This window comes from Punica granatum, chromosome 4, assembly GCF_007655135.1.
Source record: "Punica granatum isolate Tunisia-2019 chromosome 4, ASM765513v2, whole genome shotgun sequence".
Taxonomy (NCBI): domain Eukaryota; kingdom Viridiplantae; phylum Streptophyta; class Magnoliopsida; order Myrtales; family Lythraceae; genus Punica; species Punica granatum.
In genome coordinates, this window is record NC_045130.1 from 28520065 (window position 1) to 28650104 (window position 130040).

The 130040-nt window shown below is 39.6% G+C and overlaps 9 protein-coding genes, 2 long non-coding RNA genes and 2 pseudogenes across 18 annotated transcripts; 11 read left to right on the forward strand and 2 right to left on the reverse strand.

Moving 5' to 3' along the window:
• Window positions 1-903: 903 nt before the first annotated feature.
• LOC116204622 lies at window positions 904-1840 on the forward strand. The gene is made up of 2 exons (XR_004156377.1): window positions 904-1314; window positions 1647-1840. It is a non-coding gene; the product is annotated as an uncharacterized LOC116204622 (long non-coding RNA).
• A 23660-nt stretch (window positions 1841-25500) lies between these two features.
• Window positions 25501-29042, forward strand: LOC116204602 (cysteine-rich receptor-like protein kinase 10). 2 transcript variants are annotated; one of them, XM_031536768.1, is made up of 8 exons: window positions 25501-26419; window positions 26662-26850; window positions 27117-27224; window positions 27327-27448; window positions 27556-27766; window positions 27875-28112; window positions 28279-28346; window positions 28580-28720. In XM_031536768.1, the coding sequence occupies exons 1-7, from the start codon at window positions 25579-25581 to the stop codon at window positions 28328-28330; spliced, it is 1761 nt and encodes a 586-aa protein (XP_031392628.1). In that variant the 5' UTR covers window positions 25501-25578; the 3' UTR covers window positions 28331-28346; window positions 28580-28720. The 2 variants fall into 2 exon arrangements, with proteins under 2 accessions (XP_031392628.1, XP_031392627.1); XM_031536767.1 differs by having other exon boundaries at window positions 25503-26419; window positions 28196-28346; window positions 28580-29042.
• A 7033-nt stretch (window positions 29043-36075) lies between these two features.
• On the forward strand, window positions 36076-39870 carry LOC116204623. Of its 3 annotated transcripts, XR_004156379.1 has the most exons (3): window positions 36076-37479; window positions 37895-39430; window positions 39680-39870. It is a non-coding gene; the product is annotated as an uncharacterized LOC116204623 (long non-coding RNA). The 3 variants fall into 3 exon arrangements; XR_004156378.1 differs by lacking the exon at window positions 39680-39870 and having other exon boundaries at window positions 36081-37479; window positions 37895-39568; XR_004156380.1 differs by lacking the exon at window positions 39680-39870 and having other exon boundaries at window positions 36084-37117; window positions 37895-39568.
• Window positions 39871-40822: 952 nt separating this feature from the next.
• Window positions 40823-44956, reverse strand: LOC116204599 (the record flags this gene model as incomplete). Its single annotated transcript, XM_031536763.1, has 6 exons — window positions 40823-40938; window positions 41092-41864; window positions 41997-42643; window positions 43070-43324; window positions 43709-44832; window positions 44899-44956. Coding segments are annotated over 6 exons (2973 nt in total), but the record flags the coding sequence as incomplete, so codon positions are not given.
• A 9424-nt stretch (window positions 44957-54380) lies between these two features.
• Window positions 54381-59700, forward strand: LOC116204603 (cysteine-rich receptor-like protein kinase 10). Of its 2 annotated transcripts, none has more exons than XM_031536769.1 (7): window positions 54381-55425; window positions 57572-57709; window positions 57808-57929; window positions 58041-58251; window positions 58329-58566; window positions 58656-58806; window positions 59030-59700. In XM_031536769.1, the coding sequence occupies exons 1-7, from the start codon at window positions 54486-54488 to the stop codon at window positions 59318-59320; spliced, it is 2091 nt and encodes a 696-aa protein (XP_031392629.1). In that variant the 5' UTR covers window positions 54381-54485; the 3' UTR covers window positions 59321-59700. The 2 variants fall into 2 exon arrangements, with proteins under 2 accessions (XP_031392629.1, XP_031392630.1); XM_031536770.1 differs by having other exon boundaries at window positions 55099-55425; window positions 57556-57709.
• An 8679-nt stretch (window positions 59701-68379) lies between these two features.
• LOC116204612 (putative receptor-like protein kinase At4g00960) lies at window positions 68380-72500 on the forward strand. The gene is made up of 7 exons (XM_031536780.1): window positions 68380-69353; window positions 69882-69995; window positions 70299-70426; window positions 70500-70710; window positions 70882-71119; window positions 71199-71349; window positions 71976-72500. The coding sequence occupies exons 1-7, from the start codon at window positions 68546-68548 to the stop codon at window positions 72300-72302; spliced, it is 1977 nt and encodes a 658-aa protein (XP_031392640.1). The 5' UTR covers window positions 68380-68545; the 3' UTR covers window positions 72303-72500.
• A 5186-nt stretch (window positions 72501-77686) lies between these two features.
• On the forward strand, window positions 77687-81594 carry LOC116204608 (cysteine-rich receptor-like protein kinase 10). The gene is made up of 8 exons (XM_031536777.1): window positions 77687-78183; window positions 78484-78920; window positions 79276-79413; window positions 79492-79613; window positions 79723-79933; window positions 80012-80249; window positions 80336-80486; window positions 80744-81594. Exons 1-8 carry the CDS (start codon window positions 77789-77791, stop codon window positions 81077-81079), a joined length of 2028 nt encoding a protein of 675 aa, XP_031392637.1. The 5' UTR covers window positions 77687-77788; the 3' UTR covers window positions 81080-81594.
• Window positions 81595-82369: 775 nt separating this feature from the next.
• LOC116204620 lies at window positions 82370-85778 on the reverse strand. 2 transcript variants are annotated; one of them, XM_031536796.1, is made up of 5 exons: window positions 85598-85777; window positions 84309-85058; window positions 83921-84197; window positions 83722-83820; window positions 82372-83347 (listed from the first exon to the last, which is right to left on the reverse strand). In XM_031536796.1, exons 3-5 carry the CDS (start codon window positions 83960-83962, stop codon window positions 82838-82840), a joined length of 651 nt encoding a protein of 216 aa, XP_031392656.1. In that variant the 5' UTR covers window positions 83963-84197; window positions 84309-85058; window positions 85598-85777; the 3' UTR covers window positions 82372-82837. The 2 variants fall into 2 exon arrangements, with proteins under 2 accessions (XP_031392657.1, XP_031392656.1); XM_031536797.1 differs by having other exon boundaries at window positions 82370-83347; window positions 83722-83817; window positions 84309-85778.
• Window positions 85779-86025: 247 nt separating this feature from the next.
• Window positions 86026-89179, forward strand: LOC116204595 (annotated as a pseudogene).
• Window positions 89180-89450: 271 nt separating this feature from the next.
• Window positions 89451-109768, forward strand: LOC116204278 (annotated as a pseudogene).
• Window positions 109769-110661: 893 nt separating this feature from the next.
• LOC116204600 (putative cysteine-rich receptor-like protein kinase 35) lies at window positions 110662-114913 on the forward strand. 3 transcript variants are annotated; one of them, XM_031536766.1, is made up of 9 exons: window positions 110662-111028; window positions 111129-112007; window positions 112520-112645; window positions 112830-112966; window positions 113051-113111; window positions 113199-113261; window positions 113437-113674; window positions 113751-113901; window positions 114388-114913. In XM_031536766.1, the coding sequence occupies exons 1-9, from the start codon at window positions 110899-110901 to the stop codon at window positions 114709-114711; spliced, it is 2109 nt and encodes a 702-aa protein (XP_031392626.1). In that variant the 5' UTR covers window positions 110662-110898; the 3' UTR covers window positions 114712-114913. The 3 variants fall into 3 exon arrangements, with proteins under 3 accessions (XP_031392626.1, XP_031392624.1, XP_031392625.1); XM_031536764.1 differs by having other exon boundaries at window positions 110663-111028; window positions 113051-113261; XM_031536765.1 differs by having other exon boundaries at window positions 110663-110986; window positions 113051-113261.
• A 271-nt stretch (window positions 114914-115184) lies between these two features.
• On the forward strand, window positions 115185-115811 carry LOC116204279 (cysteine-rich receptor-like protein kinase 29). Its single transcript, XM_031536355.1, has 2 exons — window positions 115185-115253; window positions 115488-115811. The coding sequence occupies exons 1-2, from the start codon at window positions 115185-115187 to the stop codon at window positions 115809-115811; spliced, it is 393 nt and encodes a 130-aa protein (XP_031392215.1).
• Window positions 115812-117031: 1220 nt separating this feature from the next.
• LOC116204280 (putative cysteine-rich receptor-like protein kinase 34) lies at window positions 117032-117970 on the forward strand. The gene has a single exon (XM_031536356.1). The coding sequence runs from the start codon at window positions 117032-117034 to the stop codon at window positions 117968-117970; it is 939 nt and encodes a 312-aa protein (XP_031392216.1).
• Window positions 117971-130040: the final 12070 nt, after the last annotated feature.

Below are 130040 nucleotides of genomic sequence, written 5' to 3' on the forward strand. Positions count from 1 at the left end.
AGTGGACCTACTGTATTTACTGTTTCTGTAACGTACCCTCTTAGACATTTTCTCCTTGTACCTATTTTTGTGATCAATGGACATTTATTGATTCTTGGACAAAAAAAAAAGACTTCAATGGTGACCCCATTGTGTTTTGAGTAATTCCAACCATCTCCCCTTAATTTATGTATTTTTCTTAATATGACCATATCGACCTTGATGATTTGTACGTTAATCCTCCGACACTACAGAACCATTTTCTAGGGGAAAAATAAAGAATGCTTGTAAAAAATTTTATTAGGTCTATAAGAGATCGGATCCACCTTCAAGTCAAAAACTTGAGCTGATAGGTTGCAGTCTCTTATAAGTTCGTGGATATATCTAATTAATATTCCGATTTAAGACAAAGAATACTTGACACCGCCCTTCCATGAGAAAACATGGCACCATTAGAGGCAGCTTTCATTTAGAAATTAAGATATTTCAAATTCGATCAATTCTATTAAATTGGAGTGCCTATATTTATATTTTTTATTAGGTTAATGACTTTTTTTGTGAGAGGAAAACTATGCTTCAAATAATAAACTCCAAATGTTTGTCGAGAAATCGATTGGCCCTTACGTAACTGAGAGGTTCTTCTCTCAGTTACTGTATGTATCTCAATTCCCCCATTTTTTCTTGGACCAATCATATAATAGACCCTTGGACCATTGTTATCAGAACCGGACCGGACCGGCCGGTTGAACCGGTCGGACCGAAACCCGAACCTATGTCCAGTCCGGTTAGCTAAAAAACCCAAAATGCATAAAAAACCGGTGAACCCAAAAAACCGGCCGGTTTTTTGGTAAACCCATTGAATCCATTTGAACCGGCGGGTTGCATGGGTTCAGAAATTTAAATGAAATCCGAACCGAAATCCCCTCCCGACCCGAAATGAAATCGAGCAGAAATCGAAAAACCCTAGTCTCTCTTCGTTCGTCCTTTTGTTCTTCATCAGTTCATCTTCGCTGTACGTTCCCGACTGAAATCGAAAATCTCTCAACTCAGTTCATCGGTGATCAGTCATCGCAAGTTTCGTCTCCTGCTTTGAGCTCGATCATCGCAAGTTTCATCTTCTCCTTCGAGCGATAAAGTTGGCTCCATCCTCTTCTTCTTTGAGTTGCAGAGTCCAGACCAAAGTCATTCCTCTTCTCCTTCGAGCAATAGAGTCCAAAGTGTCAGAAGATTCCTTTTCTCCTTCCATCATTCGAGCAGTAGCTTCTGTGATTGCAGAGTCTAGGCCAGAGTCTCCAGCATCCAAACTGACGACGGCACGGCAGCAGTTCGAGCACGGTTCGAGCTTCCTCTTCCTCTTCTCCTTTGCTTTCGGTGACTAGACCAAATTTAATTTACTTGTGGTAACCTTTGCTTGCGGTTGCGGTGACAAATTGAGACATTGGTTGGTTGATTTTGCTGAAAATCACTGTTTAATGAAGTTTTTTCGATTCCAAATTACTGGTTGATTTTGCATTTTGACTTGCTGCTGCTGAATGCTAAGGGATTAGTTGGTTATTTTTGCTGAAAATGAAGATTGAATGCTTTAGATGGTTGGTTTTGCTGAGAATGAAATGCACGGTGAATTCTGCACTATGAATGGTGAGGCATTTCTTTTTTCATCGTTATAGGTTGCTAGCTAGACAATGAATTCTGTTGGTGCCAGCAACAGCAACACACCCATGCTTCAGATGGTTGGATTAAGGATGTGTATGCCCTCATTCTTTTGTTGCAAACAAGGGTGCTTCATGTAAGAGTTACATTTTTTATTCATGATGTAAGAGCTACTATTTTGGAAATTAATGTAGTAATGCTTTGGACGTTACTTTGGAGTGTTGTGTTTGGTTGCATTCTGCATTTGAGCATTTTTTGCATCTTTTAATTCCATTTTAGCATATATTTTAGCAGTGATGCTTTTACTTTCTGTTTCTGCAGTGATGCTTTCACTTTCTATTTCTGCAGTGGAAGATAACATGATGCTTTCATTTTGCATAGAAGCATCACTGCAACATTAACAAGGTGTGTATAGTGAAAGGTCACTTTTTGTTGCATTGTAATGAAGCAGTTGCAACATTAGTAAGAATAAGCATGAATAGGCTTAGTTTAATGCCACTTAATGGACATCAGTATCGAAAAAGTGATGCCATTTTTCTTGTATTTCATTTTTTGGACACATATTAATTATTATCTAATATTTATTACTATTTTATTGTATTTTATATTTTTTTTTAAAATAATAAATATTTATTTATTTTATAATTAAACAAGCGATCCGACCCATAGAACTCCCGGTTGAATCCATAAATCCATGAACCCATGCCTCCATCGGTTCGATGTCCAGTTCGGTTCTGATAACACTGCCTTGGACCATGCAATAATGAAAAGGGAAGCAGCCAGCAAAGAGGAGAAAAGTATGGCTTTCGATTGGACAAGCAAAGATGAAGGCAAATTTTTTTTCTGGCTCGTTTCCTCATATTTTTCTCTCCGTCAATTGGGGTCAGCTGTTTTTTGGTTGAAATATTGGTTAATGTTCATATTTAGTCGTCTAGCAAAAAATAGAGTATGGAGTGGTCTACAGAGACTTTGAGATTATGTGGACATTTTCTATCCTCTCATTACATTAATTAATTACTGCTATCTCTTTCTTTTTTTTTCTTTTTCATCGTTATATTAGGAAGACTAACGATTCCGACTAATCTAGTTCGAATTGAATTGACCTACCGAACAATAAAAGTCAGATCAAGATTTTATGTCTCTTATTATAGTAATTAATTATTAATCTAATGCTGTAAATTGGTTTTAAGTCTACGCATAGGGCTACTAGCTGGCTATCCAAAGACTCGGTCGTGTCAACTGTCACGCCATGTCCATGATAGTTCGATTGTAACTTTATATTCCTTTCATGAGATTTAACAGTGTTCTCCGTTACTCTTGTTTCTGTTGTGGGAAGAATTTCAAGGCCGAGGGATGCCAAGGGCCTGAGTGGTTTACCGGGTGTTTATGATGAGCACTTGGAGGAATCTGTCAATATTACTTTGGACAATGATTGCCCTCGAAAGATTTTTCAAATTGTCTGTTATTGGATTTGGCAAAAGTTGGACAGATTTACGTTTGGAGAACTTTGGAAGCACTTCGTGTCAGGATTGGTCGACGCCGAGTTCGAAAGACACCTTCCGGTTTCATAGTGCTCCCACTAAAACCATTCTGAGCCTAATTTGACCCTTCTTTTCCTGTTGTAGTGTCCTTTTTCTCCTTGTTAGGGGTGATTGAGTACTTGTGTCTTCTATTCCACGAGAGGAGTTCCGATGGCTTGATTGCAACTTATCGGTGCTAAAAGTTGTCACGAGATAGATCCAAGCGGAGAGTACTATGATGAAGGTAAGGGGTCGGTTGTAACCCGTCTCTTCATATACAGGTCTCCATCACGGTCTATGATGGATTTAGGACTCGAAAATTAGTGGGTGTTTACAAACCTTCTTTTATGACCTTAGTATCGCACAATTTCATGTTATCAACTAAGGATAACAGAAATCAAAATGATGATTGAATATTACGAAGCATAGTCAAAATCAGAACAAAAATATTAAACAGTTTAAAATTGCCCTTCCTTTTTTCAAGATTTTATATTTCGAAATGTTTGTTTACAGTGATTGCATCATCAATTTTGTCAGCTTTGCCTTTTTCAAAATGAGTATCCAAACCATTACTGTTGCATAAATTTTTTTATTTGAATTTCAAATATATTTTCACATAAATTGAAAAATTCGCTACATGATAACATAGTTGTAGGATCATTTAAGATTTTTCATAAAAAGAGTAATTAAAAATCTTAAATTTGGTGGAAAAGTAGAAGTTTACTTAAATCAAAAGAAATCGCGGAGCCTTACCCCTCAGTGGACCGATCCGATTTGACTGGACTACATAAAATATATAAGAAAAAAAGGACTAGCTTTAATTTGTGAGAGTGATGGAATATATACAAAGGCAAAATTTGAGATTGAGAACAACTGTAAATGGTCTAGGAAATATTTTTATTTAGTAACAATAGAAGGGTAAGCGGAAATAGGTGAAAGACATAAGGATAAGCGAAAGTATTCTTAAATATAATTGAGGCACGCGTTTTGAATTCGATGCATTTTTTGACGTTTAAGAGAGAGCATGAGATATAGGTTCAAAACTATAAATATCATGCACCATAGATTTTTGTTTTGGGGTGAATTCAGATATTTAAAAATTCAATTGAGTTTCAACTAATTCAGTTGAATCCGGTTAACCCACTAAAGAATAAAACTCTTTCAGCGTTGATTTTCTCCATTCACAAGATTTGAACTTGAAATCTTACTTAAGGAAAACAAGCGCCGAACTGTTTGAATCAACCCACGTTAGTATCTTCAAGCATATATTCACATGAAGCATTTTTAGGAAGGAAAAAAGAGAGTCCAAAATACCAAAATCTTTATGATTTTTAGTACTACTCTCGCATTAATCTAAAGTAAGAGAAGGGGCTTGACCCCGCGAACTTCTAAAGATCATTCACTGAGCAAATACATGTGCATTTTTCTCTTCCCAATTTTGTGGAAAATCGAATTAGTCATCAAATTCACATGCAATTTCGTTTTCCTGGAAAGATGATGAGAATATAGTCCATAAAAAAAGGTCGGTACAAGAGAGGAAAAATGTCCAAGAAAAAATTACAAGAACACAAGTCAGTGTTATCAGAACCAGACCGGACATCGAACCAATCGACATATGGATTCTCGGGTTTATGGATTCAACCAGGGGTTCAATGGGTCAGATCACATATTTGATTATGAAATAAATAAATATTTTATTATTTTAAGAAAATAATATAAAATACAAGAAAATAGTAATTAATATTATATAATAATTAATATGTGTCCAAAAAATACAAGGAAAAAAAATTTATTTGCATCTGATTGCAAATGGCTCGTATTTATGACAATGCCCAATTGGTCAAGAGTTGAAGAAAATTTTCCAATGTCAAAAGAAATCGCTTAAGCAGATAGAATGGATTGGATTAGAAATAGAATACATGAGAATACAAGGGATGGAACGAAAAATATAGAGTAGTTACTTCCTCCATGCCCGCCTATAGATCGCAAACACAAACATGAGAATACAAGGGATGGAACGAAAAATTAAGTGGTCAGGCGACTGCGTGTCTTGAGGAATTACTAAAAGCTACCTTGCAAATGTTATCTCGGCCATTCATCTTGGCCACGACACTAGTAGGGGACAACAGCTGCATTGCATGCCTGTAAAGACGGGGAAAAAATGAATAAACCAAGCACTACGAATGAGGAGTAAAATCATATTTAAACTCGAGCATAAATATCAGATGAAATTCAAGACCTTAAAGATGTTTTATGTCCAATTTCTCCCAAGTAAGCCAGGCTTTCCTCATCCATCATCCATTCCTCCACCTGAGCATGGATCACGATAATATTCCCAATAAAAGAAACAACTTGCATAAATCACTAGGCATGATATTTATATATTTGGATAGGGGCAAAAGGGTGTTTTATTGGAAACTTGAAGCACAGGCAGAAGGAGAACCTGTATCATCTTAGTAGGCCCATAGGTTTGTGCCCGGATGATCACCAAGCGGTCCAACAAGTCTATAGGTATGCCATGAGGACTGGACATATATGTTCCCCTGCATATATTGCAATGCACAAATTCAAAACAACTCACTCTCGAAGGAGTTCAATACTTGCATTTTCCCGAGTCAAAATTCTTTCTTTTTCATCTTCCCAATTATAGCACTAATCAGTCAAATAGCAATGCAACTAAATTAAGGCTTTTCCAAGTTTGTAATGAGCAGATGCATTAAACTTGTCATCGCAAATGCTCTAGTACCCTGGCGAATGATGATGATGATTCTACTCAACAAATCGATGATGAAGTTTCAGAATTTGGAAGTCCTATAGCTGAAAACCATACCAGATCACACAGAGATGATGATTGCCCTTGGAGTGAGTGGTATTCAGCAGAAGACCCAGTTAAAGGTATTTACCTGCTTTTAACCTCAGTTAACCGATAAATTTTTGGTCTCTCCTTGGACTAGGACGCTGGTTGCGAACCTTGTAGGCAGAAGACAATAAATGAAGCCTAGGATTCTTTCTGATATAAACGCTACTTCTGTCAAAAGAAACTTAAATATTTTGATCTCTTGGGAACTAAGAGATCACCGCAAGCAAATAGTTACCACAATTAAAATTAAATTTAGTCCAGTCACTGCAAGCAAAGGAGAAGAGGAAGAGGAAGCTCGAACTGTGCCTCGAAGGAGAAGAGCAAGAGGAAGCTCTACTGCGTCTGAACTCTGGCCCCTGCCGTTTCAGGAGCTAATGTGCCTCGAGATGGCCGTCTCCTGTCCCCTTGTCGGTGAGGAATTCGCTCCTGGGTCATCACTCTGCTGCGTCTAGACTTTGGCCTGTCCTCTAGGCGTGAATTGCTGCAGGTGATATTGAAGTAGGAGGAGGAGGAGGCAAACCAACTTGATGGGGAGAAGCCGAGAAGAGACAGAATGAGAAGAGCAAGCTTGAACCCATTGTAAATTTGCGATGCTCAAAGGAGAAGAGGAAGTTTGGCCTCGAACTGAAGTCACTAATGAGTCGATGACTAAACTGAAGAGTGAAGAAGAAGAAGAGGGTTTCAACCTTCAGAATCATCAATCGATTTTGCTCTGCTCATTTTTGGATTTCGGGGGATTTCCTTTAAAAAATCATGAAACCATGCAACCGACCGGTTCGGATGGATTTGTTTAAAAACTACTCGATTTTTTGGGTTCACCGATCTATTTATGCATTTTCGATTTTTAAGCTAATTAGACTGGACATAGGTTCGGTTTTCGATCCGACTAGTCGAACCACCCGGTTCGGTTCTGATAACACTGACACAAGTATTACGGCGAGTCCGTCGGGGCAGCTACAGTGGAAGATATGTGTGTCAAAAACAGAAGATGAGTACAATTGAATTGAAGTGGTCATATCCTTCACCATAATCTTGACCTCCTCCAACAGTTATATATGAACTCTAGTCAAAAATGGAATGGAGGATCCTCAGCCTATCCCATAATCCATATCAAATTGTACTTCTTTGCAGTGCCTGGGGAGCCATGGGTAGTAAGGGGTTTTGGGTCAATAGCTAAGCGTAGAAGCCCTTCACAGAGCCATCCCAACCAGATCAAAGTAGCCGGAGGGAGTCGACAACTTGCAACCAAAGAGACTAAAAATGAGAGAAAGGCATATGTGTTAGTATCCGTAAATCCAACCAAAAAAAAAGTAATATCCTATTATTAAATGCATATATATGTTCTAGTATCCGTAAATTCAATAAGTCCAGGTCTGAGTGTGCCATCTATGAAACACTGGAAGATTTTGGTTTTGCCCCGAAGAAGTTCCATGCTTATTTTAATTTTATTTTTATTTTTTTCCCCGGTGAATTTGTCACGACCACGAAGAAGTTAGGGCATGCTTCCCCTCTCACGTCTTCCCTGACTTCCCTGGGCAACTTGCTGCCAGCAATTAATATTTTTTCTTTCTTTCTTATTAGGGTTGAAGAATGCCTTTAGATTGGACAAACAAATACAGAGGAAAAGTTTGGTTTTTCTTTTTAGTCTGTCAATTAATTAAGACCAATTTTAGTCGTCTGGCAAACATCAGAGTACAAAATGGCGTGAGGAGACTTTGAGATTGTGATTTCTGTGGGAGACTTCCTGTTTTCTCATGAATGCTTGTTTGCGTTTAAGTGCAATCACTTTTTTTTACCGCATCTTACCCCTTGCAACATGCAGAAGACAGTTTTCAACGTTAATTGACTGATTGCACCACAGATCTTTCCGACGTGGAATGAAATGGCTACCATTAATTATATATATATATGTATGCATATTTATATTTATATCCCATAGACTCGGTCAGAAGTCTCTAGCCATCCTTTCACCTCCACCTTGTCTAATTTCTTTCATTACATATATATATATATATATTTATTTATTTATTTATTTATATTTAATTCACTGAACACAAACCAAACTTTCCCATGGCTTCATCTTCATCTCCCTTCAATAATGTCTCCGTTTCAATCGCTTCCTCCATCTTCCTCCTCCTCTGCTTGCTGCTCAACATTTCTCGCATGTCTGAAGCTCAAGAGTGGCCCAGAAACATTTCCTTCGGCTGCTATATGTTAACAGTAAAAAATCGGCACACGAAAAAATTAAGAAAAATTTAATAGATTTATAAGAGATTAGATACCACAATCTATTAGTTCGAGCTTTTGGGTTAGAGATGGGCTCAATCACATATAGGTCTAATAGATATTTTACATGGTATCAAAGTGGGTTATGTTTTCGCGCGCATGTATGTGGATTTACATCACGCCATTTGAAAAGTCTCTTTGTTAATAGGCAGTCGAAGTGCGCCCGTATTTGGCCCGAGTGTGGAACTCATGGTCTCTTTGAATCTGAGTGCGGAGAAAAAAAAACCCGCCTCATATTAGTCCGGCCCAAGCGTGGCCTCATTGTCAATTGTTGTCTCCCCCTCTTCCCGAGCATGGAAGTCTAGTCCCGGCTCGTAATTATTTCTTAAGGGCGGATTGTTCTAGTCCACGTGGCATGTGTAGGTGAATGTCAAAGCCAGACGTTACCACGTGAGGACGGGTGTTAAGAGTAAAAAATCCCACACGGAAAAATTAAGAAGAATTTAATGGGTTTATAAGATATTAGGTACCACAATCTATTAGCTCGAGCTTTTGATTTGGAGATGAGCCCAAGCCTTTACAAGAACGTCGACAACCTGCTCTCTACTCTGAATTCCAAAAACACGGTCGACTACCTCGCTGGGTTTGCCACCGCCAAGGCAGGGCAGGGCACAACAGAGCAGGTGTACGGGCTCTTCCTCTGCCGCCGAGATCTGAGCTCGGCTGAGTGCAAAGCCTGCATCCATCTCCAACGCAAGTGAAGGGATCCTCCTGAGCTGCCCCGGGTATAAAGAATCCACCATATGGTATGACTTGTGCATTTTGACTTACAAGTACGAACCGATCTTCTCCACCATGAGGTATGAAACATATGCCTGGAAGTATGACGTGAACATCTCGGATGCCACCGCCACCAGCTTCAACAAATTGCTGAACGTGACGCTTGATGCCCTGTTCCCAAAGGCCACAAGTGGATTGGCAAGTAAGAGATTCGCGGTGAACAAGACCAGCTTCACGGAGTCATATCCACTGTACTCGCTTGCTCGGTGCACACCTGACTTGACGGATGATGATTGCAAAATGTGCCTCCAAAAAGCAGTCGGGTGGCTTCCTAAAGGAAGAAACAATGGGCGATATCTGTTGTTTCAAGCTGTAACATAGCATATGACAACAAATCGTTCTATAATGAAACTGCTGTCGCACTGATGGAATCGGCACCACCAGTAAAGGATTAGGTGTTTCCTGCTTCATGTTAGGGAACTATATAAGATGGCTTTTGGATTCATTGAACTCCACCATATTGGGCCTTAACCATTCTTTCGACCCACCATCAGTGGAGAGAACTCATGACAGCCTTGTTTCCAAAATTATTGTTGGGGTAATCATGTTGATTCCATCGAAATTTTTCTAATATAACCCAATTCCTTTGGAGTTTTGCGGGTCATGAGTCTTGTCCCGTAACACAGGCTTCTCTCGCAGGCAAACGGAAGTTATCAACAGGGGTAATTGTTGCCATCATCATTGCTGCCATTACTGTGACTGTGAAGAGACATGTATTCAAACAATACAAGAACGGTAAAGCATATTAGGACATCATGTTTTATATATCAACCACAATATCATCTAATGCTTTGTCCCTGTGGAGGCTAATAATATTATTGATGTTTGATTTGATAGTTGCAAAAGATATCAAAGCTGCTGAAGCCATGCAATTCGATTTCGCTTCAATACAAGCTGCCACGAACAATTTCTCTGCAGATAACAAATTAGGTGAAGGCGGGTTTGGAGTGGTATACAAGGTACAGTAAAAGTGTAATTTACCGTGATGTTTCCGAATAAACAATGGAGCTATAGTGAAATTTTTCGTATTAATGGCCTTCAAATCATTTGGTTTGACAAACAATTGATTTAGGGCCGGCTTCAAGATGGACAAGATGTGGCAGGTGAATAGATTGTTTAGGATCTCAGCCCAAGGTACTACAGAATTTAAGAACGAGGTCGAGGTAGTGGCAAAACTCCAACACAGAAACCTGGTGCGGCTACTTGGGTTTTTTGAGTGCACAATCAGTTGAATAATGCATTTTCTTGATTACCTGTAATTTGTCAATTCATGCACTTTATTTAAGGCCGAGCGATTTATTTAGCCAAGTTACACGTTCATTTCCCGTATGTGAAATTCTTTTAATGATTATTGTCTTATACCTTGGGTACTATGGGTTTATGAAGCAATTTGTGACACGAAAACCAAGGCAGGTCCATGAAGGTAGAGAATGCCCAGTCCTGATGGCCGATGCACTCTTGGACCCTCATGGACTCGAGGTGGTCGTCGATACACAAATACATGCACATTATTTAAAACTGAAGCATTTTGACTTACGATTTATCACTCGATCAAATATCACATGAATAATATGATTGTATGCAATCATATATCAACCACGATCATAACGCATGTAAACATGCATGCATGCACGAGCACAATATTTTAATGAAATCGATAAAATGACACTGACTCATGGAAGAGAAAAGGCACAAAAAAAAACACGTGTTGTTATTTTATATACGCATAATAAACGAGATAAAAATATTTTAAACGAGAACATGCACGTTGTTGGTCGGGAATCCAAGTAAAAAGGGTTAGATATCTTTTAAAAAGTGTCCAAGGACTGAATTGAACAATTTCAAAAGAACAAGGCTGATTTAAAAATTCGGTTAAAGTTCCAGGGACTGATTTGGAACAGCTCAAAAAGTCAGGGATTGCTTCGAAAATGTCAAATTCGATCGGGGACCATTCTGGATTTGTTAAGAACATCAAGGACTGGACTGGACTGAAAACGGTGAAAAGCTCCCTGGACTGATCTGCAAAGGCAAAAAGGGTCACAGGGACTGAACTGAAACAGATTGACAAGTTTCTTGGACTGATTTAAATCCTCAGGAAAATTCGGGACTGAGCAAAAAATACTGAAAATGTCCCAGGACTTGTTTGAAACGGATTTGAAAGTTTTGGACTGATCTGAGAAAGTAAAAAAAGTCACAGGGACTAAATTGAAACAAATAAAAAAGTTCCTTGGACTGATTTGAATCATTTGAAAATTCTGTGACTGAGCAGAGAATTTTAAAATTGGCTCGGGGCTTGATTGAAACGGGTCTGAAAGTTTAGGGCTAAGTCGAAGAAAGCGAAAATTATTGCAAGGACTGAACTGAAACAGATTGAAAAGTTTATAAAACCGGGTTCGAAATGATCCCGCTTATCCACACGGTCCACCAACACTCATTTCATGTCATCACCATCCAAGCAAGTATTAATATTAAAAAATGAAGCCCTAAACATGCCACCAAGTCGGGATTTATACCTAGTTCGGGAGAAAATAGTCTGGAAGTCGGGTCGGAACTTCGGGCGGTCGGGTACCCGATCGGGTTTGGCCGACCCAACTGGTGAAGAACAACGCCTAGGAGGGGAGAAGGCTGGTCCGGGCTGCTCGAGCTGCTTCTCCCAGCTGGCGAAGGAGCTTTGGGCTCTCCGAGGGTCGCTGGAGGTAGTCGAGACCGATTCCTAGCGGCCGGTTATCTGTGTTAACCGGAAAAAACACTACAAATCTGGTGAGAGTAAAAGAAACCGGAAAAAGAAACGGAGAGAGTGAGGGAGGTTCCGCGAGGAGGTGTGGCGGCTCCGCGCTCTTAAGGCTCCTGGTGGTCTGTTGTGGGTGGCCTTGAGGTCGCGAGATGACTCATTCACGGGCAAGAGAATGGCGTGAGAGGGAAGACCCGAGTAAGCCGGGGAAAAGAAAAAAACGTATGGTTTGGCTCGGGGTCTATGGGGTGCGAGCTGAGGGTGTGTGTGTGGAGCTGGGAGGAGAGGAGAGGAGGCCAACGAGCTGCGGGTTGTTCAGTGTGAGCTGTGGGAGTCTGTCCGAGGGTCAGGGAGAACGGACGTTCGAGAGATTTTTTTTTTTTTCCGGTTGGAGCTCAGAGTTCTGTCCCGAGAGAGAGGCGCCGGGGGGGGGTCTCTATGTTTCAGCTCGAGAAAGCTGGGGGAGTGAGAGAGAGAGAGTTCAATTGAGGGAGTGAGAGAGAGTTCGAGCTAAGGGAGTCCGGAGGTGGGTGAGAGTCAGTTGGCAAGTGGTGATGGTGACGGTACCGTGAGCAGGAGGTGAAAATACCGAGGAAGGATGGGCTTGGCAGGGCCTGCGCGCAGTCAGAAGCGACAGAGGAAGAAGAAGAAAGAGACGAGGTGAAGCTGAGGGAGACCACTCGGGCATAGCAGGGATCGCAGGGGGAAGGAAGAAGAAAGAAGAAAAAAAGGAAAAAGAAAAAGAAAGAAACGGTAGGTGGTCAGTGAGGAAAGGAGAAGGAAAAAAGGTTTTTTTTTTTCTTTCTTTTTGCAGGCTTCGGTCAGGGGAGCAGACTGGGAGAAGAAAGAAAAAGAAAAGGAAAAGAAAAAGGAAATGGAAGAAAGAAAACAAAAAAGAAAAGAAAAGGAAATAGGAAGAAACGGAAAGAAAATGGGCAGGAAGCAACGGTGAAAGAAAGTCAAACCCATTTGACTTTTTTTTTCAAAGGATTTAAAATTGATGCGCGTAAATCGTAAAATTTTAATCTATTCAATTAAATATCAAAAAAACTATATGGGACTAGTATTAAGTTTAGAAAAATTCAGGGATCAATGTCGTACAGTAAAATATTTTTTGGCCTCGAGTTTTCATCCGGGTTTTGAAAATTGACGTTGATGCATGTGGAATCCAAAAATGTCCCGTGGAGTATTTTTCTTTAAAAAAATGAAAATTGACGTAGAATTAGGAAAACACACCATTTTCAAAAGTCATGAATGCTCGAGCAATTAGTAAAAAAAATACTTCCCTTCGATGGCTAATGGAAATGACAATTTTGCCCTTGGTGGGCCAAAACGGGATACTGACACTCTTAGGTATGTTGCTGATTTTGTTTTATGAGTTTCTTTCATTGATTATGTTATTCTTAATATGAAATTGGAGGTAACGGGTAAGTATAAAATTTAGCGGTGGAAGGGAAATTGGATAACAACCCGAAAGGATGAGATTAAGATTAGACCCAATGATTATTGATATATAGGTTTTGTTGGGCGTTAGTGGTATCATTTCAAGAAGCGTTATTCCTTAGACGTATTTAAGTTAAATTCCATAAATGGATCACGGGGAGTGTTAAGGAAGTTTTATCTTCATTGTTTTTCTTGCCAGATAAGTAAAGTAGAGATTTGTAATTAATGGACTTTTTATGAGAGTATTTTCGACTCTTATTGTAATGGAGAAACTGTTTGTATATTGTGCAATGTATATTTTTAGGAGGAATATATGAACTGTAAAAGGGGTTTGATTAGTGATACGATCGTGTCATGTATGCTTATAAACTGACTTCTTGTTATATTTATATCTGACAGGGAGTGGAGGAGTGTAAAATGATGCATTCCGAAGGTTCAAGGTCAGTGAAATTTTTTTTGGAAAATTTGTGAGTAATCTATTTCATTGTGAAATGATATTAGAATTATGCAGGTTATTTAAAATGAATAATGTGATAACTAGAGATCGAGGAATTGATCTTCATATGCTGTGTGAAAAGATTTGAGAGACTGCCTTTTATGTGATCCTCTCAGTGAATTATGTAATGTGACTTTGCTGGGCTGATCTTGCATGCTCTTATAGTCATGGGAATGCTGGACATGGCAGAATAGAAATGGGGGCTCGATCGGCTGTTGATTCTATGGAATACAAAATGGATGTTAGACTGTTGAACCGTCGAGATACAAAATGGACGTTAGACTCCTAATGCCGAAGGATAATTAACAGCCCCCGCTTATGAGAGTTGATATGGGGAGATGAGGATGATTGATTGAGATGTGCGGGGTCACGGTACCGTTTGAATTATGTCGCGAGGGAATGCGAACCTGTGGCTATATTACTTGTTTATATTCAGTTTGTTTGCTGACATTATCTTGATATATATTATGATTAAGCTTGTCTGAATTTGTTGTGATCTTTAAAGATGTGTGTTGGTTTTTAGAATGTAACATCCCAATTTTATTCAACTCAGAATATACATATTTGTATTCCAAATTTTACTTTTCCACACCATATGGTACTGATCTAGGCCCTTAGATCCCCTCAGTCTAATTTGGACCGTTAATTTTTGTAAGTTCTAAAATTTTAAAAACAACATTGAAAAATCATAATGTGATCCATTTATTATATAAAATGTGATTTTCGCTCATGATTCTTTTTGTCAGCGTTCGATCCCATCACAAATTCGAGCTGATGACGTGGATTCATGTTATTGAGCCACGTGTTGAACCAAACCGGTTAAGCAAATCGGTCTACAAGAATCTCAACATACAGTTTAATAAAACGATTTCAATTGAATCATCGAATCGATTTAAAAAATAAAACTAGTTAGGTCCACCATCTCAACGAACGTCCATCACCATTGCACCGCTGCAGGGGTTGGGTTGTGCACGACGACCTCTGGTCGCCGAATCCAACGTCGTTTGGTGTCTCTGATGTTCCACCATCGTCGACCAACGACTGAGCTCAGTCCTCTTTCCGTGATGTCAGCAGGTAAGGTCGACTCGGCCAGAGGTCCACCGTCGGAGTTCTTTTCTTCTTCTTTTTTTTTTTTTCCTCCAGTGACATAAAACCCTAAATCAAGTAGATCTTTTTGGGAGAAAGAATCAGAAAAGATATGTTAGCATAACTTCCTTATTTAATATAATATGTTACCAAATAAATTCCATTAAATCAAGCGTGTTTGTATAAGAAACAATCTTAGTCATAGCATAATTACCTAATCCGACAAGAAATAAATTTAGAAATGACCGAAAATTATAATTGTAGAATTTGGGTTTTTTGTGTTAATTATTTTCCATGATTGCAATGGAAAAAATTAAGGTAACATTATATGTATCGACATATTGCGGTATTTGATCGAACCATATTCAATCCAAGTGATCTGTTATTGAAAATTGGGATTTCATTGTTAAAGTAGCCATTAATTAAATGATGATGATTTCTAACTAAGAAAAAAAAATTAATGCGGTGGTAGTCGGAAATCCGAAGGCTGTCATATTGACTAATTTTGTCGGTTTTATGATAACAGTTAAAAAAAATTGGTGAACCAGTTCAGTTAGAATTACGGATCAATTAATCAGCTGGTTCAACGGATGGTTTATGATCACTGATGTGGCACTTCCTCATTGGTTCACGCGTGAAGACTAATTTTATAACACTGGTAATGGTTTGTGGAGGAAAATGGGAAAGAAAAGAATCAAAATACTTAAAAAAAATTATGTACATTGGACAATCAATATTAAATTAGGAAGAATTTAAGAGCTCATATTGATTTGTACCGTATGAGAAATCTAAAAATCCCTATTGGAGAAGCACTCATATTTGTATTTTCTTGAAGAATTTGTCAATTATAATTTCTTTTAATATAATTATTAATTAATATAGTTTTTGTTTCCATATAGATAACCTTCAAATTTGCTTTACATGTGTCCCCTTCTAATTAAGCTTATTCTTTAAATTCTAATTGGTGAATTTCTTCCACCTCCTAACTCATCCCTTTTAAATGGCCATTCTTGAACTCTTCTCTGCCATTTGCATTTTCACAGCCAAAACCATTACTTTACAGAGAGAGACATTGGGCGACCTAGAGGGAATATTGAGAGAAAAATATGAGAAAAATTCTAGAAAATAGAAAAACGTTTGGTTTTCAATGTTCGATGTCAAGGTGAATAACCTATCCCTAAACTAGTATTTTTATCATCATTATGTTTATATTTTTAGAATTACATTTTCATGACCACATCAATGTCTCGGATCATGCATGTATTTTTATAAGATTGATTATGATCTTTGAAAATGAGTAGTGAGGTTTTGAGTCATGTAACTAAGATTGATGGAAGTTCATGAGTTATGTGGAGTCCCGAGCTAGTCGTAAGCCAAATAGTAGGAAAAGACATGCCTGGAGCAGAGAGACCGCCAATGTAGAGCCACCACTGTGGTCACGAGCTGAGAAGGGGCGTAAGGATTGAGTTTTGGAGGTCAAGACAATACTTTTACGATAACACTGAACTCGTCCTATGATCTGGCTAGTTTACATTGTGATTATTTACTAGGCGTCAAGCTCACCCCCCAAAAATATCCATTCAGTTGTTTTACAGGTCAAAATGGAGGTGAATTCGTGGCATTTTACCAAGATTTTTACTCGTTCGGTCGAAATTGTAATTTTCTGAATATTCATTATATATGGGGAAATTGATCCATATTAATCGATTTTCATTGTATAAATTTTTTTTCCGATTTTACATAGAACTTGGCTAAAGTTGTGATCTTGAAAAGTCTGTGATGGTTGATAGAGTTGAGGCTGATAATAGTTTGTAGGTATATTTTATGAGGTGTTCACACTAAATGTTATATTTTTTATGTTAACAAAATTGTGATATTGAACAGTATCATAAGAACTGTAAGAACTTGAATGAGTTTAATATATGTATGGATTATGTAAGTTGGCTATATGCAAATAAGTAAGTTTATATACACATGTACATGTGTATATGATACGAATTTATTTTGTGGCAGTAAGTTAATCGTTTCTCTATTGTTTATTGTCTGATTATATTATTGATACTTGATTTATTAAGAATAAGTATTTATTTAATAGTTTATTTTGCTTTGAAATTCTGTGCTCACTGAGGGGCAGTTCACAATGCATATTATTTTCAAATGAATTGGGAGTTAGCTTAGCTGTGCATGCAAAACATTTTTTTGATATCGGGGTCAGCTATTAGTAGCCGAGAGAATAGCTATTAATGTGTTGTGAGAGATATGCTATAAACAGTTCGTTTGGATGATAAATTTTCTTGATATATATATATATATATATGAACCATTTGACTGAATAGTTATTTGTTTTGGAAATTATTAAAAGGTTTGCAATATTTAGAAAAAAAATGCAGCTGAAATTTGGGGTAGTGACGGATCTGCTGCCCCAGGTGAAGAAAAGCCGCTAGAATAGAAGAAATGTGTTGTAGTGGATGCAAATATGCACCCCACGATTTCAGATTTTGGAATGGCGAGGATGAGCGTAGTTTTGAAATTATCTTATCAGCCATATCGTGAAAACGTTTGTTGTGTTGTGAGTCGTGTTTGGTTCTTGCTCGACTACATAGTGTGAATCCATCGACAAGTTCATCATCAACAAGTCTAGATGGTCGACGTGATCAATTATGTGTGCCGTTCTTCTGGACCTGACCTGAAGCTTTAAAAATGTAATTCGAATCCTTCTGAGGTCCTACTATATCCTCGGTCTTTTTTCTTCCGTTAATTGTTTCTTGGGGTACAATTAATTGAGGTCAATTTTAGTCGTCTAGCAAACATCTATATATGACGGAACGAAAATGAAAAGTCCTATTTTTCTTTTGGTGCACCGGAAAAATGCATAAATAAATTCATGTGAAGCGATGTTGGCGCAAAACTTTAATCATCCCTATGTGGTTCAAGTGCAATTACTTACCCAAAAAGAAATCACATGCAATTAGTAAAAACCAAATTCTTTGTCTAGAAAAGTTAGCCCACAACATAAAGGTGTATATCTCGGTATGAATCAACTCTATATATAGTTTCAAAATTTCCAAGTGATAGTTAATTAGCTAGCCATGCCTAAGCTTTCGAGGCTGACATCTAATGTACTTGATTTCGCATGAAATAAGTCACTGAGCATAGTTTATAATTGGATTTATTTCTTATATTCCTTAGCCTTGCTTATCAGTTTTGTTCGTTTCGAGATCTATAAATCTCTCTTATAAACCTCAATAAATATAAACATAAAGAACATTTTTTGCTGTGAAGTATCAAGAAGAGATTAAAGCCACAGGAAGGGTCCTGAGCATTGACCAAAGTATGCGAGATTTTGGTGATTTTCTAGGCTCCATTGATGTCACCAATCATCCATTTGTAGGGTGTTTGTATGCATGGAGCAATAAAAGACAAAAGGACTATCAATCTAGGAAGCTTGACAAAGTTCTTGTGAATGGTAAATGGTTTCAGGAAGGAATTTCTTCTACTGTTGAGTTCCTCACTCCAGGTATATTTGATCACAGCCCTGCTATTATTAAATTTGGTGAGGAGGAGAATTATGGTCCCAAGCCTTTCAAGTTTTTTAATTTCTGGACCATGCACCCTGATTACTTGAAACTGGTAGAGGATGTATGTCCTGCTGAAGTTCACGGGGATCCTATGGCTATTCTTTATAAAAAGTTGAAGGCTCTGAAGGTGCAGTTAAAAGCTTTTAATAAGGAGAAATATGGGAATGTGCATCTCAGAGTCAGTGAGCTGCAACAAAAGTTGAATTGTTTACAAAGTGCACTTTTGAATGTAGACCATTCTGTTAGGGATCTCATACGAAAGGAGATTAAGCTTAGTAAAAGTCTCCTTGAGGCTGTCAAAGTGGAAGAGAAGTATCTACAGCAAAAGTCGAGAATTCTATGGTTGAAAGCAGGTGACCAAATACTTCCTTCTTCCATAAATCAGTGAAAGAAAGGACCTCCAGGAATACCATTCGAGTTCTGTATTCTTTATCTGAGGCTCAGTTGGAGGAAATGAAAGCAATAAAGGAGGAAGCTGTGGCTTTTTATCTAGTACTTCTTGGCAGCAAAGACAGTTCAGTACAAGGAGTTTCTGTTGCTCAGTTAGCTCCTCTGCTCGTGAAAAAGGTGCCAGCTTCTATGCAATCATTGCTTGATTCCCCTATCTCGAAGGAAGATATCAAGGTGGCCCTATTTCCCATAGGCAATGAGAAATCTCCTGGTCCCGATGGTTTTACGGCCTATTTCTTCAAACAAGCATGGCAAGTTATTAAAGTGGATTTCATTGCAGCGATCCAACACTATTTCTCTTCTGGCAATATGAGGAGAGAAGTGAATTCCACTATTGTTACTCTTGTTCCAAAGAAGCCGCAAGCAGACCACATGAAGGACTTCAGCCCGATCTCTTGTTGCAATGTAGTATACAAATGTGCTTCCAAAGTCCATTCCAATAGGATAAAATCTGCGCTCTCTGATATTATTAGCTTGAATCACACAGCCTTTGTGCATGGGAGAAGGATTTTTGATAATGTGTTATTGGCCCATGAGCTCATTAAGAAGGCGTTTGATTCCCTAAGTTGGGAATTTATGAAGGCGAGGTATATCACTGCCATTCTATTTGTTATACTTTATTCGAAGAGAGGCAGAGGCTTAGAGAGAAAGAGAAAGAGATTTGATGCGCAACCAAAAAAAAAACAGAGAGAGAAAGGAAGAGTGAGAAAGAGACAGGATGTAACGACGAGCATGGAAGGGCAATGACCCGAGGGAGAACTAGGGAGATTATTCAGAGGAGATTCGAGAGTGACGAATGTGGCAGAGCAAACGGAGGTATGGGGGATGGAGGTGGAAAAGTATTGAATAGGGAAAAGCTTAGCTTACAATGAACTAGGTCATGGGCTACCTTAGGTATGTTGCTGATTTTGCTATTATGAGTTTCTTTCACTGATTGTGTTATTCTTAATATGAAATTGGAGGTAACGGGTTGTATAAAATTTGAGCGGTGGAAGGGAAATAGGATAACAACCCGAAAGGATGAGATTAAGGTTAGACCCAGTGATTATTGATATATCGGTTTTGCTGGGCGTTAGCTGTATCATTTCAACAAGCATTATTCCTCAGACGTATTTAAGTTAAATTCTATAAGTGGATCATGGGGGTGTTAGTTCGACTCTTATTGAAATGGAGAAACACTTTGTATATTGTGCAATCTATATTTTTAGGAGGAATATATGAACTGTAAAAGGGGTTTGATTAGCGATATGATTGTATCATGTATGCATATAAATTGATTTCTTGTTATATTTATATATGATAGGGAGTGGAGGAGACTAAAACGATGCATTCCCATGCTCAAGCTCGGTGAAATGTTTTGGGAAAATTTGTGAGTACTCTATTTCATTATGAAATGATATTATAATTATGTAGGTTATTTAAAATGAATAATGTGATAACTAGAGATTGAGGAATTGATCTTCATATGTCGTGTGAAAAGATTTGAGAGACTGCCCCTTATGTGATGTTCTCTATGAATTATGTAATGTGACTCTTTTGGGTTGATCTTGCTAGTTGCTTATAGCCATGGGAATGTTGGACACGGCGGAAAAGAAATGGGGGCTTGATTGGCCGCTGATTCAGTGGAATACAAAATGGACGTTATACCGTTGAATTGGCGGGATACAAAATGAACTTTAGACTCTTACTACGGAAGGATAATTAACAGCCCCCCATTTATGAGAGTTTTTATGGGGAGATGATGATGGTTGATTGAGATGTCCAGAGTCACGGTACCATTTAAACCATGTCACGAGGGAATGCGACCATATGGCTATATTACTCGGTTATATTCAGTTTTTCTGCTGACATTGTCGTGATATATATATATATATATATATATAAGATGATTTAGCTTGTTTGAATTTGTTGTTTGAATTTGTTGTGATCTTGAAAGATGTGTGTTGTTTGCTAGAATGTAAAATCCCAATTTTATTCAACTCAAAATATACATATTTGTATTCTAAATTCTACGGTGCAGATTTTAGGTTTTTCCACACCATAAAGCACTAATCTGGCCCTTAAATTCCTCTCAATCTATTATGGACCGTCAATTTTTATAAGTTTTAAAATTTTAAAAACAACAATGAAAAATCACGATGTGATCCTTTTATTATATAAAATGTGATTTTTGCCCATGATTCTTTTCGTCAGCGTTTGATCCCATCACAAATTTGAGCTAATGACATGGATATATGTTATTGTGCCACGTATAATATTGAACCAAACTGGAGAAGCAAATTGGTTTACAAGAATCTCAACCATACAATTCAATAAAACGATTTCAATTGAATCATCGAATCGGCTTCAAAAATAAAACCAGTTAGAGCCACCATCTCAAGGAGCGTCCATCACTGTCGCACCGCCGTAAGGGGTGGGCTGTGCACGACGACCTCTAGTCACCGAATTGAACGTCGATTGGCGTCTCTGGTGTTCCACCATCATCAACCAATGACTGAGGTCGACCTCTGCCGATGGTCCACCATCGGAGTTTTTTTTTTTTCCTCCGGTGATGTAAAACCCTAAAATCAAGCAGGTTTATAGTGTGTTTGGTTTTAGAATTGAGTTGAGTTGAGCTTTAACTTTAATTGATTTGTAATGATTATGATGTTGAATTATGAGAAAAAATGTGAAAAAGTAATTAATAGTTGAAAAAAAGTAATAATTGTATTGTTGAATTGTAGAAAAAGTAATGAATAATTAAAAAATTTATTATTAAAAATTGAATTGAATGATTAAAAAAATTGAAGAAAAATGAAAAATTAATAATTGTATGTTGACTTTGTTGTGTAGTAAGTATAGTTAAAGTTAGAATTAAAATCTTAAAATCAGATTACGAAATCAAACATATCATAACTTCCTTATTTAATATAATATGTTACCAAAAAAAAATTCCCTTTTGATTTGTATAAGAAACAATCTCGGAATAGATATCATAACATAATTACCTAATCCGACAAGAAATAAATTTTGAAACGTCCAAACAACTTAATTTATTTATTTTTCCTAAATAGAGCATATCGACCTTGATGACTTGTACAATAATCCCCCGGCACTATAGAACCATTTCCCAGGGAAAAAAAATGCTTGTGAAAATTTTTACTAGGTCTGTAAGAGATCAGCTCCACCTTCAAGTCAGAAGCTTGAGCTGATAGGTTGCAATTCTTTATAAGCTCGTGGATACATCTAATAAATATTCCGATTTAAGACAAAGAATACTTGACACTGCTTATCCATGACACTGTAAGTTTTGACACTTCACTTATACATGTCACGTGAGTCTTAATGCTTAAAATCAGAAAAAATGGTGCCATTAGAGGCATATGTTTTCATTTAGGAATCAAGAGATTTCAAATTTCTTAAATTGGACTAGCTGTATTTATTTTTTATATTAGGTTAATGAAGTTTTTTGTGAGCAAAAAAAGATGCTTCAAATAATTAACTCTAAATGTTTGTCGAGAAATCGATTGACCCTTACGTAACAGAGAGGTTCTTCTCTCAGCTCCTGCATGTATTCCCCATTTTTCTTGGACCATTCAAATAATGGAGACACTTGGGACCATGTAATAATGAAAAGGGCGGGAGACAGCAAAGGAGGAGAAAAGCATGGCTCGTTTACTTATCTTTATCCCTCCGTTAATTGAGGTAGCTGTTTTTGGGTCATGAAAGCTCTCATGCCATGTTTACGATAGTTTGAAGGTAACTCTATCTTCTTTTCGTGAGATTTAACAGTGCTCTCCATTATTCTGGTTCCTGTTGCGGGAAAAGAAAAAGCTCATGCTAAACCTGTGCAATACACGGGATCCACAACTAATATTAATTAATTCAATATGAATGTAAGAATATAAAGTGCTGTGAGGAGACTTTGGGGTTAGCTGTAAGATCCAAAATTTTTATACAGATAAATACAGATGAATTTCATACAAATAAGGAATATTCAGAAAATTACAAATTCGATCAGACAATTAAAAATCCCGATAAAAGGCCACGTTCTATCTCCTTTTCGATCAGTAAAACACTGAGAATATATTTTTGGGGGGTGAGCTTGGCGCCCAGTGAATAACCACAACCTAAACTAGTTGGATCATAGCACGGTTCAGTAATATCATAAAAATATCGTCGAGACTTCCATAACTCAGATCGTCCATGTGCCCCTTCCCAACTCTCGACCGCAATGGCAGCTCCACACCGACAGCCTCTCTGCTCTAGGCAGCCCTTTCCTAGTGCTCGGCTTACGACTGGCTCAGGGCGCCACGTGACTCACTAACTCCGATCAATCTCAGTTGCACAACTCAAACCTCACTATCTCATTTTCAAATATCATGATCGATCGTATAAAAATTCATGCATGATCCGTGACACTGATATGGCCATGACAATGCAATTCTAAAAATACCGACATAATGATAATAAAAGTACTAGTTTAAGAATGGGTTACTCACCTTGACAAGCCCTAATACTCTGAAACATCGAAGAACAATCGAATTTTTAATTTTCTATAATACTAATTTTTTTCCCACTCAAAGCCCTTTGCTTCTCTCCATCTCTCCACCTCTCTCTTAAATCTCAATTTTTAAGAATGACTTGAAATGAATGGACGAATGAATGAGGTCAATATAAAGAGCACAAAAGTATGGCGGTAAATATGCTGACGATGTGATGATTTTAAAAGCAATATCGACACATGTAAAGTTAAACATCAAGTCTATCTCATTAATCTTTATGATAAATGCAAACTAATTCTTTTAAATTGAAATATGTAATAAATTCGTATGTGTTTAAATAATATTTTTCATCAACCAATATCGTTACAAAGTCATATGATATAAGGAGATTTGGGATGTTATAAACTCCTCTCCTTTAAAAAAATTTCATCCCCGAAATTCAAGTCATTGAAAATAATTTATACCTCATAAGCTCAGGAGATCGAAAAATCTAAGCTCTGATACCATTTGTAAGATCCAAAATTTTTATACAGATAAATACAGATAAATTTTCATACAAATTAGAAATATTTAGACAATTAAAAATTCGATCAGACAATTAAAAATCCCGATGAATGGCCACGTTCCACTGCCTTTTGGACCTGTAAAACACTCAAAGAATTTCCTCAAATATAAAGAGTATTCCAAAAATGACAATTTTAATTGAACGACTAAAAATACGATAAAAAGTCACGGTTTACTGCCATTTCGACCTGTAAAACACTGAAAATATATTTGGGAGTGAGTTTGACGTCTAGTGAATAACCACAACTTAAACTAGCCGGATCATAGCACGAGTTCAGTAATATCATAAAAATATCGTCGAGACTTCCAGAACTTAGATCATCCTTATGCCCTTTCCCAGCTCTCGATCGCAATGGCGGCTCTACACTAGCAGCCTCTCTACTCCAAGCAGCTATTTCCTACTGCTCGGTTTACAACTGGTTCAGAGCGCCACAGGACTCACTAACTCCCATCGATCTCAGTTGCACAACTCAAACCTCACCATCTCATTTCCAAATATCATGATCGATCGTATAAAAATACATGCATGATTCGTGATACTGACATGGCCATTATAATGCAGTTCTAAAAATACCGACATAATGATGATCAAAGTACTAGTTTAAAAATAATTACTCACCTTGACAAGTCCTAATACTCTGAAACATCGAAGAATAGTCGAATTTCTAATTTTCTATAGTAATAATTTTTTTTCCACTCAAAGCTCTATGCTCCTCTCCATCTCTGCACCTCTCTCTCAAATCTCAAATTTTAAGAATGACTTGAAATGAATGGACGAATGAATGAGGTCAATATAAAGAGCACAAAAGTATGCGGTGAAATATGCTGATGAGGTGATTATTTTAAAAGCAATATCGACACCTGTAAAGTTAAACATCAAGTCTATCTCATTAATCTTAATGATAAATGCAAACTAATTCTTTTAAATTTAAAATATGAAATAAAATCGTATGTGTTCAAATAATATTTTTCATCAAACAATATCTTTACAAAGTCATATGATATAAGGAAATTTGGGATGTTACATTAGCTGCTTTTAGTCTAGCCACCATTATATAAAGCGGTGGGAATACTCTCGTATTTCCAGAACATCGATAAAAGTGTAAAAACACTCATTATAGTTTGGGATCGAAATAAATTCCATCATGTGCTTTTGTTAGGGATAATTAGCTTCCATGTGGTATACTCCGTTGCCATAAGGGGTCACGACGTTAGTTTTTCTCCATTTTTTTCCTCAATCTTTAGCCTTTAATCATTTTGGTTCTAAATCTTTTTTCTTTTATAATTTCTATTCTCAACTTTTCATTTTTTTCATTTTAGTCCTTGAAAGAAAATCGAAAAGGAAGGAGTGGTCGGGGCTGCCAATCTGCCACCCCGACCCCTCCACCGAGGTCACTGGCATCCTCCGTGTGTACCGACGACCTCAGTGGAGGGGTCAGGGTTGCCAATTGGCTGTCCTAACCCCCGACTCGACTGGGGAATCCGACAAGTGTGCTTTACAGGATTTCAATTTGTACTCCCCTCTTTAAGGAATTGAAGCTATATACTCAACCCGCAAATTCTCTTTTTAGTCTGCTCCGTTTGATCTCTCGCTCCAACTGTAAGAGGCATTAATCCACTAAGCACACGAGCCAAACTTTCCCATGTTTTCATCTTCATCTCCCTCCAACAATGTCTGTTTCACTCACTGCCTCTGTCTTTCTCCTCATGTGCTTGCTGCTCAACATTTCTTGCAAGTCTGAAGCTCAGCCATCTCCCAGCAGAAACATTTCCGCATGCTATACTCCCTCCAACAGCAGCCCTTACCAGGAGAATGTCAAAACCGTGCTCTCCTCTCTGACCTCCAAACACACCTCCGACTACCTCGCCGGGTTTGCCACCGCCGTGGCAAGGCAGGGCACACCAGACCAGGTCTTCGGGCTCTTCCTCTGCCGTGCAGATCTAAGCTCAGCTTCGTGCCAAGCCTGCGTCACCAATGCTAGCGAAGGGATCCTCCTGGGCTGTGCTGGGTATAAAGATTCCACCATATGGTACGACTTGTGCATGTTGACTTACAACTACCAACCGATCGTCTCCACCCTGAGGGTTAGTACACATGCCTGCTGGTATGAATATAACATCTCGGATGCCACAACCACCAGCTTCAAGAAGTTGCTGAAAGTGACGCTGGAGGCCCTGATCCCAAATGCAGCCGGTGCCCAATTGGCAGGCAAGAAATTTGCGGTGAACAGGACCAGCCTCGCGGAGTTGTGGCCCCTGTACACTCTTGCTCAGTGCACGCCAGACTTGACGGCTCCCAACTGCAGCCAGTGCCTCCAAGCGGCAGCCGAGAAGCTTCCTCTGGGAAAGGGAGGGGCAATGTCCCTTCTCCAAAGCTGTAACATACGGTACTCGAACTACTTGTTCTATAATGAAACTACAGTCGCAGAGCTGCTATCACCGCCACCAGCTCCTGCTCCCAGATCTGCTGAAGCCATCCCTAATTCTCCAGCCTTGGTGCCAAGATATCGAGGTGAAGGATTAAGTAAAATTTCCAGCTTCATGTTAAGGAACTACGTAAGACGGTTCTCTGATTCATTTAGCTCCACCATATTTGGCCTTAACCAGTCTTTGACCCACAATTGATGGAGAGTGCTAATGGTCCATGAGCCTTTGGATCAATTACTAAGCTACGGTTTCAAAATTATTGCAGGGAAAATAATTTTGCTTTTATCAAAACCTCTCATATAACCCATATCCTTTGGAGTTTTGCAGCGAACTTGTCATTTGATAGTGATTTGCCTGTCCCGCCTGTCCCGCCTGAACCAATGATACCACTAGATCCTGCTCCCATATCCCCACTGCTGCGATCGCCACCACCAGCTCCTGCTCCCAGATCCCCACTGTTGCTATCGCCACCACCAGCTCCTGCTCCCAGATCCGCTGAAGACATCCCTCGTCCAGGTAAAGGATTAGGTGCTTCCTGCTTCATGTTAGGGAACTATATAAAATGGCTTTTGGATTCGTCGAACTCCACCATATTGGGCCTTAATCATTCTTTCGACCCACCATCAATGGAGAGTATTAATGATCCACAGGCTTTTAGATCAATTAGACAGCCTTGTTTCCAAAATTATTGTGGGGGTAATCATGTTGTTTCCATCGAAATTTTTCTCATATAACCCAATTCCTTTGGAGTTTTGAGGGTCACGAGTCTTGTCATGTAACAGGTGTAATTGTTGCCATCATCATTGCTGCCATTAGTGTGACTGTGGTGTTATTCCTCATCCTCTGCTGCTTCCTACGGAGGAGACATGGATTCAAACAATACAAGAACGGTAAAGCATATTAGGAAATCATGTTTTATATATCAACCACCATATTATCTAATGCTTTGTCCCTGTGAAGGCTAATAATATTATTGATGTTGATTTTGATAGTTGCTAAAGATATCAAAACTGCTGAAGCCATGCAATTTGATTTCGCTGCAATACAAGCTGCGACGAGCAATTTCTCTGCAGATAACGAATTAGGTAAAGGCGGGTTTGGCGTAGTATACAAGGTACAGTAAAAGTGTGATTTACCGTGATGTTTCCGAATAAACAGTATAGTGAAATTTTTCGTATTAATAGCCTTCGAATCATTTGGTTTGACAAACAATTGATTTAGGGCCGGCTTCAAGATGGACAAGATGTGGCAGTGAAGAGATTGTTTAGGAGCTCATTCAATTGCTGTGCAGAATTTAAGAACGAGGTCGAGGTGGTGGCAAAACTCCAACACAGAAACCTGGTGCGGCTACTTGGGTTTTGTGTGGAAGGAGAAGAGAAGATACTCATTTTCGAATATATGCCAAACAGGAGCCTGGACTACTTCTTATTCGGTCTGCTCCGCGCCTAATTTACCTAGTAATTATTTTTGGTGAATAATGATACCTAGTAATTAATTAAGTTTCTTCTTGTGGATCAATGATTTTGTCCAACAATTGCAGACTCAGAAAAACGTGGACTCTTGGACTGGTCGAGAAGATATTCTATAATTTCAGAAATAGCTCAAGGGATGCTTTATCTTCATGAATATTCCCGGCTCAGAATAATTCACCGGGACCTAAAGATTGGCAACATTCTCTTGGATGCAAATATGCACCCCAAGATTTCAGATTTTGGAATGGCGAGGATTGTCGGGGTTGATCAGACCCAAGGAACTGCTAGCAAAATTGCGGGGACATTGTATGTAGTTTTGAAATTCTCTTGCTTCTCTCTTTTGCTCACAATTAATCAAGTAGTACTAACTCTTTCTCAAATAATTTTAGGGGTTACATGCCTCCAGAGTATGTAAGGACTGGTCGCTTCTCAGTGAAATCTGACGTATATAGTTTTGGCGTGTTGGTTTTAGAGATTATATCAGGCAAGAAGAACAGTTCCTTTGCTCATCCAGACAGTGCTGAGGATCTTCCAAGCTACGTAAGTGGAAATTCTATTCAATATATACTGAATTCGTTACCTTGCCATCATTTAACATCCCTAATCAAATCTCATGTAGTATGCTAATTAAATTTGATTGACATGCCCGTCGATCTGTCTTGTCATACTCTTTCTTCCAATTACTGATTTGAGAGTTAGAAGTTGGCCTTCCAATATGATGCAATTATCCATTCTTTCCTGTAAATTGACTTGGAAAGATTTCGGTCCATTAGGCATGGAAACGCTGGACTGATGGGACACCTATGGAAGTGTTGGATCCAATCTTGAGGGACTCGTGCACGAGAAATGAAGTCATTAGATGCATCCACATGAGCCTGTTGTGCATCCAGCAAAACCCTGCTGATCGGCCTACAATGTCTACGATAGATAATATGCTTAAAAACTATGCTGTTACCTTACCGGACCCTCAACCTCCTGCATTTGGCATCTACGGTCCCAACATTATTGAGGACAATGGTAATGAACGGGCAGCGTCTGCAAACGAAGTGACGATTACTGAATTCGAACCTCGGTAGAAGGGAGATACTCCGTAATAAATATTAAGTGAATTGTACACATTACAAGTGCCAAAGCATTACTTTTCAAGTATGTTTATTGGGTATTAAAGCTGTATGTATGTGAAACCCGGTGTTTTAATATGCATGCGTGTGTGTGTGTGTGTGGATTTGTTTATTAGAATGGGCAATGAGCCCAGCCCTATGCCCTTGAGTCCATAAGCCCATGACATTTCTTTATTTCCTTTCCTGACGCTTCCAAGTTCCACTGCCATTCTATTTGTTATATTTTAGTCGAAGAGAGGCAGAGGCTTATAGAGAGAGAGAGAGAGAGAGAGAGAGAGAGAGAGAGACTTGATGCATAACAAAAAAAAAGATAAAAAAAAGACAGAAAGGAAGAGTGAGAAAGAGACGGAGGATGTAACGACCAGCTTGGAAGGGCAATGACTCGTGGGAGAACTACGGAGATTATTTAGAGGAGAATCGAGAGTGATGAATAGGACAGAGCAAACTGTGGTACGGGGGATGGAATTGGAGAAACATCCTTAGGTATGTTGCTGATTTTGCTTTTATGAGTTTCTTTCATTGATTATGTTATTCTTAATAAGAAATTGGAGGTAACGGGTTAGTATAAAATTTGAGCGGTGGAAGGGAAATAGGATAACAACCCGAAAGGATGAGATTAAGATTAGACGCAATGATTATTGATATATCGGTTTTGTTGTGCGTTAGTTGTATCATTTCAAGAAGCATTATTCCTTAATATTTAAGTTAAATTCTATGAGCGGATCATGGGGGGTGTTAAGGAAGTTTTATTTTCATTATTTTTCTTGCTAGATAAATATAGCAGAGATTTGTAATTAATGGACTTTTTATGAAAGTATTTTCGACTCTTATTGAAATGGAGAAACAATTTGCATATTGTGCAATGTATATTTTTAGGAGGAATATATGAACTATAAAAGAGGTTTGATGAGTGATATGATTGTGTCATGTATGCTTATAAATTGATTTCTTGTTATATTTATACCCGACAGGGAGTGGAGGCGACTAAAACGATGCATTCCGAAGGCTGAGCCTGGTGAAATTTTTATGAAAAATTTGGGAGTACTCTATTCTATTTTGAAAATCGTATTATAATCATGCTGGTTATTTAAAATGAATATTGTGATAACTACAGATCGAGGAATTTGTCCTCATATCTTGAGTGAAAGGATTTGAGAGACTACCTTTATGTGACGTTCTCTATGAATTATGTAATGTGACTCTTTTGGGCTGATCTTGCTTGTTGCTTATAGCCATGGAAACGCTGGACAAGGCAGAATAGAAATGGGGGCTTGATCGGCCGCTGATTCGGTGGAATACAAAAAGGATGTTAGACCGTTGAACATGTGAGATACAAAATGGACGTTAGACTTCTAGAGCCCAGGGATAATTAGCAGCCCTCGCTCGTGAGAGTTGATATGGGGAGATGAATATGGTTGATTGAGATGTGTGGGATTACGGTACCATTTGAACTATGTCGCGAGGGAATATGGCCTTATGGCTATATTACTTGTTTATATTCAGTTTGTCTACTGACATTGTTGTGATATATATGATGATTGAGCTTGTCTGAATTTGTTGTGATCTTGAAAGATGAGTGTTGATTGCTTCTACTGTACAAATTTTGGGTTTTTCCATACCATACAACACTAATATGGGCCCTTAGATCCCCTCAATCTAATCTGAACCGTCATAAAAATTTCAAAATTTTGAAAACAACATTGAAAAATCACAATGTGATCCATTTATTAGGGTTTTAATAGTTTATTTTGCTTTGTAATTTTATGCTCACTGTGATGCAGCTCACACTGCATATTATTTTCAAATGAGATGGGAGTTAGCTTAGCTGCGCACAAATGGTCAGCTATTAATAGCCGAGAGAATAGCAATTGATGTGTTCTGAGAGAGATGCTATAAGCAGTTCGTTTGGATGATAAATTTTTTTGACATATATATATATATATATATATATGAACCATTTGACTGGATAATCATTTGTTTTGGAGATTATTAATAGGTTTGGAATATTTAGGGAAAAAAATGTTCCTGAATTTGGGGTAGCGACGGAACTGCTGCAGCAGGTGAAGAAAAGCCGCCAGGATAAAGGAAATGTGTTGTAGTAGATGCAAATAAGCATCCCACGATTTCAGATTTTGGAATGGCAAGGATCGTCTGGGCTGATCAGACCCAAGGGGTCGCTAGTGAAATTGCAGGGACATTGTACGTAGTTTTGAAATTATCTTATCAGCCATATCGTGAAAACGTTCTTGTTTTCTGAGTCGTGTTTGGTTCTTGCTCAACTACATGGTGGGAATCCATCGACAAGTTCATGATCAACAAGTCTTGATGGTTGACGTGATCAATTCTGTGCGACGTTCTTCTGGATCTGACCTGAAGCTTTAAAAATGTAATTCTAATCCTTCTGAGGTCCTACATTATCCTCGGTATAATGTGTGGCCATATTTTATTTTCTTTTTTCTTCCATTAATTGTTCTTGGGGTACAATTAATTGAGGTCAATTTTAGTCTTCTAGCAAACATCTATATATGACGAAAAGAAAATGGAAATGCAAAATATTCAATAGCTGCTCTTCGGAAATTCCAATCTAGTACTTTTGAAAAGTCCCATTTTTCCTTCGGTGCACCGGAAAAATGCATAAATAAATTCATGTGAAGTGATGATGGCGCAAAACTTTGTGGTTCAAGTGCAATTACTTACCCAAAAAGAAATCACATGGAATTAGTAAAAACCAAATTTTTTGTCTAGAAAGATTTGCCTATAAAATAAAGGTATATATCTCGGTATGAATCAACTCTAGATATAGTTTCAAATTTGCCAAGTGATAGTTAATTAGCTAGCCATGACTAAGCTTTCAAGGCTGACATCTAATGTACTTGATTTCGCCTGAAATAAGTCACTGAGCATAGTTTATAATTGGATTTATTTCTTATACTCCTTAGCCTTTCTTATCAGTCTTGTTCGTTTCGAGATCTATAAAACTCTCATATAAACCACAATAAATATAATCATAAAGAACATCTTTTGCTGTGAAAGATCTATAAGAGTGTAAAGCCACAGGAAGGGCCCTGAGCATTGACCAAAGTATGCGAGATTTTGGTGATTTTCTAGGCTCCATTGATGTCAACGATCATCCATTTGTAGGGTGTTTTTATACATGGAGCAATAAAAGACAAGAGGACTACCAATCTAGGAAGCTTGACAGAGTTCTAGTGAAATGGTAAATGGTTTCAGGAAGGAATTTCTTCTACTGTTGAGTTTCTCACCCTAGGTATATCTGATCACGGCGCTGCTATTATTAAATTTGGTGAGGTGGAGAATTACAGTCCCAAGCCTTTCAAAGTTTTTTAATTTCTGGACCATGCACCCTGATTACTTGAAATTGGTAGAGGATGTATGTCCTGCTGAAGTTCATGGGGATCCAATGGCTATTCTTTATAAAAAGTTGAAGGTTTTGAAGGTGCAGTTAAAAGCTTTTAATAAGGAGAAATATGGGAATGTGCATCACAGAGTCTGTGAGCTGCAACAAGAGTTGAATTGTTTACAAAGTGCACTTATGAATGGAGACCATTCTGATAGGGATCTCATACGAAAGGAGATTGAGCTTAGTAAAAGTCTCCTTGAGGCTGTCGAAGTGGAAGAGAAGTATCTACAGCAAAAGTTGAGAATTCTATGGTTGAAAGCAAGTGACCAAAATACTTCCTTCTTCCATAAATCAGTGAAAGAAAGAACCTCCAGGAACACCATTCGAGTTCTGTATTCTTCATCTGAGGCTCAGTTGGAGGATATGAAAGCATTAAAGGAGGAAGCTGTGGCTTTTTATCAAGTACTCCTTGGCAGCAAAGACAGTTCAGTACAAGGAGTTTCTATTGCTCAGTTAGCTTCTCTGCTCATGAAAAAGGTACCAGCTTCTGTGCAATCATTACTTGATTCCCCTATCTCAGAGGAAGAGATGAAGGCGGCCCTATTTCCAATAGGCAATGAGAAATCTCCTGGTTCCTAATGGTTTTACGGCTTATTTCTTCAAACATGCATGGCAAGTTATTAAAGTGGATTTCATTGCAGCGATCCAGCACTATTTCTCTTCTGGCGATATGAGGAGGGAAGTGAATTCCACTATTGTTACTCTAGTTCCAAAGAAGCCGCAAGCAGACCATATGAAGGACTTCCGCCCTATCTCTTGTTGCAATGTAGTATACAAAGGTGTTACCAAAGTCCTTCTCAATAGGATAAAATCTGTCCTCTCTGATATTATTAGCTTGAATCAGACAGCCTTTGTGCAGGGGAGAAGGATTTCTGATAATGGCTTATTGGCCCATGAGCTCGTTAGGAATTAACACGGGAGAGGTATATCACCAAGATGCGCCATCAAATTTGTGTTAGGAGATGGTTCAGCCTGTATGGGTTAATGGGCATAAATCTATTTGGCAGTTATTAAAACCCATGACCATTACACTTGTGCGCCACATATGCATTCCGTTAATTTTTTACGGAAAAATAACGTCATGCCACGTTGGACACGAATGTCATAGTTGGTGCCATATCATGCAATTTTAGACAGTTTTACAAAAGCTAAATTCCAGTCACATGTGGACGATAGAAAGTCTATCTCGGGTTATGTATTCACCTATAATGGAGATCTAGTTAGCTGGAATAGTTCCAAGAAAGCGACGACTGCAGACTCCACTACAAAAGCTGAATATATTGCTGCATCTGATGCAGCAAAGGAAGCAATTTGTATTCGGAAATTCGTTGTAGAACTTGGTGTGATTCTTTCCATATCGTCACCAGTTGCTCTCTACTGTGATAATAATGGAGCCATAGTTTAGGCGAAGAAGCCTAGAGCACACCAAAAATCCAAACACATTGAGAGAAGATTTCATAACATTCGAAGATAATCGGGAGAGGCGAGGTAGCCGTGTAGAAAGTAGCTTCAGCAGACAACACCGTTGATCTACTCACGAAGGCCATGACACAGCAGAAGCCGGACACACATCTTGATAAGATGGGTCTTAGATATTGTATTGAGCGGATCTAGTGCAAGTGAGAGATTATTAGTTGCATACCTTAGAGCAGGTATATGTACTTTGGATAATTCCTATTTGTGGCAACTAATATGTTATTCATAATATGAGTATGTTTATTAGAATAAGTCTGGAAGATTCTTGTTAGATGCTTCATTCTCAAGGAGTTCAGAATATGAGTGACGGAGTAATTTAGTACAAGTTTCTTTAAAATAGTTCACGATTGTAGGAATCTTAATTGGACATTATCACTCCGGAAGATCTTTGTCTCTGTCTGTATCCATAATTAGTATGCAATACTAATGATAATGGAATAACGAGTCTCATGCTATACAACATTAGATGTCGAGACAAATGTGGACGCTTACGTGATAAGTAGGTCGAACATGATGCATAGATAATGTAAGTATGGTATTTCTTTAATGTCAATAAAACATTATCTAGATGATTATAGTGTATATAATCCTTAGACTTGAGATGACACGATTATCTTATGCATAGGTGGCTAAAGTTTGTTACTATTTATATACTTATGCCTAGCATGGTATTCGGCAGTTGGTGGCTTTAATTAGTTGTGTATAGAGGTAGGTGACCGATCAAGAAGGGATTTATTAACCTGTAAGAACATGGAAAATGTCCCATGGATGTGAGGTTGATTCTTGATCAAGAAATTTTTTACCAAGGTAGTTGCACTGAAATATAAAGGAGTTTCTAGTTTAAGTCCTGTTGATCAAAGAATGGAAACGCAGAGACTCCATAAGGTCAGTTATAAGGTTTGACATTAACCATGACCTTGGCTAAATCGAGATATTGTAATGAAGGGATTCGAGTGCATGGAAAATAAGATCACTGGTTTATAAGAATGTCCTAATTGCCCATTCGTCATTATTTGGGTGGTCATGGCATGTTATGCTTGGTGTTACCCATAACTTATGAGAGCCAGGGGCACTTTGGAAATTTTTCCTTTTGATGTGGAAATGAGTTTTTGATAATGTCAAAGAAGTTGATATTATAATCTTATTGTCAATTAATGATGAATCTAGTAAGTCATACACAATAGGATTCATTTAAGCCAAGTATTAATTGATTCTAATTAAGATAGTTGATTAGGAATCAGTTATCGAATTAGACTTGCAATTCGATTATAGGGTTGCTAGCACATCTTTAAGTCGAATCCACAATTGAGGTGGGTCCTATTGAGGAATATTTGTATGAGATATAAATAGAAGTTTTCTTATTTGGAGAGTTACCATAAATAGAAAGTTTATATGTGAAAACTAGTCTCAAGGACAATTCAGTTATTCTCTTTTGGACTAAAGTTAGGTCTTGGTAATTACAAGGATGTATTTGCAATATTAATAATTGAGAATTGATTAAAGTTGCAAACTTAGTTCCTATGGTTAATTATGCAATATATAAATAGAAGTTTTTTTATTTGGAAAGTTAACATAAATAGAAAGTCTATATATGGAAACTAGTCTCGAGTGCAATTTGGTTATTCTCTTTTGGACTAAATTGCAAACTTAGGTCCTATGGCTAATTACAAGGATGTATTTGCAATATTAATTAATTCATAATTGATTAAAATTGCAAACTTAGGTCTTATGATTAATTATGCAATATATATAAAGCTTTGTGGCTAAGATTAATTCTAAAGTCTTGTACCTATATAAATTGAAAATTCAATAGTCTTATACGGACTTAGATTCTTTTTCATGTGCGATTAATATCTTCAACACCTGCCCTCAAGTACAACGTGTGGTCTATTACGTCGTCACGTATATTTAAACACCGCCCATAACAACTGACTTCGAGCCGAGCTCATCTTCTGCGCTGAGACATATTGGGCTCAGCATGGTTGTCAGAATTGTGATTCGAATCGTAGAATCATATGATTCTATGATTCGGAGGGGTATACGATTCTGATTCCATGAGCTGAGTAAGGAACGTAAAATCGGTGACGAATCGGGCCAAGAATCGCGTAATCATGGAATCGGGCCGATTCTGCGATTTCGGATTGAGCCCAGAGTCGAGCCCTCGGGCGAAGGCCAAGCCAGAGTCGGGGCCGAAGCCCAGCCCACTAGCTCGGAGCCCAACACTTTTTTTTCCTTTCTCTTTTCCCTTTCTTCTTCTCCGGCATTTCCCCATTTTTCCAGACTCCAATCCCCCATTTCTTCTTTATCGATTAGCGACTTTGCCCTAATCCTCCACCCAGGTACCTTGTCCGTCCATCGTAGCATCTCCATCAACAAACGACAGTCTTTCTCTTCCCTCTGCCCGCTGCTGCTGCACTGTAGACCCTCTTCGAGCTCCTCGACATCTCCCTGAGTTGAGTCCGAGTTCCTGACGATGAACCCTTTGAGCCCACGACAGCTCTTGAGCTGTCTTGCCCTGCCTGAGCTTCGACTGTCCGAGCTTCCACCGAACCAGCTTGACTAGGTGCAGGTTGCTCTGCCCGAGCTTTGACCAGAGCAGGTTCCTTCTGTGTTCTGGCTTCTTCGACCAGGTAGGCGAGTACGGTATCTTCTTGCTCTGCCTAACAAACTGACTATGAACTAGTTCCTCGAGGTAAAACTTTTATCCTATTGAGAAATCAGGAGATTAAGAAGGTTCATCTCGTTCAAGACTTCAAGTTAGCCGCATACTCTGTTTTCATCAACCTCGATTGCTACCTCAACTCTAAGCATGAATTTTGTTGTACACTCTTCTATCTTGGTATGGACTTAGCCTGCTTAAGTTAATTACAATTTGTATTTTCTCCGACCCCAACAGTCTATGCAAGCAAATTTCTTCAAGTTCCACTTATCAGAGTCAAGGACTTACACATTTGAGCAAACTATCAAGTAGCGTGTGAGACCTGGCAAAAAATAAAAAAATAAAAAAAGAAGGGATGTATAACTTGTTTATTCGTGGACTTGCCCACACCCTATCACTCTTCCCTATCACCTTCTCTACCGCCTCAGCCTTTCATTTCTCATTTTTTTCCATTTTTTTTCTTTTCTCTTTTTGGGTTCTGGTTGGTTCGAAAGAAAAGAAAGAGAGAGAGAAAGAGAGAGAGAGAGAGTGATCTGAGCGAACTGAAGAGGAAGAAGAAGATGAGGAAGAGGAAGAGAAGAATAGCTTCGACAAGCGATCTCTTTTTTTTTTCTATAACTCGATTTCAGTGGAGGTTTGTGAATCTTTTGCCTTGCTTTCTTCCTGAAGTTCTGATTAGGGGATCACGTATGTGTTCATATAACTAAAAGATGTCTCATGCATGAAGCTGGAGATTTCATCGATTTTGTGTTCTAATCTTGGCTGTAAAATGTGATCTGTTTCTCATTCTTCAACTTTTAAGCTTCCCCGGGACCTAGATTGATCGTGCTAGTTCCAATTTTTAATTTTGTCCATGCTTTTGCATCAGATATGGACTGATTCCCATAAAAAAAAAAGATTTGGACTGAGTCCGGGATGTACAAGCAAGCCTTTCGAGGATGAGCGGAGTCTAGGATTTCTGAGAAGCTTCTGTTTGGATTACATTTTTTTTTTCTGGTAACTGGACTGGACCAATTCAACTTCGGTGAATTATTGTGATTTTTTTTTTTCTGTTTGTTTATCTGTCCTTGGGCTCTGATTAGTTGGCACATATTTGTGCAGATTTATTTTTCATGGTTTAGGTTGAATGGTATTACTCTATCAATTAGCCCTTTTGATTTATGTTGTTTTGTTGAAGTTGGTCATTGTGAGAATTTTGCAAAGAATGATTCTATTACCTTAAAATGATTTTGATGAGGTTAAATTTCTTGATTGTGGAGATGCCTCATAACTAGTTAGTGTATGTTTTTGGTGTGAGTAGATTTCAATGAGGTCAATTTCATAATTAGAAATTTATGGATGGATTAAGATTGAGATATATAAGCATATATACATATTTATAATTGACTTTTACCGTGTTTCTAATTTATAGGAGCTAAGGAGACTGAGTCTATACAACTTGAGGCTCTTCTCTTTGAATAAATTTTTGGGCACAGTACTCTATTCCCTTGTGAAGTGATGTATTATAGTATATAAATTATTTAAAAAGAATATGGTAATAGTTAGATTAAAGGATTAGTTTTGTTATGTTGGGTGAAATGATTTGAAAGGTATTGCCTTTGATGTTTCATTTTGACTTGAGATATGTAGTGTGATTGTGTATGAGATATGTGATAATAATGTAATACTTTGTAATGTGTTTGGGATTGAGTTTATGTGTATTGATATTATTTGATTATAGCCATGGGGCTACTGGACCCGACGGGATAGAAAATGAGGCCTTAATGCCGCTAGATCCGGCGGAATAAAAAATGGGGCCTTAACGGTCGCTGGACCCGGTGGAATAGAAAATGAGGCTCAAATGACCACTGGACCCGGCGGAATAGAAAACGGGACTCAAACGGTCGTTGGACCCGGCGGAATAGAAAATAGGGCCTAAACGGCCACTGGTCCCGGCGGAATAGAAACTAGGGCCCAAATGGTCAGTAGACCTGGAGGAATAGAAAATGGGGTCCGAACAGCCGCTAGACCCCAACGGAATAGAAAATGGGGTTTGAATGAGATGCGTAGGGTCACGGTACCGTCTTAAATTATCATAAGGGAATGCAATCCTATATCTATATTGATTGGTTGTATAGTATGTTGTTTGTTTGGTCTGATTGCTGGAGATGTGATGATTATTGAAATTGTCTGAGATTGTACTTCTACAACCAGTTGAGAGTTTATGATTGCTGGAGATGGGTTAATTTATTCTCATATTTGTACTTCTACAACCAGTTGAGAGTTTATGATGTTGCAAGATATGAGTTCAGCATGGGTTCATTGTTCTATATTATTGCTATTATCAGAGTTACGCATGGGTTTCTAGTATTCTAAATTAATTATTGGTCAGCTTATTTGATTTGCGGGTTAAAAATTTGTTTGTCTCGCTAGATACTTTTGATCATCTTCTTTATGGTTGCTTTCAAGATAGAGATTTGGATATTCTATAAGATTTGGGCTCAGCGGAAGCTTGATGACCCATGAAGGTGTTTTAAAAAACTTAGTTCATAGGAGATATAGGGGCCTTAGTATGTTATAATCGTTAATGCTCTTAACTATTCTGGTTCCTCAAACAAATTTCGAGGACGAAATTTTTATTAGTGAGGGAGATTGTGAGACCCGGCAAAAAATATAAAATAAAAAGAAGGGATGTATAACTTGTTTATCATGGACTTGCCCACACCCTGTCACTCTTCCCTATCTTCTTCTCCACTGCCTCAGCCTTTCATTTCTCATTTTTTTTCCATTGTTTTTCTTCTCTTTTTGGGTTCTGGTTGGTTCGAAAGAAAAGAAACAGAGAGGAGAGAGAGAGAGATCTGAGCGAACTGAAGGGGAAGAAGAAGAGGAGGAAGAGGAAGAGAAGAATAGCTTCGAGAAGCTTTTGCTTTGATCTCCATTTTTTTTCTATAACTTGATTTCAGTGGAGGTTTGTGAATCTTTTGCCTTGCATTCTTCCTGGAGTTCTCATTAGGGGATCACGTATGTGTACATATAACTAAAAGATGTCTCATGCATTAGTTAGAAGGTACATGAAGCTGGAGATTTTATCGGTTTTGTGTTCTAATCTTGGCTGTAAAATCTGATCTGTTTCTCATTCTTCAATTTTTAAGCTTCCCCGGGACCTAGATTGATCGTGCTAGTTCCAATTTTAATTTCGTCCATGCTTTTGCATCAGATATGGACTGAATCCCATTAAAAAAAAAAGATTTGGACTGATTCTGGGATGTACAAGCAAGCCTTTCGAGGATGAGCGGAGTCTAGGATTTCTGAGAAGCTTCTGTTTGGATTACATTTTTTTTTCCTGGTAACTGGACTGGACCAATTCGACTTTGGTGAATTATTGTGATTTTTTTTTCTGTTTGTTTATCTGTCATTGGGCTCTGATTAGTTGGCACATATATGTTGATGCGATTCCCGCCAAGAATGACGAGACCCGACAACTAAAGGAACCCAAGATCGTTCCACGATCAGATTTGATTGATGAACCCTCGACCCGTTGTTTACGATAAAAACAAGAACCTTGGTATAACTGATCTCAACCCGTTATTTAATGCGAAACAAGAACCTCGGTATATAGGAAGACGCCACAAACGGTAATGGAAAACCGCCTGATAAGTCGATGAAGACGCCACAAACGGTGGTGGAAAGCCGTTTGATAAGTCGATGATGAACGCCACGGAAACTTCCGATAAGTTCGATTAGTTCTTCAAGAACCAAAGAGAATACTCTCACAATTTTTTGAATGTTTCTCCCATTAAAAATTGACTAAGATGAATATATATAGACATAAAGTAATCCTAATCTGGTCATATCTCCTCCTATAGATAAGGAAATTAAAACCAAGAATATCAATAGAGATATGACATAATCTATAAAGATATAAAATCTAAATACCCCTAGAATATCTCTATGAGATTTAAACTTCAAACAAATCTGATGTTATCTTCTGTTGATCATCAACTGTTCTAGAAACTTCCTTAAACACTTGCTGAATTTAGCCTTGTCCAGAATCTTCTATAACTTGAATAATGTTGATGGATCTTTGTGGATCACGTGATTCATGTCCAATGGGCCTCCACGAATTTGCTTGAGCCCAAACCTCTTGAATCAGGCCGTTGAGTTCATCTTTAAACTTCTTTGCTCGTGCTCGCGTAATCGGTCCAATTGGAACTTGAACTGGATCCCTTGAAGTCGTGCTACGATTTGCATCATTCCCCTCCTCTTGAAAAGGATTTGTCCTCAAATCATCATCTACATCAAAAGGAAGCAAATCAGAAACATTAAAAGTAGCACTTACATTGTACTCACCAGGTAAGTCTAGTTTATAAGCATTGTCATTGATGCGCTCCAGGACTTGAAAAAGTCCATCTCCTCTTGGAAGCAGTTTGGAACGTCTTTGCGCCGGAAATCTCTCTTTCCTCATATGCAACCAAACCCAATCTCCGGGTTCAAAAATCAGCTTATGACGGCCCTTGTTGGCGTGTTTTGTATACTGCTGCGTTTTTCGCTCAATGTTGAGTCTTGTTTTCTCATGAATCTGCTTGACAAATTCAGCTTTCTTTTTGCCATCTAAATTAACATGCTCAGTCAAAGGTAAAGGAGATAAATCCAATGGAGTTAAAGGATTAAATCCATAAACAACTTCAAATGGTGAAAATTTAGTAGCGGAATGAACAGATCTGTTATAAGCAAACTCAACATGTGGTAAACACTCTTCCCATGTTTTAATGTTTTTTTTTATGATTGCCCTCAACAAAGTAGACAAAGTTCTATTTACTACTTCCGTTTGACCATCAGTTTGTGGGTGACAAGTAGTAGAAAATAACAGCTTAGTACCTAACTTACACCACAAAGTCTTCCAAAAATAGCTCAAGAACTTAGCATCTCTATCCGAAACAATTGTTCTAGGCATGCCATGTAACCTCACAATCTCCCTAAAGAACAAATCAGCAACATGCGAGGCATCATCCGTTTTGTGACATGGAATAAAGTGTGCCATCTTAGAAAATCTATCCACAACCACAAAAATTGAATCTCTCCCACGTTTAGTCCTAGGTAATCCTAACACAAAGTCCATTGAAATATCAATCCAAGGCTCACTAGGAATTGGTAAAGGAGTATACAAACCGTTAGGCTGCACTCTGGATTTAGCTTGCCTACACGTAATGCATCTACCACAAATTCTCTCAACATCTCTTTTCATATGTGGCCAATAGAAGTGTTCTTGTAAAATAGCTAAAGTCTTTGCTACTCCAAAATGTCCCATTAATCCCCCACCATGTGATTCCTGCACTAATAACTCTCTCAAGGAACAATTTGGCACGCATAACTTATTCTCTCGAAACAGAAAGTCATCATGCCTAAAGAACTTACCACAAGGAATTTTCTCACAAGCTCGATATTCCTCACAAAATTCATGGTCATCAGCATATAAATTTTTAATGTGCTCAAAACCAAGCAATTTTGCATCAAGTGTAGAGAGTAATGCATACCTGCGAGAAAGTGCATCGGCGACCACATTCTCCTTACCTTGCTTATACCAAATGACGTATGGAAACGTCTCGATGAACTCCACCCATCGGGCATGTCTTTTGTTTAGTTTGTGTTGGCCCTTCAGGTGTTTCAAGGACTCATGATCGGTGTGTATCACGAACTCCTTAGGCCATAGGTAGTGCTGCCACGTCTCTAAAGCTCGAACCAATGCATACAACTCTTTATCATAAGTTGGATAGTTTAAGGCTGCACCGCTTAGTTTTTCGCTGAAGTAAGCAATTGGTCGTCCTTCCTGCATGAGAACTGCACCTATACCAACACCTGAAGCATCACATTCAATCTCAAAAGTTTTAGAAAAGTTAGGTAAAGATAATAAAGGAGCGTTGGTCAGCTTCTCTTTGATTAGCTGAAACGCCTTCTCTTGTTCTTCTCCCCATCTAAATCCAACGTTTTTCTTGATCACTTCAGTAAGTGGTGCTGCTATGCTACTAAAGTCCTTCACGAACTGCCGATAGAAACTAGCAAGTTCATGAAAACTACGAACATTACTTACACTTGTGGGACTAGGCCACTCTTGGATTGCACGTACCTTCTCCTCATCAACCTGTATACCTTGTGCACTAACAACAAATCCCAAAAAAACAAGCTTATCGGTGCAAAAAGTACACTTCTTCATATTAGCAAATAACTTTTCCTTCCTAAGCACATCTAAGACAGATTTCAAATGTACCTTATGATCATCTAAGTTTTTGCTGTAAACCAGTATATCATCAAAGTAGACAACCACAAATCTACCTATAAATGCACGCAAAACATGATTCATAAGTCTCATAAAGGTGCTTGGAGCATTAGTCAAACCAAAAGGCATAACTAACCATTCGTACAAACCGTATTTTGTTTTAAAGACAGTTTTCCATTCATCTCCTTCTTTCATTCTAATCTGATGATAACCACTCTTTAAATCAATTTTAGAAAATACACAAGAACCATGTAACTCACCTAACATATCATCTAAGCGAGGAATAGGATGACGATACTTTACCGTTATGTTGTTGATTGCTCGGCAATCAACACACATTCTCCACGTCCCATCCTTCTTAGGTACAAGTATTACTGGAACAGCGCATGGGCTCAAGCTCTCCCTCACGTACCCTTTCTCTAACAACTCCTTTACCTGCCGTTGAAGCTCCTTTGTCTCCTCAGGATTGCTCCTATAGGCTGGTCGGTTTGGAATTGTCGCACCGGGAACAAAATCAATTTGATGTTCAATCCCTCGGATTGGAGGTAAGCCATGTGGTGTTTCCTCGGGAAAGACATCCTCATACTCCTGCAAAAGAGAAACAACAGAACTAGGAAGAGAGATATCAAGTTCATTAGTATTGAAAAATGCCTCTTTGTACAAAAGTACAATCATCGACTGATTTAAAAACATTGCTTGCCTAATTTCTCCCATGTTTGCATAAAAATTCTTTTGTTTTCTCTCTGATTTTCTCTCAATGGCCGAATTTTGATTTTCTTTTTCTCTCTCATTTTTCTCGGCCTCTCTCTGATTTTCACTCTTTTTCTTCTGTTCACTCTCTTTCTTTTGATCACTCTCTTTTTGCAATCTCACTTGATCCTCATATACTTGCTGCGGAGTCAATGGTACAAGAGTGATTGATCGCTGATTAAGTACAAAGGAGTATTTGTTCGTAAAGCCATCATGCTTCACTCGTCTATCAAATTGCCATGGACGCCCTAGCAACAAGTGTCCTGCTTGCATCGGTACTACATCACACAACACTTCATCTTCGTATTTACCGATTCGAAATGCAACTAACACCTGCTTGTTCACCCTTATCTCACCACTATCATTCAACCATTGCAGCTTGTACGGCCTAGGGTGCTTCACCATGGGCAGTCTTAATTTTTCCACCATTGTTGCACTTGCGACATTAGTACAACTACCACCATCAATAATCACACTACATACCTTGTCTTTGATGTAGCACCTAGTGTGAAAGATATTCTCCCGCTGCACTTCTTCAACTCCTTTTGTTTGCAAGCTTAATGCTCTCCTTGCCACCAATGTCAATGCATTTGGAGCTAAATATTCCTCTTCGGGAACGTCCTCCAATGGGGGCATGTCATCGGTGTCGGAATCTTCAGTGTCGGTCACAATGTCACCATTGTCTCGCATCACCATGACCCGCTTGTTTGGGCATTGACTTGCTATGTGTCCCCTGCCTTGGCATTTAAAACACTTAATGTCACGATTCCTGGAGGTAGAAATGTCGGTTTTACCTTGAGGAACATGGCTGGTTGCTTCTCGCTTTTGCTCGGTTTTCAACATCGACGTGGATTGCTTCTCATCTTTCTTCCACTGATTCGGTTTCCAAGTGGATGTGCTTGGACTTTGGCTTGCACGTGTATTGCCTCTCCTCTTGAACTGGTTCTCAATCTTGATGGCCATGTGCACCATATCCTCCAACTCCACATAATGTTGTAATTCCACGGCATTTTGAATTTCTCGGTTCAATCCAGCCAAAAATCTTGCCATAGTAGCCTCTCGATCCTCCTCTATGTTAGCTCTAATCATGGCCACTTCCATCTCCTTAAAATATTCCTCTACACTCCGGTTACCTTGCCTAAGACTTTGTAACTTATTATACAGCTCCCGGTAGTAATAACTAGGAACAAATCGCTTCCTCATCACCCTTTTCATTTCCTCCCACGTAGCTATAGGTGGCTCTCTATTTCTTCGCCTATTTATCATCAATTGATCCCACCAAACAATTGCATAATCCGAGAATTCAATTGCTGCCAATTTGACTTTCTTCAGCTCGGAATAACTATAACAATCAAATACAAACTCCACCTTTTTCTCCCACTCAAGGTATGCTTCGGGATCACTCTTTCCTTGGAACGATGGGATTTTCATCTTAATACTACCCAAGTTATAATCTTCCCGATTCCTATCTTCTCTAAACCGCCCTCCATGTCTCCTATTACTAACAACCGAATCTCGATCATCTTCATCAAAACCAGCCCCATAAATCTCTTCATCTTCAACCCTCACTTCCCTCGGTTGAACTCTTTCCCTCCTACGTGCATTAGGAGCGTTTCGTGGCTACTCCACACGTTTATTCTCTATCAGATCTATCCGTTCATGAACCTGCTCAAACTCCAACCGCATCACACGCCTCATCTCACTCATCATGGCCTCTATAAGTATTTTCGAATCAGCCAATTCCGTTGCACCTTCGGGAATACTCTTAGCACTATTGTGAGACATGATTGCTGCAAAATAAAGTTAGAAAGAATGGACCTCACAATTCGCTCCCTTACGTGTTTACACTCAAGAATGTGAATCACTCTACACTCGTGTTTTCACTCACACAAACGTGGCTTTTAACCCTCTAATGTTCTTACCACTCCTGCCTTTTTTTCCACTCAATAATTCTCTTTAAGATCTTTTGGAACTAAACAAACAATTCTCCAAAATTTCCAGCAGCAATTCCCCAAGAACTTACCAAGGAAAATTAATATTCAAAGGAAATTTCAAGAAGAAAAGAAGCAAGAGAAAAGGCAACTACTATGAATGATTAAATAAACCAGAATGTTATATGAAATTATGGGATCAGAATCAATGCAGATTACAAAGAACGAGAAATAACAACTTTAGAATGGTCTGATGTAAAAAATTTGGATCAAATTGACAACGATGTCTTCTTTCTTTTCTTTCGATCTTTTTTTTTTCTCAGCTCTGTATTTTTTTTTGGCCGATTTTTTTTTTCAGCTCTTTTTTTTTCAGCTTTGTATATTTTTTTTTTTCAGCCGAAATTTTTTTTTTCAGCCCTTTTTTTTTTTACTAATAATCCACAAAGAACAATTTCGATGAAGCGAAACTCAGCAAATTGAAACAAAAAAGGATAGGATAAACCCGATTTGAAGCCTGATGCTTTGATACCAAATGATGCGATTCCCGCCAAGAATGACGAGACCCGACAACTAAAGGAACCCAAGATCGTTCCACGATCAGATTTGATTGATGAACCCTCGACCCGTTGTTTACGACAAAAACAAGAACCTTGGTATAACTGACCTCAACCCGTTGTTTAATGCGAAACAAGAACCTCGGTATATAGGAAGACGCCACAAACGGTAATGGAAAACCGCCTGATAAATCGATGAAGACGCCACAAACGGTGGTGGAAAGCCGTTTGATAAGTCGATGATGAACGCCACGGAAACTTCCGATAAGTTCGATTAGTTCTTCAAGAACCAAAGAGAATACTCTCACAATTTTCTGAATGTTCCTCCCATTAAAAATTGACTAAGATGAATATATATGGACATAAAGTAATCCTAATCTGGTCATATCTCCTCCTATAGATAAGGAAATTAAAACCAAGAATATCAATAGAGATATGACATAATCTATAAAGATATAAAATCTAAATACCCCTAGAATATCTCTATGAGATTTAAACTTCAAACAAATCTGATGTTATCTTCTGTTGATCATCAACTGTTCTAGAAAATTCCTTAAACACTTGCTGAATTTAGCCTTGTCCAGAATCTTCTATAACTTGAATAATGTTGATGGATCTTTGTGGATCACGTGATTCATGTCCAATGGGCCTCCACGAATTTGCTTGAGCCCAAACCTCTTGAATCAGGCCGTTGAGTTCATCTTTAAACTTCTTTGCTCGTGCTCGCGTAATCGGTCCAATTGGAACTTGAACTGGATCCCTTGAAGTCGTGCTACGATTTGCATCATATGTTCAGATTTCTTTTTCATGGTTTATGCTTAAGATCATGGTTGTCAGAATTGTGATTCGCTACGATTCATTGGGGGTCACCGATTCCGATTGTAGGGGGTGAGTCGGAATTTGTGGAATCGGGCCTGAATCGCGAGCTGAACCGTAGAATCGCGAAATCGGGCCGATTCTGCGATTCTACGGTCAAGCCCGAGTCAGCCCAAGCCCGGGCCCAGAAGGGGCCGAAGCCCAGGCCCAGAGCCTTTTCTTCCTCCCACCCTCCCTTCTCTCCCATCCTGCCCACTATTTCTGTCCTCCTTTCCAAGAACGAACCCTAATTTCTATTTTTTTCCAGTCGAAATCTTCCATCCACCTGCTTCTCCGAGGTTCGATTAATGGTGCAGCTGGTTCTTCTTTCGAAAAGCTAGCTTGTCCGAGCTTCCATCCATCTTCTCCAGGTTACAGAGCGGCAGATACGTTCTCGGGTCGCGCGGCTACTCCGAGCTTCGACTGAGGGCAGGGCAGGTATAATATTCGATTTTGACCTCTCATTCTCCCTTCCTTAAACTCATGCTTGCTCGATTGAGTCGATTATGTACAGATTGAATCAATTGAGTTGATTATGACCATCAGTTTTTCACAACTTGGTCTGTTTGGTTATGAAGCGGATGTATGGAGATCACGGGGTTTTCTGTGAAATCGTTGAGAATCAATCTGTTACTTTCGTATTGAATCTCGGAACCTGCGAAAAACATGTCTAGAGGTTGGTTTTCAGGCGTTTGCTTCCACAATTAAACATAACCTGAACTCTGAACTTCCATCAAGTTTGTCTTTTTACAAATACGTCTATGAGTATGTTAATTGCAGAATTTTATCAGCTCGGTTTTATTGTAGGGGCTTCAGGGGATATGCGCTAACTACTCATTTTGAGTTCCATTGGGGTTCTTTAGCTGCAATGGCCCTGTTAATCTGCTTAAGTGCCAAATTATTCTTTTTCTATGTCGAGTATATGCAGATAAAGGATGTGCACTTAGATGCTTCTGTTGTAGTCTGTCACTTATAGAACCAGTTATTCTTATATTGTGCAGGGTCATACATAGCTTTTCAGGAAAATTAGAATACAAGATACCACATTTGGGTCTGTTTTTCTTATATATTCATCTCTGATGTTTGTACTTGATTTTGGAGGCAATGCTATTTGTCTGTGCAGACTTCACCCGCATTGCTAGCTGACAAAGATATTGTCATTGCAGCGATTCTAAGGAAGTGAGTAAACTTTAAATTTTCACAGAACAGATAGTTTATTATTTTTTTAGCCTTCAAACGGTTGACAGATCTGGTTGTGGTGATGGCTTTAGGTTTGAAACTAAGCAAGGACAGTACATATTTGACATAGCGACTGTGGCAAATAGCATTTGGCATCACAGCCGCAGAATCGAGCCATTTGTTGAGAACAACACGAGGATGAGTCCCAGAGAGGCATCCTTTGCGAGGAAAAGGAAAGTGAGCTTCGCGGAGTGCATAGGGAGAATATCCGCGGAGCTTATATGTCCGTATCCTCCAAGGATCCCGATAACTATCCCCGGGGAGATCATCACTGAGAGAGGATTGAATTATTTACTCAACGCTAAGAGGAATGGTGCAGCCTTCAGTGGAGCTTCTAATTCTGAACTCTCTACCATATTTAGATTTAATTATTGTAGTCCCAGTAGAAATTGTACTTAACATATCAGAATTTACATATTTTTTTGGCTTGGAGATTGGAATTAGGGATGTTAATTTGTTAACATATCAGAATTTACATATTTTTTTATGATTGATTTGTTGGTTTGTGGACTTTATTTGAATGTACAATGATTGATTTTTTTTGTTTAAGTATGCTACATATATATATATATATATTTTAATTATGGGTAGAATTGTACGATTCACGATTCTACGACTCCCGACCGATTCTAGGTAGAATCGCGATTTTGACAACCTTGCTTAAGATTGAAGTTCCATGAAGCTGGAGATGTGATAGGTTTTATTCCTCTAGACTTGTGTAATTGCTATGGGGCGTATTGTTGGATTATTGAGTTATATGTTTTGATGTGTTAATATGTTAGGATATGAACTTGGTTTGGTGAGGTTATTGAGGAGAAATTTGCTGCTGTTTTGAAATATTCGAAATCGGGTTTAAGCACCTTATTATCATTTGCTCTTATTGTTTGAGTTGCCCCTAAATTTGCTGCTGTTTTGAAATATTCGAAATCGGGTTTAAGAACCTTATTATCATTTGCTCTTATTGTTTGAGTTGCCCCTGCGAAATTGATTTTCTTAAAAATAGTTGCAATAGTGTCTAAATGAATTGTCTGATAAGAGTTTTGTTTAGTGGATGACTTAGGGAGATATGCCAAACTAGCTGATGTGTATTAAAAGCATTGTAAGAGTAAACGTTATCGGTCGGTTTTATTTCTTATTAGAGTCATTGAGTTGCTCTGTCAATGCTGATCTAAACATTTTGTTTACGTTGAATGGTATTACTATATCGATTGTCAGTTAGCTCCTTTGATTGATGTTTCTTTGTTGAAGTTGGTCATTGTGAGAATTTTTCAAAGAATGATTCTATTACCTTAAAGTGATTTTGATGAGGTTAAATTTCTTGATTGTGGAGATGCCTCGTAACTGGTTAGTGTGTTTTTGGTGTGAGTAGATTTCAATGAGGTCAATTTCATAATTAGAAATTTATGGATAGATTAAGATTGAGATATATAAGTATATATACATATTTATATTTGACTTTAACCATGTTTATAATTTATAGGAGCTAAGGAGACTGAATCTATACAACTTGAGGCTCTTCTCGTTGAATAAATTTTTGGGAGTACTGTGAGTCCCTATTCTCTTTTGAAGTGATGTATATAAATTATTTAAGAAGAATATGGTGATAGTTAGATTAAAGGATCGATCTTGCTATGTTGTGTGAAATGATTTGAGAGGTATTGCCCTTTATGTTTCATTTTGACTTGATATAAGTAGTGTGATTGTGTATGTTGATTATGTATGAGATATGTGATAATAATATAGTACCATTGTAATGTGTTTGGGATTGAGGTTTTGTGTATTGATATTATTAGATTATAGTCATGAGGCCACTGGACCCGACGGGATAGAAAATGGGGCCTTAGCGTCGCTGGATCCGGCGGAATAGAAAATGGGGCCGTAATGTCATTGGACCCGGCGGAATAGAAAATGGGGCCTTAACAGCAGTTGGACTCGGCAGAATATAAAATGGGGCCTAAATGGCCGCTGGATCCGGCGGAATAGTAAAATGGGTTTGAATGAGATGTGCGGGGTTACGGTACCGTCTTAAATTTACATAAGGGAATGCAACCCTATGTCTATATTGATTGGTTGTATTGTATATTGTTTGTCTGGTTTGATTATTGGAGATGTGATGATTGTTGAAATTATTTAAGATTGTCTTGTAAAAGTTGTGTTGTCTGCAAGAATATTAATCTATGGCTGTGGCTTCTCCTTAGATTTTCTTCGGCTTTAGTCTGCCAATTACAGGGCGATTCTTCAATCACTCTACTCTTCCTTCTCTTTTACTGTCCGGCGATCCCCACTCTAATTAAAGCCTTTCTGCTATGACAATGGAAACGTCGCCTCCTCCCCTCTCTCTATTCCAGTCTCATGGCCAATGCAGGGTTCTTCTCTGGAAGCCTGACACACAGTCTATGCTCTCAGTTTCTGCCAAGAAGACCTTCCAGCACAAAACTGGACTGCCTATGTGAACGCCACAGCTATGGGACTAATGGAAAGCTGTCCATATCAAAACCAAGGCGCATTTGAAATGATTTACTGCAGCGTTTATTACTGAGAAAGTCCAATGTATGGGCTCCTAGACATGAATATAACTTCTGAAGATTACAACTGGAGGGATATCACAATGAGGTGGGACAGTTTAATTTCCATCCAGATTTGGTGGAAACTCAAGGAAAGCCTTGCCGTGGAAGCCTCTAAATGGTCCCCGAGGTTTAAATTTGGGACATGGGAAGCAAGTCTTCCTGACTCTAGGACAATTGCGCACAAAATGAATTACAGAGTTTGAGCTAACATTCCAGTTGGCCTGAATAGCTTTTATGAAATAACGGCATTGCGTCAAACAAAGATTGGAAAGTGCAGAAAAGGCTTTCCGTGAAAACATGTCCCAGAAGATAATTGGAGCCTTGCATAATATCGAACTGATTCACTTGGAAAATGAGCCTATTTAAGTTAGTCATTTAGCATTGGTTATCATTACTCAGATCAAATGGATAATTTGACAACTGTATCTTTACAACTCGAACTCCTGTTAAACTCTTAACTTGAATGTTGGACGCGCTATGGTATCCTAAAGCCATAGCAGAAGAATTTTTAGCACCTTCCGTAGACTAATTATGCGAACTTTGGTAAGTTGCACGAGCAAACCAGAAAATTTTGGACTTTAAAAGACATTTCGAGAGTTCACGTTATTATATGTATTGGTTGAACGCTTTAATTCATGGTGTCCTCAATACTCATCTGAAATATATCCTTTGAGAGTTCATATTATCATATATACTGGTTGAACGCTTTATTAATAATGTTGACATTGCAAGAAGTAAGTACCTTCTAGGCCATTAACTTCTCAGAGCTAACCAAAAGAAGCAACTGATGCTTTAGCACGCGAAGAACCATAAATCTGAACAAAGTTGGAAACTAGTGGCTGCATAGGATCACCGTTTGGAATAATTCTTCGACTTTCACATATTTCTGCACACGATAAAAATTTTCTAAATCCGTTTTGTCATTACAATTGAAAACGTACTTTTGAATCCCCTGTTTATCCCCATTTTCTAGAGTCCAGCAGTTGGTTCAGTTGCGCAGGCATGCCGGGGATGTTGTCTCCCAAGATTGTCCTGGAAAACAAACTCAGCGTCTCTCGCCTTGCTAGAGTGAAGTTAACTGAAGGGAGTGGGTCGCCTGCTGAAGGACTAGCAAGGCACCGAGGTTTAAGCAATGCGTTGCGCCCTCAAAATCAGACCATCCTCTCTATGGATTCTCTTGATCGGCCTGCGAGTAATAGAAGAGCACTAAGTCCTTGAGAGAGGATAGATATGAATGATTCCAATTTATTATTGATGGAATCATGTGGACCTAGGTGAGAACCCACGCATGGCACGGAAAAGATTTTTGATTTTTTAACAACAAGTAATATCTAAAATATATTACAAATTCTTATCCGAGAAAGATATATTATGAATTAAGATTGTTTCACTTAAATGAGTTTTGTGGAGAATGATTGTTCTTCATCAAGGAGTGGCATTTTGACATCCTAAATGGGGTTAACGTATCCTACACCGAAATTAAATGATTTGAGATAAGTATGTTAGGAAAGTACAACAATTATATTTTATATAATTTTAAAATGAAAAATAATATTTATGTCAAGAAAAGAAGTAATGTGCCGGTTTTTCAAGTATAGGGAACAAACAACCTCAAATAATTATTTAAAAAGTAAATTGGTTGAAAAGATAATTATTTAAAATTCTTATTCGAGAAAAATAATTATTTTTCATGATAATTTTCACAATGAATTGTCATATTATAATTATTTTCACTGTTATTTCAGCTCAATTTTCAATAGTTCACACAATCGAAATTGTCACCTTAAGGATAACTACTTCTCACATGGCAATCACAACTCTTCGAAGAACAAAATTTTTTTAAACCAACAACATAATAGGAGCAAAGCAATTATCTACATGTCTAATAATCAGCAGTGTCAACTCAGAGCAGTTAAAGGTGATCAGAATTTAATTAATATTATGCGGAATCTATATAAAAAATGTTGATCGTAATAGCATAGAAAAACAATCAAGTCCTAATTAGATGGAACAACCATATGAATAAATTTGACGGAAGTAAAACGAAAACCTGATTAATCCTTGTGAAATGACCAAATTGATATAGGATATGATGTTAGTGCTACATAATTATGCACAGTATACAACTATATGTATATATATATATATATCAAGTTCGGAAATGTCATAACAATTATTCTCTTAATAAATAAATAAGGAAATTTCCTTTCTATCCATTAAAATATTCTACTACCATTATACTTACATATTATACTCTATACATACAAAAGGTATATATATTATATACTCTACTTTATCTATTGAAACGACATACATATATATATATATATAAATGAATTTTGGAATCTATATTCATACTTATATATAGTATATTATATGCTATAATATAGATGCCATGTGGTATTTGATTCAATATATAGGATGTTGTCGATATAGAAATTGCACATATTTTTTCAATAAAAAAATATAAATATTTCCTTCTATATAAACAATGACATGACAATGCGAGAGAGGTTTGTTTTATATTTTTTATAATGCGGCTGCATGAAAATTCAAATTGGAAATTTGTTTTCATATATATAATTATATATATATAGATTCTAAACTCTCAACAAAATACAACTTCTAAAATTTGACCAGCTGAATGATCACTCCGAAAATTGACTGTACAAGTTTTCGTCAAGGATTCACTGAGAATTTTATCCGGGTCCATATCCTAGACCTTCCATTTTTATCTTTTTAGTCTAACCTATTGTACTCTTTGATAGAATTGATGAACCCAGATAATAATTTTAGATTTTCTTCTCACAAAAAAATCTACAATAATACTATCTCGTTGCGTATTGTGAGGAAGTATGCTAACCTTAACGGAAGGATCTCTTGATCACCGACTCCGTGGAATGTTATGGGACTGAAGAGAAGTACTAATATTAATATAACACGGTTTTATCTTACTTTTGGCAAGGAAATATGGAAAATTTGGGAGTCCATTCAAAGTCCATTGCCTTAAACAAGCCAAAAACGTAAAGGCAGTTAGTCAAAGGATAATATATATATATATATATATATATATATATATGTATGTATGTATGTAGCTGTCCACCAATTGGTCAAGTCAACCGTAATCAAGCCTTACAATACGGTGACATGGACTCATGATCTACGATATAATATTCTCCACTAAGACCGTACCGTTTATGGTTGATTCCCTTTCAGTGCTTGTCAATTCTATTTACCAAATATGTAGGCCGTGTTTTAATAGGCATGATGCAGACGATAGAAACGGAATTGATCAAAGCAAATTCAATCTTGATGAAGGGGCTCCAAACGGCCTAATGCTAGCCCCTCATACAAGATCGTTGATCGGAATGCTCTCTTGACGGGCTCATCAAGGGTCCAGGGTGCCAGGTCGAGGCCCCAACACCATAGTTCAATTAAGCAGTTGAGGACTTGCAATTGAGGCGGCCCGACGTTGACCAACGTAGGAAATATGGGTGGCTGGCAATTTAAATTAGGTGTAAGGACTGACTGCGCCTACCGCCTAGAGCTCAATTATTGTTCCATTTGTCTTTAAAGAAAACCGTGAGGAATGGGATCAATTGACCATTCTAGTTGGAAAAAAAGGACGCCAAAGACACAGGAAGATGATTCATTGCACTGTCCTTTATCCGAAACTTGGAAATATTTCAGATTCGACCAGTGGGACTTCCTATCTCATTATTTTCCCTTTCCGCGTATCTTACGAGACCCGACATACCCTGTAAGTTAAGGGGAAAAAAAAACAATAACAGGACATTCTGCAAAAACCTGAAACAGAGCTGCCTTTGTCTGCAAGGAACATTAATCTTTGGCTATGGCTTCTCTCCTCGGATTTTTCTCAGCTTCCGTCCGCCGATTACTGTGCACTTCTTCAATCAGTCTACTCTTCCTTCTCTTTAACTGTTTGGCGATTCCCACTCGAATCAATGCCTACTGTTATAACGACAGAAACTTCACCGCCCACAGCACTTACGCTAAGAATCGCCGCCACCTTCTCTCCTCTTTGCACTCTAACGTCACGGCCGATGGCGGGTTCTTCTCCGGAAGCCTTGGCACTGGCCCCAACACAGTCTACGCCCTCAGTTTCTGCAGGGGAGACCTTGCAGCACAGAACCGGAGAGCCATTGTGAATTCTACTGCTATAAAACTAATGGAAAGCTGTCCATATCAAAAGCAAGGCATCAGATATGAAGATTCTTGCTGCATTGTTCGTTATTCAGACAGGCCGATCAATGGGATCCTCGACATGAGTATAAATGAAATGGCATACAATACGAGGAATCTATCTTTGAGTTGGGACGATTTCAACCAAACTTGGTGGAATCATATGGAAAATCTCACCGCGGAGGCCTCGAAGGGGTCCGGTAGGTTTAAGTTTGCGACAGGGGAAGCAAGTCTACCTGACTCAAATACGATTTACGCACTCCTCCAGTGTAGTCCTGACCTTTCGGAGAGTGATTGCCATAGGTGCTTAATTAATTCAATCGGTGATTATCAGAGCTGCTGCCGAGGAAAGTCGGGCGGAATTATACTTCGTTTGCCAAGCTGCTTTTTGCGGTGGGATCTGTACAACTTCTATGTGTACTCACCAGCCCCTCCACCACCATCGGCTTCACCGCCCCCTCCGCCACCATCTCCACTTCAATCACCCCCACCGCCCCCTCCGCCACCATCTCCACTGCCATCACCCTCACCGCCACCTCCAGTGGGTGCTCCTCCGCCCGCATCAACTGATAGAACAAGCACCGAGAAAGGTACGTATATGTTCATATCTTGCTTGACAAGGACTTAATAAGGGCTGCTAGTTCATGTTATCTTGCCAAAATTTTAAGGTGACATTCTTTTGGCCACAATCAATATACCTATCTCAACTTGGTTCGCACAAATTAATTCAGATCGGACTGAACTTCATAGTGAGTCACATTCCAAGAATCAATCCAAGCTTGTAGAAACAGCAGCCTTGGGGATTGGCCTGCGCTTAGGGTGTGCTGTGGCTGTATGAAACGAATTACGGAGTCTAGCTAACTTTCCAATTAGCCAAGAATATCTATGTTAATTTTAAACGCACTTATAGGTATTTATTTTATTCAAATTTTTAATTTCACAAGTAATTGTTTATATTCTTAGAATTTTCAAATGGTACTTAAAATATCTGAAACTTTTACAATGTCTATGACAATATTAAACTCATTTGCAAATAATAAATAATGCAAGTAAATTAATGCGAGAATTTGTAAAATATAGGATAAATATATTTTCACGTTATTCAATTTATTAAAATTACTTTTTTCAATTTTTAGTTTTTCAAATGCTTAAAAATAATTAACTAATTATAGGGGAGTTTCTAAGAAAGAAGTCGATTCTGTAGTTAACTGGCATGAGTGTGAAAGGAAAACCATTTGGATTGCATTGCCTGCGAGGTACTTTGCTTCTACGGTTCACCAACATAAGTTGATTTTGAATGTGTTCAAAGCAAGTAAGTACATGGGTGGAACTCCGTACATTAGACATAGCCTCGAGTCGTTGATTTCTTAAGGTGAAGCACATTTCAAACATCTCGACTCTGGGGCAGAAACAAGGATGTAAGCCCTAAGGTATTTATGCGGTTGGGACTAACTGGAGCTATAAGGCTGCTAAGGTTCCTAAGACCCTAAAACCTTAAAAACCGCAGAGAGAAGGTCTCTTGTAAGAGGAAACTCTGTACTTCTGCTGAACTCTTGGGTATCCATTATTCATGATATCATGGAAGAATCGAATGTCAATTCATCAATATTTTCTATTTTTGGTTGAGCTGCTATGTCAGATCCCTAACACGCTCATAGGAAAGCACCCATATTGTAGGTATATTTGTAGGTTGTGAAACTCATTTTGCTAAGTATGAATTCACTGATAGCCTGAGTTGGGTTAGAACTTGTCATGTGCAAGTAAGAGAAGTTAATCGTCTGTACGGGATGAACCTGACCTACCCATGATAGGTTAGTTGTTTGACTGACTCAAACGGAACATAACCGAGGTTTCTTTCTAGTTTTTGAAATGGCATTTGCTATGTAGACCGAGGATGTTTTCTAGTTAGTGATTACACTACGACATGCAATATATAGGTTCAATGGTTCCACATTTCTTGGGGAGACCTATTCCAAATTTCGGTTGTGTAAGATTTATTAGACTTGAAACTGAGTTAGAACTCCCAACAATATCCTTTACCATACTGACATAGCGGGTTTGATGACGGCTTCTTGACTTTTTCCTGCCAATTAATCAATCTCCTCCACCATGAGGAAAGCTCCAAGATTGCGAAGATCTCAGACCCCGTCCAACTTCAACCAGTTGCTGGGTGAGATGCTAACTGCTTCACTCCTGAAGGCCGCAAGTGGCCAATTTGTAGGTAGGCAAGACTTGGTGGCTGTCAAATGCAACGGGTGGCTCTAAGTATCAGCCAAATGGCTTCTTCAAGAAAGCTGAAGGCGAGATACGTTCTCCCAAGCTGCAACCTTTGGTATTCGGACGTACTTGTTCTATAATGTGTAACCTTTATGGCGCTCTTATGCCACCAAGCCCCTGTTCCTAGCCTCCTCAAAGTCACCCCTCCAATGGTTTTAGGAACCAATAAGATGGTCATCTAAATTCTTTGACCTCCACAGCGTGGCCTTAGTCTTTTGATGCACAATGGAGCATGGGGTACACAAGTCCATGTGGGAGTTCCAAGTAATAGCATACACGTATCTATAGGCTTAAGCTTTTGGATCAAGTAATAAGTGACATTTGCTAAATTGTTAATAGGGAATCATGTTATATCCGTCGAAAATTTTCTCATATAAACCAATTGAAAACAAAAATATCTTCCTGTGGAATCATGTCTTGATGTGAGGCTTGTCATTGAACAGAGGTTTCTCCTTTTAGGCAAAAGACAAATCTCAACAAGTGCAATCGTTGCCATCGCCGTTCCCATCATTGTGACTGCAGATGTTTTCCTCATCCTTTGCTGCTTCCGACGAAAGAGAACAATACAGAGACATGAAGTTCCACAATACACAAGCGGTAAATCATATTTGGAGACCCTTTTTCTATTTATCAACAAACATGGTCCAAATTAATTGTTCTTTGAAGTCTAACTTGTCTCATGTTTGGTATGTTAGTTGTAAGTGATATCACAACCGTCGAATCTCTGCAATTTGATCTTGCTGCCATACAAGCTGCCACGGGCAATTTTTCTGCTGATAAAAAATTGGGTGAAGGCGGGTTTGGCGAGGTCTACATGGTAAAGTAATAGCATTATTCATTGATGAAGTTTCTCGATGAAAAAATGGAGCTATAATTCAAAATGTAGTTACTTATGATGGTGATGTCTTTGGGCAAACAACTGATTCAGGGAAGGCTTCTTAATGGACAAGATGTGGCAGTGAAGAAATTGTCCAGGAGCTCTGATCAAGGTGCTGAAGAATTTAAGAACGAAGTCATGGTGATGGCAGAGCTACAACACAGAAACCTCGTGCGGCTACTCGGGTTTTGCTTCGAAGGAGAAGAGAAAATAGTCATCTATGAATATGTGCCCAACAAGAGCCTGGACTATATTTTATTTGGTCTGCTTTTCCTCACGAACTGATACCTAATGACTAAGTTTCCTTTATCAATTCTAAGATCTGTTAAATAATTGCAGACGTGGAAAAACGTGCACTCTTGGACTGGTCGAGAAGATACAAGATAATATCAGGAATAGCTCGAGGGATGCTTTATCTTCATGAAGATTCTCAGCTTCGAATAATTCACCGTGATCTCAAAGCTAGCAACGTTCTCCTAGATGCAAATATGAACCCCAAGATTTCAGATTTTGGAATGGCGAGGATCTTTGGGGTTGACCAAACCCATGCAGCCACCCATACGGTTGTTGGCACATTGTAAGCGATCTTGAATTTCACATGAGTCTTTCTCTTACTCTGACCATGTATCTGGTCGTGCTAACTAGATCTGCTTTGAATAATGTTAGGGGTTACATGTCTCCGGAGTATGCCATGCACGGCCAGTTCTCAATGAAATCTGACGTGTATAGTTTTGGTGTCTTGGTTCTTGAGATTATATCAGGCGAGAAGAACAGTTCTTTCCATCAATCAGGCAGTGCAGAGGATCTTCCAAGCTATGTAAGCTCTCACTAACTTATACATTTCCATGTCTTCATTCAACAAGCCCAATGATTTCTAGCAATCGATTGTTTTCTTTCGGAAGTCTTATATACACAGTATCATAATAAGATTGGATCAACATCCCATCCATCCGCCCATTATACTCTTTTGCTCAACAATAATATCGCAAATTACACATTTTTTCCTGGAAATTTGAAATGAGAAGAATCTGATCCTTCAGGCCTGGAAACAATGGAGGGATGGAACACCGATGGAAGTGTTGGATCCAATTCTGAGGGAGTCATGCTCAGGAAATGAAGTCATTAGATGCATCCAGATGAGCTTGTGGTGCCTTCAAGAGGATCCTGCCAATCGGCCCACAATGGCCACAATTGCTCTCACGCTTAACAGTGACTCTATTACTTTACCAGTCCCTCGAGAGCCTGCATTATTGCTCCGCAGCAGGAGTAATGGTCAGCTGCACTCAGAGTCTGTGAATGAAGCATCAATTACTGATGTTGAACCTCGCTAGAAGGGAGTCACTACAGAAGCAAAGAATTTTATGAAGGTCACGTGTTCTGATGTCCAAAAAAGAAGAAGAGGAGATTGAAGCCCAAGGTGGGGTTCCGAGACTGCCTCCGTGACTCCACATAGATATATTGCAATGACGGTCTCAGAGCTTCAAATCAGTTCAGTCCAATCTTGTATTAGTGGCATAATGTATCGAACCGTATGTTTCAAAATTATTGTTCAAGTAACAGTAGCAGAGATGCTTTCATAATTCTTAGTATGTGACAAGTTTTTTGAAGTCAGTTATGGAAACTGTAATAGCTTCTACAAATGTAAAACTGCTGAACCTTGATAGGTGATTGTTAGCACCCCATTTTGGCTCACCAATTCAAACAATGCATATCAGCAATGATTCAGGCCACGACTTGAGCAGGAACATAGAAAATGACTCGACCGAGCAAAAAATCATTATTCATCCTCAAATCAGCAAAAACAAGTAGATGATAGGGACGAACGACAGAAGAATTCCTAAGGTCATCAAAAGGCAACAGAGTAACTAGAGAGCTCAACAACATCCAAAATTGGCATTTTCAGTATATCACATGAATAGTCCTATTTTCCGATAGTTCGCTCGATCATCGGAAGATAGCTAATATTGGACTCAAAAAATCCACTCCAATGCCAAATAGATGAAAGTGTCTTCAAACACATTTTGTGAATCATCTACCCTATACAAAACAACTTTCTGTATACAGGCAACTTTTCAGTGGAAGTCCAGAAATGTCGGTTTCTTGGAGAAAAATTAATTCCAAATGTCAGATGTGGCCATGCCCCACAAGCATATAGAGCACGAGCAATACTTCATATGGTCTCTTGGAAGCCACATAGACACTCCAAATGACTTCCGAGTGACAAAACGGGCATACCTCTTTTCGGAAATGCATAATCGGAGACTGGTCTGATGGAATTACGGCAAACAAAGTTCGTACTGCATTGCCCTGAAAACTCTAGCATACATTCACAATTGAACAAAACAGACAGCAGAACCCTTCTCAATTTCTCGAGTAACCTCCGAGGAGCATAAATTTCCATTTTCAATGTAAATGCATATCCGGAGGTCCTTTTTATGGAAACTTGACGTCGGGTGCCTACCCTACACAGTGCTAGCCTTCCCAAGGCTCAATGTGGAATCATCAAAATGAATCACACAACTCATCTAGACCTCCCGAGCAGTGCTTTAGAGGTCTTAGATACACTTTTCAAGTCCTTAGAGATCCAATCTCGACAAACGGAGATCACAGTGATTTCCGGAGCGTCCAAGCAACTCAGAAAGCAATTTGAGAAATCCAGTTTCGATCTCCTAGGACATCTCTGGCTCCACGTTTGCATTACCGGCTTAAGGGTCAATTGTTCATGTTGTTTGACAATTCGTGTCAAAATGACCAATGTGAGATGCAGACACGAGATATACTGTCAGAAGCGGACAACTTTGCTCTGGCCACCTGAAACGAGCAAAAACAGCTTCCGAGCCTTATACGGACCCGGGACATTTTTCCTCGAAAAGTGCCAATTTTGGGCTCATTAAATCTGTTTTCTCGCGTATATCGACAATTCAACGTTTAATTCGAACCACGAGCTTCAAATACGCGACCAATTGAGACTCGAGCTTACTCCCGACTCAACTCCAAACCAAGCGGGACTCACGGCATCTTCTTCCCCTTGCTCTTGACAAAGAAAGCCGCCACATCCCTTCCTCTTTGTCCACTTGCACAAAAATATCTAAGAGTTTCACTTCTACACTCCAACATCAACTCCAAGCCATTAATGCATTTGGCTTCTTCTTCATGAAGGATACTTGGTGGAGATTCATCCATATCCCCATTAAGCAAACCGAAATTCCCTAAGCAAGGCCCTAATTGCACTTTGCTTTCACTAATTGCTTATTACTTTTGCCTATATATTGCTCAAGAGTGATTAAGCTAATCACTTCTCCTCTTGCATGCTCTCTCTACCATTCTCACTCTAGAAAAAGCTCTCAACTCCATAAGCTAAAATCAACAAGTTTCAACACTTCAAAGCCAAGAGAGAAAAATCGAAACAAATCCAAAGGGAACCTTTAGTTCTTAAGTCCAAAGCCGATGTTCATCATTCCGACTTAAGTTCGAAATTTCTCAAACTCCATATCCCACTCATTTCGGATCCATGGAGTTCATCGGTGAACTTGGTTTTTCCATTTGAAGTCTTTAAGTTATTGTTTCAGGTTATTTAGGTGATTTCGGGTGAAGATCGTGCTCTCGGGTGAACAGTACACCCGTAGCCGCACGCCAGCCCCGCGCGCTTGCGCATGCCTGCATTGTCGCGTGCTCGACTGCGCTCCGCGTCCCACATGCTCTAGCACCGGCACACGCCCACGCTTAAGAGCTAGCGCTGCGCACGTCCGTCCACACCCGTGCACCCGTGCGCGTTCCCGCGCTCGTACATCCCAGACGTCCCCTTGGCTTGCATGCACATGCATGTCCATACGTTCCCGACGTCCGCACATCCGTGCTAACGCCCGCACACCTGTGTCCTTGTCGCGCCTGCCCGCACGCTGAGCTCCCTCCCGCGCATACCAGTGCCGGCGCACGTCCATCCGCGAGCTACAGCTCGCCCAAACGTGCACCATGTGCACCTGAACATCCTTTCGAGGATTCCACCGAGTCACTCGACTCTTTCCTCGAATGCCGAGGCTATGTAAAACATTCTCGACTTAGAGAAGTGAGGCCTCTTTACATGTCTTGCTTGTTTATGGAGTTATGAGGTGTATTAAGCATGCTTTGCTTGCAAGTTTACATTTTTATGCATTTTCCATGTTATATCATGCATATTTTTCTTTGATTTATATGCTAGCATGTCGGGAAACACTTGGATCGTAGTCGAGAAGAACATCTCGACTCGGGAAAGGCAAAGAGCTCATGGGTTTCCCTCCAAGGGAGGTGACCAAATGCTCTCTTGCTCCTTTCGGGTAAGGAACGATCTTCTTGACCCGATCCAAGTTCGATTCCCGAGTTTCATTATATTTTGCCACGTGCATGAAGTCGGTATTGTTTTATCGATTCCTTAAATAATATGTTTGGGCATGTTTCCATGTTTGAATGTGTTATTTAAATCATGGCAATACCAACCTTCATTTAATCGTGTCATTTATCGTGTTTGTTGCTTGAGCATGCGAGAAATGATTCGAAATGAGACGGGAAAAACTTGTGGAACCCGATGTGGGCCATGAGACCTCTCGGTTTTCTCCAAGGAGAAATGGCCGAGAGTCTCTTAGACTCGTACGGGTTGCACGAGGCTTCCTCTCCTCGTTTTAAGTCCGTTCTCGGATTTTTGTAATTTGCAATCTACATTATCGTTGCAATATCGCATGAAAATGTCTTTTCCAAACAAAACATGCATGGATTCGGGTATCGATGACTCATTCGGGTCCATTCGATTATGAGGGTATTTTCGGTCATTGGACCAAATTATCCCCGATCTTTATGGAATCGTCTTGGTCGTCGAGTCACGAATCGTTTTCATAATTAATGCATTCGATACAACTCTTAAGCATTAATTTCACGAACGGGCTAATCGGGACGCTCACACGATTAATTCATTCAATTTAAGCAACTTTACACAAACTGGACATTAATTTGTAACTCGCGTCGACGAATTACAAAATGGTGTTAGTGCCCTTTTCAAAACCCTCATACTTTTAAATCCGTATATGTTGTTTCCCTTTTCTAAAAACAAATCTTCAAATCAAGGGCAAGAACATCATTTTGTGATTTGGCGTCATCCTAGCGTAGTTAGGGTGCTAGTCGGGTGTTTTGTATCAAAACATGATCACCTGACTAATCTCTTCACACGACCTAACCAAACACTAGAAATGGTTAAGTGGAACTCTAGGTTCCAAACTTAGAGTCAAAACACAAGTTTGGATCAATTCATCGGTAATTCAGTGTCAGAACATCGAATCACTATAAAAGTAATCCACACACATGAGATTTGACTCTCTTTGTCAGATTCTCAAACCAAAGCCGAATGCTAAAACATTGGCACATGTTTGTTTATCTAGGGTAGGATTTGCATGCCAAAATATCCCGGATTAACAACTTGTTAAAACACGTACACTTGACAATAACAAACATTTTGTCTGTTATTAACATGTTGCGTGTTATCTTCTGTACTTGTTTGTTTTTCGGGTCGAGCCTGATCCCTTGGATGAACATCTCAGGGTTCAACGCCCTAACCATCTATCACAGAGTCCAACACCCTAATCATCACTCACAGGGTACAACGCCCTATTCAGTGAGAGTGCATATTGAGTTTTAGTTCTTCGGTTTTTCCCTAAACTCACTGTGAGTTGGAGCGGAATAATAATCGAACGCGAGTCAATTGGAATTCGATCATTTGTAATTTGTATTTTATTGTTTTTCGAGAGCATTGTAAGCATTTTATTTTGTACATTTATTCTGTAAGAATTCCAGTCGGTGAGCGAACGGTCCGAGAGTCGAATTAATTGAATCGGTCTAATGCTTGCCCAAAGGAAAGTAAATCCAAGATATCGCGGTTCTAGTTCACGCAAGAATTCAACCTCCGTGGTTTGATGAACTATAACGCAAGATTGTGAACCACTTTCCCGACACACGGGTTTACTTTTCTCTCGGCTTCTCAACCGACATCGTTTAAATTCACCGAATTTCTAATGTCAAAACGTGAGAGCCTTGTGCAACTTAATTCATGCGGTAAATAATAAAACATACAAGCCTAGCAAACTAGAGTACCGAAAGGGCGTGCGGGATATAGGCCCGCACGTAACATGAACCCCCGAACTCGGACTTTCTGGTTCCACACAGTTCAATGCCTTAGCAAACTAGGTGTTCTATATCCCTAGACCCGAGTAACTTATCCGCCCTTGACCTTCGGGTCGTAAAATGATAAGTGGCGACTCCTTTTTACGCGTCCGTCATGCATCCCCACAGGAAGGTGGACACTCCCAAGCCGCGTGATCCAAAAGCGCGCAATGCGGGCCCCGACGAGAGTCCATATTTGGGTCCGTATAGTGATCAATTAAATATTGTTGCAAGGCAGGCTATAAAATGCTAGTGAGCATCATTTTCTCTTTCCCTTTCTAAGTTGATCCATGGAGAATTTCATGTAACTCGCCGAATCCTGCAATTCCATAAGTTGTAAACTTGTATTTTTTTCGATAGAGTTAATCACTCTAAAGAATCATTTAAGCTTTTCTCCTAAAAAAAATTCTTCCATGATACGGATAAAAAAAAGATTCTTCAATGATCCTATCTCATTACGTGGGTTGATCACCAAATCAGGAGGCACCCTTTAATGCTAATGGAAGTGTATCTTCATTCACCTACTGTGCGCACCCGAATTTCATCTCGTCGGGGCACGCATACGCACGCTTAAATGCAACGCGGCTTGGGAGTGTCCACCTTCCCGAGGTCGCGCGACGGACGCACGTGATAAGGAGTCGCCACTACCTGTTTACGACCCGAAAGTCGAGAGTCGGTGAGTCGCCTGAGTCTAGGAGTATGGATACACCTAGTATGCTAAGGCAATGGTCTTGTACGGAACCGAAAATTCCGAATTCGGGGGTTCTATTACGTGTGGGCCTATATCCCACACGCCCTTTCGGTACTCTAACTTGCTAGGCTTATCATTTTATTTATTTACCGCCTGATTTAGGGTTGCATTTGACTCGCTCGTTTTGACATCGTAAATTCGAAAAAACACTCGAACCGTCCACTCTCCGACCGGGATTATTACATGAATAAATATACAACATAAACCCTTACATTGTTCTTTCAAATAAATAAAAGACAAGTTACAATGACTAAATCCCGGTCGGCTCGCGTTCGGTCATTATTTCACTCATTCTCACCGTATGGTTTTGGAAAAGACCGAAAATTAAATTAAATGCGCACTCGGTATATGGGGCATTGGACCCCGTGATCGACGGTTAGGGGCGTTGGACCCAGTGTGAATTGAGTCATAAAGGATCGGGCTCGATCCGCATAACAAACAAGTGCAAAAATGTAACAAGCAAGCTCAAATAAACAAACAATGAGGTTTTTGTTATTGCCGAATTTACGTGAATTAATGATTATTAACCGAGGTATCTTGACATACAAATCCTACCTTAAAACAAACAAAAGGAGTGATAAATAGGGCATGTAATATTTAGCATTATTTTAACGGACCCGACAGACATGATGTCTGTAGTCAAGTCTTGAACGTGTGGGTTATTTTTAGATTATTTTGTATCGTGATAATATGACTTTTACAGATTAAGAGTATTTTCATCTAAAACCCGAAATCTGACCCTCTGCTTGATTATTTGCCCATGTTTGATTAAACCGAGTTTGTGATTAATTTGTTTTCCCATGTTTTGACCAATTATATGCACAAACCTACGCTAGGATTACGGCAGGACAAGAACCGGTAATCATGCCTTTGAATCGGTAAATATGTGTGTGCATGAAAATCAAGATTGCGTTGTACGTATATCGGTGCTTTTGAAATTGTGAATTTTGAAAAGGGCATGACTAACAGTTCTTGAACTGTCGACGCGATTACAAATTATTAATCAATTCGTGCAATCCATTTAAAAGAGTCAAGTGATTTAATTTAGCCAAATTTAACGTCCCAATTATCCCGTATGTAGAATTTTAGGTTAATTAGAAATTTGCCGAATGCTTTAGTCTACGGATTTCGAATTGTCGGAATGGCCATTAGTGGGCCGCCCAATAAACTCTAATTTCCGACCGTCTTGAAGTTAAAAAATTAATTTTAGGCCGACTTTACGTGATCAAATTAATTCGTGTGAGGTTTCAATTAAAACGACAAGTAACACGTCTAAACACGGATCAAGAGCACATGATCAAATCAAGATTCAATTCCGATTTCGGATTCAAATGATCATAATTTTCAGTTGAAGACCTTAACCTACATAATCCCATTTTAAGGCTGAAGAAACTGACAATGACAGAGTGCAAGCACAATGATTAATCCGAAATTCCAATCCTTAAGTCCATATGAGCAATACTAAATTGATTCCATTAATTAACCTATCACGCTCCTAAGTGAATGATTCCATTCTCATGCAAATTTCACGAAACAAGACCCCTGAGCATCAAATACCATTCGGCTGTCAACTTTACAAAATCATCAACTTCATGACTCATTCCTATCAGGTGGATTAGTTCTTATTTTATTCAAACGTGATCAAACGAACAACTGGATTCATCATTCAAATCTTCATTAAAGCCAAATGGTCTTGATTATTCCTCTTGTCAAGCCGTGAAAGACATGGAGCCTAGTTATACCACTAAGTTTGAAGGATTACCTCTCTCGCGCTATCGACGAAAGGGAGCACATACACCTCGAAGAGCTCGTACGCCAATGCTGGAACAGGTGGTCCAGGGGGCGCCTCAGTGGCTCTGCAATCAGCTCGGGGACACGCAAGACACGAACGGGACAGCAACGATGAACAGCCACGAGCAACGAAAGGCGCCAACGGGCGACCAGTAGTAGCGAATGGTGACTACGTGCTGTGACGAACTAGCTGAGAATTTCAGAGGGAGGAAGAGAGTTTGGGGCTGAAGAGAAGTTCACGGAGGACGGGAGAGCATGGGTAGTGAGGGTGCAGTGATCCTGGCAAGGGAGGAAAGGAACTGGGAGAGGAAGGAACGAGAACGAGCTGTGGGGGAATGTCCCGAGGGAGCTGGAGGGGGCTAGGGTTTTTTCGTTTTGGAGTGCGAACTGGCTGGAATCAAGATGAGAGGAAACAGCTGGAGGAGAAGAGGTGAGGGTGCCCTAGGGTTTCCTACTCCGGAAAAACCAAAAAAAAAGAAAAGAAGCAAAGAAAAGTGAAGAAGCAGAGCTGTGACTAGTAGTCCATGCGATGACCTGAACATCCAGAATTTTTTTTAATTGTTTTTAATTGCTCATGAACCTTTCGGTTTATCTGATATTTTTCCTTGATCTCTACATGAGTTGGGCACATCCTCGTAAAATTTCAAGATCGTTCGACCTTGGGAAGTTCCCGAGACAATTTTTCTTTGACAGCTAGCCCGAACCGGGAGATTTGGTTATGATCTGTGAGAATATATTTGATTCTGTACTAATCTAGCCAAAAATATCTCCTATTTATTTTTATTTTCTGAATTTTCAGTGAATTATGAATCCAATGACTTTGGCCATACTTGAAAATACGAAGAATTGAATTTCTTATGGATTTTCTCCCTCGACTGACAGAGTCTGTCCCGGTTTAACAGTTTCGGGCATGGTGCGCTCAAAAATTCATAACTCTCTCTCCGTATTGAATCTTGGAATGAACGACCCGTCAAATTGAACGTAACTCGATTTCCTAGGTAAAGCATATGGAATTCACCCTTTTAGGTTCAGTATTGACCGTGATATGATGCGTCGAATCCCATGCTCGAGCTGTTGTATTCACTGTTTGGGCACCCCAGCTCCCATGAATTTTATCTTTTTGCTCGAAAGGGCTCTCGACGTGATTTTTACATTAAAATGTCCTTAACTCACCAAATCTTGATCTAAAAATATCAAACTTAGCTCTAGGATCCACGAAGATAGTCGTTCTCATCGAAGAAAATGATACAGAGACGTGATTTCCCCTTTGTCCATTGCTTTCGGTCCGAATATTGATAATTTGTGCCTTACTCTTCGAGATCAATTGTGTGTGCTGCAAAATTCCATATGTTGCCCTCACCATTTTTTTGTTAGAGTTGTGGAACCTTAGTCGGGAGCCTTGTTGATGTCATATCCTAGAGCCGGTGGACCAAAATGGGGTGCTGACTCCTACTCCTTTGAATAGTCCCCGGGACTGAGGATACAGAGACAAAAGCGACAAGTCAAAAGAAAATAAGAATCTGGCCGTCCACCAATTGCTCAAATCAGCCGTGAACAAGCTGTCAACAGCATCTAATGACGGGCAATAATTCTTCTTTCCATGAAATTTCCCTTGCCCTATATTCATCAATTTTCCACCGCATTCTCCATGCACTTGCCTTAGTAATGCCGTGAGGAATGGGTTCAATTGACCATTCTACTTCGAAATTAGAAGGAGACCAAAGGCAGAGTAGGAGGATTCAATTTATTTTTCATTATCAGTGGGAAACGGGATACTCTGCCGAGCCCTGAGAAACTGAAGCTGCCTTTGTCTGCAAGAACATTAATATATATGGCTATGGCTTCTCCCCTCAGATTTTTCTTAGCTTTAGTCGCCCAATTTGGAACTTCTTCAATCACTCTGCTCTTCCTTCTCTTCTACTGTCCTGCGATCCCCACTCAAGTCAATGCCTTCTGCTATGACAATGGAAACTTCACGGCCAACAGCAGTTACGCTGAAAACCGCCGCCTCCTCCTCTCCACTCTCCACTCCAAGGCCAATGACGGCTTCTTCTCCGGAAGCATTGGCACTAGCCCCGACACGGTCTATGCCCTCAGTTTCTGCAGGGGAGACCTTCCGGCACAAAACTGGAAAGGTGTTATGAACTCGACAGCTATAAAACTAATGGTAAGCTGTCCATATCAAAAGCAAGGCATCAGTTACGAAGATTCTTGCTGCATTGTTCGTTACTCAGACAGGCCAATTGATGGGATCCTCGACATGAGTATAAATGAAATCGCTTACAACACTAGGAATCTGTCTTTGAGCTGGGACAGGTTCAACCAGACTTGGCGGAATCATATGGAAAGCCTTGCTGTGAATGCCTCAAAGGGGTCAAGGCGTAAGTTTGCGACAGGGGAAGCAACTGTACCAGGATTAAATACGACTTATGCACTCCTTCAGTGTAGCCCTGATCTGTCGGAGAGTGATTGCCTTCGGTGCTTAATTAATTCAACCTCAGATTATCAGAACTGCTGCCAAGGAAAGTCGGGTGGAGTTGTAATTCGTATGCCAAGCTGTTTTTTGCGGTGGGATCTGTACAACTTCTATGTTTCCTCACAGGCCACTGCACCAACACCCTCACTGCCACCTCCACCAGGTGCTCCTCCTACTGTATCAACTATTACAACTAAGCACACTATACATGTTCATTTCTTGCATGACAAGGGACTTTACATGATTAAGGCTAACAGTTCATGTTATCATGCCAAACTTTTGCTTTTACATTTTTTTGGTTACAATCAATGTGCCAATCTCAACTTGGTTTGCACAAATTCAGATCGGACTAAACTTCATTGAGAATCACAGTCCAAAAATCAATTGCAGCTTGTAGCTGCAGTTACCATTAGGTTGGCGTGCTTAGGTTTTGCGGTAGCTGTGTGAAAGAATTACGGAGTGTTAGCTATTAAATATCTTCTATTAAATTATGGGTTTACGGCCATCCAAGATTGGGTAGAGCAGAAGGTGCTCCAAAAAAAAAAAAAAAACCCCAACCTTACTAAAGATCGAACTGTGTTCATTTAGCCAATTAAGATTGGCATTTGGAATACTTGAACACTAACCGAAAATGACAAACCATTAGTTTCAATAAAATTGTACCTTGAACACTGTGTTTTCACTGTGGCAGATGATGGGGCCCAGGGATATCTGGTGGTTTCCATTGTTGTTCCGGCTATCTGCTTCTTGATTATCGTCATCCTCATCACAATTCTCCTGTATCGGAGAAGGTTGAAGTTAAAAGGTTAGCCCTTTAACACAAACTGTATATTCCTAGCTTGGGAAAGCTAAAACTGGTCAATTTCCTCAAAAGAGGACTGGATTAACGAGATTTGTTTAATCTTTTTCCGGATGATCCTACAATAGTGTTGGATAAATTTTTAAATTAAAAATGGGTCTAATTCGGATTTGAGCCCATATGCAACCCAAAAGCTTAAGCCAATGGGTTACTGGGCTTTTGTCTTTTATAGACTTCCCCATTTTTTTCTTTTCAAGAGATGTGGGACATTGTGTCCTCTCACATCACCATTTTTTCTCCAACAAATAGTTCCCCCTGCTTCTACTGAAGAATGGACAGCAGATGATAGCCGGCTATTTATGCTCAGTGAGATCAGAGCTGCAACAAATGACTTCTCTGAGATACTTGGACAAGGCGGATTTGGGAAGGTTTACAAGGTAAATGATCGTTACACTTCATTCGAAATGTTTGCTTTTCACAGGTATCTAACTAATTTAGTTTTATCGATAGGGAAAGCTTGCTGATGGACAACAAATTGCAGTAAAGAGGCTTGAACGTTGCTCTAATGAGGGTAAGAAACAATTCAAGAATGAGATAACATTGATGGCCGGAATCCAACACAAGAACTTGGTTAAGCTTGTCGGCTTCTGCTTTGAAGAAGGAGAGAGAATCTTAATTTACGAGTTCGTTCCCTATGCAAGCCTCGACAGGTTCATATCAGGTATTGAAATTTGACATTACGAACAATATTTTGCCATGGCTTCTAGTCAGACAACGCAAGCCATTCAATTCCACATCCCGGGCCTTCTTTGTTCATCTGATCATGCCTTTCACTTGACTTGCTCATGCTTTTACATCAACTAACATGACTAGCACGATCATTATCATGCAGATCCAAACAAACGTGTACTGTTAGACTGGACGAAGCGCTATAGAATTATAAAAGGAATTGCTCAGGGGCTCCTTTATCTACATGTAGACTCACAACTCAGGATCATCCACCGCGATCTGAAGCCAGCAAATGTCCTACTGGATGATGAAATGAACCCAAAGATAGCGGATTTTGGGACAGCAAGACTATTTGCTTCAGATCAAAGTAGAGAAAGAACGAGAAAAATTGCCGGGACATAGTAAGTATTTTTGAGACTATTTGCATGATCACCTGATAAAGCTCCTTCATGCTGCATAGTATGTTTTTTCATCTTTCAGCGGTTACATGGCCCCTGAGTACGTGATACGTGGAGAGATCTCTTTGAAGACAGATGTTTACAGTTTTGGGGTTGTGGTACTAGAGATCATCAGCGGTCAGAAGAACGGATACCTAAATATTGCTGGATCCTTGGTCCACCTTGTTAGCTATGTAAGTGGGAATTTTATTACCTCGATTTTCTCCATCAAATGGAAACTTCTAAGTCAATATGATTTGAGAGTTTCTTCTACAAACCAAAACATTCTGCAATTCGACAGGTGATTTGAGTGTTCATGTGATATTTGTTTTATATGTGTTCTTTAATTAAAGTTTGTCCTCTATCCTCTTCGAAAATATTGCAACCCCAGGACCAAATATATTATTAATTTATAAAATCCGCATTGCATGAAGTCAGTGCCTTCTAGCTCATTAACTTCTCAGCTTACTGATAGAAAGAACTCATTCTTTAGGATGCGTAGAACCATAATTCCAAATTGAAAGGGAAATAAGGGTCTGCATAGGATCTCATTTGCAAAGATTCTCCGACTTCCGCAGGTTTCTGTACATGATAAAAATTTTCTTTCACATTTCTATCTTTACAATCAATATATACTTTTGAATCCTTTGTTTGGCCATCTAGAAAACAAAATCATCTCCCCTTGTTTTACTGAATCAGAATGTTGCATAAAAGGCAGTTCGTTTTTCATCTGGTTGTTCATTCGTTTTCTTGAGAAGCAAGGAAAAGTTAAAAAGAAAAAAACTATATTGAGCAGTTTCCTTGGGAATGTTGATTACAGGCATGGAAGAACTGGAAGAAAGGAACGGTGATGAACTTGGTAGACCCTTTTCTCAAGGACGTCAGTCCAGTGAGCGAAATGCTTGACTGCATTCATATAGCATTGTTGTGTGTTCAAGAGGATGTGGTTTGTCGGCCCACCATGGCTTCTGTTACTTTGATGCTCAACCACGAGAGCCACAGCCTTCCTACACCTTCCCGTCCCGCATTTATAAACAACTCTTCAACAATGGAGAATCAAATTCAAGCCCAACCAGAGCAGCCCTTGGCACGGACAACACCCTCCTCCATTAATGAACTTTCGATCTCCAATATGTATCCAAGATGATGGGACAAAAAGGGAAAAGTCCATCTCAGTTTTGTGTTCAAGGGCAGTGTGCCTTTTTCTATCCGGGAAAACGCAAAATTAGCCACATCTAACCATTCATATCAAATTCATGTAAAGCATGTAGAATGTCGCATATTCTTTGGACTCACTCCATTATTTCATTTACTTTTATATAAAGTATCACACATTATGTTTTAATTTTCTATATCTAAAACTAGACATTAACAATTTGTTTGGATTAGAGATGATGAATATGGGTTATTAACAATTTGTTTGGATTAGAGATTATGAGCAGTGTTGATAATTCATATTTGACTTTTAAAATTTTTAGGAGTGAAAAGTTCGAGGAACAACAAATTCCACCATATAACCCTTCAAAATTTCTATTTTACATTCCACCAAATTGGTGTATTACAAAAGGTTATGAAAAGGGTCAATTGAAAAATCAACATTAAAATAACATGACAAAACACAAACTAAGAGTCAGGCTCTTTTTCCACCATTTTCACCCCGCCCCGTCCTTCCCTCGGTGGCGGAGCCAAATGCACTTCAGGAGGGGGGAACTGCCCCCACGTGAAGTAGTAAAATTTAAAAATTTGAGTGTATAAATGTTTGAAATTAGAGAGCCTTTGCTCCGTGTTCTCTTCAAAAAAAAAAATTGAAATTAGAAAGCTTGCCAAGTAAAAAGTACACGTCCCCCCTAAAATATTCTACAACTTTATTTCGACACCATAATTTTATTACAAGCTCCATTAAAGTTAACAACTTTCAAGCTACCCCTACCCTTAACTTAATTGAGAATGAAATATCCAATTTCTTAGATATGAGTTTTAGAAATTCCATGGACAAAGTAAAATAATAATTTTATTGACATCTACAAAGTAAATAATAATTTTATTGATTTTTTATATTTTTTTCCACGTTATTACAAAGAATAATTTTCTAAGATTTTCGCTATTGACGCAAACTCCCCATCCTATAACGGGAGGAACACTTGACCTTACTCCGTGAAAGGTACGGGACTATGGCCTGGTCGATGACTAAGTACCAGGAAAGTTTGGGCAATCAACACGGTATTGTCGTACTTTGTAAGGAAACGTGGAATATTACTCAATGAGATGCCAAAGTTCAAAGTCCATTGTATTGAGAATGACGCTTATTAAAAGAAACCAAAGACCAGTTAGGTCAAAGTCAATAGACAACGAAATATCTAGTCGTCCACCAATTAGTTTAACAGTGAAGACGTCAACACCATGGAATTTGTCCCCCGCATTTGTCTCAATATGGGGCATTTGGTTCGAGCATTGATGGTTAGATTACAAGATATATGAAAATTACAAGGAAAGATCATGGAATCATTTTATTTAAATTATACGCTTGAAATGTGAGAATATTGATATGTTTGGTAAAGCATTGGATTACTAGAATTTTGATGATAAACAAGTATATGATTCTTTTAAACAGAGATAAGAAGTAAGGAGTCTTATAATTGTAATCTAAGAATTCAATATGTTTTAGTTATAAAATCTTTGCAATTGCAGTAGTAGAATTTTCATCCGGTAAAAAATATTGTAGTGGTTCTCTTTGTGACCAAGCGAGGTAAATATGTTGCAAAGTTCCAAAAAAAAAAAACTAACTTTACAACGAACCAAACTACCCCTAAAACTGTCCGTTTAAATGACTTCAGCCTTGTTTTGTGTGGTAGATTCCATTTCGTCGCACGCCATTTCTATTCATCAAATATGCATCTAGGTCATATTTGGTAAGGATGGATGACAAGGAAGTAAATGAAATCAGCCATATAAATGCAAATCACGAGGTAGTGGGTGATGAGCGCCTAATTGAGTTTTCAGTAAGCAGATTTTATGTCTTGAAAGTATATCCTTAATTGATCAAACTTACATGGATTAATCTCGGGCAATAAACTAAACAAACATAGTTTCACTAAGAAAAACCACTCAAATATAATGGCTTTCGTATGAATGATTTTATTTTATTTAATTACATTCCTACCTAAACATTCGCTAACATCTTTAGGTAAAACGAATAGTTTATTATTATGTTGCAGCCATATGTTTAATACGTATATAAATTTTGTTCTTACATAAATTAGCCATTTAAAAGTAAACAACTTATTACATTCGTAATAATAAATGCTATCTATTTATAATAATAAAAAAGGTTGTAGTACAATTACGCATACCTTCGTTTGGTAATCAAGAAGTTTTGGATTCAATACATATTGTGAGACTATTTGTACCCCTTTATTAGCTACTAGCACTTCTATTTTGTTATACTAAATTTATGAGTTTCTTTTGTAAAATAAAAAATAAATAAAAAGTTGTTTATAAAAAGAAAAAATTGTATATTATCGTTTAGGAAGTATGTTTTTGGTCCATAGAGCTAGTAGTGCTTACAGAGAGCTAAAATCTAAAAATGCTTTCTATGATGCCCATGAGTATAACTAGGTCGCGAATTCTCCACTCCATCTCTCTATTGCATCTCCATCACATAATAAGGTAGCGATATGTGTCAAAATTAAGATGATATCAGAAAAGGGGCTTCTTCTTTCTAATAGTGTTATGGCAAGAGGATTATACATAAAGAATCGCAGTAATGTAAAATTTGGACTGTTGAGGCGGGGATTTAGTTTGGTATGGCAGGCTTTTTACATGTGGTTTTGAGCTAGGACTATACTAACGTTTACATGTTCATGAACCCTTTTCTCGACCCGAACTGTTTATTTGCATAAGCAGGCTACGTAAGGAGCATTTTATGACTAAGAGGGTTTAATATAATCTGACTTAATTGTCCACAGCCTAGAATCAATTAAGAACTTTTGAATTCGATTCCGATTATTAGAATTTTTTGTGCATTTTTATATTCTTTTTTCCAGCTAGAGACTCGTGATCCAACCTTGCAAGAGAAAAAAAGAAAAAAAAGAAAAAGCAATATTAGTACGGAGGTTCAATCAAAGAGACGGAGTAGACATTGTTTGTCTCCGAGCCCTTTCCATCTTAGTCCTTCTTTTCCCTTCAATTCCTTATATATATATACATACATATATTATACATGGAAACAAAATCCGAGCTCAATGTCCATCCCGTCACATCATCAAAAATAAAAAAACGGAACTTTCTCACGTTGCCACGTTATCGATTTACATTAAGGAAATTATTGTGTTCTTATAAAGGAAGAAAATATTATCATATGTATTGTTTTACATTTTATTAATTAATTATATAATAATAGAATATATATATATTATAAGTATATAGCTCAACGAAATTTACAAGCGAAGAAATTTCTGTATTCTATTGTATCAATACATATATTTTCACTATATATTCCGTTATATTCCTATGTATCGATGAGTCAATATATACATATATGCATCTATGTATATATAAATGTCAGTATAAAAATTATATAGTATTCCATTGTATCAAAGTATAAATATATTCCTATATATATAGTATATTCATCGGCCAATATATAACTTATTAACTATGGAATTTAATCTAATAAGGGCATCACAATAATTTACGATATAAATTATATAGTCTATATTTATATTGTAGTATTTTAAATATTATATTTTCTTTTATTAAATTTAGGCATCTCTCTTTAATTGACTATAAATATGTGTTATATACTACCCGAGTTCTTCGACAAGTAATAAACGGTAGTTTCTTGAATTAAGGTTGTTTCTCCTCTCTTTCTTTTTCTCTCCACTCCTTTTTTGTTTTTATGAATTGTTACATGCAGATTTTCTACTCTATGATTGAAGCTCCCTAAGTCCCAACGGTAGGTTCTCGAATGAAGGTCATTTCTCTTTTTTTTGATGATGACTTGTTACATAGGGATTTTCTCCACTATGTTTGACAAGAATAAATGGTAGGTTCTCTAATTAAGGTCGTTTCCCCTTTTTATTTTTTTATCAATTTTCACATGCGAATTTTCTCCACTGTGTTCAAAGCTCCTCAAGTTGTGCTCCAAATTCAAGTGGTGAGGAATTCAATGGACCCTATAGATGCTACCCTCCAATGAGATGACGTCTTACCTACACAATTTATACAAGGATGATCCAATTTTTTATATATATTTTTTAGGAGTTTTGGTCAACAACTTTAATTTTCATTAGAATTTTTGTTACGATATCAATAACTATATCACATGGAGAAAACCTAGCATTAACGATTACATATTAATTATTTTTTATTATTTTTTCCAAAATAATTATTTTTATGGAATTATCATATTTTTAATTATTAAGGAATCCAAAAATTCCTTATTTTAATATTTAACTATTTCGCAAATAATTTTCTGAAAATAATGAGATAATACATAAATATATTGAAATATTGATGTTTGATATTTTGATTTGATGAATGTTTTATTTTATTGGATATTGTATGGTTTTGGAAATTTTTATTTTACTCTAGACATCATATCCAAGAAATCAAGATTTGATACGTATGATGTTAAAATATGTATAAGTCCGAACATACACTATCCATCAAATATTGAACACAGACAGATATTATTTCTTAGGATTTTATTTCTTATAATATGTAATTTTCATATATATATATATATATCCAACTTCAAGTTATAAAATATTGTGAATAGGTCTTATTTTCCTATGCAAATTTCTTAAATTCTATTTCTTCTTTTTTCCAATTCAAATATATGCACTTTCCAATTGTTTTGCTTTTCTAAAATAGTATTTTAGATTATGTGATTTCAATGTGAACCACACAAGGCTGTGGAGGAGTAATTAGCCTATGTTAAACTTATTTGTTATCACTTCAGCGGTATAAAAGCAATACTCCCCAACACAAATTAAATTATGACAATATAATATGATTTTTATCAATATAATATTATAACATAATCATTTTAATTGAGAAAATTAGAAACACTTCCACAGTTTTCATCTAGTTTTTATAGTTGCCCCAGCATATGGCAGCCAACGATTACCTGAGGTCAAGGTGGCTTGATATTGGTTACCGCGCGGGTTTTCATTTAGTTAATATGAATTTAAAGCTGTAATTAGTTGGAAGAAACAGTATTAACGTGAATCGGAAGTCCGCGTCAAAGTTCTGGGTCGAAAAAAGTCAAAACGTGTTCTCAGCCCAATTCTCAAGGAAATTTTCTTTTTTTTCTTTTAGTCCCAGTGATTATCGAACCTGAAATCTCTGAGTTATCAGGCGCGAGCGTACGCTATTGCGCTATACTCTTTTTTGATGAGAAATCTTATTTTCCCTGTTAAGGACGAAGCTGATGAGCCAGGAATACGTGAAGAGGAAATAAAAGAGCACAAGGAGTTCCACTAATAATAATTGAATTCGAACTTCTGGATCTAAAGTTGACGGGATATCACGATACCAAGCCTCCATTCTTAGTCATGGGATATTTACCCGAATGGAAACATTATATTTATATATAAAATAAACCTACTTAAATCACAACCAAAGTATCCCATGATTATCAAACGATCAGATATGGCTTCATCTCCCTTCAACAGTTCATCCATCGTCCTCCTCCTAAGCTTGCTGCTTCACATTTCTTACAGAGCCGAAGCTCAAGACGAACCCACCTATCTGTCCCATTTTTGCTCAAACAACACCGTTTTTTCCCCCAACAGCACCTACCAAAGGAACCTCGACACTGTGCTCACTACTCTGTCCTCCACTAACACCTCCAACTACGTCTCTGGCTTCGCCAACTCCACTGCCGGGCAGGGCCCACCAGACCAAGTGTATGGGCTCTTCCTTTGCCGCGGAGATCAGAGCTCAAGCTCTTGCCAAGACTGCATCACCAAAGCGAGTCAGCAGATTCTCCAGAAATGCCCCCAGGAGAAAGTCTCCGTCATATGGTAATGATAAATTTTTTTCGTGCTGAAATTAAGATATATATTCACTACTGTTGATATTTTAGAATAGGTCGATTGGTGGAGTTTTCAAAAAACTGGAGATAGTTAATGATCGACATAGAAATACGAAGCATGATTCCGTACTTTTCAATCCCATTTAGTAAAACAAGCTTCCAGGAATAGACGTTAGATATTATCAGCACATCCATTACTTGATGTGGTCGCTCGAACTCACATATAAAACAATCTTATATGCTGATCATGATGGAAGTTAATTTCCTTTACTCATCCTGACACTAACAGGTTCGACGTGTGCATGTTGACTTACTCCAACCAATCGATCTTCTCCACTGTGAGGGAAGCACCAGGAATCTCGATGTTTAACACTGTGAACATCTCGGACCCGTCCAGCTTCAACCAGCTGCTGGGGGAGACGCTGACAGCCTTACTCCCTAAGGCTGCCAGTGGCCAACTGGCGGGTAAGAAATTCGGGGTGGACAAGACCAACTTCACGGCATCGCAGACACTGTACATGCTTGCACAGTGCACGCCAGACTTGACGGCTGCCGAATGCAATAGGTGCCTCCAAGTGGCAGTCGGACGACTTCTTCTAGGAAGGCAAGGGGCAAGATACCTTCTCCCAAGCTGCAATGTACGGTACGAGACCTACTTGTTCTACAATGAAACCGCTATTGCACTGCTGTCGCCATCCCCAGCCCCCGCAGTGCCAAGGCCGCAAGGTAAAGAATTTGTTTCTTTATTAACCCGAAAAAGAAAAAAAAAAGGATTTTTTTTCTTCCTGTCCGATAGTTGGGAACCATATAAGATGGTCCTCGAGATTCATTAAAAGTCCACCATATTGGGCCTTATTGACTCATTAAACTTCACCATTGACGGGAGGGTAACCGGTCCGTAATGACTGGGTTTTCTGGGTAATAGCATATGCGGTATCTGTAAGCTTAAGATTTTAGATCAATTAGTAAGCATTATTTTCCATCGAAAGTTTTCTCATATAAACCAATTAAGCACCATATCTCCCACTGGAATTAGGTCTTCATGCGAGGATTGTCATTGATAAGTTATTTTTCTTTGTAGGCAAAAGAAAAATCTCAACAGGTGTAATCTTTGCCATCGTTGTTCCCATCTTTGTGACAGTGGTCGTTTTCCTCATCCTCTGTTGCTTCCTGCAGAAAAGAACAATGCAAAGACATGAAGTCCCACAGTACACAAGCGGTAAATTGCATATTAAGAGATTAATTGTGTTATAATTATCATATTGAATCCTGACTTATTTCATGTTTGCTATGTTAGTCGGAGATGATATCACAACTACCGAATCTCTGCAATTTGATTTTGCTGCAATACAAGCTGCCACGAACAATTTCTCTGCTGATAACAAATTAGGTGAAGGCGGGTTTGGCGAGGTCTACATGGTACAGTAGTATTATAATTTATTGATGAAGTTTCCCGATAGCAAAGGAGCTAAAGGTGAAAATGTAGGTACTAATGACCATGATGCCATTTAACAAACATTTGATTCAGGGAAGGCTTGTTAATGGACAAGATGTGGCAGTGAAGAGATTGTCTAGGAGCTCAGGTCAAGGTGCTGAAGAATTTAAAAACGAGGTCGTGGTGGTGGCGAAGTTGCAACATAGAAATCTCGTGCGGCTACTCGGGTTTTGCTTGGAAGAAGAAGAGAAAATACTCATCTATGAATATGTGCCCAACAAGAGCCTTGACTATTTTTTATTCGGTCTGCTCCGACTCATGAACCAATGTCTGGTACTAAAGTTTCTATTATCGATTCTAAGATTTGTTAGATAAATTGCAGATCCAGAAAAGCGTGCACTCTTGGACTGGTCGAGAAGATACAAGATAATATCAGGAATAGCTCGAGGGATGCTTTATCTTCATGAAGATTCTCGGCTCCGAATAATTCATCGTGACCTCAAGACTAGCAATGTTCTCTTAGATGTAGATATGAACCCCAAGATTTCAGATTTTGGAATGGCTAGGATCTTTGGGGTCGACCAAACCCAAGGAACCACCAATAGAGTTGTTGGGACATAGTAAGCGGGTTTGAATTTCAGTTGAATCTTTCCCTTCTTCTCACCATATATCGAGCCATTGCTAACATTGTTTTGAATCACATCAGTGGTTACATGTCTCCGGAGTATGCAATGCACGGGCAGTTCTCGGCGAAATCCGATGTATATAGTTTTGGTGTCTTGGTTCTAGAGATTATATCGGGCGAAAAGAACAGTTCTTTCTATCAGTCAGGCCATGCCGAGGATCTTCCAAGCTATGTAAGCTCTATTCACCAACTAATACATTACCAATGCCATCGTATAACAAGCCCAATCATTTCTAGCAATCAACTATTTTCTTTCAAAAGTCTCATTCTCATACAGTATAGTAATAATATTTAATCAACATGCCCACACTTGCGCTCTGTTATAGTCATTCTTTTAGCCGACATGGGGAATTGGAAGTTATTCTTTCAATATCGCACATTATACAATCTCTTGCAGAAATTTGAATTGAACAGAATTTGATCCATCAGGCCTGGAAACAATGGAGGAAGGGAACACCTGGGGAAGTGCTGGATCCAATTCTAAGGGACTCGTGCTCAAGAAATGAAGTTACTAGATGCATCCACATGAGCTTGTTGTGCCTTCAGGAGGACCCCGCTGATAGGCCCACAATGGCCACGATAGCTCTCATGCTTAATAGCTACTCCATTACATTAGCAGACCCTCAACAACCCGCATTCTTCCTCCACAGCAGGACTGGTCAGCTGTACTCAGAGTCAGGTAACTCTGGATTTGGTAAATCCACAAGCAAGTCGTTGCCGATGTCTGTGAACGAAATGTCAATAACCGAAGTAGAACCTCGCTAGCACGGAGATAGCGAACGAGCAAAGAGTTTTTTGAAGATCACTTGTTCCAATGTCCAATGAGGAAGAAGAGAGTTTGAAAAGTGAACTAGCCAAGACTACCTCTGTATCCTGCTTCTGCAATTTCCAATGACGGCCAACTGTGACTCAGTTCTGCCCAACATCCGTTCCATAATGACTTTCTACGTTACAGCAGTAGAGATGCTTTCTTAGTATGTTGTACGTCTTCCTAATAGTCAGTTATAGAAACCGGAATAGCTTCTATGAATGTAAAGCTGCTGAAACCGGGGGTGATCAATAAGACATACTGTTTTAAGGCATGCCATAAGTAGTGTTGGGGATGCTCTGCTAATGCGAGGTCATTTTCTTTTTTTCTTTTCTAAGTTGGTCCATAGAAAACTTCATGCAACGCACCCGAATCCTATAATATAAGTTGTATATTTGTATTTTTATTATTTTTTATCAGTAGAGGCTAATAATATCTATTCAAGAAGCACCAAGAAGGTGCAAACACATATATAAAAGGTTATGAACCAAATGCACATTTGTATTTTAAAGTGCTGATCACCTCAGATTTTCTCTTAATTTTTTTTTTCACACTACTGGAAATTGGTTCCACAGAGATGGCCATCTCTATGGAGAAAATTCCGTCTTTATCCGCATATAGAGTTGGAAAGTTCCATCTCTCAATTCCGTCTATAAAAACCGTGTTGCAAATTAGGAGACGAAATGTGCTGTCTCGCCTAGGATAGAGACGGAAAATTGAGATAGCAAACCCCGACTTTATACATCAGACAAAATTGTCCATCTCCTAGTCCATCTGATGGGGAGAGACAGAAAAGATCATCTCTACTTCCTTCTCAATGTTAGAGACAGACATTTCCATCTCCCTCCTGAGGGATGGACTTTCTCGTCTCCGTAGACTAGTTCCGGTCTAACACTTCTCGTCCCGTAGACTAGTTCAGTCTCAATGTTAGAGACAGACATTTCCGTCTCCCTCCTCAGGGACGGACTTTCTCGTCTCTGTATGCGTCTCAACCATAGAGACGGACCGGAATGGAGTTTCCTGTCCCAAACAGATAAGACAAAAAATTTTCCAGAAGATGGAAGAATAGAGAGACAGAAGTCTCTTGTCCATCTCAACCATGAAATGGATTCAGAGAGATATTTCGTCTCTCATTTGGCAGACACGGGTTTTCCGTCTCTTTTTTTTGTAATAGAAGGAAAAATTATCAGCACATATAGAATCACAACCTGCTTTCACTCGCCCACCACCACATATATATCCACATCCATACCACAAATCCACACATATGTAACCAGCTTTTCATCCATAAAAACCACAAATTCATATCCCGATCATTTCCAAATTTAATCCAACACCATTGCAAACGTAATCCAATACCATAAAAAATAACCACAAAACATAAACCGAGTCTCATGACACCGACTAAAATATAAACTGAACACACCTAAACTTCATCCTCGAAGAAATGCTCCACCACTAGGTGGTCACTGGAGGCAGAACCAGAGCTATCAGAGTCAGTATCAGAGCTATCGGAGCCATCATCATCACCCCCATCTTCGGCTTGAGGAGCATAAGAGAAATCCCCTTGCAAGGATGAATGCTGTCTCTTCAACCACATGAGATCCTGATGGAGTTTGTTAGAGAAAAATTGGGGAGTGTGAGAGGACAAAATGTCCCACACCGGTTGAAAGGAAAATATGAGAGAAGTGTATAAAAGACAAAGGCCCAGTAACCTATTGACTTAAGTTTTTGGGTTGCACATGGGCTCGTGTCCGAATTAGGCTCATTTTATTTAAAACAATTATCCAACTGAGTTTCTCGAACATCTTTTGCTGAGCACTCATAATGCTCTTCCAGGCGATCATCATCTTGGCCGACTTGTGGGACCTTTTGAGATCCCTCAACTCCTCTTTAAACTCCCTCCTCAATTCTCGCTCTCTGTTGGCCCGCTGACTCCTCTCAAACTCCACCCGTGCACGTATGGCCTGGTTGAGTTCATCCACTCGCTGCCTCATAGTATTTATTTCATCTTCGAACCCACGAGAAGAGCCAGCGATGTCCTGACCTCTGAAACCGGAAAAGGGTAACTCGTTGAGGAAGCTCAAACCGCAAATTCGACCCTTCTTGCTCCAGCTCCCCAATGCCAAAGCCAGAACTTTTGCATCAGTCAGCTCAGAGATAGGAATCGGAGTTCCGTCATAATTCAGGATCTCCTGTACCTCTCTGATCGCCTTGGCCTCATTCTACGACAATATATCATTGTCATACCAGCAAAACAAAGCAGTAAATCAGCAATTTCATCCCAAATCCAACGAAATAAACTCAACAACAAATTATGAGGGCAGCAATTCAGCAATTTAATCTCAAATCAAACCATAAACTCCACTATTAAGACCATAAACTCCCGTCGCTAAGACTGAAAAATCAGACCAGCAATTCAGACCATATACTCCACTAATCACTTAGAAAACAATGTAATCTCGTACCTAAATCAATACAAATCAACATGTAATTTCAGAGCTTTTCTTTTTAAACCTCAAGAAACTTTCAGCATGTAATTTTTGCTCCCCAATCACAAATAAGACCAGCAAGCTCGATATGTAAATAAGAAACTCACCCAGATCATTTCTGCCCTTGGCTCTACCCATTTTTCATCATATGACTGGTGGACCTTTAGGTATACCTCCATGATAGTGGGACGTTGTTTTAAATCCTTCTTCGATAGGCAAAAAAACACATAAATGAAAGGGTAGGCTATTATCACACACTTTATCATCGTAGAAAAGGAACAAATATCATAAAGATTAGAGTTTTACCATCTTCATCATCGTTGTGCCGGGAGATATGCTTCCTCCCATATGGAGCGATCCAGCTTTTGCCGAGATTCGCCGCGTTCTGTGCACATATCTTCATGTGGTCAGGATCCTCAAGCCGTTTCTGCCTCAGTTCATTCCATAGGGTCTCACCCATCCATCCAGGCCTTTTATCTATCTTCCGTGCTATAGAAAAAATCTGTGTCAACCGCTTACCACCTCTCTTATTGAATGCCTTCTCCATGTGCTCATCATCACTTGGATCCCAATATACATATTTCTGTTTAGAGAGACAAGTTTAAAGAGAGCATAATAGTAATACAACATGAGTACACGTAAATTTACAATGGGACAAATTAAAGGCAATCATATTCATTAAATAACTTGTTACCTTCCACTCCCTAAACCAAGTTGCCCGGACCTTCTTTGGAATCTTGCTCCATGTAGTCCAAGGCTTTTTAAATTGGCTCTTCACTATCTTCATTAACTTCGAGATACCTTGATTCGATGGACGAAATTTGCAATGACCATCATACATTCATAAGCTAATCATTTCATATTATTTGTGCTACGTTTAAATAATATCATGACATAAGCAATGGAAACTCATCCGCCCTTCCCTTCACGTAGCAAAAAAACCTTAGGATTGATTGATCCTGCTGAAGATGGCGGTGCCGATTGCGCCGCAGGTGGGGACCCATCCTGCTGAGGTGTCCCGCTACGGCATCATTCTTGGGGTTGATCCACAGGCAACGGGGATCCATCCAGCTGAGGTGTCCTGATAAGGAGTCGTGGTTGGGGTTGGTCCATAAGCAATGGGAAACCATGCTGAGGTGTCCTACTACAGAATCATGTTCATGGTTGTAATTGGGGTTGATCCACAGCGGCACTAGTGGCTGCAGCAGGACTTCCGGCCACAGTGGGACTAGCAGCCACAACGGGACTGGCCGTAGCGGGACTGGAGGCAGCAGGATTGGCCACTTCAACAAGACTGGACATTGCGGCAGGTCCACAGGGATTTGAAGAGGAAGGTTGAACTCCAAGGTTCAAAATGTAGTCCGAAACAGATGAGGGACCTTGGACGTCGGGTGTGGGTGAGGGCCTTCTGCTTGCGCTTTACTTTCTTCTTCTGAGGAGACATCTGCACAAATCAGATCGTTGAGCAATTCGGCAATTTCAATTGGACCAAATTCATCAATTTCAGTTCAATTTCGATCAAAGCAAGTTAATAAGCTCAACACCTCAGCTCAACTCAGTAGGTTAAGTAGGATACGCAGCTAAAATACAGTTTATATAGGTGAGAAAGGAGCTTCAGGTTCCAACTCATAAAACTTAAGAAAACTTTTCACTAAATAATGGAAAGTTTCAGTCATAAAACTGAAATTGAACTGAAACTTAAGAAAATGGAAACTTTTCGCTATAAAACTTAAGAAAACTGAAATGGAAACTTTTCACTATAAAACTTAAGAAAACTTTTCACCATCATGAACAGAAATGAAGGCTAAAATCAAATGGAAGCAACTCATTACAAACTATAACACAAAACCAATACATTACAAATCAATATTGCACGGAAAAAGTTTCAGCCGAACTGAGGCTTTGGTGGCTAATGCTTGAGACTACACAAATTCGACAAACAGAGAACTCAAATCCATAGCAGGAAATCAGAGCTCCATATACTTAGCAGGAAATCAAAAGACTCCTTAAACCGAAACCCCTCCTCTACATGCAAGCAGAGAACTCAAATCCATAGGCCCACAAAAACAAGGAAATAGCAAGCAGTAGCAGCTCCACTTAATCAAAGACTCCCTACACCTAAAAGCCATTCAGCCGTGACAGAGAGAGAGAGCGGCAGAGAGGAAAAACGAGTGAGAGATTTATTTTATATATATTTTGATTTTTCACATGAGGTTTACCTACGTGGCCACATATGTTTCAGTCTTTTGACCTTGTCAAACTTCCCCACCTTCACGGTGGGTTTGGTTTGGCTGGAAAAGTTTACGTCTGATTTCAAGGTCCATTTTGTCACCTTGTTTTGAGAATCCTTTTTTATCCTCACTGACTTTTCCAATTTGTGGTATGAACTGTGAACTCATATTGTCAATCACATAAATGGCCCTGAGTAACCCTTGATGTGCAGTTAGTCCATGTACTATTCAATTCGAGAATACTGGGGTAAGTTCGGCGAAGGTAGGGGCAGACCATCGACATGTGGATTTGTACTTGAAGCTGTTGAATTTTTTGTTTAGTACGAAAATATATTTACGAGATTGAAACTTGTTGCTTGTTGCCTGTCGTGAGAATGAGATTCCTTGAACTGACCGCAGTTAGTTACTAGTGCAAGGCATTTTTGTTCTAGGGGCATTGTTCTCCGTTAGAAGAAGCTTTGTTGACTTCATGTTATAGGATGGAGAAGCTTTGTTGACTTTTGTTGACATACGCGTTTTGCGAGCCATTCTTTCTGTTCTCGCAACTCAAAGCTTCATGATCTTTGTTCCATCTCTCTGCACAAAGAGACGTATATATACCCAATATACGTAGATAATAATAATCTTGTTTTCCATAAATATCTTGTCTCTCTGAGTACATCCTTCAGATTCGACCATGGATATTGAAAACAATCCATGGTTTCAGCGTCCTCTGCTCTTGCTCTGCTTTTGTCTCTGCAGCTGGCCGTCTCTTGGATCTGACACCATAGCCGCAAACGAGACTCTCTCAGGTAATCAAACCCTGGTCTCCTCCGGTGGGAACTTCAAGCTGGGATTCTTCAGGCCAGGTAAATCCTCCTACTGGTACGTCGGAATCTTGTACAACAAAGTCAGTGTCCCGACTGTAGTTTGGGTAGCCAACCGGGAGAAACCGATCTTTGATCCGTTATCCGCTCAACTGAAGATTTCAGATGGGAATCTTGTGATCGTTAACGGTTCCCAATCACCCGTGTGGTTGACAAATCTCACCTCACCCGGTTCAAGCTCCGTGAAAGCTGTTCTTCGCGATGATGGGAACTTTGCCTTGATGAATGGGCCGAATTCATCTCAGATCATATGGCAGAGCTTCGACCACCCGGGAAACACATTTCTCCCTGGAGCTAAAATCGGGATTAATAAGCGCACAAACACGCGTCAGCTCCCCACATCATGGAAGAATCAGGAGGATGCTGCGCCGGGTCCTTTCTCTCTTCAGCTGCAACCTTCCAGTGAGTACTACATATGGTGGAATATGTCGAAGCATTACTGGACCAGTGGACCATGGGACCCTCAAGCCAGGATCTTCAGCCTGATCCCGGAGATGAGGCTGAACTACATATTCAACTTCAGCTACGTGGACAATGAAAATGAGAGCTACTTCACTTACTCGGTGTATAATAATTCTATCCTGTCGAGGCTTATCATGGATTTCACCGGGCAGGTCAACCAAGAGTCGTGGTTGGAAGGGACCAAGCAGTGGAACCTTTTCTGGTCACAGCCCAGGCAGCAGTGTGAGGTTTATCGGCTCTGTGGGCCCTTCGGGGTCTGCAGTGAGAGCACAGATAACTTCTGCCAGTGCCTGCACGGTTTCACTCAGACCTCTCCCAATGAATGGAACTTGAGCGACTGGTCTGACGGCTGCAGGAGAACTACCAATTTGAACTGTGGAACCAACACAATTGTTAATTCGCAGAAAGATCGTTTTTATACCTTGTCTTACATGAAACCGCCTGATGATCCACAGACTTCCCCGGTTGGTAGCGAAAAGCACTGTGAAGCAGCTTGTTCAAACAATTGCAATTGCACGGCTTATGCTTATGAAGGCAGCACATGTTCAATTTGGACGGGGGATCTCTTCAGCGTGCAGCAATATAATCCAGGAGACAGCAATGGAAAGACCTTGTATCTTCGTCTAGCAGCTTCAGAGGTTCCTGACTCACCTAAGAAAAATAATAAGGGTATTATTCTGGGATCCGTAGGAGCAGCAGCAGTTGCTTTATTGGTGATTGTCCTTCTAGGAGCCTGGAGGTGGAGAAGTAGAGGTGGGTGGACAAAGTCTGCGGAGGGCTCGTTGTTGGCGTTTGGGTACAGAGATCTGCAGGCGGGGACGAAGAACTTCTCGGAGAGGTTGGGGGGGGAAGGTTTTTGTTCAGTCTTTAAGGGAACTCTGCCCGATTCAACCATCGTAGCTGTCAAGAAGCTAGAGAGTGTGAGCAAAGGAGAGAAGCAGTTCCGAACAGAAGTGAGCACGATCGGGACAATCCACCATATGAATCTCGTGAGGCTCCGAGGATTCTGCTCCGAAGGGAGCAAGAAACTCTTGGTTTATGACTATATGCAAAATGGATCTTTAGACGCCCATCTCTTTTCCCATGAGCCGAAGGTCCTAGATTGGAATACGAGATACCAGATTGCACTGGGAACTGCAAGGGGATTGACTTATCTCCATGAAAAGTGCAGAGATTGCATTATCCATTGTGACCTAAAGCCCAAGAACATCCTCCTGGATATGGAATTCTGCCCGAAAGTGGCTGCCTTTGGGCTCGCGAAGCTCATGGGCCAAGAATCCAGCAGTGTCCTCACCACCATGAGAGGGACGAGGGACTACCTCGCTCCTGAATGGATCTCGGGGGTGGCAATAACTGCCAAGGCTGACGTCTACAGCTATGGGATGATGCTTTTCGAGTTTGTCTCAGGGAGGAGAAACTCTGACCAATCTGATGATGGGAAAGTGCATTTCTTTCCAACATGGGCTGCCAAAATGCTCACTGAGGGAGGTGATCTCCTTGAGCTTTTAGACCCGAGATTGGGGAGGGATGCTGACATGGAGGAGCTGACCCGGGTGTGCAGGGTGGCCTGCTGGTGCGTGCAGGACGAGGAGCATGATCGACCTTCGATGGGACAGGTGGTTCTGATCCTCGAAGGGGTTCTGGATGTTAACATGCCTCGAATCCCACGGTCGCTCCAAGTGTTTTGCTGATAATCAAGAACAATTGTGGCCAGATCTCGCAGGCAAAGAGCAATACCTCGACCACTTCCTCTCAAAGCAAAAGCACCACTTCAACGAATTCCAACACGGAAGCAGGCATAAGCTAGGGCATTTCGATTTTTTTTCCCTTTCTTGAAAGCAATGCATTTACGCTCTGGTGTCGATCTATTGCTTGTTTGCTCTGCAAGAAGTACCGTAAGACTGTAGTTGTGGTGATGAAACCGGGATATGGGCATATCCCGTCCTCCATATTATTGCTAGAAGAAGAAGGGAAATGATAAAAAGATGGAATTGTCTATAGCTTAATTAGGAATACAAATTTATTTTTCGATATTTCTTTCTCGCCTCGGAAGATCAGATGGAACTTGTAAGTTCTACCATTTTGGTCTATACGTTGGCTCGAAATGCACTGTTTAGTAGAAGTTTCTGTTATACATTCTCTCTTTTTGTTACTTTCATCCTTTCTAACCGTAGATTGGTATGCTTTCGGAAAGCAAAACAGCCGAGTTTTGCCTGAGAACGTTCTCGATGAGATATTTTAGGACGTAAATACCTGAGCTTGCTGGATCCAGGCTTGATGGAGGGAACTTCCGATGGGGTAGTAGAAGATGAAAAGTTGCTCATTACCTACGACTCCTGGAGGACTACATGTCTGATTAGGAAGCAATGGGAGCAGAATCAAATGTAATCACCGTATAGAATGGATACAACTACCCGTGGCGATTCCATAGTACGACGGATTTAATTTGCTCTTATCATTAGGTCCCGAAGAAAATAAAAACATTTGGCCAGTCACTTAAACAATAAATTCGTTGATTCAACTTATCCATCCCTGGTTCAATGTAATGGAATGGAATCACCATATTTGTATAGCGATTTCTTTTCATTTTCATTCTTTTCCATCGTACGAAGTAGCCAAAGCAAGAACTAGGAGACATCTCATGTAAGGCCAATGAATCAATGCTAAACCTCGTGTTGATCTTAATGGAGGGATTGCCTCCATGAGGCTTGCTCACTGTCCATAACTCATAGGGGATCATAACAAAATTTGATCCATCCATTGCTTCACAAACATGGGCTCAAAACAAACATCAAATGGGCCCAATAAGCACAAGCAAAGAGCTCCTCGTGGCAATTCGTGGGCTGGCCCATTTTCTGTGGTGGGCCCACTTAAAAAAATAAAACTGGGGCCTACGTGTGGAATTTCTTGGACCAATTTGTACCTCATCTGCTGTTCTTAACCAGGAAAGATGAGAAAAAATGCAGCCAATAAGCCATGTTGATGTTTCGAATCGACGATTTGGCTGTAGATTCCCTTCGCTGTACAAATGCCCAAAAGAAAGAAAAAGGATATCTAAGAGTACAGCAGAGAAAAGGAGATAATCGATTCACTATGGGTATCTAATTAATTATATAATGGAATATTTGTCAATTTCCAACCTTTTCAAAAATTCTACCTTTTAAGGTAAGGCTCTAGCAACGAGAAGTTGAAAAGACTATATAGAAATGGGGTTGGATTCATTAGATGATGACAACGGAGGGTGGATGACAGTTATTGGAAAATGGAAGGGAATGCCTGAGCTCACACTATGGATCTACGGCTAGTGAAAGTACAAGAAGTAAGGCCATCGTTCGAAATTGCAGCAAATCGCATAACGTGTCTGGCCTAGCTAGTAGGAACTAGGAAGTGACGAAAAAGGGGAAGTAGAGTGAGTCTCGTATGAGCTTGGCAGGGTAAAAGTTCAATAAACAAGCTTCCCATTCCCCCCCAGGCGGGAATTAGCATCTCACAATCAGAAGTTCATAAAAAAATTTACGATACAGTTTAACATTTCTTTCAGGGTTAATATCATTATATAGTATGATATTTTGAAAATTTTCACCACATAGCACATACACTATTAATTTCACCATTCAGCACAATATTTTGAAATTTTTTCATGACATAGCACAACAAGCAATAATTTCACCACATAACGCAAAATTTTAAATTTTTTTCACCACGTAGCAGGACGTTAGTTTTCATCAATTTTTTGTGCTATATGGTGAAAAATTTTCACAATTTTGTGCTGTATGGTGAAAAAAATCACAATTTTGTTATAATTAGTGAAATTATTGCTTATTGTACTATGTAATGAAAAATTTTCAAAATATCATGCTGAATGGTAAAACTAATATGATATGTGCTATGGTAAAAATTTTCAAAATATCATGCTGAATGGTAAAACTAATATGATATGTGCTATGGTAAAAATTTTCAAAATATCGTTTTATATGGTGATATTAACCCCCTTTTTTTTACGAAGATTCATATATTTGTCGAAGTGCTCACATGATTATATAAACGGATTACCCATTAACCAACTCATTACCATGAGTTCAATGATTTTTTTTTCAATTTACAATGGAGGCCCATGGGCCTAATACATTGAAATAATAAATGAGATATAAAGAGATACGGATAGTCTCATTGGGTATCGAATCTGAGATCTCTTGATCACCAGACGAGAGGTGCACCACTGTATTATACCCTCTTTTGATAGAGTTTAGCCAATCTTAATCAATTAGAGCCAATCAACTAATTAATTTGTGATTATGCATAAAAAAGTTTATCTGAGGAATGTGTTTCATAAGACCTATTTCTATCTTTTCGCCCTATTTCTGTTTTTTCTATTCCTTATTCAAGACAACCAAACATCATAGTTATAATTCTCAATTTTGTTATTCCATCCAACAAAAAAAAATCATTAGAATTTCTATTCTATTCCCTGTCTATTATATTTCTTGTTTATTCTATTATGTATCAATTTTATTTCAGCGAACCAAGCGTAACCTAAAAGTGTACAAGATCCACATAAAGCTATGCGTCCATAAATGCATGTATAATAATAAATTAAGCAAAATGCCAGCATTTAATTGCCCTAAGGAGGGGTTGTATCCAAGAAATCATTGATTCATTTAGGGCTCATACATCACACCGAGCTGTGCATTCGTTCTACATAAACTGATATGATGGAGCAAAGGGGTTGACAGCAGCTAGTCTGGCATCCTCCTCGTATTTATGGCATTCATTCATCTTTGGCAGTTCGAATCTATGAACTCATTATGGAAATCTTACTATAGAAGAGATAAATGCAATAATCATTAATCAACACTCAAACAACTTGAGAAGCATCCCGTGATCAAGCCAAATGAATCAGTACTCAAACAACTTGAGAAGTATCTCGTGATCAGGGCCAAACGCCTACTTCAGAATGAGAATTGGCTCCAATCAATAAATTGAGTATAGATCACGATCTCAACAAATATTTTCTCACATGCAAAACTGTATTTGTACTAAAATGAGTACAGCGTCTTTTTGGTCACACACATCTAACATCGCTCTCGTAAGCGGTAGGCAGTGCCCCCACCGCTTGCACTAATCCCAATTTGAGATTTTTTTAGTTCCATGTTATTTTTTATTTTATTTAGTTTGTTTTGAGTCTCACAAGTTGCCATATGCAAAATTTCCCTCAGAAAGGCTACCATGCCAGCATTCCATCCATTTTTTAACGGAAGATAGACGATGTGCTATGGCGTGAAAAAAAATTGTTTTTTTTTTCTTGTTATATGGAAGTTCTTTCAATTTGTGCTGCAACATGATAAATTTTGTTTTTTTTGTGCTGTATAGTGAAATTATTTCGATTTATTACATCGCCGTTCCTTCTCCAATATAGTGATATCATATAAATTTATCATAATTCTTTAAGATACTTGGATATAATTATTGGATATTACATAGTATAGCAAAAGAATTTTTTTATGAAAATTTTAATTGTAGTAAATATTCCATGCAATGCACGGTTCAAGAAACCTATTCTTTTATAAACTCATGTATTTTTAAACAATATTATGAAGTGGAATGATAACTCTCGAAAGCAACTTCATCTGGATCACAGTGGTCAGCATCTAGCCACCTCGAACCCCCATTGATCAACACCACAAAGCAGCCTACTGCTAGCCACTGACCCTTCACAAGATCATTGATGGAAATGCTCTCCCATGGACTCATCATTGGTCCCACGGGCCCTGGTCGGGCCACAAGAACCTCAGTTCAAGCAATCACTTGAGGATTTGCAATTTAGGTGGCCCGACTTCAGCTGTAGTAGGGATATGGGTGAGGGGCAATTCAAAACATATACAAATATAGGGACTGCTATAACAATGGAAACTTCACGACCAACAGCAATTATGCGGAGAACTGCCGCCGCCTCCTCTGCTCTCTCCCGTCCAACGTCACGGCCAATGGCGGGTTCTTCTCGGGAAGCCTTGGCACTAGTCTTGACACAGTCTATGCCCTAAGTTTCTGCATTGGCGGAGACCTTCCAGCACAAAACTCGACAGCCTCTGCAAACTCCACATCCATGGGACTGATGGAAAGCTGCCCATATCAAAAGCAAGGCGCCGCATTTGAAGGTGATTTCAGCATCGCTCGTTACTCATACAACCCGATCTATGGGATCCTCAACAAAAGTATAGATATGATGGTTTGCAATATGATGGATCTCAAGATGAGCTGGGACAGTTTCAACCAAACTTGGTGGAATCATATGGAAAGCCTCGCCGTGGGGCCCCAAAGGGGTCCACTAGGCTTAAGTTTGCGATAGGGGAAGCAAGTCTGCCCGACTCCCGTAATATTTATGCACTCTACTAGTGTAGTCCCGACCTGTCAGAGAGTGATTGCCTTAGGTGCTTGATTCATTCAATCAGTGATTATCAGAACTGGTGCCGAGATAATTCAGGTGGGGTCGTTTGCTACCCAAGCTGTTATTTGCGGTGGGATCTATACTACATCTATGTGTACTCACCGGCCCCTCCACAACCATCTCCACCGCCACCACCCTCATCACCACCTCCACCAGGTGCTCCTCCGCCCGCATCGACTAATACAACAAGCATCGACAAAGGTACATGTATGTTCATATCACAGGGACTTCATATGATTAAGGGTTGATAGTTCACTGGCCACTGAACTTTGCATAACGCGTTTAGAAATAAGATGGTCCTCGAGATTCATTAAACCATATTGAGCCTTATTGACTAATTAAACTTCACCATTGACGGGGAGGGTAACATATCCGTATCAGCTGGGTTTTCTGGGTAAATAGCATATGCGGTATCTGTAAGCTTAAGATTTTAGATCAGTCAATAAATAATTTTTTTTTGGAAAAGTATTTAAAATTATTTTCCATAAAAAAGTAATAATGATTATTAATAATATCTCCCTATGTGAGGCTTGTCATTGATAAGATGTTTTTCTTTGCAGGCAAAAGAAAAATCTCAGTAGGTGTAATCGTTGCCATCGTTGTTCCCATCTTTGTGGCAGTGGTTGTTTTCCTCATCCTCTGTTGCTTCCTGCGAAAGAGAACAATGCGGAGACATGAAGTTCCACAGTACACAAGCGGTACATTCCATATTGAGAGATTGATTGTGTTTCAAATTTCCAATTATCAACTTGAAGCCTGACTTATTTCATGTTTGTTCCGTTAGTCAGAAATGATATCACAACTACCGAATCTCTGCTATTTGATTTTGAGGCAATACAAGCTGCCGCGACCAATTTCTCTGCTGTTAATAAATTAGGTGAAGGCGGGTTCCGAGTAGTATACAAGGTACAGTAAAAGCGTAATTTACCGTGATTGATATTTTTGCATAAACAATGGAACTAAAGTGAAAATTTTCGTATGAATGACCTTCAAGTCGTTTGGTTTGACAAACAATTGATTTAGGGCTGGCTTCATGATGGACAATATGTTGCAGTGAAGAGATTGTTTAGGAGCTCAGCTCAAGGAACGGCAGAATTAAAGAACGAGGTCGAGGTGGTGGTAAAACTCCAACACAGAAATCTGGTGCGGCTACTTGGGTTTTCTGTGCAAGGAGAACAGAAGATACTCATCTTCGAATATATGCCAAACAAGAGCCTGGATAACTTTTTATTCGGTCTACTCTGCCTCATGAATTGATGTCTACCTAGTAATTAATGCACCGTTTGGATTCCCAAACACCCCATTTTAATTTTAACTTTAACTTTAACTCAACCCACTACACAATAAAAATACACATTTCCAAGTCAAAAATTTTAATTTTAACTTTAACTCAACACACTACACAACAAAAACACACATTTCCCAAGTCAAAATTTATAATCACATCTCATTTGTCATTTTCCACAATCAAAATCAAAATCAAAATCAAAATCAAAATTACTTTTTAACTCTGAATCCTAACGCACCATAAGTTTCTTTATATTGATTTAAGATTTTCTTAAACAATGGCACACCCGGAGAAACGTGGACTCTTGGACTGGTTGGGAATAGCTCAAGGGATGCTTTATCTGAATGAATATTCTCCGCTTAGAATAATTCACCTTGACCTCAAGACTGCCAACATTCTCTTAGATGCCAATACGCACCCAATGATTTCAGATTTTGGAATGGCGAGGATCATTGAGGTTGATCAAACCCGAGGATTTGCTAGCAAAATTGCGGGGACATCCCCACCAATCAGCCCCATCATGCTCATTCTGCCAATTGACATGAGATTTAAAAGTTGTTCTTTCTGAATCCGAATGAATACTAACAAATTTGGGGGGCATGAAATTGAATCGCCATTTTTTATTCTTCCTCTTCTCCTCTTTCCTCCTCCTATTACCCTGATCTCATTAGAAATTCAGTACGTTTTTTCACATTGTTTTCTTCAATCAGATTGGTTTCCATTGTAATGCCTTGTTCATACGCATGAATGAAATATTAACAAGATAGGTTAATAAAATTTAAATTTTTTTCGTGGCATATATCACATGAAGGATTTCCTTGCTCCGCACTGTGACAGCGGTGGGTCTTTCATGGGTGAGGCTGAGGCCAAACGGAGACGCCGCCCGCTGCTCCGATCTCTCACTTTCTCTCTCTGCCTCCGTCCTTGTTTGCACCTCTACCACCCGTGAGTAGTGGGCTCGTTGGAGGGGGTTGTTGCAGGCGGCAGTCCCTCACAAATCGGTGAAGTGTGTGTTTTTCGTTTTTTCTTTTTTCTTTTTTTAAGATTTACCTTTTATTAATTCGATTCTTCTATATTGACGTAGCATTGGACCTACACATCCAATTCTGTTTGTTTTAACCACAAACTAGATGAAAACCCGCACCTACTAAGGAATTTAACGATAGAATTCTTGAAATATAAAAACTTATTCCTATTTGTTAATTAATGAAAATTTTGATCTACATATATATATATATATATTATTGAAGGGTTTTCAAGTTAATAAAGCAACAACCATAGTAAAACTAGAATAGAGATTTTATTAAAACAATTAATATCGACAGAAAAAGTTTGAAAAACAAATTAGTTAAAAATTTTAATTCTGCAACTTAAACTTCAACCAAAGAATAAGAACAAATAACTAAAACTATTGAACTCGAAGATCATGGAGAAAAGATTTCCATTAAATTATGAAATAGGAATAAAAAGGAAACATTCAAGGCATATAAATTAGAAAAGTCTTACCGTTAATGAAGTGACATCCATAATGGAATTGGAATAGGGATCATGTCAAGAAAATCAATATAGAAACAGTTAATCTCAAATAAAGTTCATTTAACAAATCAAAGTTCAATTACGAAAAAGAAAACTCCGGAGAAGATTATCTGAACAATCAAAATATCAAAGCAATTAGTTTGAAATTTGCATTAAAAATTCATTCTAGGAATCAAAACTCAACCAAGGAAAAGAAAATATGGAGGAGAAAGAAAAAATATACAGAATATTGCTCTCCTTTAACCGATGCTCGGTTAGACAGAGGATTATATACATAGAGGTTGAATTGTCAGAAAACTATAATTGTATATTTATTTAATATATTTAATCCATATATTCTTAATCTATATACACTAACCATTATAATCTAGACATATTTAATTTAGACATATTTAATTGAAGCAGTGACAATATCCATCTGTACTACTTCAAAAAGGAGAAGGGAGTTTTTCGTCTAATTTTCCCTCTCCAGAATTGCCCTTTAGTTTTTTTCTCAACGTTCCTGCACTGTGGTGGTTACATTCGTAGTTTCTGTTCTTACTCACCGCACGATCACCATCGTCTCTTTTCACGGTCACTCCCCCTGACGGTTTCACGTTTCAAATAACTGACAAGATGCTTTCCAAGCTACAGGCTCTTTCCATTTTGCTGCATTCGTCCAAAAAACTACACCCATGCCATTGTGTTCTTCCTCATGTAATACCTTTAATCTCAATCCAACTTTTTTTTTTTTAAGTTCTATATTATTGTTTATTTAATTTAGTTTGTTTTAGTCTCACAAGTTGCCATCTGTGCAAAATTTCCCCAAAAAAGGCTACCACATCCGTGTTCGACCCATTTTTTTTACGGAATATAGACAATGTGCCATGGGGTGAAAAAAATTTGTTCTTTCTTACTATACGGTGAAGTTATTTCAATTTATACTGCAACGTGAAAAATTTTATTTTTTCCGTTCTATCTGGTGAAATTATTTTGATTTATTACATCACTGCTCCTTCTCCAATATAGTAGTATTATATAAATTTATCATAATTCCTTTAGATACTTGGATATAATTATTAGATATTAGATAGAATAGAAAAATAATCTTTTATGAAAATTATATTTGTAGTAAATATTATGTGCAACGCATTGTCCAAGAAACATAGTCTCTTATAAACTCATGTTTTTCTAAACAGTATTCTAATGTGGAACAATAACTCTCTAAAGCAACTTCATCTGGATCACGGTGGTCAGCATCTGGCCACGCCGAACCCCCGTTGATCAAAAGCATAAGGCAGCCTGCTAGCCACTGACCCTTCACAAGATCATTGATGGAAATGCTCTCCCATGGACTCGTCATGGGTCCCAGGGGCCCTGGTTGGGGCACAAGAGCCTCACTTCGAGCAAGCATTTGGGGATTTGCAATTGAGGTGGCCCGACATCGGCTATAGTAGGAATGTGGGTGAGGGGCAATTGAAAATTTTTACAAATATAGGGACGGATTGTTAGCATAAATAATAATATTATGCAGTGCGCAACGCACACCTTGAGGACTGCGATCAATTGACCGTGGGAGACCAGAGGCATAGTCAGAGAGAGGATTCAATGCAGTGTCGTCTATCGTTAGCGGCAATTCAAAAAAAAAGTTACAAATGTCGGGACTGATTGTGACAATAACTAATAATAATATGCATTATGCAGTGTGCACACCGTGAGGAATGGGATCGATTGACCATAAGAGACCAAAGGCATAGTACGAGAGAGGATTCAATGGACTATCTTCTGTCCTTTACTTCCTAAATAATTTGGTATCCATCGCAATCGGTGGCACTTCCATACCTCTTTACCTCCCGATTTACCCTTTAAGTTACAAAATAAAAAACAGGGCATTTTGCCAAGCCCTGAAAGTGAGTAGCCTTTGTATGCATGAAAGCCTATGACTATGACTTCGGTTAGAGGTGTCTCGCATCAAGCCCGAAAGACTCAAAGACCCGAAGATCCGTAAACGAGAACAAAGAATCGACTAAATGAAAGGAATGGGTAATTAGAAAAAATAGCCACGATAAATACCCAAATTGCTACGGCAGTTTGAACAGAGATGAATGCAGCAAAATTGCCACGACAATTGTTGTGATTGTCGTGACATAGATGGCGGAGAGCATGAAGATCTTGGGATTCAGTTTTTGATTTGGTGAGATTTCATTGTAATTTAGAATTCATTCAAAGGAGAAATATGTCAAGGTGGTCCTGTAGATATCCTTAGAGATAAATATTTTAAGATATATTCTTGGGGATATTTAGAGTATATATCTGATAATAGGGATGTGGGTCTTGTAATCTATATATATGGGAAAAGCCTAGAAAGATAATTTACGTTGGGTGAGAATCATGAGTAATCTTCTTGAGAAATTCTCGAGTATTCTCTTGGAGGCTCTAGGATTCATAGAGTAAGAGAGTTGTGACGATTAAAAGGATTGGAGGCTCTTCTCGGTTTGGCTCTTGTAAAGGGAGCTGGGAAACACGAGTATCATCTCTGTTGTAATCTCCTATTTTTGATCTAGTGTATACTCATGCTCTATTCTTGGATATTTCTCTCACCTTGAGGGTTTTACCACATATATTTGGTGTCATTTATTTTTCGATTTCTAGTTATTCTAATATCGTTTGAGCATCTTGTTATAACAAGTGGTATCAAAGCACAAGTCTTGGAACTATTGAAAATATCGAGCACGAGATTCGAGGTGGAGAAATTCAATGGGATGAACGACTTTGAATTGCGTCAGATAGAGATGAAGGCTTTGCTAGTGAAGCACAGCCTTGAGGGAGCACTAGGAGGAAAGAGTAAGCTGCCCACGACCTTGTCACTGGACGAGAAGATCGTGATGGTTCTCACCAATGTCGATATTAATATCAAGTATATTGCTGCTGAGTATTCTATTGGAGTCCTATGAGAGATTCGTCATCACCATTCTCTATGTAACAATAAGCATCTCCTTAGAGGACGTCAAGGCGACGTTAAACTAGAAAGAGTTGTTAAAGAAGGTGATTGGTATTTTTAGAGGGGGTGTAAGGACAGTAAGGAACCTACCACGAGGAGTAGAACGGACTGTTCACGGCGAAAAGTACAGGCAACGATGAATATAGGTGTGTTGGAGCAATGCGATGGAGAAGACGATATTCTCAGAGTTGCAGCGAATGGGGGACAAAGACCCTCACTACATCGAGTTGGTCAGGTACACTGTGGGTTCTCTATTGGGGTAACTCTTACCATATTTGTCATGATAGAGAATTGTTTACCGCTTATCGGTCGACAGAGGGTGGTAGAAATCTTATGACTGGTCAAAAATGTGATATTTTCGGGATTGGTGCGGTTAGAATCGGGATGTATGATGGTAGTGAGTAATATTGTTAGACATTATGCATGTCCTGGGTATAAGGAGAAACTTGATCTCGTTACAAAGTCTAGATGGTCTTGTTTGTAAGTACAGGATCTTGAACAGAGTCATGAAAGCCTCGATAGATGCTCTTGTATTGATGATAGGGGTGTTGCTGGAAGGATTGTATGCCTTGCAGGATAAAACCGATTCTACATCAGCAATCGAGTGGACTCCTAAAGAAAAATACTTGGATGTTCTCAGGCATGGATGGGTGAACCAATGTAAGGATTACATAATGGTTGGTAAGTCCTCGAAATCCCTCGTGAAGAGATATGTCATTCTTGATGAAGCTGCTTTGACCAAGCGGTGTAAGAGTGCATCCTAAGTGAAGGTGGAGCCTTGTGCAAAAGCAAATCTTGGAAGAAGGTGGAGTTTGAAGACTGGAGAACACCTAAATCTCAGCCTATGGTGATAGAGGATGTTTAAGATGAAAGATCTGACAGGAGGCAGCATTCTCTATGGAGTAGTTCGCAAACAAGAGATAGGCTGCGGAAGCAGTCAAAACCGCTAAAGAAATGTGGGCTTGGAGAACTAGTGGTTTTGGAGAATGTTGAAGTCGCGACAAAGTCGACTTGTCTCATGGTCGGTGAAAGTTTTGCAAAAATTCCGACGAACCCTGACGCTTCTGATAAGTCCGAGGGTGGCTTGGACTTGAGCGATAGGTGTAAGAATTAAGGTGGAGCCCGTGAGGGATGTGATGGAGCAGTCGAGTATGAGAAGCTAGATCCCAGTTTGGCTCGATGCGAGCCAAGGTGGAGATTTGTTAGAGGTGTCTCGCATTAAGCTCAGTGCGGACCCGAATATGCTCTCGTCGAGGCCCGCATGCACATGGCTTGGGATTGTCCACCTTCCCGGGGATGCGTGACGGACACACATGAGAAGGAGTCGCCACTACTTGTTTACGACCTGAAGGTCGAGGGCCAGTAAATTACCCAGGTCTAGGGGTAATGGTCCACCTAGTTTTGCTAAGGCACTGGTTGTTGCGGAACTGGAAAAGTCAGAGTTCGGGGGTTCACGTTACGTGCGGGCCTATATCTCGCATGCTCTTTCGGTACTCTAACTTGCTAGACTTGCCGTTTTATTTATTTACCGTGTAATTAGGCTGCGCTCGGCTTACACGTTTTGACACCGAAAATTCGATGAACTAAACGATGCGGATTAAGAAACCAAGAGAGAGGTAAGCCTATGCATCGAGGAATTGGTTCACTATCTTCGCATTACAGTTCATCAGACGGGGACAATTGACTCCCTGTGAGAACCGAAACCGCGAAGCTTAAGGTCTACTTTTCTCTAGGTAAGCATAGGCCAACTCGATCAGTTTGACACTCGGACCATTCACTCACCGACTGGGATTCTTACAAGAATAAATGTAAAAAGTGAATGCTCTTACAATGTGCTCTCAAAATAATACAAATTACAAATTATAAATGGTTGAATTTCGGTCAGTTTGCGTTCGATTATTATTCCGCTCAGATTTGCCATGAGTTTATGAAAAAGACCGAAACCAAAATTCAACTGCACGCTCGGTGAATGGGGCGTTGGACCCCGTGATCGATGATTAGGGCGTTGAACCCCAAGTGCATTGCAACTTATGGGTCGGGCTCGATCCGCGTGGACAAAGATGAGCAGAAACATAACACACAACATGTAAATAAGCAGACAAGGTGTTTGTCATTGGCAAGTGTACGTGGATTAGCAAGTTATTAGCCCAGGGTATTTTGGCATGCAAATGTCCTATGCTGAGCAGACAAATGCGTACAATGCATTTTCATATGGCTTTGTTTCAAGGACCAGACAGACATGACGTCTGTAGTCAAGTCTTTTATGTGTGGATTGCTTTTAAAAGTTGTTCTATATTGCGATAATGCAGTGCTTACAAATTATCACAGAACAAGCCCTTTTTGTCAGAATAGCTTAAAACCTAATGCCTTAACCTACTATTACCCATGCATACTTTAGTCGAATGCATGCTTAATCGGGTATTTGTGTTTTGGTTCAGAATACCCGACTAAATACCCAAAAACTATGCTAGGATGTCAAAAACTCATTAGCAGGATAAGAAGGAGCTATGCAGATGAACTTGCACCTGAACAGGTAGCCTGTCCTTATTCTAGTACCGTAGTGTTTCTATTAAGCTAACCTTAGGTGTGTCGCTAAATTGAAAAAAGATGATTTTGCCCTTGACTTGAAAATGGTTTTCATAAAACGTGATGCTGGCCACCTCGACCTGTAGCCGATGCCAACCAACTCCCTAGGTCTTCCAGGGTTATGGAAGAACCTCGAAAAAGCCAAGGAACCGGTCGATCTATCTGGAAGTGATCTAGGAAGAACTTCTAAGTCCCGACCTGAGTTACCTGATATCAGGCAAGATCTCAAGTCAGTGCGTGCAAGTCATTCTTAAAAATCTGTGCTACATCGGATCACGCGTCTCGGATTTTGGAAAAAGGTAAGTTTTGAAAATGGCATTAACGTCATTTTGCAAATGATCGATGCGAGTTATCGGTTAATGGCCAATTCGTGCAAGCTTGTTAATGTCGAGTGGATTAATCGTGTAAGCGTCCCGATTAACCCGTTTGTGGGATTACAACTTAAGGATTATTGCCGAATGCATTAAATGTGGGTTATAGACAATTAGACAGATTATAAAATTGACTGCCTAAATGGAGTCTGAATATCTAAAAATCTTAATTTGATGAAAACAATTCATGACACAGCGACCAAGACGGATCTAGGAAGGTCGAGGAAAATTTGGTCAGAATGAATAAAATATCCTCAAATCCTCATGGGTTCACAAAAGTCACCGATACATAAATCCATGCATATTACTTGGAAAATAATATTTTAAAAGGCGTTTTAATGCTTGGTTTGCGATGATAATGAAAATGCGATTGCACAAAATCCGAGAAATGAATTTCATCGAGGTAAAGAGGCCGTCCTTGACCCGAATGAGGTTAAGGAGCTCTCGGTTCTCTCCCCTATAGGATGGGCATGAGCCTCCTTGAATCGTTTCAGGTTCTAGGTGGTCTCTTTAACCCGATTCTAACTATTTCTCGCATGCTCAAACATTAAACACGATAAATAACATGGTTATTGCAAAGCCGGTACCGTCATGATCTCGAAAAACATGTTTAATATATAAGCATGCACAAACATGATATTAAAAGAATCGATAAAACGGTACCAACATCATGGCTGCGGAAAAACATAAGAACACAAGAAACGACATAAATCGGGAAGGAGAAGGCCACCTTTGGCCCGGAAAGGCCAAGGAAGCTCTCGGCCACCTCCCTTGGAGGTAAGGCCGAGAGGCCTCTTGACTTTCCCGAGCCAGAATGGTCTCCCTAAACCCAAATTAAGCCTCTTCTCGTCATGTTTGCATAATATACGACAATAAACATGCATAATACAATATTAAAATGCATAAAAATAGAGCTTGCATGCAAGTCAGTCATGGATCGTCCTATCGCCCCACAAAACGCATGAAAACGTAAAAGTCTTAGCTCCTCTAAGTCTAGAATGGTTATACCTAGTCCCGCGATGCGGGATGGGACTATTAAAAGTCGGGTTGAACCTTTGATAGGTCAGGTTTGGCCTGATTTGCTTGAACAAACCCGATTGGAGCTGGTCGACCCGACTCTTGGGACCTCTTAAGATATGGCTAGAGGTGGCTCAGTGGTCATGGTGGCTCAAGGTGATCCTCATGGTCAAGAACAGCCAAGACAAGCTGGCTAAACCCGAGAAGGCAAAATTGCCCAGTTTTGTACTGAGCTAGATCTATGGCTTACAAGCTTCAAACGACAAATCTAACCTCAGAAATAGACTCAGGGGTGTCGATCATGTGTTCGAGTTTCGTGATTTGAAAGAACGACGTATCGGCAATGTGCGCAAGAAAACGATCCTGATGAGCCTAAGATTGCTCATTTTTTATAAGAAGTGCTCGAGTGATTTTGGGGCTCGGAAGCCAGTTTTGCTCGTTTCAGGCGATCAGAGCAAAGTTAGTCATTTCTGAAAGCGCATCTCATTTTTGCATTTCGCATTGGTTGTTTTCACATGCATTGTCATTTAGACGGAATTGTCGACCCTTAAACCGGTATCGCAAATATGAAGCCGAAGACGTCCTAGAAATCTGCACCCGGATTTCTCAGATTGCTTCCTGAGTTTCTTGGGCGAGCTGGGGATCGCTGCGATTTTTGATTGTCAAAAACATATCTCCAAGGACGGCCGATGGGCATCTGAGCCCTTTGAAGCACTATTTTGGAGGCGTAGATGGTTTGTGCAATTTAGTCTGAGATTTCCACATCTAGCCTTGGGATTGCTAGCACAGTATTGGCCAGTCGTCTGGCGTCAAGTTTTCGCCAAACAGACCTCCGGTTATGGATTTCTGTCGAAAACGACATTTTCTGCTATTTTGAGGTCACTCGTAAAACTGAAAGCAATCGTGTAGTCTGATTTGACAAATTGCATTTGACCGCTGCAGTTTTCAAAGCAATGCAGGGCTAACTTCAGTTGCTGATGTTTTTGCCAGGCCAATCTCCGGTTATGTGTTTCCGGTGAAAGATTGGCCCGTTCTGTAACTCAGGAGTCATTATGGAAGTTTGAATGATTTTCTAGAAACCATGTGAAGTAAGGCTCATGATCTGTAGAACCGGGGGTTTAACTAAGCCTGACATTGAGTATTAAAATGAATTGGCGATGAATTGGCATTTCGGGACTTATGAAAAGTTTTTTGTATTTGTCTGAAATTGCTCTGTATGGAGCAGTTGATTTGCAAAAAATATTCAGAGACACTTTTCATCTGTTTGGCATCGCGACAGATTTTTGAAGCCCAGCGGAAAATAACATTGTCAGAGTTGATTTTTGTAAATCCTCGTTTGGGGACTTTTTGGACTCTCTGATTGCTCTGTAGGTTTATTGGATGATCGGAGAAGTTCTTCTATCGTGCACCTGAATCATCTGCTTGTCTTTATTGACTTGAGAATGAATAATGACTCGCTGCTCTGTCGAGCCTTCTTTTATATCAATGCTCAAGTCATGGCTTGAATTGTTGTCGATGCTGTTGTTTGAACTGTTGGGCCAAAAACGGGGTGCTGACAAGCTCGAAAGACTCAAAGACCCAAAGATCCGGAAATGAGAATGAAGAATCGACCAAAGAGAAGGAATGAGTAATCAGAAAAAAATTGCCACAGCAAAATACCCAAATTACTACGACAATTTGAACAGAGGCTGATGCAGCGAAATTACCACGACAGTTGTTACAATAGTCGTGGCAAGTTGGCCGAAAGCATGAAGATCTCAAGACTCAGTTTCTGATTTGGTGCGATTTCTTGACAACTCATAATTCATTCAAGGGAGAAATATTCCAACGTAGTCTTGTAGATATCCGTAGAGATAAATATTCTAAGATATATTCTTGGGGATATTTAGAGTATATATATGATAGTAGGGATGTAGGTCTTGTAATCTACAAATATCGGAAGAGCATAGAAAAACAAGTTACCTTCAGTTAGAATCACGTGTAATCTTCTTGAGAAATTCTCGAGTATTCTATTGGAGGCTCTAGGACTCATAGAGTAAGAGAGTTGTGAGGATTAAGAGAATGGTTTTCAAAATCATGATTCGAATCGTAGAATCGTACGATTCTACGATTCAAGGGGAGTCATCCGATTCCGATTCGGGTAGATGAGTTGGAAAATGCATAATCAGAACTGAATCGGGCTTTGAATCGTGGAATCGCGGAATTGGGCCGATTCTGCGATTCCGGATCCAGCCCAGACTGGGGCAAAGCCCAGGCCTCATTCGGGCCGTCGGTGGGAGTCGGGCCGAAGCCCAGCCCATTTGCCCTGAGCCCAGCAGTTTCTTCCCCCCCCCCCCCTTCCCCGTTCTTCTCTAGATCCCCTTTCTCCCCGAGTCGCGAAATTGAGTGCCCTAACCCTAAAACATCTCCGGTTCCAAGTTTCTCTCTGGCGGTCCTCTGTGACGATTCAGCCCAAGCTCACATCTCCGGTTCCGAGTTTCTCTCCGACTTCCGAGCCATCTCCGGTTCCAAGTTTCAGTTCGACTTTCGCTTCCGAAGTTCCAACTTCCAACTTTCGAGTTTCAGTCCGAGCTTCACCGCATCGATTTTCTGCAACATCGCCGTCGAAATCCTAATTCTGCTATTTCACCTGATTTGGAATTGGATCTTCCCATAACCGTCTTCCCTGAACATATATCTGATCTCAATCATACATTGAACATTGCCCTAACAACAGAAACAGACCATGGGAGGGGCGAAATGGTAGGCGCCCACTGCAATTGTTGGGTCTCTGTCCCTTCCTCGCTCTTTGCTTCTCTCCCCATCTTCTTATAACTAACCTTAACACCTTCCCATCTCTTGTGTATCCCTTACTCGCAAGCCATAGCTTTGGATTCATATGCAAACATATAAACAAACAACTCATCAATCCAGTTCAGTCGCCTTTCTTCTCTTTCGTTCATCCTCTCTTTTGGGCCCTGACATAATCCTCGCTCTGATATCATGTCTCTGACTTCTGCAAAACACCCTGTTCAATTCTTTAAGCCTGTGAATGTGAGCACAACGAGTGGAAAATCACGTCCAAATGTCTTCAAAGTGACCGCTGCTGCTCCTTGTGTCGATCCGGCTTCTTCGACTAGGATGGCATAGAAGAATACGGGTACCACGCTATATGAGGTCCTGAACGTCATGAGCACAGCCTCCTAGTCGGAGATTAAGGCCGCCTATCGTAGGCTTGCAAAGCTTTACCACCCTGATTCTGCCTCTTTGGAATCTGGTGGGGGTCGGGACTTCGGAAAGTATGCTACATATATATATATGCTATTTTTTTAATTTTTTTTAAATTACAGGTAGAATCTTACGATTCATGATTCGAATCGCGATTCACGATTTTACGACCCTCGACCGATTCTACCTAAAATCGCGATTCTAAAAACCTTGATTAAGAGGATTGGCGCCTCTTCTCGGGTTAGATTTTCTAAAGGGGTTGGAAAACAAGAGTGACATCTCTGTTGTAATCTCCTATTTTTGATCTAGTGGATATTCCTACTCTATCTGTGGATATTTTCATTGCCTTGAGGGTTTTACCACGTATGTTTGGTGTTATTTATTTTCCGATTGCTAGTTACTCTAATCTCCTTTGAGCTTCTTGTTACAATAGCTTCTCTCCTCAGATTTTCCTTAGCTTTAATCGCTTAACTCAGCACTTCCTCAATTATTCTACTCTTCTTTCTCTTCTATAGCCTGGCGATTCCGACTCAAATCAATGCCTATTGCTATAACAATTGAAACTTCACGGCCAACATTGCTTACTTTGAGAACCGTCGCCTTCTCCTCTCCTCTCACCCCTCCAAAGTCAAGGCCAAGGGCGGATTCTTCTAGGGAAGCCTTGGCACTAGCCCCACCAAAGTCACGTATATTTGGTGTCATTTATTTTCCGATTTCTAGTTATTGTGATGTTTATTTTCCAATTTCTAATTATTCTAATCTCGTTTGAGTATCTTGTTACAACAGCTTCCCTCCTCAGATTTTCCTCAGCTTTAGTCGTCAACTTCGCACTTCCTCAACCATTCTACTCTTCCTTCTCTTCTATTGTCTAGCGATCCTGGCTCAAATCAACGCCTACCGCTACAACAATGGAAACTTCACGGTCAACAGCACTTACACTGAGAACCGCCGCCTCCTCCTCTCCTCTCTCCCCTCCAAAGTCAAGGGCAACGGCGGGTTCTTCTAGGCAAGACTTGACATTAGCCCCTCCAAAGTCACGTATACTTGGTGTCATTTATTTTCCGATTTCTAGTTATTGTGTCGTTTATTTTCTGATTTCTAATTATTCTAATCTTGTTTAAGCATCTTGTTACAACAGCTTCTCTCCTAAGATTTTCCTCAGCTTTAGTCGCTCAACTCCGCACATCCTCAATCATTCTACTCTTTGCTCTCTTCTACTGTCTAGCGATCCTGGCTCAAATCAATGCCCACTGCTATAACAATGGAAACTTCATGGCCAACAAAACTTACGCTGAGAACTGTTGCCTCCTCCTCTCCGCTCTCCCCTCCAAAGTCAAGGCCAACGGCGGGTTCTTCTACGGAAGCCTTGGCACTAGCCCTGACATAGTCTACGCACTCATTTTCTGCAGGGGAGACCTTCCAACACAAAACTTGACCGCCTCTGCGAACTCTACATCCATGGGACTAATGGAAAGCTGTCCATCTCAAAAGCAAGGTGCCGCATTTGAAAGTGATTTCTGCATCGTTTGTAACTCAGATAGCCCGATCTATGGGATCCTTAACATGAATATAAATATGATGGCTTACAACACCAGGGATCTCGGGATAAGCTGGGACAGTTTCAACCAGACTTGGTGGAATTATATGGAAAGCCTCGCCTCGAGGGCCTCAAAGGGGTCTACTAGGCTTAAGTTTGCGACAGGGGAAGCAAGTCTGCCCCTGACTCCCATACTATTTGTGCACTCCTTCAGTGTAGTCCCAACCTGTCACAGAGTGATTGCGATAGGTGCTTGATTCATTTAATCAGTGATTATCAGAACTGGTGCTGAGATAATTCAGCGATTGCTTTATGATGGTGATGTCTTTGGACAAACAACTGATTCAGGGAAGGCTTCTTAATGGACAAGATGTGGCAGTGAAGAGATTTGTCCCGGAGCTCTGATCAAGGTGCTGAAGAATTTAAGAACGAAGTCATGGTGATGGCAGAGCTACAACATAGAAACCTCGTGCAGCTACTCGGGTTTTGCTTGGAAGGAGAAGAGAAATTAGTCATCTATGAATATGTGCCCAAGAAGAGCCTGGACTATATTTTATTCGGTCTGCTTTTCGAATTTCCTCATGAACTGACGCCTAGTGACTAAGTTTCCTTTATCAATTCTCAGATCTGATAAATAATTGCAGACATGGAAAAACATGCACGCTTGGACTGGTCGAGAAGATAAAAGATAATATCAAGTATAGCTCGAGGGATGCTTTATCTTCATGAAAATTCTCGGCTTTGAGTAATCTTCAAAGCTAGCAACGTTCTCTTAGATGCAAATATGAACCCCAAGATTTCAGATTTTGGATTGGCGAGGATCTTTGGGGTTGACCAAACCCATGCAGCCACCCATACGGTTGTTGGCACACTGTAAGCGATCTTGAATTTCACATTAGTCTTTCTCTTATTCTCACCATGTATCTAGTCGTGCTAACTAGATCTGGTTTGAATAATATTAGTGGTTACATGTCTCCGGAGTATGCAATGCACGGCCATTTCTCAGTGAAATCCAACTGTGTATAGTTTTGGTGTCTTGGTTCTTGAGATTATATCAGGCGAGAAGAACAGTTCTTTCCATCAATCAGGCAGTGCGGAGGATCTTCCAAGCTATGCAAGCTCTCACTAATTTATAAATTTCCATGTCTTCGTTCAACAAGCCCAATGATTTCTAGCAATCGATTGTTTTCTTTCGGAAGTCTTACGTACACAGTATCATAATAAGATTGGATCAACATCCCATACATCCGCCCATTATACTCTTTTTCTCAATGATAATATTGCACATTACACATTCTTTCCTGGAAATTTGAAATGAGAAGAATCCGATCCTTCAGGCCTGGAAACAATGGAGGGATGGAACACTGATGGAAGTGTTGGATCCAATTCTGAGGGAGTCGTGCTCAGGAAATGAAGTCATTAGATGCCTCCAGATGAGCTTGTAATGCCTTCAAGAGGATCCTGCCAATCGGCCCACAATGGCCACGATAGCGCTCACGCTTAACAGTGACTCTATTATTTTACCAGTCCCTCGAGAACCTGCATTATTGCTCTGCAGCAGGAGTAATGGTCAGTTGCACTCAGAGTCTGTGAGCGAAGTGTCAATTACTGATGTTGAACCTCGCTAGAAAGGAGTCACTACACCAGCAAAGAATTTTATGAAGATCACGTGTTCCGACGTCCAAAAAAGAAGAAGACGAGATTGAAGCCCAAGGTGGGGTTCTGAGACTGCCTCCGTGACTGCACATAGATATATTGCAATGACGGTCTCAGAGCTTCAAATCAGTTCAGTCCAATCTTGTATTAATGGCATAATGTATCGAACTGTATGTTTAAAAATTATTGTTCAAGTAACAGTAGCAGAGATGCTTTCATAATTCTTAGTATGTGACAAGTTTTTCGAAGTCAGTTATGGAAACTGTAATAGCTTCGACGAATGTAAAGCTGCTGAATCTGGATGGGTGATCAATTAAATATCGTTGCAAGGCAGGCTATAAAATGCTAGTGAACATCATTTTCGCTTTTCCTTTTCTAAGTTGATCCAGGGAGAATTTCATGTAACTCGCCGAATCCTGCAATTCCATGAGTTTTATACTTGTATTTTTTTCAATAGAGTTAATCACTCTAAAGAATCATTTAATCTTTTCTCCTAAAAAAAAAATTCTTCCAGGATACACATAAAAAAAAAAATCAATGATACTATCTTATTACGTGGGTTGAGAGGAGGCACTCTTTAATGCTAATGGAAGGGTGCCTTCATTCACCCGCTCCTTTGAATAGTTCACGGGACTGAGGAAACAGAGACAAAAGCGACAAGTCAAAAGATAATAAGGCATCTAGCCATCGACCAATTGCTCAAATCAGCCGTGACTGGGTCAATAATTCTTCTTTCCATGAAATTTCCCTTGCCCCTATATTCATCAATTTTCGACAGCATTCTCCATGCACTTGCCTAAGTAATACCGTGAGGAATGGGATGAATTGACCATTCTACTTCGAAATTAGAAGGTGACCCAAAGCAGAGTAGGAGATTCAATGACTTGTTTTCATTATCAGTGGGAAATGGGATACTCTGCCGAGCCCTGAGAAACTGAAGCTGCCTTTATCTGCAAGAACATTAATCTATTTTACCACGGCTTCTGTCCTCAGATTTTCCTCAGCTTTAGTCACTCAACTCCACATTTCCTCAATCGTTCTACTCTTCCTTCTCTTCTACTGTCTGACAATCCCGGTTCATATCAACGCCTACTCTATAACAATGGAAACTTCTTGGCCAACAGCACTTACTCTGAGAACCGCCGCCTCCTCCTCTCCTCTCTCCCCTCCAAAGTCAAGGCCAACGCCAGGTTCTTCTCAGGAAGCCTTGGCACTCACCCCTCCAAAGTCATGTATATTTGGTGTCATTTATTTTCCGATTTCTAGTTATTGTGTTGTTTATTTTCCGATTTCTAATTATTCTAATCTCGTTTGAGCATCTTGTTACAACAGCTCCTCTCCTCAGATTTTTCTCAGCTTTAGTCGCTCAACTCCACACTTCCTCAATCATTGTACTCTTCCTTCTCTTCTACTGTCTGGCAATCCCGGCTCAAATCATCGCCTACTGCTATGACAATGGAAATTTCACGGCCAACAGCACTTACGCTGAGAACCGCCGCATCCTTCTCTCCTCTCTCCCCTCCAAAGTCAAGGCCAATGGCGGGTTCTTCTCGGGAAGCCTTGGCACTAGCCACGACACAGTCTACGCCCTCAGTTTCTGCACGGGAGACCTTCCATCACAAAACTTGACAGCCTCTGCGAACTTCACATCCATGGAACTGATGGAAAGCTGCCCATCTCAAAAGCAAGGTGCTGCATTTGAAGATGGTCCCTGCATCGTTCGTTACTCAGACGGCCCGATCTATGGGATCCTCGACATGAGTATAACTCACATGTTTTACAATACAATGGATCTCGGGATGAGCTGGGAGAGTTTCAACCAAACTTGGTGGAATCATCTGGAAAGCCTTGCAGTGAAGGCCTCGAAGGGGTCCACTAGGCTCAAGTTTGCGACAGGGGAAGCAAGTCTGCCTGACTCCAGAACTATTTATGCACTCCTCCAGTGTAGTCCCGACCTGTCAGAGAGTGACTGCCTTAGATGTTTGATTCATTCAATTGGTGATTATCAGAACTGCTGCCTAGGAAAGTCAGGTGGGGGCGTTCGCTGGCCAAGCTGTAATTTGCGGTGGGATCTGTACTACTTCTATATGTACTCACCGGCCCCTCCGCCACCATCTCCACCGCCACCAGCATCACCGCCCCCACTCTCACCACCACCTCCACCTGGTGCTCCTCTGCCCACATCAACTAATACAACAAGCATCGAGAAAGGTACATATATGTTCATATCTTGCATGACAGGGACTTAATATGATTAAGGGCTGATAGTTCATCATATCGTGGGAATGCTTTAACTGTACATTCTTTTGTTCATCATCGATGTGCCAATCTCAACTTGGTTCTCCCACAAATTCAGATTGGATTTAATTTCATTGTGAGTCGCTGTCCAAAAAAATCAATCGAAGCCTGCAGTAGCAGCGGCCTTGGGTTGGCCCCTCTTAGGTTGTGCGGTAACTGTGTGAAATGAATAACGGAATTGTATTCCAGTTGGCCAAAAACATTTTCTATCAAATTACCGGTTTCAGTGGAGAAGACGTTCCACAAATATATAACTGGAACCTTGCAAAATATCGAACAGCGTTTTTGAACCAAATTAAAGCCATTCATGTCAACTTGCATGAATCCTTTTCCATATGGAATCCTTGAACTCTAAATTGAAAGCGACAAACCATACATTTTCCAATAAAAGTTGTATCCTGAACACTGTGTTTTCACTATTGCAGATGATTGGGACAAGGGATATCTGGTGATTGTCATCATTGTTCCAACTATCTGTTTCTTGATTATCGTTATCGTCATCACAGTTTTGTTGTATCGAAGAAGGTGGAAATTGCCTTGGAAGCTAAAAGGTTAACACTTTAATGCAATCAAGTTATATGTTCCTATACTAGGCTGCCCATGGGCATCCTTTCTAACCAAACAAAAAAAAATTGTACATTCCTAGTTCAGAGACACTTGAGCTAGTCTTTTTCCTCAAAAAAAGACAGGATTAACGAGATTCATTTGCTCTTTTTCCTGATGATCCTACAATAGCATTCGTCGCTTCTACCGAAGACTGGTCGCCACGAGATGATAGCTGGCTATTTAAGCTAAGCGAGATCAGAGCTGCCACAAATGACTTCTCTGACACTAACAAACTTGGACAAGGCGGATTTGGGAAAGTTTACAAGGTAAATAATGATTCATTCATTTTATGCAAAGGTATTTATGCTTGCTTCTCAAAGGTATCTAACTAATGTAGTTTGTATTGATAGGGAAAACTTAAGGGTGGACAGCAAATTGCAGTAAAGAGGCTTGAAGGTTGCTCTAATGAGGGTAAGAAGCAATTCAAGAATGAGATAATGTTGATGGTCAGACTCCAACACAGGAACTTGGTTAAGCTTGTCGGGTTCTGCTTTGAAGGTGGAGAGAGGATCATAATTTACGAGTTTGTTCCTTATGCAAGCCTCGATAGGTTCATATCAGGTACTGAAATTTCACTTTACCAAAAAGTATTTTGACATGGCTTCTAATCAGACAAGCTCAAGCAATTCGACTCCACGACCTGGGCCTTCTTCGTTTTTCTATTCATGCTTTGATCTCTTGACTTGCTCAAGCTCTTACATCAATTAGCACGGGTTGCATGAATACTGTCATGCAGATCCAAACAAACGTGTACTCTTAGACTGGACGAAGCGCTATAAGATTATAAAAGGAACTGCTCGGGGGCTCCTTTATCTTCATGTTGACTCACAACTTAGGCTCATCCACCGCGATCTGAAACCAGCGAATATCCTACTGGATGAGAAAATGAACCCAAAGATAGCGGATTTTGGCACAGGAAGACTATTTGCTTCAGACCAAAGCAGAGAAAGAACGAGAAATATTGCTGGTACATTGTAAGTACTTCTGAGACTCCACCTTGGGGCATGAATAAATGGTTCATCCTGAATAGTGTTTTATTCCATATTTCAGCGGTTATATGCCTCCCGAGTATGTGCAACGTGGAGAGATCTCTTTGAAGACAGATGTTTTCAGTTTTGGGGTCATGATACTAGAGATCATCAGCGGTCAGAAGAATGGATGCCTCAACATTTCTGGTTCTTCAGCTCACCTGGCAAGCTATGTAAGTGTGCATTTTATTAGCTCAATTTCTCCATCAAATGGAAAAATTTTAGAAAGTTCCTCAAGCAAACCCGAAAATTCTGTGCTTCAAAAGGCTATGCAAGATTTCATATGAAACTTGTCTGATTCTTTAATTCAAGATGTCTTAATACCCTCATCGCAATCATTGCGACTCTAAGGAAGAAAATGTTATTAACTGATAATGTTCAGAATGCATAAGGTCATGGTACCTTATCTTCTCACAGCTTAGGGAAAGAAACAACTGACCTTTTAGCATGTGAAGAACCATAAATCGGAATTGATTTGGAAACCAGCATCTGCATAGGCTATCTGATTGGAGTGATGCATCGACTTTCACAGGTGTACATGTTCCACACATGATAAAATTTTCTTGCGTCTTCTGTCTTTACAATCCAAAAGATACTTCGACTTTCATGGGCTTCTGCACATGATAAGATTTAGTTTCTTGGGCATGTGTTCATTTCAGGCGTGGAACAACTGGAAAAAAGGAACGGCAATGAACCTGGTAGACCCTTTTCTCAAGGGCAGTCCAGTAGGTGAAATCCTCAACTGCATTCACATAGCATTGCTGTGCGTTCAAGAGGATGTGGCTCGTCGACCTACCATGGCTACCGTTACTTTGATGCTAAGCACTGAGAGTCAAAGCCTTCCTATGCCTTCCCATCCGGCATTTTTAACTGACTCTTCAATGACGAATAATCGAGCTCCAGCCCAAACAGAGTGGCCCTCTGCTCGTTCAACGCCAGCCTCCTTCAATGAACTTTCGTTCTCCAACATGTATCCAAGATGATTAGACCAGGGCAGTGTGCCTTTTCCATTCGAGGAATTGTAACATTAACCCTGCTGACCGAATTCATCTGGGGTTCACAGAAACTAGTTATTCTGTTAAGCATTACTCTGGATTTACACATTTAAATTGGATCAGTGAACGATTTTATGAGGGCAAAGACAGTATGTCATTCCTCGGGATGAAAACAAAACTTCCTCACCCATAACATTGTCCGCTAGGCCTTTTTTGTAATGTTTATGGGCATATTGCCATCCCCCTGTCACCACCCGAAAGTCCGAAAAAATTTCCCTTTAATATTTCGAAATAATCGAAAACCTGCTAAATAATATTATCGATAAACTTCCAAATGCAGCAACTATCCACAAATTCTCAATGCAACTAATTATCTCCATCAACTAGTCACAGAAGAAACATTGTAAGGACGACATCTTTCCAAAAATATTTCCATAAAACTTCTAGACTCGATAACAATAATGGTCAACTCAGAGGAAGGAGTCTTAGTGCAGTGGCACAAGGCGTCGTCCGGAACCAAGAGGTCCTGGGTTTAATCCTCACCAGCGAAACTTATGTGCCCTTTATTTAGCCTTATTTCCTTTCATTGTACAAAGCTTATGTACCTCCCTTATTACCGAAAAATAATGACCAGCTCAATAATCCAAAACCTGCTAGTTAAAATTTTCTTGCATCTTCTGTCTTTACAATAAAAAAGATACTTCGACTTTCACGGGCTTCTGCACTGGATAAGATTTAGTTTCTTGGGCATGTGTTCATTTCAGGCGTGGAACAACTGGAAAAAAGGAACGGCAATGAACCTGGTAGACCCTTTTCTCAAGGGCAGTCCAGTGGGCGAAATCCTCGACTGCATCCACATAGCATTGCTGTGCATTCAAGAGGATGTGGCTCGTCGACCTACCATGGCTTCCGTTACTTTGATGCTGAACACTGAGAGTCAAAGCCTTCCTATGCCTTCCCATCCGGCATTTTTAACTGACTCTACGACGACAAATAATCGAGCTCTAGCCCAACCAAAGTGGCCCTCTGCTCTTTCAAGGCCAGCCTCCATCAATGAATTGTCGTTCTCCAACATGTATCCAAGATGATGGGACAAAGGAGAGAAGTCCATCTCAGTTTTATTCATGGGCAGTGTGCCTTTTCCATCCGAGGAATTGTAACATTAACCCTACTGACCATTCATCTCGAGTTCATGGAAACTAGTTATTCTGTTAAGCATTACTCTGGATTTACACATCTAAATTGGATCAGTGAACGATTTTATGAGGGCAAAGACAGTATGTCATTCCTCGGGGATGAAAACTTCCTCACCATAACATTGTCTGCTAGGCTTTTTTTGTAATGTTTATGGGCATATTGCCATCTCCTGGCCACCACCCAAAGGTCTGAAAAATTTTCCCTTTAATATTTTGAAATAATCCAAAACCTGCTAAATAATACTATCGATAAACTTCCAAATGCATCAACTATCCACAAATTCTCTATTCAACTAATTGTCTCCATCAATTAATCACAGAAGAAACATTGTAAGGACAACATCTTTCAAAAAATATTTCCATAAAACTTCTAGACTTGATAACAATAATGGTAAGCTCAGAGGAAGGGGTCTTGGTGCAGTGGCACAAGGCGCCACCCGGAAGCGAGCGTTTAGGTTGTAGGTAATCTTGGCAGTGGCAGTTTGCGTTGGAACCATCAGTGCCCGAATTTGCAAGCAAAGAAATGGAAAAATATAGAAAAAATAGAGGCAATTGCACTTCGATAGCCAGCAATCATGCTTGTGATACAATGAATGATGTCATAAAGCGCAATGATGATTGTGATTGCAAAGAGAAACATCGATAGATATATAGGCCTATGGTGACCTCTCCTAGGACAGTGGTGCTCGGCGTCGGCCCCTACCATTGCCTCTTTTCTTCTCAAGTAATCATCCTTCATTTAACGGTTAGCACCACCCGATAGATCATAATAATTATTTTGATAAAATGATCTCAATAATTATCATAATTCTTTAAGATACTTGGATATAGTTACTAGGTATTACATAGTATAGAAAAAGATTTTTTTTTTATGAAAATTATATTTGTAGTAAATATTTTGTGCAATGTATGGTCCAAAAAACCTATTCTTTTATAAACTCATGTATTTTTAAACAATATTGTCATGTGGGACAATAACTCTCTAAAGCAACTTCATCTGGATCACGGTGGTCGTCCGCATCTAGTCATCGAGCCCCCATTGATCAAAAGCACAAGGCGGCCTACTGCTAGCCATTGATCCGTCACAAGATCATTGATGGATATGCTCTCCCATGGACTCATCATGGGTCCCAGGGGCCCTGGTCGGGCAACAAGAACCTCAGTTCAAGCAATCATTTGAGGATTTGCCATTGTGGTGGCCCGACTTCAGCTGTAGTGGGAATATGGTGAGGGCAATTCAAAACATATACAAATATAGGGACTGCAATAACAATGGAAACTTCACGGCCAATAGTAATTATGCTGAGAACCGCCGCCTCCTCCTAAACTCTCTCCCCTCCAATGTCACAGCCGAGGACGGGTTCTCCTCGGGAAGCCTCGGCACAAGCCCCGACACAGTCTATGCCCTCAGTTTCTGCAGTGGCGGAGACCTTCCAGCACAAAACTTGACAGCCTCTGTGAACTCCACATCCATGGGACTAAGGGAAAGCTGCCCATATCAAAAGCAAGGCGCCGCATTTGAAGGTGATTTCTGCATCTCTCGTTATTCAAACAGCCCGACCTATGAGATCCTCAACATTAGTATAGATATGATGGTTTGCGACATGATGGATCTGGACATGAGCTGGGACAGTTTCAACAAAACTTGGTGGAATCATATGGAATGCCTCACCATGAGGGCCTCAAAGGGGTCTACTAGGCTTAAGTTTGCCACAGGGGAAGCCAGTCTGCCCTTGACTCCCCATACTATTTATCCATTCCTTCAGTGTAACCTCAACCTATCAGAGAGTGATTGCCTCAGGTGCTTGATTCATTCAATTAGTGATTATCAGAACTGGTGCCGAGATAATTCAGGAAGGGTCGTTCGCTGGTCAAGTTGTTATTTGCGGTGGGATCTATACTACTTCTATGTGTACTCACGGCCCCTCCACCACCATCTCCACCGCCACCACCCTCACCACCACCTCCTCCAGGTGCTCCTCTGCGCGCATTTCATTTTGTTTGAATTCCTTTTCTCTAGCTTTAGAAAAAATTCATCCAAAGGAAGGTGAAAGCGAAGCGAGAAAGTTTTATATCGACAAAAGTGCATATATGTTCATATCTTTCATCACAGGGACTTAAAAAAGAGAAGGGAGTTTTTGGTCCAACTTTCCCTTTCCAGGACTGCCTTTTAGTTTTTTCTCAACGTTCCTGCACTTTGGGGGTTACATTCGTAGTTTTTGTTCTTACTCACCGCACGATCACCATCGTCTCTTTTCACGGTTAATCCACCTGACGGTTTCACATTTCAAATAATTGACAAGTTGCTTTCCAAGCTACAAGCTCTTTCCATTTTGCTGCATTCGTCCAAAAAACTCCAGCCATGCCATTTTGTTCTTCCTCATGTAATACTTTCAATCCCAATCCAAATTTTTTTTTAGTTCTATATTATTGTTTATTTAATTTAGTTTGTTTGAGTCTCTCAAATTTCCATCTATGCAAAATTTCCCCAAAAAAGGCTACCACATCTGCATTCCATCCATTTTTTAACGGAATATAGATGATGTGCCATGGCATGATAATTTTTTGCTTTTTCTTACTATATTGTGAAGTTGTTTCAATTTATACTGCAACATGAAAATTTTTATTTTTTCGTGCTATCTCGTAAAATTATTTCGATTTATTACATCAATGCTCCTTCTCCAATATAGTAGTATTATATAAATTTATCATAACTCCTTAAGATACTTGAATATAATTATTAGATATTAGATAGAGAAGAAAAATAATTTTTTTTATGAAAATTATATTTGTATTTAATATTATGTGCAACGCACTGTCCAAGAAACATATTCTCTTATAAACTCATGTAATTCTAAAAAATATTCTGATGTGGAACAATAACTCTCTAAAGCAACTTCATCTAGATCATGGTGGTCAGCATCTAGCCACATCGAACCCCCATTGATCAAAAGCACAAGGCAGCCTACTGCTAGCCACTAACCCTTCACAAGATCATTGATGGAAATGCTCTCCCATGGATTCATCATGGATCCCGGGGGCCCTGGTTGGGCCACAAGAACCTCAGTTCAAGCAAGCTGTAATGACCCGAAATTTCAACAGAGTTTCCCTTATATTTTCTTATATCCATTGTGACATAAACAATTCATATATAACCTACTTTCCATAACTCCCAAAACATTTAACCAATCCAACAGGCTCTACAAAAACATATAATCAATCCAACTGGTTCTAATATGTCTATTAACTCTCAAGAGGGTACTTTTTTCCCAACCATATCACTAAACCAACTAAACAAAAGTTATAGGTCGTAACATAACTACCTAATTCTAGAACTTAATAGTTAGACTATGGGCGAGTCTATCTGCAAAATATATATTCTTCGCGCTAATCCCCGTTGTCCAAAAGTTCTCCTATACGGCTAATCTAGCTCCTAGCTTATCTGGACAAATTACATGCAGGAGGCTATGAGCTGCATCTCAGTAAGTACGATATTCCAAAGTAAAATGAATTAATACACTCGTAATTCACAATCAATCAATAATATATATACATATATGTATCTATATATTCTACCACAATATCGAGTCTAATACCAACCTAATCCTTTCATACAACTAATCGACAAACAATCTCAAGTAAATTATACGCATATCCTCATCAACATATCTCATTGCCGGGCCCCTTTTTCTTTTTTGCCGGGTCCAACAGCAGTTCGGGCCCCTTTTCTATTCCACAAGGTCCAGCGGCTGTTCGGGACCCTCTTTCTATTCCGCCGAGTCCAGTGGCCTTTCGAGCCCCATTTGCTATTTCGCCAGGTCCAACAGTCTCATGGCTATAATCACACAATAATACTAGCATAGTCAACACATATATCAAACTATATTCCTCAATCATTTAGTCACCTCCACTTCTAGAACAACACATATAAATATTTACTATCATTTTACAAAGGAAGAAAGTACTCACAAAGACCTCTAAAAAAGATAACCCAATGATTTGAGCCTTTTGGGTGTAATGTCTAGGTCTCCTCAACCCCTATTAAGATATAAATATTGTTAGAAAATCAAGTATAAATATGTATACATGTTTATTTATTTTCACTAAATCTGTCAATGAGTTCCTAGCAATGAAATTGACTTTAATAAAGATTATTCACACCCACAATCGCAAACCAGTAAGTGATCACACCCAAATAAAAGAATTCGAATCCACTTAATGATATTTGAAGGCAACAAAATGATTCTTCTAACCAACGTCTCCACTTCACCCATCACTATGACCTTAAAATTTCAAATACGAATTTTCATGAGGTTTGAGAGTTAGCTAATTTAATTTCATTAAGCCATTAAATAACAGTTTACAAAATGATTTCAAAGTGATTGCAACCAAGACATTGAAGGAGGAATAGTTTTCCAAGAAATGATTATAATATGGAGGAACTCACTCCCCACACCAAAAGACCCAATTTAATTCAAAACAAGTATATGCAGTCAAAGAAAAATGAGTGGGGAAATTTTTTCCAAAAATATGCAAACCAAATCCATTGGAAAAATTTCTCTGATTGCAATGAGAAGTCGTTTTATCGGCTGGACTATATAGGATCGACGAAATATTATCAAGGACTGTGAACAACAAATCTAGTAAGATGCACAGTTTAGAAAAAAAAATTGTGATTCGCATGCCGACATGGGTAGGAAAATGACGCAGCGTACACGCAAGTAACTATCACAGATCCGTTGATTCTGTAGAATACCTGAACTACGACCTTCAATCCCCATTGATTCTTCGAATTCCTAGGAAATTAGCATCAAACTCGATCAAATTCGAGAATGGGCAAAGAGCACGAAAGCTCCAATTTTTATTGAATGATCAAAAAGACAAATGTTAAACCCTAGGGTTTTACAATGCTTAAATTTTTTCTAAACTTGTAAAAACGCCCAAATATCATAAAAATGCCCGTATGAGCCACTAAATGATAGAATTCGGCCTAAATCTTGTCTTTTCACGGCCAAAGGCCGTGAGTTGTGCTCCAGAGGTCGTTTCCCTCGAGAAATGGTCGTCAAAATCTATTTTTCTCGAAATACCGATTTGCCACGTCTTCTACCGCATCATTCTCCTCTAAGTAGAGAGAATTCGCCCTCGAATTTGCCCTAGGAGTCCAGAGATAAAATTGCGTTCAGTTGCCCATTGAAAACCCCATAGAAGGCATTAGGCCCACCGCTTAGATTCTCGAATCCATAATCATGCGCAAAATTATCCACACAAATATACACATCTTCCATACTTGACCAGAAACCGATGTCAGCCCATGCTCCAGAACGAATGATTGAAAAAAATCTTGATTCAAAATACTCTGTCCCAGTGATTGGTTCGATAGAGACATCCGACATCCTCGTCCTCATCTGTTGATTCGAGGCAATATACTTCTCAATTTCCTGCTTCAACCTTGCCTCCCTGCTATCTTTTATTTGCTAGTCCATCTTCTTGTCAATGGCCCCCCATACCGCTTCAATCTTGTCGTCCTCATCATACTCAGCAGAAGCAAAGAGACCTACATCATTCCCCTCAAATTCATTGAATTTTCGGTTCTCGTCATAACTCTTTATCTCCCTCTGCATCTCCTCCCGCAACAAACAATAAGTCATCAGACAGATCCTCTTCAAAAAACAAAGTTGCGTATCCTTCAAAATATGAATCATACTCGACATCCTCTAAGTCTGTAGTCGGATTAGGGACTCGACCGCGCCTCGGGTTGACCTCCTGTCGGGCCTCCATCAACGCTCCCATCTTATCGCCTAGGCGATCCAAAACCACGTCCAGCCTACGCTCCAGCGCCACCACCAGCCGGATATCAATGATCTGCTCAATCCTCCGATCCAGTTCGTCCTCCTCCGCAACAGGACGTTGATTAGCCGTTCTTCGGGGTTACATCATTGATCCAAGAGCAAATGCAGTTCTGATACCAACTGACGTAGCGTACACGCGAGTAACTGTCACAAATCCGTTGATTCTGTAGAATATCAAAATTATAACCTTCAATCCCTATTGATTCTTCGAATTCCTAGGAAATTGGCATCAAACTCGATCAAATTCGAGAATGGGGCAAAGAGCACGAAAGCTCCAATTTTTATTAAATGATAAAAAAGAGAACTGTCAAACCTTAGGTTTTACAATGATTAAATAGGAATTAAAACGCCTAAATTACATGAAAGACATAAACTTTTTTTAAAATTGTAAAAACGCCCAAATAATATAAAAATGCCCGTTTGAGGCCCTAAACGATGGAATTTGGCCTAAATCTCGTCTTTTCACCGCCAAGGACCATGAGTTGTGCTCTAGAGGCCATTTCCCTCGAGATAGGGTCGTTAAAACCTATTTTTCTCTAAATACTGATTTGCCACGTCTTCTGCCACATCAGAAAATCTTCTAATCCTTGTCCTTTTTGTTGGGCATCCCTCCAATGTGGAGGAAGTTGGGCTCAAATCGTATTGAGTTTTTATCGGACTTTAGTTTGCCCAATGACCCATTTTTGTTAGGGTTTATTTTTCAGCACAGAGGCAGCAAAACAGGAGCTGATCTGTAGTACAGAGAAGCTGCAGAAACAGACCTGAAATTCGGGTACAAAGGGCAGTGTGCAGCTGGAGATCAAACCTCGATCGGAACGTTACACGAACTCCGATTGAGACGAAATTTTGACAGCAGCTTCACAACACGTGGGGCTAAGTTCTGAACAGTCAGAATTCCTATTTGAGCTCTATAGGTGCGGTTTCAGCTGATTTTGTAAACCACCCTTGTGGGTGACGAATTTTGGTGTTTGCGTGATCCAAGAAAGTGTGTCTCTTGAGCTTGGTGATCCAAGGGTTTATCCTTAATGAAAAACATTGTGTAATCTTCATTCATAGTGGATCGTTGATTCGGAGTTGGTCCCGTGATTTTTTCCTATATTGGGGTTTTCATGTAAAAATTCTTGGTGTCTTTTTCTTTACTGCTTGTTGGTTGATTTGGTTGGTTCCTTTCTCGCTTACACTAGTATGGGAGGAAGATTAATCGCTGTGTTGTTGTTTGGCTGAGCACACCCTTCCCAATAAGTGGTATCAGAGCCTCTGGTTATAGAAGTTTGAGTTTTTCAGTGCTTTCGTGAAGGAGTCTACGGGATCTATGTTCAAGTTGAATGCAACAAACTACTCTATATGGAAGTCTCAGATGGAGGATCTTCTATTTTGCAGGGACTTGTACGATCCCATTGAAGAGGATTCGGCAAAACCAAAAGATAAGGATGACATGACTTGTGAACGCGCAAATCGGAAGACTAATAGTATTTATCATTATGTTGCTCAGGAGACAAATGCGAACACTTTGTGGGATAAGTTGGCAAATCTCTACGCGAGGAAGACTGCGCAAAATATGGCCTTTCTCGTAAAAAAGCTGGTTCATCTTTGTTACTAGGATGGATGTGATATGGCTGTGTACACGAGTAATTTCTAGGATATTATTAACCAGTTGACGAATTTGGAGATAATACTACCCAATGAGTTGCAGGCTTGTCTACTTTTAGGGACTCTACAGAATAATTGGGACACAATTGTTGTTGCATTGAGCAATTCCGCACCTAATGGAAGGCCATCGTTGGCCACGGTGACAGTTTATTTAATGAAAAGACTAGAAACAAAGGCTCTGAGATTTCCATTCGGTCTGAAGCTTTGGATACTGAACAATGGGGGCGAAGTCAAAGCAGAAATTCCTCTTCCAAGCATGGTAACTCATGTGACAAATCAAGGGGTAGATCAAAGTCGAAGACGAGGAAATGGGTCACTTGCTATCACTGTGGAAAAGAGGGACACTACAAAAGGAAGTGTAGAGCTCTGAAGAAGAATCAAAATGGCAACGGTGAGAGCAAGAAGGAAGACGACACTACAACAGTGGCATCTGATGGAGAGACCTACATAGTTTGTGATGAAACCTATGTGAATCTTACATGTCAGGACTCTACCTAGGTTGCAAATACAAGTGCCTTGTTTCATGTCACTCATCATCAAGATTTCTTCTCATCTTACATTACCGGGGACTATGGTTATGTGAGAATGGGGAATGGACAATCATGCAAGATTGTTAGTATTGGTGATATCTGTCTAGAGACCAAGCTTTGCTGCAAGTTGCTTCTGAAGAAGGTGAGGCATGTTCTAGAAATTCGCCTTAACCTAATCTCGATAGGTCAACTTGATGATGAAGGCTACAGTAACGAATTTAGTAGTGGGAGATGGAAGCTCTCCAAGGGTTCATTGATTGTGGCACGGGGTCAGAAGACTAACACTCTCTACAGGCTACGTGCTAGGCACAACTCCGGTCAGGTTAATGTTGCAGAGGATTATCCTATCGAGCTATGGCACAGGAGACTTGGCCATACCAGTGATAAAGGTATTCAAATTCTTGCTAGAAAGCAATCTTTGCCCGTTAAAGGTATACACTTGAGCACTTGTGATCACTGTTTAGCTAATAAGCAGAGGATAGTTTCTTTTGTTAGAAGTCGTCCCTCTAGATGCAATCATATACTTGATCTTGTACATACTGATATTTGTTTCATGTCGGATAGATCTCTTGGTGGCGCTCTTTATTTTGTGACCTTTATAGATGATCACTCCATGAAAGTTTGGGCTTATCCTATGAGGACTAAAGATCAGGTTATTGAGATTTTCAAGAACTTCCATGTAGCAGTGGAAAGAGAAACGGGTATGAAGCTGAAATGTGTCAGAGCAGATAATGGTGGTGAGTACAAGGGTCTTTTCAAGAACTATTGTAGGACTCATGAGATCAAACTTGAGAAGACGGTGCCGAAGATACCATAGCAGAATGGGCATATAGAGAGGATGAACCGCACAATTATTGAGAGGGTTCATTGTATGCTTTCTCAGTTGAAACTGTCTAAGTCCTTTCGGGGCGAGGCAATAAGGACAGCGGTTGATCTTATTGATCTTACACCGTCAATTGCACTTGATGGAGATGTACCCCAGTAGGTATAGACCGATAAGGAAGTATCATACAGGCATCTCAGTGTTTTTTGGTGTAGGGCATCTGTTCACATTCCTCAAGATGAAAGATCGAAGCTCGATACTAAGGCAAAACAATGCATCTTCTTGGATTATGCGCATGAAGAGTTCGGGTATAGGTTTTGGGACCCTGATAGCAGGAAGATTATCATGAGCAGGGATGTTGTGTTCTTTGAGGACCAGACAATCGAGGATTTGCAAGAGTTAGAGAATGCCATAGTAAGCAGTCCTCATGAGATCACTATTCCCGTATCGGTTGATATAGAACATAGAGTGGAAGAGGTACTTGCCGAGTATGAAGAAACCATGACTGGGGGTGAAATTCCTCAAGTAGATGATGATGTGACCGAGAATGATACAGACTCGTAATTGCAGTTAGAGCCTGCAGATAATCTACATAGAAGATCTGACAAAGTAAGACGACCTTCTACAAGATATCCGTCTCATGAGTATGTGTTACTGACTGACGGGGGAGAACCTAAGTGCTATGATGAAGCCGTGACACATGAGCACAATGAGCAATGGTTGAAGGCCATGAATGAGGAGATGAACTCCTTTTCTGAGAATCAAATGTATGACCTAGTGAAGCTACAGCAAGGTAAGAGAGTATTGAAGAACAAATGGGTTTACAGGTTGAAGACAGAGAACTCACGGCCTCGATACAAAGCTCGATTGGTAGTAAAAGGATTCAACTAGAAGAAAGGAGTTAACTTTGAGGAGATCTTCTCGCCCATTGTCAAGATGTCATCTATTCGAGTTCTTCTCGCATTGGCAGCTAGTTTGAATTTGGAGATCTAGCAGCTCGATGTTAAAACAGATTTCCTGCAGGTGACTTGGAGGAAGAAATATATATAGAGCAACCTGAAGGATTTTGAATTAAAGGTAAGGAGCATTTGGTGTGCAAGCTGAGGAAGAGCTTGTATGGGCTTAAGCAAGCACCTCGGTAGTGGTACAAAAAGTATGAATCTTTCATGTTGAGCCATGGCTACACACAGACCACTTCACATCATTGTGTGTTCATGAAACAATTCTCGGATGGTGATTTTATCATTTTACAGTTATATGTGGATGATATGTTGCTTGTTGGTCATGATATGAGCAAGATTGCAGAGTTCAAGAAAGAGCTCAGCAAGTTCATTGCCACGAAGGATTTGGGACAAGCAAAGCATATCCTTGGGATGCATATTTCTCGTGATAGATCAAGTGGAAAACTTTGGCTTTCTCAAGAGAAGTACATCGAAAAGATTTTGAATCAGTTCAACATGGGTAATGCTAAATCAGTTTCATCACCACTTGCTTCTCATTTCAAACTTAGTTCGAAGCAATATCCTACGAGTGAGAAAGGAGAAAGAAAAGATGAAGAAAGTCTCACACTCATCAGCTGTGGAGAGTTGGATATATACCATGGTCTGTACAAGATCGGATATCGCTCATTCTATTGGTGTAGTTAGTCGTTTTCTCTCCAATCCAGGGAAATAACATTGGAATGCAGTTAAGTGGATTCATAGGTATCTCAGAAGAACTTCCAAGGCGTGTTTGCACTTTGGCATGGGTAAACCGGAGTTAGTGGGCTACACGGATGCGGATATGGCAGGAGATATCGATTCTCGAAAATCCACTTTAGGATACTTGATAACTTTTGCAGGGGGAGCTATCTCATGGCAATCAAGGCTTCAAAAGTGCATCGCTTTATCTACAACGAATGCCAAATACATTGCGGTGACCGAAGGTTGCAAAGAGATGTTGTGGTTGCAAAAGTTTTGCAGGAGTTAGAACTTGAAGCAAGAAAGGTATGTTCTACACTGTGATAATCAAAGCGCCATTCATCTTTGCAAGAATTCCACTTTTCATTCGAGGTCGAAGCATATCGATATCAAGTTTCATTGAATTAGAGATGTATGGGAGTCTAAGCTGGTGAAGCTAGACAAAGTGCACACTAATGAGAATGGAACTGATATGATAACAAAACCTCTCGCTAAGGAGAAGCTACATGTTTGTCGAAGTATAGCCGGTATGTTCGAAGCCTCCAAATAGTCGGGAGAGGGAGTTTGTTGGGTATCCCTCCAATTTGGAGGAAGCTGGGCTCAAATCATATTGGGCTTTTATCAAGCTTTAGTAGGCCCAATAACCCATTTATGTTAGGGTTTATTTTTCAGCATAGAGGCAGCAAAATAGGAGCTGATTTGTAGTACAAAGAAGCTGCAGAAACAGAGCTGAAATTTGGGTACAGAGGGCAGTGCGTAGCTGGAGACCAAACCTCGATCGGGACGTTAAACGAACTCCGATTGAAACAAAATTTTGACAGCAGCTTCACGACACGTGGAGCTAAGTTCTAAACAGTTAGAATTCCTATTTGAGCTCTGTAGGTGCAGTTTCAGCTGATTTTGTAAACCACCCTTGTGAGTGACGAATTTCGGTGTTTGAGTGATCCAAAAGAGTGTGTCTCTTGAGTTGGTGATCTAAGGGTTTATCCTTGATGAAAAACATTGTATAATCTTCATTCATAATAGATCGTTCATTTGGAGTTGGTCCTGTGGCTTTTCCCCACATTGGGATTTTCCACATAAAAATTCTTGGTGTCTTTTTCTTTACTGCTTGTTGATTGATTTGGTTGGTTCCTATCTCGATTAAACTAGTATCGGAGGAAGATTAATCATTGCGTTGTTGTTTGGATGAGCACACCCTTCCTAATACTTTTTAAAGCTTTGTCATGAAAATTTTCTGGATTTTTAAAATACTAAGAACTCAGAATTGAAAGTAGAGTAACAGGGGGCCTCAACATGAACTACACCATTATCACTACCTGGAGAAACAGAGCAAGCCAGAAAGTATTCAAGCATAATAACAAGCCCCAGTTACTTGGAGAGAATAACAAACAGTAGCAGCTAGCAACACAGATCATAAAATACTTAGCTGGACCCTCCTTATCCGCTTATTTCTCAATTCATCAAAGAAAGCATGCAACTAAGCATATAAAATCAACACAAGATTAAATCCAAAAATCTTCAGCACAAACCCAACTAATGGTTACCCAACAGCCCGAAATCTTCGTTATATTCCCTGCTCTATATATCCTTCCTTACAAGCTAGACCCGAAGCTCATTCACTCTTTTCTCTCCTTCTCTTTCTCGCGCCTATTCTCTCTTTTTTTTTTCTCTCTCTCTCTTTTTCTCTCTCTCTCTCTCTTTCTCTTCTCTGTTTCATCATCAATTCCTCAACCAAAATAGAGCAAAGGACAGAAGGAAGAAAGAACAAATGAAATGGAAAAAGGCATGGCGGTGGAAAAATGGCTCAACACACGTGGAGCACATGCCACCCCGAATTTTTTTTTTTACTTCAGCCACAAAAATTATAATATATAATATACATGTGTATTACGTAAGCGTGTATATGTATTTGTATATATATGCATGTTTGGTAAAAACCAGTCTCACACAAGCACTTGGGGATTCGCAATTGAGGTGGCCCGACGTCGGCTATAGTAGGAATATGGGTGAGGGGCAATTCAAAAAATTTACAAATATGGGGACGGATTGTTAGAATAAATAATAATATTATGCAGTGCGCAACGCACACCGTGAGGACTGGGATCAATTGACCATAGGAGACCAGAGGCATAGTCAGAGAGAGGATTCAATGCACTGTCGTCTATCGTTAGCAGCAATTGAAAAAAAAAAGTTACAAATGTCGGGACTGATTGTGACAATAACTAATAAAAATATGCATTATGCAGTATGCATACCGTGAGGAATGGGGTCGATTGACCATATAAGAGACCAAAGGCATAGTAAGAGAGAGGATTCAATGAACTGTCTTCTGTCCTTTACTTCCTAAATAATTTGGTATCCATCCCTGTCGGTCGCACTTTCATATCTCTTTATTTTCCGATTTACTCTTTAAGTTACAAAATAAAAAACAGGGCATTTTGCTAAGCCCTGAAACGGAGTAGCCTTTGTATGCATGAAAGCCTATGACTATGACTTTTGTTAGTGGTGTCTTGCATCAAGCCTGAATGACTCAAAGATTCGAAGATCTGAAAAGAGAATGAAGAGTCAACCGAAGAAAAGGAATGAGTAATCAGAAAAAAAAAATTGCCACGAAAAAATACCCAAATTGCCACGGCAGATTGAACAGAGGTGGATGTAGCACAAAGATAGGGAAAAGATGGCGGAGAGCATGAAGATCTTGGGATTCAATTTCCGATTTGGTGCGATTTCATTGAAACTCAGAATTCATTCAAAGGAGAAATATTCCAATGTAGTTTTGTAGATATTCTTAGATAAATATTCTAAGATATATTTTTAGGAATATTTAAAGTATATATCTGATACTAGGGATGTGGGTCTTGTAATCTATAAATATGGGAAGAGCCTAGAAAGACAATTTACGTTGGGTGAGAATTACATGTAATCTTCTTCATAAATTCTTGAGTATTCTCTTGGAGGCTCTAAGATTCATAGAGTAAGAGACTTGCGAGGATTAAAAGGATTAGAGGCTCTTCTCAGGTTGGGTCTTATAAAAGGAGGTTGGGAAACACGAGTATCATCTCTATTGTAATCTCCTATTTTTGATCTAGTAGATACTTCTGCTCTGTCCGTGAATGTTTTCCTCGCGTTGAGATTTTTACAGCGTATGTTGGTGTTATTTATTTTTCGATTTCTAATTATTCTAATCTCGTTTGAGCATCTTGTTACAACAAGTAGTATCAGAACACAGGTCTCAGAGCCATTGATGATGTCAGGCACAAGATTCGAGATGGAGAAATACGATGGGGCGAACAACTTCGAATTGTATCAGATAGAGATGAAGGCTTTGCTGGTGGAGCACGGCCTTGAAATGAATCACATAGATTTTCGATGGATTATTATTACGTAGATTTTATTACATATTTCATTGAACATCATTTTCGCATTTGGCTTTCTAAGTTGATCCGCGGAGAAGTTGATGTAACTCGCCGAATCCTGCAATTCCATACTTGTATATTTTTAGTAGAGTTAATCACTCTAAAGAATCATTTAAGCTTTTCTCCTAAAAGTCATTCTTCCATGATACAAATAACAAAAAAAATTCTTCA

Coding starts and splice junctions, on each gene's coding strand:
- LOC116204602 (XM_031536767.1), top strand. CDS start 25,579: ATGTCTGTTTCACTCACTGCCTCTGTCTTTCTCCTCATGTGCTTGCTG. Junction 26,420..26,661: donor CTTGGTGCCAAGATATCGAG/GTGAAGGATTAA, acceptor GGAGTTTTGCAG/CGAACTTGTCATTTGATAGT. Junction 27,225..27,326: donor ATTCAAACAATACAAGAACG/GTAAAGCATATT, acceptor TGATTTTGATAG/TTGCTAAAGATATCAAAACT.
- LOC116204279 (XM_031536355.1), top strand. CDS start 115,185: ATGGTCAACTCAGAGGAAGGAGTCTTAGTGCAGTGGCACAAGGCGTCG. Junction 115,254..115,487: donor CCGGAACCAAGAGGTCCTGG/GTTTAATCCTCA, acceptor TGTTCATTTCAG/GCGTGGAACAACTGGAAAAA.
- LOC116204603 (XM_031536769.1), top strand. CDS start 54,486: ATGGCTTCTCTCCTCGGATTTTTCTCAGCTTCCGTCCGCCGATTACTG. Junction 57,930..58,040: donor GGTTTGGCGAGGTCTACATG/GTAAAGTAATAG, acceptor CAACTGATTCAG/GGAAGGCTTCTTAATGGACA. Junction 58,567..58,655: donor CATACGGTTGTTGGCACATT/GTAAGCGATCTT, acceptor GAATAATGTTAG/GGGTTACATGTCTCCGGAGT.
- LOC116204280 (XM_031536356.1), top strand. CDS start 117,032: ATGGACTCATCATGGGTCCCAGGGGCCCTGGTCGGGCAACAAGAACCT.
- LOC116204600 (XM_031536764.1), top strand. CDS start 110,899: ATGGAAACTTCTTGGCCAACAGCACTTACTCTGAGAACCGCCGCCTCC. Junction 113,675..113,750: donor AGAAATATTGCTGGTACATT/GTAAGTACTTCT, acceptor TCCATATTTCAG/CGGTTATATGCCTCCCGAGT. Junction 113,902..114,387: donor CAGCTCACCTGGCAAGCTAT/GTAAGTGTGCAT, acceptor TGTTCATTTCAG/GCGTGGAACAACTGGAAAAA.
- LOC116204620 (XM_031536796.1), bottom strand. CDS start 83,962: ATGGGAGGAAGCATATCTCCCGGCACAACGATGATGAAGATG. Junction 83,821..83,920: donor GCACAACGATGATGAAGATG/GTAAAACTCTAA, acceptor TGCCTATCGAAG/AAGGATTTAAAACAACGTCC. Junction 83,348..83,721: donor CAAGGGCAGAAATGATCTGG/GTGAGTTTCTTA, acceptor ATATTGTCGTAG/AATGAGGCCAAGGCGATCAG.
- LOC116204608 (XM_031536777.1), top strand. CDS start 77,789: ATGATTATCAAACGATCAGATATGGCTTCATCTCCCTTCAACAGTTCA. Junction 78,921..79,275: donor CGCAGTGCCAAGGCCGCAAG/GTAAAGAATTTG, acceptor TTTTCTTTGTAG/GCAAAAGAAAAATCTCAACA. Junction 79,414..79,491: donor AGTCCCACAGTACACAAGCG/GTAAATTGCATA, acceptor TTGCTATGTTAG/TCGGAGATGATATCACAACT.
- LOC116204612 (XM_031536780.1), top strand. CDS start 68,546: ATGGCTATGGCTTCTCCCCTCAGATTTTTCTTAGCTTTAGTCGCCCAA. Junction 69,996..70,298: donor GAGAAGGTTGAAGTTAAAAG/GTTAGCCCTTTA, acceptor TCCAACAAATAG/TTCCCCCTGCTTCTACTGAA. Junction 71,120..71,198: donor AGAAAAATTGCCGGGACATA/GTAAGTATTTTT, acceptor TTCATCTTTCAG/CGGTTACATGGCCCCTGAGT.